Consider the following 144,179-nt stretch of genomic DNA (forward strand, 5'->3'; position numbering starts at 1 on the left):
AGGGCTGGATCTGCCAGTAAACTGCAGAAGAAGCGGGTAGGGGTGGAACTGCCAGTAAATACCACAGAAGAAATAATGCAGCAGGAAATGCTTCCTTGGATTATTTCCCTGTTAGATAATGTTTGATTTTTTCTATCTTTCATCTAATACTGTAGATCTGCTTGTTCTCTCACAAATGCAGTGTGGGCGTGCAGGGCGTGCATGCGTTGTGTGTCTGTCTGTCTCTCTTTCTGTGTGTGTGTGTGTCTGTCTGTCCCTCTTTCTGTGTGTGTCTGTCTGTCTCTCTTTCTCTCTCTCTGTGTGTGTATGTGTGTGTGTGTGTGTGTGTGTGTGTGTGTGTGTGTGTGTAAATCCCCAAACGTCCCCACAAGGATAGTAAAACAAAGAACATTCTCCCTCGTGGGGATATTTCCCATGTCCTTACGAGGACAAAGGCTATTTTAAGCTTAGGGGTCAGGTTTAGGGTTACAATTAGGGTAAGGGTTAGAATTAGAGTTAGGGGTTAGGTTTAGGGTAAGGGTAAGGGTTAGGCATTAGGGAAAATAGGATCTTGAATGGAAATCAATTTTAGGTCCCCACGAGGATAGAAAAACAAGTGTGTGTGTGTACACAGTAGCATGCCTTGATTAAAACCGGGTGAGATTAGCATGTGCGAAGCGTAAGCACGGTTTCACAATAATGCCGTTTGAATGTCAGAGGAGCAGTGCACTCGTGGCAATTACTATTGACATCTTGCTAATTGTAGCTGAATAATTAATATTTAGTGTTGTGGAGAGGAGGGGCCAGGAAAGGTGAGGTGGATACAGCAGCCCTGAACCCTGGTGCAATAGCAGTGACGCCAGTCGCTAATTGGAAATAGAATGATAATATTGTTTTATTGTATTATTTTACTGTTCCCCAACTCAGTTCAGGTCGTAGTTCATGGTTAAGGAGGCGAGACATTATCCATATTTAAATCAGGAGGCTGTTGCTGCTGCATACAGATGACCAACAAATACAGAATGTGTTCAAATTATTCAAATATTCCCATGCTCTTAAGTGCTCGTAAACAAATTCACCAGTCACAATGTACTAAATTCCTTAGATGGAAACAGTGTGTGTACAGTATGTTAGCACGGATGTAGATATAGTGACACATTTTTCTCCATAAATTATTTGTGAAGGACTTGTCTGCCCTCTGCAGGGTGAGAAGAGACACAGTCATCTCATTATAATAATAATAATAATATGCCATTTAGCAGACGCTTTTATCCAAAGCGACTTACAGTCATGCGTGCATACATTTTTGTGTATGGGTGGTCCCGGGGATCGAACCCACTACCTTGGCGTTACAAGCGCCGTGCTCTACCAGTTGAGCTACAGAGGACCACACATTCATCAAACTCCTATGATGATGGGACCACCAAACACCTCATTTTTACTACGTTATGAAATAGAAAACAATTTGTTACATTCTAATATCTAGATGTCATTGCATTGCAAGTTTAGCTACAAGTTTAATTACAAGCTGAAAAGGGATTTTCATCTTCATAACAGATTAGAGTGGCTTGTGAGAGGAGTGACTGGAAAAACACACATCACTCTTTAGGTCTAATTTCTCCTATCTACAAGCTAATTCACACAACTGCAAATAAGATGTAATGGAATTTCCAATTCGAACATGACACTGCCAATCATTCAGTCAAATGTGGTGGAGGGGATGCATCTGTCTAAAGACCATTAGATGAGAAGCATGTGATGATGCTATCTGTTCTGATGAACAATGACATCACCTGATTCAGCTGGGCTAATGACGCTCTATTCATTCGTGGTACTGCATTAACATGTCATTAAGAATGTTGAGCATCCATCATAGAAATGCTGATCTGTGAGAGAAATGATTGAGAGCGTATAGTAGTAGGATGGAGTTGTACTTCTTCACTGATCTAAGGTTACATTTCTACCCCCTATAGTTATGGTTAAGATTGGGGATGGCTAGCTGATCCTAAATCTGTGCATGAAGCCAAGGCAACATCTACCAACAGTTTTATGTGGTGGTCTGTAGGAGAAGTAGCAGTGTAGCAACGTTTTTTTCTATGATACAACATCGCCATCTAGTGAGTGATCAACTGAACTGTGCCGTGCTGTACCGTCTCAGTCAATCTGTCCTCAAATAAACAGATCATGTAGAGTAGACTACATTAAGACCAGGGACTGGTTAACAATTAGAGGTTATATTGTTCTTTACCTTGATGTATTCAGGTGGTTCCTTGATGTCCTCCTCTCATTCCCCTCCTGTACGGCCTCAGTTCTTCATGTAGAGCCAAGCAATACAGCTCTGCTCCCTCTCTCTCTCTGAAAGTCCTGTTGTGGGATTTGCATGTTTGCATAGTGTTAGACTTTACAGCACCGAGGACGAAAATATAGCCAAGAACAGTGGTGGGAAAAGTACCCAATTATCGTACTTGAGTAAAAGTAAAGAAACTGTACCTTAATAGAAAATGGCTCAAGTAAAAGTGAAAGTCACACAGTAAAATACTACTTGAGTAAAAGTCTAAAAGTATTTGGTTTTAAATATACTTAAGTATCAACGTAAATGTAATTGCTAAAATATACTTAAGTATCAAAATTAAAAGTAGAAATCATTTCACATTACTTATATTAAGCAAACCACACGGCACCATTTTCTTGTTTTTAAAGTTTACAGATAGCCAGGGGCACACTCCAACACTTAGAGATCATTTACAAACAAAGCATTTGTGTTTAGTGTCCGCCAGATCAGAGGCAGTAGGGATGACCAGGGATATTCTCTTGAGAAGTGTGTGAATTGGACCATTGTCATGTCCTGCTAAGCATTTGAAATGTAATGAGTAATTTTGGGTGACAGGGAAAATGTATGAAGTAAAAGTACATTATTGTCTTTAGGAACAAAGTGAAGTAAAAATAAAAGTAGTCAAAAATGTAAATAGTAAAGTAAAATACAGATACCCAAAGAAATCACTTAAGTAGTACTTTAAAGTATTTTTACACCACTGTCCAAGAACATAAATATTCAAATGAATATAAAAGTTGTAGACTCTCGGACATAATATAATTATTATTAAATCGAAATTGTACATCCTACTCATATGTTTAATAACCCTTTCAACCAGGTGTACTTAGAGTATATATTTTTAAGGCTGTACAACAGCTAAGTACCATGATTCAACATATACAGATATTGATGATGAATTGGTTTAGTGTGGCAGTGCTAGACTGGGACAAAAGCCCACACACACTGCAGCTCTGCATGATCAGGAGTGAAGCACACTGGCCTAGATAATTCAAACAAGCCTGGAGGTAGAAAGTCCTGCGGTTTAAGTTGGTTATTACTGCGTCTATGTGTTATTCCTGTCAGACCAGGGAAAAGTGTTTGGTAAGGCCTTGTTACGGCTGTGTTTGGTAACACTGTTGCTAGGGGAAATTGTTTGGTAAGGCCTTTTTACGGCTGTGTTTGGTAACACTGTTGCCAGGGGAAAATGTTTGAGGTGATGTGTTTATGGGGGTTCATTTTCTCAGCCTCAGCACTGGAGATGAATAAGAAATGGCCCTGGCTGGCAGGACCTCTGCACTACAGAATATATGAAAGACATTATTGCCCTTAAATTAATTGCACGCCTACATAACTTTTCGTTGACCTGCAGCTTTTGGCAGACGTCTGGAGACATTTGCATACAAAATGTATTTTGGCAGAAATGTGCTACCTGGATCAGCAGGTGATTAAAGCTTGATTGGGAATATACTGTATGGTTCTGATTGGAACAGCCGCTCAATCCGTTTGTTGCCTTCTATTATTTGAGTGCTGGCTGATTTAGTACCAGAACAAAAACCTGCAGGCCCATGACACCTCTCGGCCAATCAGATTGCATGACCGGAACTAACTGTTTTATAAGCTTTTTGGGTGAAACCTTTTTATATGAAAAGTACAGACCATTAAACAGTTGATTCACTATTAAAATATGTATTATTATCATAATGATACAATCTTAATTAATTAATTGGGTTATGTGCGTCACAGCACCAGGGTTTTGTAAGATATCTCCTACAATGAAAAGCTTGTGAAAAGTTAGGTGAGTACTGGTACAATGTGGCCAGTCTGTTTTATTTACTGGTCAATGGAGTCTGTAAAGTCCTTTTATTTGAAGCGCTAGATGAGGACTCTGACAGGGAATTCATGCATCATGTACTGGCCATTCATTGCCTTCGAGATGAACTAGAGATGAAGACAAACAGCCGTGAAACCCTGAATGTTTCATGACTTCTAAGGTTTCCTGCCCTCCTCTCCTCCTCTTATATGTCCTCTCTTCCTCCCTACTTCCCTATCCTCTCTCTCTTCTCTCAAACTATCCTCTCCCTTAGTGTTGTCAGGCTTCTCTAGCCTCCATCCAACCTTTCAAATCGTATTTTCCGTCTGTGCTCTAGGATCCTCTCATCTCCTCTAGGTATCCTCCCCTCCCCTCTCCTCTCCATCTGTATATCCATATCTATCCTCTCCTCTCATCTATTGCCACAGGCCCTCTTTAAATACCTAAAATATAAGGAGGGGGTTCTTATGTTTTTGAACAGGGCCCATGTTTTGAAAGCACCACCGAAGAGAACACCCAGTGAGATTTCTCAGGGCATAGATGTTTTTAGCTAAGGTGATGTGTGATATTGTTCATGGACATGAATAGCAAAATTAGATTAGGAGTTTAATCAGCCATGCAAATGTTTACACAATTAAATGCAAATCAGGCACACATTTGAGATGAAGGACATTGTCTGCCTAAAGTCACATTCTATTCAGCAAGTAGTATCCTTGGGGTAATTTGAATGTTCACTGGTATTGCTTAAATATTTTATATTGTCCGAAGATAGAACACGGGGTGCAAAACGTTGATTGCAGCATGTCTAAAAGTGATATGGCCTGCATTTGACCAGCACTGCAGGACAAGCCCTCTCTTACAATTGCCTCTGCTAACATTAGCCCTAACTATAGGCCTTCTCATGAGTCATTCCACATCCCTTTTGATTAGCTGAGATGATTTGGTCAACTGTGAAATGCATATCTAGAAAGAATTGATCCTTGATTGCGATTGGAAACCTTGAACACTCAACTTAATTTTCATCCAAAAATAAATGTACAAATACAAAATATACACTTATTGTTTTTTCCAGAGTTTTTTTTTTTGTAACAGCTTCGAGCCAAAGTATTTTTTACAATGCAAAACACCTCAGTGGGAATATGTGTTAAAACAGTACACAGTAAGTGCATCTTTTGTATTTATTAAATTATTTGGGGGTGATATGAAAGTAGAGGTTCTGAGGTTTCCAAAACCATATATATTAAGTGATCAGGGCCAGTCCTAGCCTTTTGGGGGCCCTAAGCAACATTTTATTGGAGGGGGCCCCCACCTCCAGGGCAAAACATTTTAGTGGCCCCCCTCTTGATGGTGGATACTTTTTTCCCCCTGCAATTCTACATATTTTGCCATGGGGCGTAGATTTTATTTTGCAGTTTTAAAGCAAGTTTGCTGCAATTCTACACATTTCACCATGGGACGGAAATAAGATTTTGCAATTGTATAACAGATTTCAGGCAATTCTACACATTTTGCCATGGGCGGAAATACTTTTTTTTGCAGTTTTAAAGCTAATTACCTGCAATTCTACACATTTTGTCATGACTTATGCCATGTTAATATGATATGAGTGACTAACGAAATCTATGTGGGCCCCCTGGAGGTCAGGGCCCCTGGGCAAGTGCTCTGCGTGCCCGGCCGGTAATTCGACCATGATTATGTTGACAAGTTTAGATAGTTGGCTAGACTAACTTACCAACCTACAAACAATTTACATAACATGTTTACATAACATAACAAGAGAAAAAGTAATGATGCACAACCTCATTTTCAAATAGCACATTGTGTATTCTAGTATTCTAACTCTCAACATTAAAGTTAAGACATTCAATTATAAAAACATTTGGGGTGGGGGGCCCCTTAGCGACCACGGGGCCCTAAGCGGTCGCTTATGTCGTATAGCGGCTAGCAGCTAGATAGAGGACTCAAAAGCCAGTTTTATCATGGGCAGCGCCATTGGGGACTTTCACCATTTTTAAGCAGTATTCTGGGTGGGACTTCCTATGGCTTAAGGAAGGCTCAAATAATTCCTTCCAGGTCATCAGGAGGGATCAGCCAATGAATTATGCTCGTGAGCAAACATTCAATAACTGCAGGTGGCATTAAATCGCCAACCTTGGCTTTATTCCTGTTCAAAAACACACTCCAGGTGGCAGTATATTTCCCACGGGGGGCCAGTATGAAAATGTATGCACTCACTAACTGTAAGTCGCTCTGGATGACTAAAATGTAAATGTAATGTATGCACCCTTTCAGTTAATTTACCAACTCATAGAAGTAGTAGAAGAAGAGATGGCCTCAATAGCGCTGCCTGTCCGGGGAAAGAGAGCGTGAACAGGACGGGACTAAAGTTGGGGAAAGCTGAGCTTTATGCAAATGCACAGCAATATCGCGGCGTGATTGACCAATCAAAGCTCACCATAGCTTCCAGATCCTACTGGATTGGCTGTTGATACCTAGCACGACGTGCCATGCTGTCGGCGTGCTAGCACCCACATGACGGGCGAAACTAGCGTGGCTAGGCGAGGTATCGCTGTATAGGGTTCTCCAGAGCTACCTTAACTACAGCAGAGCAACCATACAGACGTCATGAAGCCAGTCCGCTTACATATCAAGGTGCAGACACGAGCAATAAAATAAATAAATAAGGAGATTAATTATTGATTTCATATTTATTCAGTTAAAGGGAGAATATTATTTCTATTTTGTATTCAGCAATATACTGTGTTTGTTCAAGGGCAGACATGCCAAGTCTCTATCTGTGTCTTATTGTGGCCAAACCATTGAACAGCTGCCGATGACAGTGTGTAGGCCGATGTCAGAGAACTCAAAATACAAAGACAATATTTTCTACGTTTCTACTCTGACGTAGTCGTTCAATTGGTTTTGGCGCCAAACATTTGTTTGTTGCTCCGCTAGCTTAATTTCTCTTATCATGCATTTTGTTAATTTAAATGTTATCACCACATATTTTGGGGTAATGAGATCACGATTTTTATATTGAGAAGTGTTTAGAACTTAGGCCTACCTGCCTTCTTCGTAGCTGAAGTGGTGAAATTTGGGGAATTTCTTTCTGTCTTGTTTGTGGGTAGGTGAATCAAACAGAGCGGCGTTCAGAATTGTTCAGAAGCTCCAATTATCACGTGGTTTGTGTGATAATAGGCCTTGTTGCTAACCCTAGGGGAGAGTGTAATGTGTCGCAGGCAGGTGCACAGATAGGGCTCTATGCACATGCCCTTTTCCCTTCCAGTCTCCAAAGTGCCCTTTTAGGTGGCTTTTGGGTAGTGGTATAATTCCACCCCCCCCCCCCCCACACACACACACAACTATTATTGTTTTTATAAACATTTTGTCATTGTTGTTCGGAACCAACTACCCGCATAGCATCATCAAGTTCATCACTCCCACCCTTCTGTTGGTTCCACCTGTTGACCTGCCCTGTAGCCTACAGAGCTTGTGTGCGCCCAGTTGCGCCTTTTTCCAAGTCTGGAAAACATGCGACTGGTATCCAAACATGCATGGCTTGAGAGATGTGGTTACCGGTCGAGTGTGTGTAGCTAGCTAGCTACCTAGTTTAAATATCAACAATACTGCCACAGCAGCATAACATTTCATTAACACTTGACAACACTTGATTTAGCCTATACCATCATCAATGTTCGGTCTGGTTGGCTGATACGCAGCAGAGAGAGGCAAAAAGACAGAGAGGTAGGCCTAAATCACAATCAGTAAAATAAATGGCACTAGCTAACTAGCAGATTTACATCAATTATCATCATCAATGATCAGCTGATAGCCCACCCTCTTTTCCTTATGTCAATCATGTCTTTAGGAGGCACTCTTACTAGCTTGCTTACAATTTGTGATTATGAGTGAGTGTGTTGTTGCAGAAATAAATAGGCCTATGCAACAAACAAACAAAAAATATGTTATGAATTTCGAGATATGATTTATGAAAGTATTTCATTTTTATTTTGAGGACCTGCCCCCTGAAAGGTCTGCACAGCCCTGTACCCCTGTCACGCCCTGGCCTTGAGAGACCGGTTTTCTTTAGTTGGTTTGGTCAGGGTGTGTATTTCTATGTGTACATTCTATGTTTGTAGATCTATGTTGGCCGGGTGTGGTTCCCAATCAGAGGCAGCTGTCAATCGTTGTCTCTGATTGGGGATCATACTTAGGCAGCCATGTTGCCTACCTATGTTGTGGGATCTTGACTCTTGTTTGGCTTGTTTGTGTGTAGCCATTGTGAGCTTCACGTTACGTTGCTTTTGTTGTTTTGTCGTGTGTTAACTTAGTTAATAAACATGTATACGTTCTACGCTGCACCTTGGTCCAATCCTGTACTCAACAAACATGACAGAAGATCCCACCACCAACGGACCAAGCAGCGTGCCCAGGAGGAGCAAACTCCCTGGACACAGGTGGGGAAGATGTGGTCTTGGGAGGAGATATTTGCGGGTAAAGGACCCTGGGCGAAGGTAGAAGCCCAGGTAGGAGAGGATCAATGGCGACGCCAACGGTGCCGACGACGAATGAAGCCCGAGAGACAGCCCCAAGAAAATGTTGGGGGGGGGCACACAGGGTGGTTGGCTAAGCAGCCGGAGGCTCGGAGAGACCTGCAGATTAGCACTCTGAAAGAAGAGGCAACCACCTTACGGGGACTGCTCGCTAAGATTGAGCAGGAGAGCTCCCTTCAAGAGGAGGCGCTGCAGGAGGCCCTTAGGGAGAGGGAGTCAATGGTTGCACGGAGAGAGGAGCTGGCCAGGCAACAAGAGAAGCTGAGAGAGGAAATAACCCTCCAGCAGCAGAGAGCTTAGTCGTTAGAGCAGAGGTTAGCAGAGCCAGCTACCCGCACTCGCTGTAAGGAGCGTGTGTTCATTGTGGAACCAGGTTATGCGGAGTGTCGCCAGTGCGCCTTCGTCCTGTGCCAGCGTCCCGCACGTGCCGTGTGAAAGTGGGCATCCAGCCAGGACGGGTTGTGCCAGATTTACACTCCAGACTTCCAGTGCGCCTCCACGGTCCAGTACGGCCCGTACCTGCTCCCCGCACCAAACCAGTGGTGCGTGTATCCAGTCCGGTACAGCCCATACCTGCTCCCCACACCAAACCAGTGGTGCGTGTCGCCAGCCCGGTACGCCCCGTACCTGCTCTCCGCACCAAACCAGTGGTGCATGTATCCAGTCCGGTACGGCCTGTACCTGCTCTCCGCACCAAACCAGTGGTGCGTGTATCCAGTCCGGTACGGCCCGTACCTGCCCCTCGCACCAAACCAGTGGTGCGTGTCTCCAGTCCGGCACGCCCCGTACCTGCTCCCCGCACCAAATCAGTGGTGTGTGTCTCCTGTCCGGCATTGCCCGTGCCTGTTCCTCGCACCAAACCAGTGGTGTGTGTCTCCAGTCCGGCCCGTGCCTGTTCCTCGCACCAAACCAGTGGTGCGTGTCTCCAGTCCGGTATGGCCCGTGCCCGCTCCTCACACCAAACCAGTGGTGCGTGTCTCCAGTCCGGTGCGGCCCGTGCCTGCTCCTCGCACCAGACCAGTGGTGCGTGTCTCCAGTCCGGCGCGGCTCGTGCCTGTTCCTCGCACCAGACCAGTGGTGCGTGTCCCCAGCCCGGTATGGCTGGTGCCAGAGCAATCCACTCTAGCGGTGCCTAGTCCAGCTCCGGTCAGCTGCTCCACTCCAGTGCCAGAGCAGTCCGCTCCACCGGTGCCCAGTCCAGCTCCGGTCAGCTGCTCCACTCCAGTGCCAGAGCAGTCCGCACCACTGGTGCCTAGTCCAGCTCCGGTCAGCTGCTCCACTCCAGTGCCAGAGCAGTCCGCTCCACCGGTGTCCAGTCCAGCTCTGGTCAGCTGCTCCAGTTCAGAGCCAGAGCAGTCCGCTCCACCGGTGCCCAGTCCAGCTCTGGTCAGCTGCTCCAGTCCAGAGCCAGAGCAGTCCGCTCCACCGGGGTCCAGTTCAGCTCCGGTCAGCGGCTCCACTCCAGTGCCAGAGCAGTCCGCTCTACCGGTGCCTAGTCCAGTCCCGGTCGGCTGCTCCAGTCCAGAGCCAGAGTAGTCCGATCCACCGGGGTCCAGTTCAGCTCCGGTCGGCGGCTCCACTCCAGAACCAGACGTCAACCCATCTCCAGGGTCGGGGCCTCCCACACCAGGGTCCAGACAAGGCTTGGTGCATCGCGGGGGGATTGCCGGTCCAGGCCCAGACGTCAGCCCCTCTCCAGGGTCGGGGCCTCCCACACATTTCCTACCATACATCTATACACATTTCAAATAGACTCTGGAGTTCCTCTGAACGCCTTAGAACTGATGTAATATTTTTCTAATGGTCCATCCAGCTAGATGCTCTTGTGGTCTCTTTCTGTTCCTGCACATGATCCTCCCCTGGCTAAAGATCACAGCATCAGCTCCAGAGTGTGCAGTGCTGAGTGTGTTGTGCTCTGGGCTGTGATAAATATTGTATTTCTGCACCAAGGGGACCAAAGGGGTTGTATTTCTATGTTGCACAATAGGATCAATACATTAGCCATCTAACCATTATCAACTTTGAATAGAGACTCTCCACAAAGGCTGGGGTTTTTTTTGTCCAGGTGTTGGCTTCATCTGGGTCCATGAAACTGGATTTTAATTCCCAGATAATTGTTGAATAAAAGGTTGGATAAAAAGGTTTGAATATGGGACATTTAGAGAATCTAGATAATCAGATATATAAAGTTGTTAAAGCTGGCTAATCCATTGATGCTGCTTTGTGACACCCCCTATACTGTTCAGAGCCTGTGTGTACACAGCACACACCCCTGCACTCAATGAGGAAGTGGGCATTTCCTGGTAGTGTTTACATAACTCCAGCTAGATGTTGCCCTTAGGAACTGATGTAGTATCTAGTTCAGCTTACACTCTTTGAATCGTAACCTTTGAGGAAAGGGGAAAATACAAACACTGACCTAAGATCAGTGTTAGGGACTAGTTTATCCTATTGTGGTTACATGGTGTTGTAGGGCTCCTGTCATGACTCCAGCTAACCTGATCCTAAACACACAGAGCATATTTGGCAATGCTAACAAGAATGTGTGTGACCATCTAGGTTTGAAACCATGTTGTATATTTACCATATGACTGTGTTAGCATGCTAGCTAAAGTCTGGGCATTTGCTAATGCAAGTCTGCAGGTCTCAAACAAGGGTGATCACTATGCGAGCGTTGCTCACCCAATCCAGTTCATTTTGCCCTCCCAATGCATTGCTTTAGAGAACATGAGAACATGCCTACCCCAGACAATGGCAATGATGAATAAAAGTAATTCACTTTTTCCCCAGCAAAGGCTGCTCTAGAACGAACAGCCACTTGAGGAGCAAAATAAATCAAAGTTCTGGGAATCTCACAGAAGGCGATAAAGCCTGAAGTTGTGTATTACTTTTGTCTGATGCCTAATGGCTGTTTTTGACTGAATCCTTTGTGGGCCACCAGGAGAGAAATTGATAAGCTATGTGGAGCATGGGGCTGCTGTGAGGAGGAATGGCTGCTGTGATAGACTGGGATGGTTCCTCTTTCCTTGGTTAAGGATTCACAAACTGTTACTGTGTGACCGCACTCTGCCTGTTCCGTGATGCAGAGAGGAATATTCAGCTCTCTGGAAAACATTTGGTGTGGTGCATGTTCCATTTCTCACACAATTGATGATATCGACTCACCATCAGGATGTTGTTTAACCCCAATTCTGGAACACTGCTCATGGCAGCAATTTTTCATTTGTGCTCAAATTATTTTTCTCACTCTTTCTGTCTTTCTCCGTCTATTTCTTTCTATTTCACCCTAACTATCTGTCATTGTCTCTATTGCTTACTCTCTCTGTCTTTCTCTTCTCCTCACTATCTCTGTTGTTTCTCCTCCTCACTAACTCACACTCTTCCTCTCTCTCTAGAAGGCTTTATTTATTCATATGCAGTGCTCCCTGCTTCTCTCTCCTGGCTACCTGCCACATGATTATGGTTTAACCCTGTTTGAGCTGAAACACATTACCCCGTGTCAGGGCCGGCCCTAGCCATAAGAAACTGCTTAGGGCCCCGTGGCCGCTAGAGAGCCCCCGACCCCAAAAAAGTAATACTTTTTTAGGAACTCAGTCTGGGTCTCAACTTACTGTTGAGAATTAGATAGTAGAATACACAAGGTGCAATTTCAAAATGTGGTTGTGCATCAGCAGTTTTTCTCTTGTTATGTCAGTCACTGACAGTCACTCAATTATCCCTTGTCAGCTATTTTTGGGGGGATTGGTAAATTAGTCTACCCAGCTGTCTAAACCTGTAGTAATCATGGTCAAATTACCGCCCGGGCACACAGGGCACGTGCCCAGGGGCCCTTTTATCCAGGGGGCCCCCAATGATTTTGTTAGTCACTCTCACTCAGATATCATATTAACATGGCATAAGTCTTGGAAAAATCTTTAGAGTTGCATGAAATTAGCTTTAAAACTGCAATATCTTGTCTCTGCCCCATGGAAAAATGTGTAGAATTGCAGCAAACTTGCTTTTAACCCTTTCCACTTGTGGAAATTGGGCTATATGTATAGGGCTAAATGTAAATGTTTCTTAAAGAATAAATATGAAAAGCAAATGCATAAGCATGGTAGCAATTGAAAGGGAACCGTTTGGAGATGATGGGAATATTATTAGACCAAAGTTGAGGACACAACAGTTCACCTGACACAAGACCGAATCCCAACATTACACTGTTGATTACATTGTGCATTTTACATTTACTGTAAAAAAAATGTTTTGCCACATTTGTATGATAACGAAATCTGAAAATACTCTGGATACATTCAGTAACATGATAAGAATATTCTTGAAAAATGTGGCGTAGGTGCAACCTAAGACAAAAAGGTGACAAGGGTTTGAGTAAGAGGACACTGGTGTCTCCAAGTGGCCACACACATTTTTACATTTACATTTTAGTCATTTAGCAGACGCTCTTAACCAGAGCGACTTACAGGAGCAATTAGGGTTAAGTGCCTTGCTCAAGGGCACATTAACGTCATTTAGCAGACGCTCTTAGCCAGAGCGACTCACAAATTGGTGCGTTCACCCTATAGCCAGTGGGATAACCACTTTACAATTTGGGGGGGGGGGGGGGGGGGGTTAGAAGGAATACTTTATCCTATCCCAGGTATTCCTTAAAGAGGTGGGGTTTCAAATGTCTCCGGAAGGTGGTGAGTGACTCCGCTGTCCTGGCGTCGTGAGGGAGCTTGTTCCACCATTGGGGTGCCAGAGCAGCGAACAGTTTTGACTGGGCTGAGCGGGAGCTGTGCTTCCGCAGAGGAAGGGGAGCCAGCAGGCCAGAGGTGGATGAACGCAATGTCCTCGTTTGGGTGTAGGGACTGATCAGAGCCTGAAGGTACAGAGGTGCCGTTCCCCTCACTGCTCCATAGGCAAGCACCATGGTCTTGTAGCGGATGCGAGCTTCAACTGGAAGCCAGTGGAGTGTGCGGAGGAGGGGGGTGACGTGAGAGAACTTGGGAAGGTTGAACACCAGACGGGCTGCGGCATTCTGGATGAGTTGTAGGGGTTTAATGGCACAGGCAGGGAGCCCAGCCAACAGCGAGTTGCAGTAGTCCAGACGGGAGATGACAAGTGCCTGGACCAGGACCTGCGCCGCTTCCTGTGTAAGGCAGGGTCGCACTCTCCGAATGTTGTAGAGCATGAACCTGCAGGAGCGGGTCACCGCCTTGATGTTGGCGGAGAACGACAGGGTGTTGTCCAGGGTCACGCCTAGGCTCTTCGCACTCTGGGAGGAGGACACAGCGGAGTTGTCAACCGTGATGGCGAGATCATGGAACGGGCAGTCCTTCCCCGGGAGGAAGAGCAGCTCCGTCTTGCCAGGGTTCAGCTTGAGGTGGTGATCCGTCATCCATACTGATATGTCTGCCAGACATGCAGAGATGCGATTCGCCACCTGGTTATCAGAAGGGGGAAAGGAGAAGATTAGTTGTGTATCGTCAGCGTAGCAATGATAGGAGAGACCATGTGAGGATATGACAGAGCCAAGTGACTTGGTGTATAGGGAGAAAAGGAGAGGGCCCAGAACCGATCCCTGGGGGACACCAGTGGTGAGAGCACGTGGTGCGGAGACAGCTTCCCGCCACGCCACTTGGTAGGAGCGACCGGTCAGGTAGGACGCAATCCAGGAGTGAGCCGCGCCGGAGATGCCCATCTCGGAGAGGGTGGAGAGGAGGATCTGATGGTTCACAGTATCAAAGGCAGCAGACAGGTCTAGAAGGACAAGAGCAGAGGAGAGAGAGTTAGCTTTAGCAGTGCGGAGAGTCTCCGTGACACAGAGAAGAGCAGTCTCAGTTGAATGACCAGTCCTGAAACCTGATTGGTTTGGATCAAGAAGGTCATTCTGAGAGAGATAGCAAGAGAGTTGGCTAAAGACGGCACGCTCAATAGTTTTGGAAAGAAAAGAAAGAAGGGATACTGGTCTGTAGTTGTTGACATCAGTGGGGTCGAGTGTTGGTTTTTTGAGGAGGGGAGCAACTCTCGCTCTCTTGAAGACGGAAGGGACATGGCCAGCGGTCAAGGATGAGTTGATCAGCGAGGTGAGGTAGGGGAGAAGGTCACCGGAGATGGTCTGGAGAAGGGAGGAGGGGATGGGGTCAAGCGGGCAGGTTGTTGGGCGGCCTGTAGTCACAAGTCGCAGGATTTTATCTGGAGAGAGAGGGGAGAAAGAAGTCAAAGCATAGGGTAGGGCAGTGTGAGCAGGACCAGCAGTGTTATTAGACTTAACAAACGAGGATCGGATGTCGTCAACCTTCTTTTCAAAGTGGTTGACGAAGTCATCCACAGAGAGAGAGGAGGGGGGGGGGGGGGGGGGGGGAGGATTCAGGAGGGAGGAAAATGTGGCAAAGAGCTTCCTAGGGTTAGAGGCAGATGCTTGGAATTTAGAGTGGTAGAAGGTGGCCTTAGCAGCAGAAACAGATGAAGAAAATGTAGAGAGGAGGGAGTGAAAAGATGCCAGGTCGGTAGGGAGTTTAGTTTTCTTCCATTTCCTCTCCGCTGCCCGGAGCTCTGTTCTGTGAGCTCGCAGTGAGTCATCAAGCCACGGAGCTGGGGGGGAGGACCGAGCCGGCCGGGAGGATAGGGGACACAGAGAGTCAAAGGATGCAGAAAGGGAGGAGAGGAGGGTTGAGGAGGCAGAATCAGGAGATTGGAGGGAGAAGGATTGAGCAGAGGGAAGAGATGATAGGATGGAAGAGGAGAGAGTAGTGGGAGAGAGAGAGCGAAGGTTGCGGCGGCGCATTACCATCTGTGTAGGGGCAGAGTGAGTAGTGTGGGAGGAGAGCGAGAGAGAAAAGGAAACAAAGTAGTGGTCGGAGACTTGGAGGGGAGTTGCAGTGAGATTAGTAGAGGAGCAGCATCTAGTGAAGATGAGGTCAAGCGTATTGCCTGCCTTGTGAGTAGGGGGGGACGGTGAGAGGGTGAGGTCAAAAGAGGAGAGGAGTGGAAAGAAGGAGGCAGAGAGAAATGAGTCAAACGTGGACATAGGGAGGTTGAAATCCCCCAAAACTGTGAGGGGTGAGCCATCCTCAGGAAAGGAACTTATCAAGGCGTCAAGCTCGTTGATGAACTCTCCAAGGGAACCTGGAGGGCGATAGATGACAAGGATATTAAGCTTAAATGGGCTAGTGACTGTGACAGCATGGAATTCAAATGAGGAGATAGACAGATGGGTTAGGGGAAAAATTGAGAATGTCCACTTGGGAGAGATGAGGATTCCTGTACCACCACCCCTCTGACCAGATGCTCTCGGGGTATGCGAGAACACATGGTCAGACGAGGAGAGAGCAGTAGGAGTAGCCGTGTTTTCAGTGGTGATCCATGTTTCCGTCAGCGCCAGGAAGTCGAGGGACTGGAGGTTGGCATAGGCTGGGATGAAGTCAGCTTTGTTGGCAGCAGAACAGCAGTTCCAGAGGCTGCCTGCGACCTGGAACTCCAGGTGAGGGGTGCGAGCAGGGACCACCAGGTTGGAGAGGCAGCAGCCGCGCGGTGTTGTGCGTTGTATGTGTAGCCTGTGCAGAGAGGAGAGAACAGGGATAGGCAGAGGCATAGTTGACAGGCTGTAGCAAATGGCTACAAAAATGCAGAGGAGATCGGAATGAAATGAGCTAAGCACACCTCTCCAAAGTGTTGACAGTTCCTAAGTCATTTCAATGCACTTTTATGACTCAAAGAAGAGTCTTCAAGGTGGTTTTTTGAGCTCTCCTAGCTGTGCCATTGAGGAACTAGAGCAAGCACACTTGTAGTTATTTTGTTTGGAACACAGCCTTGCATCCCCGCCAACACACAATTTCTGTTGTTTACGCAATCCAAAAACAGTCCATCATAAATCATAATCTGGGTCAGGTGGGCATCAATTGAAAGCTTGTTCTATTGCCAACATGACTAGCTGAGTTATAAAATATGATCTTACAACGTTAGGCTTTCACAAGGCAATTTAGAGAAACAGATTGTAATTTTGGTGCACATAGAAAGGAGTTATGCGTGCTATGTTTGTCTATTTTCTTCACAATAGACAAACATAGGCTCATTCTGTTCAGAACAACCCAGGGTATGACGCTATGTCATCTTGTAACTGTACATCAAACATAGTAATTATAAATGTTGACACTGTATATGACATGAGTTTTATGATGACGAAATGTGAAGTGCACATTTGGCTTGCTTGTATGACAACAAAGCGGGATTTATTATAATCTTCAATGTCTCATGTTTCAAAATACATTGAGTCCTCTTAATATACAGCATTTCCCTCACTCAGACAACAGAACATTTGCAAAAGTAGCCCAATTACCGGGAAGGATGGGGGCAACTTCTTAACGCATGCTGTGCGCAAGTTCAGAACAGCTGTCAGTCAAAACCCATACAGCACTGTGAAGTACAGAGCCTGAGCTCTGACGTAGTATATAGCATGTTACTGTGCAGCCACTATGTTCCAATTTAGCCGCTTATCAGTGCCCAAATCTGCCATTTTCCACCTGTCTACGGATGTGAGTGTAAAGAGTTAAACTGCAACATTATCTCTACTTCCCATGGAAAAATGTGTAGAATTGCAGGAAAATAAATCTAAACCTTACATGTTTTCTCTCCGCAGCCCCCAAACAAAATGTTGCTTAGGACACCCAAAAGGCTAGGGCCAGCCCTGTCCCCTGCTTCAAAGCTGAGGTATCAGGGATGGAATGGTGCATACCCCCTGCTTCTCTACCTTGGTTGAAGAGCCTGGAGCAGAATGTAATAAAAGTAGAGTGGACAATCTCCCAGTTCGTGTGATTGTAGGTCAATGTTGGGATTCTGCCCAATCATTCTCTGGCCTATAGGGTTGATAGGATATCATACTTGATAGGATATCACACACACACAAACACACACACACAGACACACACACACACCATCCCAATAAGTCCTCCAAACCCTCTCAAGGGTTCTATGCAGTGCACCTTTCTCAAACACCTCAGCATGTGTGTCACAGGATAACAGGTGTGCCATCATAGAGTTGAGTCTCTCAGTGACTTCAGATTATTCTGAGATATTTATCATGTGCCATATGTTTACTGCTCTGGGCAAGTGTTATGCACACATCAGTTGTCTATGAAAGGCATCCACGATAGTGCTGATAAATGTGTTGCGTAGAGGTGACACTATCTTTCTGATGGAATGGAACAACAGTGGATTTAAGAAACTGCCTGACATTGTTGATAAAAGACACAAATCAAACAATTACCTGAGTGAAGTCTGTTGGGATGACAGATTGTTTGAGAAAGACAATCTCTTCCATATCACCAAATAATGAGTCATCACTCCCAACTGATACAAGGTCAAATATATCTGTGAGGACTCTGTGGCTCAAACACAAAATAATATTGGTTTATAATGGCTTCAAGGACTGTAAAAGACAGACTGAACTTTGATGTATAAACTACAGGGGGATTAAATGAGATAGATGTTTTAGCAGATGTTTTGATTGTATGAACAAAAAGGCAAAAAGCATAGTTCAAACCTAGCTCTGTCAAAGGAGTAAGCCACATAGGCACCCTGACTTTAAAGGCTTGATGGCAAAACATACAAGTACAGATTTTCTAGAATAGATGTAGTGTAAAATGGGGTTTTAAAATCTAAATAGACTATGGAAAATGACCATTGCTGGGGATTCACACTGGTTGTTTTTTCATTAGACAAACGCTGGTATGTATGACATTTAGAAATTAATCACAAACCGCACACACCCACTACTTTCCTGCTGAGTTTGTCTGAAAACATATAGAAGGTTGGACACAGAGGCTTAAATTCACCGCTGTACAATCAAAGTCATCATTGCAGTTATGTCCCTCCCTCTTTTTTCCTTTCGGTGACAAATGATTTGGGTGTAAGGTATGAGGTGAAAGTGCAAACAGAGAGCTGACATCATGTGTTCAAAAGGGCACACTTTCCGTTGTGCCTGATAATTGTGTTGTCATTCTAACAGTGAAGGGCATAAACCCTTTGTCATGGTCTGTAAATAGCCATGGCTAAACATGTGCGTTTGCCAAAGCAGCAGTAACATGTTACTTAAGGTCAAAAGGTACGATGGGTTATTATGCAGTCATAAGGCATTGTAGCACTTATCAGGAGCACTTATAAGTTATAACCCCATTATATCTTAGTAGTACTGTACATGATAGGCCTACAGCGGTTTTGTAGAAGGTAGATGTTTGTGTCCATCATACCAATAACATATAGTGGTTTCACAACTAGAAATACAGATAATTAAACTTTTACAGGGGTGTAATTTCTTATTATTCCCTCTCCCTCTCTCAGTTTTGGCCTTGCTTTAAAACCTGTCATATAACACTTTGCCTAGTCATGCCAAATAAAATGAAATGCAGAGCCGCTGGCAGCATATGATAGACTTGGTGTTGGTGTACCTCCGGCTAAACAGTCCAACCAGTTTGGTTTTCAGCAAATGGAAAAGGTAACTTATCCTCAGAGGGATCTCATACAGCAAACTGGAATCTATTTAGACTACACTTCCTCCTCTGTCATTTCCTCATTCCCTTAATGCTAGAGATGTCCTTAATTTTAAAGGAAAAACATGTCTGAGGTCAATGTTTTAACATGCCAGTAACATCCCTACAAATCATTCTCACACATTTTCAGCACTTGTTTCATACTCCAAGAGGGTTTGTTATACAGTTATAAATGGTGTCATCCTCTGACCACATTGAGGAAACTCCAGGGTCTATTTGGCCTGTCATTTAAAATAAATGTGGTCATAAAATGGCCACGGAAAACCCATGATTCAGAATGAGGCTGTATGAACTGCAGTAGGAGAGAGAGACGCAGACAGCGGACAGTAAATGGGGTCACAGGAAGAACCACAAGCCCTAATTTCCCATAAACCGTGCTGCTGTGCTGGCTTAGAGGCCATTGTTGCGGGTGGGGTTGAAGGGTATGGTTTGTGGTCAGCCACACACAGCCCTACTGGAACACAAATAACCCTATGGTCTGTCTCTGTGGAGAGAAACCAAGTATCTCTAAATATCTGGTGAGTAGGGGCTAAATGTGTGTTGAGCATTTAATAAGAGTTTAATATGAAACAAACCACAGCCAGTTAAATGGGTATCACAGGACACCAAGTTGTAAGGAGTACCTAAAGTGCTCTCGGATTATAATCAATATAGAGCAATAATATCAAAATGATCTATCTATTTCCCTCATACACTTTCCACTAAACTGTAAACTGTCAATAATTGCATTGTGGCTATTGCCCATTTATCAAGTCAAGGCTGAGCAACCCTGGATGTGGAAAGCAACAGGTTCTGCAGGATTCTGCTTTGAAATAAAAACAAACAAATGTGAGTCCACACTATGTCAGTATCGAAAAAGCAATAATAATCGTATTCTTAATTAAATTAATAACCAGTTGAGTTTAGGCACCAACTAAAACACGAAGGTATTCAGAGGAGCAGGCCTATTTTATTCAGCATATCATTTACACCTAATGAGTAAAGGTAACCCATTCAGTATTGGAAAAGTAGGCCTATCTCATTTAGGGTAAATAAATGTTAACAACTATGTTATTACATGGAGAACATTCATTACAGTGAGTGTCAGGGTCAACATGTCATTTTAACATGGCAGTAAAATGGAAGAGGACAATATGTCTACTATAATGAGCAATGACAGTTCTCTAATCAAATGTACTACTTCGCATTACTCACAATAACAAATGTGCTAGGTGAAATTGATTATAAAACCAATTAGATCTTCAAATGATCATGTCAATCCAACTGGACAGACAGGAAAGGAAAGCAAATTGGACTCATCATTTGGTGTCCCTCAACTGAAGACGTCTCTTCATCATCCATTTGGTTCATGGAGATTGGGCTACCTCTACAGCGCAGGGGACTGGAGCGCATTTCACACATGATTACGTTCATACGTTGACTAATTTCAGTCATCCACTCCGCACTGAATAAACAACACCGCCCCAATCTCCCCTTGGTTGTTTGTTTTAAGTGAAGAGCGATCCATCGCAGAGCGCCGGGCTCGATTGACACTGTCTGATGATCTGCTACTGCGGCTGGCTCAGAATAACAAGGCTGTTCGCTAATACCAGTCTATCGGCCAAAACACCGAGCGAATAGGATCCAAAAAAGCCAACAAGGCAAGCAAGAACGCCGCGCCGCCGAAGTCCGCACCGCAGGATGGCTTCCGGAGACCTTTACGAGGTACTGTGAAACCATGTCTAAGCGAAATACTCTGTAATATCGACGAATACTGGAATTAGGAAGTAAGGGGAGGTCCTCGTTTATAGAGAAAAAACGATGTCCTAAACCTTTTAACAGGCGAAACTAACCAACCCTCTCGAGAAGATGAGGCTCGTCTTTTTTTCAATGTGCCTCGGCGACTTTTGTATCGGGTGAATTGTATAGAGTTTTGAGTGTTCGAGTTCGCGATAAGATCATAAAATATAAACTCCATGTCGGTCGCGCGAGTTGAAAGTCATGATAAAGTGACAGGAGCACTAAACGGACACGGTGAATAGCTCCAGACGGGTGATGGTTAGGAAGGTGCGCATGCCAGAGGATAGACAATTTATGATTAGCCTAGCAAACATTTAGTGGAGGTGACAACAATGTAGTGGAGAAGCTTCGATGGAGTTATTGTGGTTTAACTAGATGATGAATTTGGCGTGCCAGAATGTGCTCCTCAACAATTCCGGGGCTCAAAGTTAGCTAAATGTTGGGTGATGGATGGATGGAATAGCCTAGAAGGTCTCGATGATTACGCGCACATCCCACTGGTCACAGACTTAAGTTCAACGTCTAGTTTTGATTTAGGCCTACATTTGGTTGAGTTTTCAACTAACGTGAATTCAACGTGAAATCAATGACATGGTGCCTTTTTTTGTTGGATTTAGGTTAAAAGTTGGGTGGGAAAAAAATGCCCTTATGTTGATGACTTTTTGCAAATCCAATCAGTTTTCCACGTTGATTCAACGTCATCACATTGATTTCTTTGGGGGGTTGAAATGATGTGGAAACAAAGTTGATTCAACCAGTTTTGATCCAATGGGATGGCATGACTTTTATGGTGATAGATTGGACTTATTGCTGCCAACAACTTGGTCAGTCTTCCATGCTAGTCTTGTGCTTATTGTGGGCCTATTGTTGACAATGTTGCTGACTCCAACTCTAATTTATTGGAGGAGTGATGTCATGCGATCATGTTTTAGTTTATTTTCACCGGTAGCCGATACCAGTTGCATTACAAGGTCATAAACTAGTCGGATTGCCTGATCATCACCAGATACAGTTGAAGTCAGAAGTTTACATACACTTAGGTTGGAGTCATTAACACTCGTTTTTCAACCACTCCACACATTTCTTGTTAACAAACTATAGTTTTGGCAAGTCGGTTAGGACATCTACTTTGTGCATGACACAAGTAATTTTTCCAACAATTGTTTACAGACAGATTATTTCACTTATAATTCACTGTATCACAATTCCAGTGGGTCAGAAGTACACTAAGTTGACTGTGCCTTTAAACAGCTTGGAAAATTCCAGAAAATGATGTCTTGGCTTTAGAAGCTTCTGATAGGCTAATTGACATAATTTGAGTCAATTGGAGGTGTACCTGTGGATGTATTTCAAGGCCTACCTTCAAACTCAGTGCCTCTTTGCTTGACATTATGGGAAAATCAAAATAAATCAACCAAGACCTCAGAAAATAAATTGTAGACCTCCACAAGTCTGGTTCATCCTTGGGAGCAATTTCCAAACGCCTGAAGGTACCACGTTCATCTGTACAAACAATAGTACGCAAGTATAAACACCATGGGACCACGCAGCCGTCATACCGCTCAGGAAGGAGACGCGTTCTGTCTCCTAGAGATGAACGTACTTTGGTGCGAAAAGTGCCAATCAATCCCAGAACAACAGCAAAGGACCTTGTGAAGATGCTGGAGGAAACAGGTACAAAAGTATCTATATCCACAGTAAAACAAGTCCTATATCGACATAACCTGAAAGGCCGCTCAACAAGAAAGAAGCCACTGCTCCAAAACCGCCATAAAAAAGCCAGACTACGGTTTGCAACTGCATATGGGGACAAAGATCGTACTTTTTGGAGAAAAGTCCTCTGGTCTGATGAAACAAAAATAGAACTGTTTGGCCATAATGACCATCATTATGTTTGGAGGAAAAAGGGGAACGCTTGCAAGCCGAAGAACACCATCCCAACCGTGAAGCACGGGGGTGGCAGCATCATGCTGTGGGGGTGCTTTGCTGCAGGAGGGACTGGTGCACTTCACAAAATAGATGGCATCATGAGGAAGGAAAATTATGTGGATATATTGAAGCAACATCTCAAGGAAGTTAAAGCTTGGTCGCAAATGGGTCTTCCAAATGGACAATGAACCCAAGCATACTTCCAACGTTGTGGCAAAATGGTTAAGGACAACAAAGTCAAGGTATTGGAGTGGCCATCACAAAGCCCTGACCTCAATCCTATAGAAAATTTGTCGGCAGAACTGAAAAAGCGTGTGCGAGCAAGGAGGCCTACAAACCTGACTCAGTTACACCAGCTCTGTCAGGAGGAATTGGCCAAAATTCACCCAATTTATTGTGGGAAGCTTGTGGAAGGCTACCCGAAACGTTTGACCCAAGTTAAACAATTTAAAGGCAATGCTACCAAATACTAATTGAATGTATGTAAACTTCTGACCCACTGGGAATGTGATGAAAGAAATAAAAGCTGAAATAAATAATTCTCTCTACTATTATTCTGAAATTTCACAACTTAAAATAAAGTGGTGATCCTAACTGACCTAAGACAGGGCATTTTTACTAGGATTAAATGTCACGAATTGTGAAAAACTGAGTTTAAATGTATTTGGCTAAGGTGTATGTAAACTTCCGACTTCAACTGTAGGTAAATAAGTTGCCTTGCACTTGACCTACTGTGTGGCATGTCACCATCAACTGTTGGCCAGGTTGACATCAGTGCTTGTTCTCAGCTGTGAGCTATTTCCTGTTGTTTGTTGTCATAACTAAAATGTGTGCTTTCCTCTGATTTATTGGCTAGGAATTCTCTGTTACATTGTTTCACTATTGCTTTGAGAAATGGTTGAGTCAATTTAAATGGCTTCTGAAATTATCACCATTTGACTGTTTTCCTTAGGCTGTAGAGATTGATTATAATTCTTATTCATTACATTTTAGGCATTTAGCAGATGCTCTTATCCAGAGCAACTTACAGTATTGAGTGCACACATTTTCGTACTTTTTCCATACTGGCCCCCTGTGGGAATCGAACCCACAACCCTGGCATTGCAACCCCCATGCTCTACCAACTGAGCTATTAGTAATAATGAGTAATTTTTTGTCATGAGTAATAACATTGTCATAAGGCCTACATTTCCTTTTTGCTGACATAGTTGGAAAATGTGCATGTCCACTTTCCACGAAATACTCCTCTTCAGGAGTTTGAATCTATATTCAACCATTTTAATCATTGCACAGTAAAAGGTTGACCTTTAAAAAAACGATTTAGTCATGAGAAATGCACTTAAATGATGGGAGGTCTGTTGCTCTATATACAGTGGGGGAAAAAAGTATTTAGTCAGCCACCAATTTTGCAAGTTCTCCCACTTAAAAAGACGAGAGAGGCCTGTAATTTTCATCATAGGTACACGTCAACTATGACAGACAAATTGAGAAAAAGAAATCCAGAAAATCACATTGTAGGATTTTTTATGAATTTATTTGCAAATTATGGTGGAAAATAAGTATTTGGTCACCTACAAACAAGCAAGATTTCTGGCTCTCACAGACCTGTAACTTCTTCTTTAAGAGGCTCCTCTGTCCTCCACTCGTTACCTGTATTAATGGCACCTGTTTGAACTTGTTATCAGTATAAAAGACACCTGTCCACAACCTCAAACAGTCACACTCCAAACTCCACTATGGCCAAGACCAAAGAGCTGTCAAAGGACACCAGAAACACAATTGTAGACCTGCACCAGCCTGGGAAGACTGAATCTGCAATAGGTAAGCAGCTTGGTTTGAAGAAATCAACTGTGGGAGCAATTATTAGGAAATGAAAGACATACAAGACCACTGATAATCTCCCTCGATCTGGGGCTCCACGCAAGATCTCACCCCGTGGGGTCAAAATGATCACAAGAACGGTGAGCAAAAATCCCAGAACCACACAGGGGGACCTAGTGAATGACCTGCAGAGAGCTGGGACCAAAGTAACAAAGCCTACCATCAGTAACACACTACACCGCCAGGGACTCAAATCCTGCAGTGCCAGACGTGTCCCCCTGCTTAAGCCAGTACATGTCCAGGCCCGTCTGAAGTTTGCTAGATTGCATTTGGATGATCCAGAAGAGGATTGGGAGAATGTCATATGGTCAGATGAAACCAAAATAGAACTTTTTGGTAAAAACTCCTCGTCGTGTTTGGAGGACAAAGAATGCTGAGTTGCATCCAAAGAACACCATACCTACTGTGAAGCATGGGGGTGGAAACATCATGCTTTGGGGCTGTTTTTCTGCAAAGGGACCAGGACGACTGATCCGTGTAAAGGAAAGAATGAATGGGGCCATGTATCGTGAGATTTTGAGTGAAAACCTCCTTCCATCAGCAAGGGCATTGAAGATGAAACGTGGCTGGGTCTTTCAGCATGACAATGATCCCAAACACACCGCCCGGGCAACAAAGGAGTGGCTTCGTAAGAAGCATTTCAAGGTCCTGGAGTGGCCTAGCCAGTCTCCAGATCTCAACCCCATAGAAAATCTTTGGAGGGAGTTGAAAGTCCGTGTTGCCCAGCGACAGCCCCAAAACATCACTGCTCTAGAGGAGATCTGCATGGAGGAATGGGCCAAAATACCAGCAACAGTGTGTGAAAACCTTGTGAAGACTTACAGAAAACGTTTGACCTGTGTCATTGCCAACAAAGGGTATATAACAAAGTATTGAGAAACTTTTGTTATTGACCAAATACTTATTTTCCCCTATAATTTGCAAATAAATTCATTAAAAATCCTACAATGTGATTTTCTGGAATTATTTTTCTCATTTTGTCTGTCATAGTTGACGTGTACCTATGATGAAAATTACAGGCCTCTCTCATCTTTTTAAGTGGGAGAACTTGCACAATTGGTGGCTGACTAAATACTTTTTTCCCCACTGTAACCTAACAAGCCCTGGTCACATTTCGTATGGCATATTAATTGGCTACAACGTAAATGTGCAATTTCTGACGGTCAAAACGATGACGATCACTTATTGAAATTGACAGCACAGGTTCCTTCTAGACGTGCCTTTTTTGCACATAGATCTGTGTATTCCAGTAAGCGAGGTGAGGTGAGCTGGTTAAACCTCATGGTAATAAAAGCATGAGAGGAAGACTTCACTATCAATAGTGTCCTTCTGTATGGCTCATGAATTTGATTCAGGAAATGTAGGTCTGTAAGTGTGTTACATATGAAGGTGTGTTAGGCTACCTAACAAACTATAGGCCTATGATACACTTAGTTTAGAATAACTAAGAAGCTATGATGTGCAGAAGAGGAATTTGAACTATAGTTTTTGTACTTTCCAATTAGGAACTGAAACATCTAGGCCTATACACCCAGTTAAATGCCATGCATGTTGAATCAAAATGGTGTGCATCGAATTTGAAACATTGAAGAGCTTAGAATTATTGATATTTCAAGATCATGTCTCAACTTAATTTCACAAAGATTTCAGAGGAATATCTTTGAAATATGATAGGCCTATGATTGTACAATTATGCTACTTTCTTATGCACCATCACTCAAACATTAATTTCTCTGCTTCTCTCTCTCTCTCTCTGCTTCTCTTTCTGCTTCTCTCTGATACACAGCACTTAATGGGCCGCCAAATACACTGAAGCTGTCTCAGAGACCGTATACTCACAATGTGTTCAAGCCCATTGCTTAATTTGAGATTTGGCTTCTTTCATGAATTCTGTGTTCACCACAAACAAACACAAATTTAATTTAGAAGGACTAAATTAACCCCTATGACACCTTTTCAATTGCAGTACTCGGCCCTGGCAGGCCTCAGTGTGTTCCTGCTATACCCAGGCTCTGGGTACTGTGAACTGGAGGCTCAGAGGCTTTTGGCAGCTCAGGATAGGCATCTCCACCTCCACTGATGCCCTGCCAGCTCATAGTCATGTATTGTGTGTTGTTGAACCCCTCTCCAACCCACTCCCCTTGTCTGTTTTACTAACCTGAGGAAGGAGAGTGTTTTCCCCCTCCTCTCTCTCTCTCTCTCTGAAGTCTGCTTTGATCTGGTTAGTGTGACCGCTGGGCAGTAAGCATCGTAATGGTCTCTTCATGACACCCCTGCTGCTCGCCCATCTTAGGTTGTTTAGTCATACTAATGTGCACAGCACCTCGGGAGGCAGGAGCATTCGTCACTGCTGGAGCTCAACAGCTCCACATCCACACCTAAAACCTTCAACATTAAATATTAGCCTGATAGCCTAGTTGGAATGCAAAGGGAATGGAAGAGGTGTGTGTGTGTGTGTGTTTCTTTTTGTTTCTCGTGTTTATGTCCACTTGTCTGCAAATGTACATGTAATCAGTGTTCTTGGCTTGTGGTTCCTATTGAATAGTTGGCCAACAGGCATACAGAAAGAATCAATTTGGAAGTAAGAACCCAGCAGGGTGACATGTCAGGTCCGGCCACTAACAATGGCCCTTAACGTCAGAGTGAGAAAGAGGATGTTACGGTCTCATTACACCAGCCCAACTGTGTGTGTGTGTGTGTGTCTGTGTGTCTGTGTGCATGCGTGTGTATGTGCATGCACACGTGTGTGTGTGTGTGCGCTACTGAGATTGAACGTCTGCCCCCTGCTGATTGTCCCCCTTGGGGGTGGTCATTGTCAGAAGGAGCAGACTGGCCAGGGCCACCATGGCGCTGTAAGAAGCAGCTGGCTTCAGGGAATGAGGTGAAGACTCTCCACAGCACATGTCTCTTTAATATCACTCCTCTCTCTGGTAATGAGCAAGCTGGGCACAGACCACCATTCAGGCTTAATATGATACACTGTGTACAGTGCATTCAGAAAGTATTCAGACCCCTTCACTTTTTCCACATATTGTTATGTTACAGCCTTATTTTAAAATGGATTAAATACAAAAAAATCCTCATCAATCTACACACAATTCCCCATAATGACAAAGCTTTTATTAGAACTTTTTGCTAATTTATTAAAAATAAAAAACAGAAATACCTTATTTACATAAGTATTCAGACCATTTGCTATGAGACTCGAAATTGAGCTCAGGTTCATCGTGTTTCCATTGATCATCCTTGAGATGTTTCTACAACTTGATTGGAGTCCACCTGTGGTAAATTCAATTGATTGGACATGATTTGGAAAGGTCCCACAGTTGACAGTGCATGTCAGAGCAAAAACCAAGCCATGAGGTCGAAGGAATTGTCCGTTGAGCTCCGAGACAGAATTGTGTCGAGGCACAGATCTGGGGAAGGGTACCAAAAAATTCTGCAGCATTGAAGGTCCCCAAGAACACAGTGGCCTCCTTCATTCTTAAATGGAAGAAGTTTGGAACCACCAAGACTCTTCCTAGAGCTGGCCGCCACTGAGCAATTGGAGGAGAAGGGCCTTGGTCAGGGACGTGACCAAGAACTCGATGGTCACTCTGACAGAGCTCCTCTGTGGAGATGGTAGAACCTTCCAGAAGGACAACCATCTCTGCAGCACTCCACCAATCAGGCCTTTATGGTAGAGTGGCCAGGCGGAAGCCACTCCTCAGTAAAAGACACATGACAGCCCACTTGGAATTTTCCAAAAGGCACCTAAAGGACTCTCAGACCATGAGAAACAAGATTCTCTGGTCTGATTAAACCAAGATTGAACTCTTTGGCCTGAATGCCAAGCATCACGTCTGGAAGAAACCAGGCACCGCTCATCACCTGGCCAATACCATCCCTACGGTAAAGCATGGTGGTGGCAGCATCATGCTGTGGGGATGTTTTTCAGCGGCAGGGACTGGGAGACTAGTCAGGATCGAGGGAAATATGCAAAGTACAGAGAGATCCTTGATGAAAACCTGCTCCAGAGCACTCAGGACCTCAGACTGTGGTGAAGGTTCACCTTCCAACAGGACAACGACCATAAGCACAGAGCCAAGATAATGCAGGAGTGGCTTCGGGACAAGTCTCTGAATGTCCTTGAGTGGCCCAGCCAGAGCCCGGACTTGAACCTGATCGAACATCTCTGGAGAGACCTGAAAATAGATGTGCAGAGTTTGAGAGGATCTGCAGAGAAGAATGAGAGAAACTCCCCAAATACAGGTGTGCCAAGCTTCTAGCGTTATACCCAAGAATCGATGCTGTAATCGCTGCCAAAGGTGCTTCAACAAAGTACTGAGTAAATGGTCTGAATACTTATGTAAATGTGATATTTCCATTCTTTTTATTTTTTTATAAATGTGCAAACATTTCTAAAAACCTGTTTTTGCTTTGTCATTATGGGGTATTGTGTGTAGATTGATGAGGGGAAAAAAAGAAACAATCATCAATTTTAGAATAAGGCTGCAACGTAACAAATTGTGGAAAAAGTGAAGGGGTCTGAATACTTTCTGAATGCACTGTAACTGTTATACACAGGCCAGCATAGTATCAATGTGGAGCGGCTCTGTATTTATGTCCCGGTAATGGGCAGGTAATGGGCAGATGGCCATTTGGGCTCAGTGTCCTACTATGTGTTAATGGACTTGCTGGGAGACAGACGGCCATTCCGGCTTGCTGTGTGTGTTACACAGATGTTAATGTCGTGTGGAGCTCTGTGCTGCTCGCGCTCTCCTGTGTAGGAGCAAATCACTACTTTGTTACTCATTTTTTTCTTTTAAACACTGGACATGCATTTCATTAAACTCTCCTGTGTACACACACAGGCACACACACACACCAACACACACACATGCTGCCCCTCCCACCTTCGATGCTAGGGCTAAATCAAGCTCCATTGAAGTCATGTGGGTGGGAGGATGTTTTCTAAAGGAAAGGAGAAAAGCATTTGAACTGGAGGCAGGCAGCTACATAGCTAGTGGGGAGGGTAAAGTATAGTAGCCAGACTGATGTCTGCATGCTCCTTAGTGTGGGAGTCTGCTTGTCTTCCCACAGCATGTCATCCGCAGCATTGTGTATGAGACCACTAAACACCAAGGAAATGCTGGGGCTAAATGTCAGGGCACTTCCATCTGATACAAGGTTAACTGCTGAAGAAAAACAACTATTGGCAAGATGCGAGGTTGTGTAATGAATGGAGGACTGGATCAAGAAATGGATTACAGTATAAACAGACTCTGTTCTCTATAAAACGCCAATACTCATTTTGTTTCTATCTTAAATGTTGTACTGTCAAAGAACAACATAGGTAATCAATTAAAGTTAGTAGCTGACAATCTATAGAGAACTGTATATTCATTTGCAATCTTAAGAGCCCGTCACAAATTATTGAAAGAGGACACCATAGATATCGAGTTATGTCTATTGACACACTTAAATTCTACAGTGTGTGGCTTCCTAAAGGAAGCAATGTGATAATAAAGATTGAATGAGTCTATTATTACTTTTCTGCAGCATGTAATGATGATTATTGGAATAAACCGTGAATGGCTACAGAGAACCTGAAGCGTCAAGGTCTGCAGCTAGTTTCTCCAGTGCCATTATCAACTGCCTCCATGAGAACAGCAGATCTAGGAGGAACTAGGAACTAGGGGGAAGGTCCCTCCTGAGATGATGTGCTGGAGGGCGTGAGAGCTGCTGCCAACCAATTAGGCTTGTTTCTTTTTGTTTGTCTCTGGGGGTGGACATGCAACCGGTAAACAGGAGAGCACCTGTACCATACGCACATATATACACACACACACATAAACATACTACGAAAACAGAATGTTATACAGAATGATATAGGCTACTGAAAGGGTCATAACTCATGATCCATAGAACATAACCTTTTATTATTCATATGGGTGTCTGTGTGTACAATGGAGAAAGCTCCCCCTTGACTCTTTGTAATGGCTCTGTCAAATGTCATGCTCAACCAGTGTGTGTGTGTGTGTGTGTGTGTGTGTGTGTGTGTGTGTGTGTGTGTGTGTGTGTGTGTGACCATGAATATCCACAGTCATGTTTAAGGGTTCTCCATGATAGCAGCCTACATGTCAGCCTATGGGTTCTTATCTCCTTCCCACAGTGCAGCGGGTCCTACTGTATCTCCCACCAGCAACACGTTACAAATGTACTTTTAGGAATCAACTCTCCCCAGAAGCCGAGAGACATACACTACATGACCAAAAGTATGTGGACACCTGCTTGTCGAATATCTCATTCCAAAATCATGGGCATTAAAATGGAGTTGGTCCCTCCTTTGCTGCTATAATACTCTCTAGTCTTCTGGGAAGGCTTTCCACTAGATGTTGGAACTTTGCTGCGAGGACTTCCATTCAGCCAGAAGAGCATTAGTGAGGTCGGGCACTGATGTTGGGCGATTAGGCCTGGCTCGCAGTCTGCGTTCCAATTCATCCCAAAGGTGTTCGATGGGGTTGAGGTCAGGGCTCTGTGCAGGCCAGTCAAGTTCTTCCACACCGATCTCGACAAACCATTTTTATATGGACCACGCTTTGTTTACGGGGGCATTGTCATGCTGAAACAAGAAAAGGCCTTCCCCGAACTGTTGCCACAAATTTGGAAGCACGGAATCGTCTAGAATGTCATTGTATGCTGTAGCATTAAGATTTCCCTTCACTGGAACTAAGGGGCCTAGCCCGAACCATGAAAAACAACCCCAGACCATTATTCCTCCTCCACCAAACTTTACAGTTGGCACTATGCATTGAGACAGGTAGTGTTTTCCTGGTATCGGCCAAACCCAGATTCGTCCGTCGGACTGCCAGATGGTGAAGCTGCCCCAGAGTCCAATGGTGGCTAGCTTTACACCACTCCAGCCAACGCTTGGCATTGCGCATGGTGATCATAGGCTTGTGTGCGGCTGCTCGGCCATGGAAACCCATTTCATGAAGCTCCCGATGAACAGCTCTTGTGCTGACGTTGGTTCCAGAGGCAGTTTGGAACTCGGTAGTGAGTGTTGCAACTGAGGACAGACGATTTTTGCGCGCTAAGCTCTTCAGCACTCGGCAGTCCCATTCTGTGAGCTTGTGTGGCCTACCACTTCACGGCTGAGCCGTTGTTGCTCTTAAACATTTCCACTTCACAATAACAGCACTTACAGTTGACAGGGGCAGCTCTAGCAGGGCAGAATTGTGACGAACTGACTTGTTGGAAAGTTGGCATCCTATGACGGTGCTACATTGAAAGTCACTGAGCTCTTCAGCAAGGCCATTTTTCTGCCAATGTTTGTCTATGGAGATTGCATGGCTGTGTGCTAGATTTTATACACCTGTCAGCAACGGGTGTGGCTGAAATAGCCGAATCCACTAATCTGAAGGGGTGTCCACATACATTTGTATGTATAGTGTAAGTAATTCATGAAGTTTGTATATACAGTGTGTCTTAATCTGTGCTAGAATAGTCTGAGATGTTAGGTTTTGCTCTATTTTTTAATTGAGATGGGATATGCTGCCCTGAAGTTCCCAGCTCTCTGGAGTTGGTACTATTGGCCGGCTTGAGTAGTGTTAATATAGAGTTTAGGAAGAAGAAGTGCTTTGTGCTTCTGTCTGTGGCTCCCGAGTGGCGCAACGGTCTAAGGCAATGCATCTCAGTGCTTGAGGCGTCACTACAGATCCCCTGGTTCGATTCCAGGCTGTATCACAACCGGCCGTGATTGGGAGTCCCATAGGGCGGTCCACAATTGGCCCAGCATCGTCTGGGTTTGGCCGGTGTAGGCCGTCATTGTAAATAAGAATTTGTTCTTAACTGACTTGACTAGTAAAATAAAAAATAACAATACTGTAAGTGTCTATAGGGCAAAACCAAATGATTTGGTCAGTTTTGAAACAGATTCTTCCCCCTCAGAGATCCTTCTGTTTAGTCAGGGAAGTATGTGTGTGTGTATACTATTCCACTGACATCTACTCTTTATCAGTACATTTGCGTTCCTGTGCCAGTCCTTCTGTGTTGGAGCCAGGATGGAATTGCTTCTATTGTCAGTTTTTCTGTTTATTTGTGTGCTGTTCTTGTTGAGTCTGTGCGTGTCAGTCTACACTTTAAGGTTTGTGATTTGTATTATTTGTGTATTCCAGATATAGCCGCTGAACATTTGAATGGTTCCTCATTGGTAATGGACTTGTTCAGTGCTGCCAAACATTGTCTCCATCATTACCAGCTCTCCTGAGTCTAATTATTGTACATTTGAGAATATGTCCAAAACACCCTGCCTGTCTGTTACACAATGGACAAACTAGACTGTAGTGTAGCCACTATAATCACCCATTTCATTTCATGTTTCTAAAACAATGAAATATCTTGAGTGAATGAGAAAGTGCCCATTGCTTTCAGACAGCAGTTTGGAGTCACGCTTCTCACTTGTTTATAGCCACAACATGGCTTTCACCTCTAAAAGTGATTATAAAATAGTTTGACAACCCTGTTTGTAAGCTTTCAAATGATATCAAACCCAACTGTTTATCTTTTCCAGTGATGAAAACATGGATGTCTCATGTTGGGCGGCAGGTAGCTTAGTGGTTAAGAGCGTTGTGCCAGTAACCGAAAGGTCTCTGGTTCTAATCCCCGAGCCGACTAGGTGAAAAATCTGTCGATGTGCCCTTGAGCAAGGCACTTAACCCTAATTGCTCCTGTAAGTCGCTCTGGATAAGAGCGTCTGCTAAATGACCTATTTATTTTTTTTATTAATTTTTTCATGGTAGGGTGGGTATGCAAAATGGGTCAACTCTGAGCACCTTTATCTCCTGAATGTTTTGGCAAGTCACTTTCTGACCACTTCTACCATGGGCAAACATTCATGGAAGGTTTCGTTCAGTCAGAAAGTGATTGAATTCATATATAACTACCCTTATGCCAAAAATGCTCAGTGTGTCAGCTCCACATTTTACATTATTGAAGTTAGATAACTTTGTTGAAATGTCCCACTCTGACTTGCTGATCAATCCTATATCATCATCCACAAAACAGATATCTGGTTCATCTGTAATGGTGTGATCACAGTGCTGCTTCCATCATTCCTCTCCTAGAGCCTATCTCCCATAACAGCTCTCTCTAACGCATGACGAGAGCTTGCCTATAAGCACAGCAATTCCAGAACAGATTCACTGATAGACTGGTTATGTTAACATTAAAGAGGAGAGATTCAAAGTGGAGCTCTATCCTGGTCACACTTTATTTTACATCCCTATTACACATGCTTACTAGAGAATGACATGGTAACAGGTGGTACCTTTTTGGCTCTGATTTGAAATCATTACAAATGGTATCATGTGCAAATGTTTTGAATGAATGGCGAAGGAACTGATTTATTAGGCAAGGATAATGTCATTGAATTGTGATCATGTCATTTGAAAATCTCTTTCTTGATTTTCTCCCTCTAGGTGGAGCGGATCATGGACAAGCGGCGCAACAAGAAGGGCAAGTGGGAGTACCTGATCCGGTGGAAGGGTTACGGCAGCAAGGAGGACACCTGGGAGCCTGAGCACCACCTGCTGCACTGTGAGGAGTTCATCGACAGCCTGCGTCTACACACCCAACACAAGCAACCCAAACCCCCCAAGCTGCCCCCTGGAGCGGCAGGGGGACCAGGGAGGCCGGGAGGGGCCCCAGGGGGGGTTGGACCACACCTCCTCACCGCCTGTCCTCCAGCCCCAGACACCCCGAGAGCACGAGCAGAGGCACGCAAGAAGAAAAGGACTAGTGGTAGTACAGGGGCCGGGGTTAATCCTGGGGCAGGAGTAAGGGTGGACATGGGTTTGGGGGTTGGCACTGGAGCTTCTCAGAAGCAGAAGAAGGTGAGTGGAGGAGGAGCTGGAGGAGGAGGGGGAGGGAAGCATGTCTCTCCACACAGGATGACCAAAGCTATGCCGTACAAGGCTCCTCCGGGGGGACTGCAGTTTGTGCCCCCAGTAAGGGGCCCTCATAACGGACTACAGAACGGAGAGGTGGACCCTGACCTGTACAGGGCAGCAGCCAGGACACACAGACTGCCCCAGGACACGGTAGAGATGGTGATGGGGGGCGTGGAGACCACCGGGACACCACTGGTCAATGAACTAGGTAAGTGATGCGCTCTGAATGGAATATATACCTTATTATAGATAGTAGGGCCATGAGTTTGTCCTGGCCAAGTGACCTGGCCAGAAAACATTCAGGGCCCTAGCTATTGATTGAATGAACATGTGCAGTGAACTATAGGATTTCTAGTAGGATTGATAGACAGAGGGAGAGATAGACGGAACATTTACATCACAGCTTGAGGTGATGCTGGTTTGTTCTGTCAGCTTGCTATCTTGCCAATATGCCAGCCAAAGCTAGCTTACATAATAGCCCAGTGGAAATGACATTGTTATATTGTTGTTGTCATTTTGGTTTTCACTCAATTCCGATTCAATGTAGTTTTGTTCTCTATTGAATTACAGTGATTCCAGTGGGATGGGAATATTCATTTGAAATGGAAACGCATTGTATCCTGGACAGTTAGCTACATGCCATGGTGGATTTGGTAAACCAGGTTGTATCTCTGCAGAGTACCAGATGTATAAGATGTAGATGAGACTGCCAGAGGATGCCTCTGTGACCTACAGTTGAATACATGCTCTGTGAGGTCCTTATGGCTCAGTATTGTACTACTGAGAGTGGTGATAAGGACAGTGAATTCCACTCCTGGGTCACAGTCCAAGACTAGCCTCATTGAGTTAATGATTATATTTATAAAGTCCTTTCCACCTCTGCCAGGGTCAAATCACAATGTGTGGGGGCTGTTTGTCATCACATTGATAGTTAGATTATTTTACAAATGTCTGGATAGACTGGATGTTTGTCAGTGGTAGTATTTTGCCCTCTTATTATGATTTTGTTTTAGTCCAACCTCATACCCAAGCAAATCAGTACCATGTGGCAAATTGAACAAATTACAGCATACTGATGATCTACTGAAGGCAGTTAATTGCCACATTACAACAGTGTGTTACACTATACAACTTGAAACACAGTACTATTGTACACCTCATATTTATGTTAGGTGTGAATCATGTTCAGTAATGCATTTTATTGTTACTGTTAGTTCTCTATTAGCACTCAGGATAAGCTGGAGCCCTAGGCCACGGGAGAGCTTTGAAGATGTTGAACAATGTTTGGTTATCTGACTAGAACAAGAGATGGGAAGTCACTGCATTTATTTGCGTCAAACTACGAAGACAAGCCAAAAGCAGGCATGCTTGTATTACACTTGCACAGTGATTTTCGCAGAGCACACATTTGTCTCAAACCCTTGTAAAAAGCATAACAAATCTGTGCGTTTCCACAGAAACCCTTTGTGTGTTTCCACAGACAATACGCTGTATGGCGTGACTCATTTTACACCTATTGTTTTCCTCTCCAGAGTCACTAGACCCCAGCTGAAAGACACAGCACTGGGCTCACAACTATCTACCTTTGCTTTGCAGCTGAAAGGCACAGCAATGGGCTCATAAATGTGACCCGTTCAGGAAGCTAGGCGTATGTCATACGTCACTACTTCACAGGAGAGGCATTTGAACGTAATCGTTTTATTTTGATCAAAATATGTGTTGGGGCAGAAATGCCTTCTGGAATATGTGAACTTTCATGTGTCTTAAATACAAATAAAATTGTTAAATTACGAGCCTAGTTGGTTTAGCCACGGAAAAAGACAGGAACCTTCCTGCTAGCCATGATTGGCTGAGATAATGGATGGGCTGGACATGCCAAGAGATGAGTTCGGATTGGTCTGCCATGTAGCATGTTTCTGTCAATAACATGAGCTAATCAGTAAGTGTAAATAATCCTTCCTACCGCAGATTTTTTGAAAGATAAAACATTAGCCACAGAGAACTGCAAAAGTGTTGCTACTGCTCTCAACAACTTTGCTGCCCTGAATTGAGCAGATCAGTGGGGAAAAGTTGTAATGGACTACTTTCTGCACACGGTCAGTGTGAACCGGAGTGACTTGACACAACACGGGCCAAACAAGTTGTACAAACAAAATGGTCAGCTAAAGGGGTTCCAGACTGCTATGAAGCATTCATCCATGTTTACGGGTAAGAGTTAGCTACATTTTCAGATATTATATGTTTCTAATTTTGTCAGAAAGTCATTTTCATTGCAAGTTAAAGCGTACTGTTAGCTAGCTAACGAACGTTAACTTGCTGGCTTGCTAGCTAATGTTGTGTGTATGATCTGTGTAGTAATATTATTTGTATCTCAGAAAGCATTTTGCATTGGTAGTTGTAGCATAATGTTAGCTAGCTAGCTAACATTGAACCTAGTTGGTTAGCTTTAGCTACCTGCAGATTCATACTACAGCATTTCATGCATGGTGGCTAGCTATGTCAATCAGTTTGTATTGCTAGTAGTATGGGTTGGGATTATGGTTCATTGTTTAGCTAGCTACCTACATGTCTAAACAAAAGACTCCATGTGGTAAGGTCCTCTGTAGCTCAATTGGTAGAGCATGGCGCTTGTAACGCCAGGGTAGTGGGTTCGATCCCCGGGACCACCCATACTTAAAAATGTATGCGCACATGACTGTAAGTCGCTTTGGATAAAAGCGTCTGCTAAATGGCATATTATTTATTATTATTATTACATGTCTAGACAATAGTGACCCATCCACTTAGCTAGATGTGGCTGGGGGGTGGTTATAGCATTTCTTTCACATGACCCATCAATTTAGACAAGTGTGTCTCGGAAGCATCATCTAATAATTCTAAAATATTTATACAACATTTTTATTTGGACATGTTCTATTTTTGATATTGCTACTATGCAATTATGCAAGTAACCATTTCACTGTACCGTTTACAGCTTTGTATCCTGTGCATGTGACAAATAAACTTTAATTTTGTTTGATATAGTGTGTGTTTACCAGAGACGGTAATGTGAACAACAACATGACCTGCACCAAAGTCAGATTAGGATATAGGCAAAGGACTAGATAGTGTATTGTTACCTGGAGTTTTTCCTTATTGTAGGCTACTACATTCACCATTTTTAATCTTGAAATCTTTGGTTGTTTACTACAATACCTTACTCACTCTGTTTAGCACATGGCCTCACATGTGAATACCTAAAGAGATGGGTGGGGCTAAGGCTTAAGAGGGTGTGAACGACGATGAATAGGTGTAGACAAAGAAGAGCTCTCCAGTAGGTGTACCAAAACATTCAAGGGCCATTTCCTCAAAAGTGGGTTTACAAGTTTATCAACTTTCAAAGCAGAATTACTTTCCCATTGTTCCTCAACTGCAGTGTATGATATACCATTCGGTAGCTCTGAATCACTACTTTTATCCAATGTAAAAAACACAATTTCAAATTTTGCAACATAAGAACGAATCGAGGTGGTCGGTCCCAAATTAGCTACAGTCCCTTTTGCTTTGCATTATCGTCTCTACCTCTGTCTATCATGAAAGCGGGACAGGGTTGAGGCTTTAATGTCGTCAATCTATTTAAATCCACTATACGGATCCATTAGTGTCACTTTGCCTTTATTAAAACATTTGCCTCAATATGGTCCCATCGCAATGAGTGTAATAGTTTATTGGTCGGGTGATAACATTGTGACCTATGATGTCTAATGTCACGAGATGACAGAGGAGAAATGTCTGTCACGCTTACAGCTGGCCTTGCATTATAACATCTGGCTGGGGTCTGGGGACTCTGAAAGGTCTACCCCTGAGGGATCAAACCAAGGTTTGAACACGGTTTACCAGCATTTACGCTCTAGCTCTTTTTCTCATGGTCAAATCAGATCATAGAATACTTGTGCTGATAAATTTGTTGTTATAAAATATATTTGTAGAAATAGAATAAATGATAATTGTAGTTGGTAATTTCTCAATGGGTCAAGTTATGTTTGCCTTGGTCAGTAGCTGAATGTTGGTCCCTGTTTGGTCCTCTGTGCTCAGTAGTGCTCAGCCGTGCTCAGTAGTTTTTTATTTTTTTATTTTTTTATTTTATTTCACCTTTATTGAACCAGGTAAACCAGTTGAGAACAAGTTCTCATTTACAACTGCGACCTGGCCAAGATAAAGCAAAGCAGTGCGATAAAAACAACAACAGAGAGTTACATATGGGGTAAAACAAAACAAAGTCAAAAATACAACAGAAATACATATAATATACAGTGTGTGCAAATTTAGCAAGTTATGGAGGTAAGGCAATAAAATAGGCTATAGTGCAAAATAATTACAATTAGTATTAACACTGGAATGATAGATGTGCAAGAGATGATGTGCAAGTAGAGATACTGGGGTACAAATGAGCAAAATAAATAACAATATAGGGATGAGGTAGTTGGGCGGGCTAATTTCAGATGGGCTGTGTACAGGTGCAGTGATCGGTAAGGTGCTCTGACAACTGATGCTTAAAGTTAGTGAGGGAGATAAGTGTCTCCAGCTTCAGAGATTTTTGCAATTTGTTCCAGTCATTGGCAGCAGAGAACTGGAAGGAATTGCGGCCAAAGGAGGTGTTGGCTTTGGGGATGACCAGTGAGATATACCCGCTGGAGCGCAGACTACGGGTGGGTGTTGCTATGGTGACCAATGAGCTAAGATAAGGCGGGGATTTGCCTAGCAGTGATTTATAGATGGCCTGGAGCCAGTGGGTTTGGCGACGAATATGTAGTGAGGACCAGCCAACAAGAGCGTACAGGTCACAGTGGTGGGTATTATATGGGGCTTTGGAGACAAAACGGATGGCACTGTGATAGACTACATCCAATTTGCTGAGTAGAGTGTTGGAGGCTATTTTGTAAATGACATCGCCGAAGTCAAGGATCGGTAGGATAGTCAGTTTTACGAGGGCATGTTTGGCAGCATGAGTGAAGGAGGCTTTGTTGCGAAATAGGAAACCGATTCTAGATTTAACTTTGGATTGGAGATTCTTAATGTGAGTCTGGAAGGAGAGTTTACAGTCTAACCAGACACCTAGATATTTGTAGTTGTCCACATACTCTAGGTCAGACCCGTCGAGAGTAGTGATTCTAGTCGGGTGGGCGGGTGCAAGCAGCGTTCGGTTGAAGAGCATGCATTTAGTTTTACTAGTGTTTAAGAGCAGTTGGAGGCTACTGAAGGAGTGTTGTATGGAATTGAAGCTCGTTTGGAGGTTTGTTAACACAGTGTCCAATGAAGGGCCAGATGTATACAAAATGGTGTCGTCTGCGTAGAGGTGGATCTGAGAGTCACCAGCAGCAAGAGCGACGTCATTGATATACACAGAGAAAAGAGTCGGCCCAAGAATTGAACCCTGTGGCACCCCCATAGAGACTGCCATAGGTCCAGACAACAGGCCCTCCGATTTGACACATTGAACTCTATCTGAGAAGTAGTTGGTGAACCAGGCGAGGCAGTCATTTGAGAAACCAAGGCTATTTAGTCTGCCAATAAGAATGCGGTGGTTGACAGAGTCGAAAGCCTTGGCCAGGTCAATGAAAACGGCTGCAAAGTACTGTCTATTATCGATCGCGGTTATAATATCGTTTAGGACCTTGAGCGTGGCTGAAGTGCACCCATGACCAGCTCGGAAACCGGATTGCATAGCGGAGAAGGTACGGTGGGATTCGAAATGGTCGGTGATCTGTTTGTTGACTTGGCTTTCAAAAACTTTTGAAAGGCAGGGCAGGATGGATATGGGTCTGTAACAGTTTGGATCTAGAGTGTCACCCCCTTTGAAGAGGGGGATGACCGCGGCAGCTTTCCAATCTCTGGGGATCTCAGACGTTACGAAAGGTTGAACAGGCTAGTAATAGGGGTTGCGACAATTTCGGCGGCTAGTTTTAGAAAGAAAGGGTCCAGATTGTCTAGCCCAGATGATTTGTAGGGGTCCAGATTTTGCAGCTCTTTTAGAACATCAGCTGTCTGGATTTGTGTGAAGGAGAAGCGGGGGGGGCATGGGCAAGTTGCAGCGGAGGGTGCAGAGCTGGTGGCCGGGGTAGTGGTAGCCAGGTGGAAAGCATGGCCAGCCGTAGCAAAATGCTTGTTGAAATTCTCGATTATTGTAGATTTATCGGTGGTGATAGTGTTTCCTAGCCTCAGTGCAGTGGGCAGCTGGGAGGAAGTGCTCTTATTTTCCATGGACTTTACAGTGTCCCAAAACTTTTTGGAGTTAGTGCTACAGGATGCAAATTTCTGTTTGAAAAAGTTAGCCTTTGCTTTCCTAACTGCTTGTGTATATTGGTTCCTAACTTCCCTGAAAAGTTGCATATCGCGGGGGCTATTTGATGCTAATGCAGTACGCCACAGGATGTTTTTGTGCTGGTCAAGGGCAGTCAAGTCTGAGGAGAACCAGGGGCTGTATCTGTTCATAGTTCTGTATTTTTTGAATGGGGCATGTCTATTTAAGATTGAGAGGAAATTACTTTTAAAGAACAACCAGGCATCCTCTACTGACGGAATGAGATCTATATCCATCCAGGATACCTGGGCCAGGTCAATTAGGAAGGCCTGCTCGCTGAAGTGTTTTTGGGAGCGTTTGACAGTGATGAGGGGTGGTCGTTTGACCGCGGACCCGTTACGGACGCAGGCAATAAGGCAGTGATCGCTGAGATCCTGGTTGAAGACAGCGGAGGTGTATTTAGAGGGTAAGTTAGTCAGGATGATATCTATGAGGGTACCCATGTTTACGGATTTAGGGTTGTACCTGGTAGGTTCGTTGATAATTTGTGTGAGATTGAGGGCATCTAGTTTAGATTGTAGGATGGCCGAGGTGTTAAGCATATCCCAATTTAGGTCACCAAGCAGTACGAACTCTGAGGATAGATGGGGGGCAATCAATTCACATATGGTGTCCAGGGCACAGCTGGGGGCTGAGGGGGGTCTGTAGCAAGCGGCAACAGTGAGAGATGTATTTCTGGAAAGGTGGATTTTTAGAAGTAGAAGCTCAAACTGTTTGGGCACAGACCTGGATAGTATGATGGAGCTCTGCAGGCTATCTCTACAGTAGATTGCAACTCCACCCCCTTTGGCAGTTCTATCTAGACGGAAAATGTTATAGTTGGGGATGGAGATTTCAGAATTTTTGGTGGCCTTCCTAAGCCAGGATTCAGACACTGCTAGAACATCAGGGTTGGCGGAGTGTGCTAACGCAGTGAATAACTCAAACTTAGGAAGGAGGCTTCTGATATTTATGTGCAGAAAACCAAGACTTTTACGGTTACAGAAGTCAACAAATGATAGCTCCTGGGGAGTAGGAGTGATACTGGGGGCTGCAGGGCCTGGGTTAGCCTCTACATCACCAGAGGAACAGAGGAGGACTAGAATAAGGATACGACTAAAGGCTTTAAGAACTGGTCTTCTAGAGCGTTGGGTACATAGAATAAAGGGGGCAGTTCTCCGGGCGTTGTAGAAAAGATTCAGGGCATTATGTACAGAAAAGGATATGGAAGGATATGAGTACAGTTCAGGTAACCCTAAGCGTTGGGTAACAATGAAAGAGATAGCGTCATTGGAGGCATCGATTGAGCCGGTCTCGGCGTGTATGGGGGGTGGAACAAAGGAACTATATGAGGCAGTTTGAGAGGGACTAGGGGTTCTACAGTGAAATTGTATAATAAGAACTAACCCAAACAGCAATAGGCAAGGCATAATTGACATGGGAGAGAGGCATAAAGCAGTCACAGGTGTTATTAGAGAGAGCTAAGACACAACTGGAAATAGCGATAACGTTTGGGCTAAGACTTAACAGAATAAACAGGACAGGGTACCGTGTAAAGGAACAGTCCAGCAGGCATCAGCTGTGCAGCTGAGTGATCATAAGGTCCAGTGAACAGCAATAAGTGAGTCCGAGAGCAGTTCAAATTGGTGCTTCAGCACAGCTAGCAGGGAGCACAGTTGTAGTTTGCGTGTGCTAGCGGGCCGGGGCTGGCAGATGGATCTTCGTGGTCGTCACAACGGGAAGCCTGTTGAAACCACATCAGACTATTTCGTCGGCAAACCAGTCGTGTTGGATCGGCGGGGGCTCAGTGGCAACACTAGGAGGTCCCGTCCGGTTGACAGAGCGGTAGATAGCCGGGAGATGGGCCTGAGGCTAGCTCAAGGCTAACTGGTGCTTGCTATAGGGCAATGGTAATCAGCCAACAACAGGTTGCAGCTAGCTAGCTGGTTGTGATGATCCGGCGCTAGGGTCCAGTGATTCCGGCAGAAAGTCCAATAAGCTCTGGGTCGATAGCACGCTGGGTCGATAGCACGCTGTGCAGACTGGCCGACGAATTGTCCAGGCTAGAGCTAGAGCTGGCTGGTGGATAGTGTAGGCCACGGACAGTGGTGAAAGACGCTAACGGTGACTAATAGCAGGTAGCCATTCAGATTGCGGCTACACTCGTTTCAGCTTACGGTTCTTGATGAAAGTTATAAAGAAATAATAGAATCCTTTCCACGTTGGGCGAGGCGGGTTGCAGGAAAGTATATTTAGTTAAAGAATGAAAGTAAAAATTGAGAAATATATACAAAATAGACAAAAAAAACAAGAAACGGGATATTTACACAGGACGATGTAATAAAAGCGACCGCACTGCTACGCCACCTACTGAGCCGTGCTCAGTAGTGCTCAGTAGCTGTTTTATGTTGTCCTGTAAACAAGATGAGTCGCCTTGTCTCTCTCTGAGGATCATGGTCTTGCATTTGAATGTTGTCACATCCATAGTTTACCCCAGACTGGGGCCTTGGTGTGAATCCATTCTCTCTGCTCATTTGCAGTCATGCCTCTTTCATTGTCTGAGAGACTAATAGAATCAAGATGGGGTTTGATTCAATAGTTATGATACGCTGACAGGAGCAGCATGCAAAATGAGGATGATGTTACCCGATGACAAAGAAAATTGATATAGCCTTCTCACTCTTTCAAGGGAGTATTTTAAGAAAGAGTCTGAATAGACAACTATTGACATGCAAACAGAGCAATATAGGTGACCATGTTTTTTTGGATATCAGTAATGCACATCCCAGCTCCACAGCAGTTGTTAAAATATTATTTGCATGTCTATTGTGTCACTAGCTGAGCTGGCACTTACAGTACTACTGTATGCACAAAAGCTGTCTCTGAATAAGTCTTCCAGTGAAGAGGCTCAAGTACACCCCTTGAGATGCACCATGTCGTTTTCCAGGAAAGTCTCTCTAAAGTAGGGTACACTGCTCTGACTCCTAATGGATCCTCAGCTCATCATTCACTCTGCTCATCATTCACTCAGCTCATCATTCACTCAGCTCATCATTCACTCAGCTCATCATTCACTCTGCTCCATATGTTCCAACAGGCTCCACACTCTCCAACGGTGAGATGAATCTGCACAGTTCTGTGAAGAGGAAGCTTGGAGAGGACAAAGGCTACGTGTTCGACAAGCGGCTGAGGTACAACGTGCGGCAGAACGAGTCCAACTGTCGATTCCGTGACATTGTTGTCAGGAAGGAGGAGGGTTTCACGCACGTACTGCTCTCCAGCCAGACATCTGACAACAACGCACTAACACCAGAGGTAGGGGATACGATACACAATCACTCATGAATGTACGCACACACAACAACAACAAACATAGGTAACAGCTTTGACACACAGAAATAGGACTCATAAGCTGTGCATTGCCTTTTTGAATAAGTCAGTACCTAGTGTTTTCTTCACATGTATGTACTGTTGGACAGGAGAGCTACATAATTTACAGTGGGGAAAAAAAGTATTTAGTCAGCCACCAATTGTGCAAGTTCTCCCACTTAAAAAGATCAGAGAGGCCTGTAATTTTCATCATAGGTACACATCAACTATGACAGACAAAATGAGGAAAAAAAATCCAGAAAATCACATTGTAGGATTTTTAATGAATTTATTTGCAAATTATGGTGGAAAATAAGTATTTGGTCAATAACAAAAGTTTCTCAATACTTTGTTATATACCCTTTGTTGGCAATGACACAGGTCAAACGTTTTCTGTAAGTCTTCACAAGGTTTTCACACACTGTTGCTGGTATTTTGGCCCATTCCTCCATGCAGATCTCCTCTAGAGCAGTGATGTTTTGGGGCTGTCACTGGGCAACATGGACTTTCAACTCCCTCCAAAGATTTTCTATGGGGTTGAGATCTGGAGACTGGCTAGGCCACTCCAGGACCTTGAAATGCTTCTTACGAAGCCACTCCTTCGTTGCCTGGGCGGTGTGTTAGGGATCATTGTCATGCTGAAAGACCCAGCCACGTTTCATCTTCAATGCCCTTGCTGATGGAAGAAGGTTTTCACTCAAAATCTCACGATACATGGCCCCATTCATTCTTTCCTTTGCACGGATCAGTCGTCCTGGTCCCTTTGCAGAAAAACAGCCCCAAAGCATGATGTTTCCACCCCCATGCTTCACAGTAGGTATGGTGTTCTTTGGATGCAACTCAGCATTCTTTGTCCTCCAAACACGACGAGTTGAGTTTTTACCAAAAAGTTATATTTTGGTTTCATCTGACCATATGACATTCTCCCAATCATCTTCTGGATCATCCAAATGCAATCTAGCAAACTTCAGACGGGCCTGGACATGTACTGGCTTAAGCAGGGGGACACGTCTGGCACTTTAGGATTTGAGTCCCTGGTGTTACTGATGGTAGGCTTTGTTACTTTGGTCCCAGCTCTCTGCAGGTCATTCACTAGGTCCCCCCGTGTGGTTCTGGGATTTTTGCTCACCGTTCTTGTGATCATTTTGACCCCACGGGGTGAGATCTTGCGTGGAGCCCCAGATCGAGGGAGATTATCAGTGGTCTTGTATGTCTTCCATTTCCTAATAATTGCTCCCACAGTTGATTTCTTCAAACCAAGCTGCTTACCTATTGCAGATTCAGTCTTCCCAGCCTGGTGCAGGTCTACAATTTTGTTTCTGGTGTCCTTTGACAGCTCTTTGGTCTTGGCCATAGTGGAGTTTGGAGTGTGACTGTTTGAGGTTGTGGACAGGTGTCTTTTATACTGATAACAAGTTCAAACAGGTGCCATTAATACAGGTAACGAGTGGAGGACAGAGGAGCCTCTTAAAGAAGAAGTTACAGGTCTGTGAGAGCCAGAAATCTTGCTTGTTTGTAGGTGACCAAATACTTATTTTCCACCATAGTTTGCAAATAAATTCATTAAAAATCCTACAATGTGATTTTCTGGATTTTTTTCTTCTCAATTTGTCTGTCATAGTTGACGTGTACCTATGATGAAAATTACAGGCCTCTCTCATCTTTTTAAGTGGGAGAACTTGCACAATTGGTGGCTGACTAAATACTTTTTTCCCCCACTGTATGTAAACCTAAAATGATAAACAGGAATAACGTTTACTCTCACGGGTGGTCAATAAGATATATCGGAAAGCCAAGCTCCTAATGAGCCACACCTCCTGAAAATAACCCCCCAAAAATCATGTTGTTTTTACGGTCATTTACTGGCAGCCAGTTACCTTTACCTGTAAAATAAGGTACAGTATGTTACCATAAATTCCAAATAATCTTTGGTTTAACAGTACATTACTGTACAGTAACTTACAGGTAACTGGCTGCCAGGTCAACCCAGCATGAAGTGGCAAACCATGACTATGGGACCTAGGCCTTCAGAGGGACCAACAATTGTCCAATATAGTTCAAACAGGTGCCATTAATACAGGTAATGAGTGGAGGACAGAGGAGCCTCTTAAAGAAGAAGTTACAGTTCTGTGAGAGCCAGAAATCTTGCTTGTTTGTAGGTGACCAAATACTAATTTTCCACCATAATTTGCAAATAAATTCATTAAAAATCCTACAATGTGATTTTCTGGAGAAAAAAAATCTCAATTTGTCTGTCATAGTTGACGTGTACCTATGATGAAAATTACAGGCCTCTCTCATCTTTTTAAGTGGGAGAACTTGCACAATTGGTGGCTGACTAAATACTTTTTTCCCCCACTGTATGTAAACCTAAAATGATAAACAGGAATAACGTTTACTCTCACGGGTGGTCAATAAGATATATCGGAAAGCCAAGCTCCTAATGAGCCACACCTCCTGAAAATAACCCCCCAAAAATCATGTTGTTTTTACGGTCATTTACTGGCAGCCAGTTACCTTTACCTGTAAAATAAGGTACAGTATGTTACCATAAATTCCAAATAATCTTTGGTTTAACAGTACATTACTGTACAGTAACTTACAGGTAACTGGCTGCCAGGTCAACCCAGCATGAAGTGGCAAACCATGACTATGGGACCTAGGCCTTCAGAGGGACCAACAATTGTCCAATATAGTTCAAACAGGTGCCATTAATACAGGTAATGAGTGGAGGACAGAGGAGCCTCTTAAAGAAGAAGTTACAGTTCTGTGAGAGCCAGAAATCTTGCTTGTTTGTAGGTGACCAAATACTAATTTTCCACCATAATTTGCAAATAAATTCATTAAAAATCCTACAATGTGATTTTCTGGAGAAAAAAAATCTCAATTTGTCTGTCATAGTTGACGTGTACCTATGATGTAAATTACAGGCCTCTCTCATCTTTTTAAGTGGGAGAACTTGCACAATTGGTGGCTGACTAAATACTTTTTTCCCCCACTCTATATGTCACTATGCATTGCCTCACATTTTAAATGAGTAACAATGTGACTCGACTGAATTATGGCCCATCACAGACTATTGTGTGATGTGATTTCTATGGATATCTCAATAGGAAGATTCGGACAGAAAAATTACAGCCTTTTATTGCCTTGACATAAAACTCAGCATAGAACCGTTTTTTCTATTTGTCTTACACACTGAGAATGGGTTTGGATTGTCATTGTGTAAAATATGACTATTGTCAAAGCATGCCTTTACAGTTGTTCTCAGCAGTACTTTCTTCACTTCAAACAACTGTACTGATTGATTCAAATGCCTATCCATTACATAGCGTTAGTGGCGGTGAAAAATTTTGAGAGAGTCGATACGGGAGAAAACCCACTGCCTCTCCAATGACTCTAGTACCCACTGCCCAGTTATCAGCGGGTCCTTAACTGATCATTACCATTGCTGAAAAGCTGGTATTAATTGGCCAGTTAGATCAAATCAAATCAAATGCTTTACAGTGAAATGCTTACTTACAAGCCCTTAACCAACAATGCAGTTTTAAGAAAATTTAAAAAGTGTTAAGTAAAAAATAGATAAGTAAAAAAATTAAAATAGCAAATAATTAAAGAGCAGCAGTAAAATAAAATAACAGTAGGGAGGTAATATACGGGGGTACCGGTACAGAGTCAATTTGCAGGGACACCGGTTAGTCGAGGTATTTAAGGTACAGTGGCTTGCGAAAGTATTCACCCCCCTTGGCATTTTTCCTATTTTGTTGCCTTACAACCTGGAATTAAAATGGATTTCTGGGGAGTTTGTATCATTTGATTTACACAACATGCCTACCACTTTTTGAAGATGCAAAATATTTTTTCTTGTGAAACAAACAAGAAATAAGACAAAAAAATAACTATTCACTCAGTCAATACTTTGTAGAGCCACCTTTTGCAGCAATTACAGCTGCAAGTCTCTTGGGGTATGTCTCTATAAGCTTGACACATCTAGCCACTGGGATTTTTGCCCATTCTTCAAGGCAAAACTGCTCCAGCTCCTTCAAGTTGGATGGGTTCCGCTGGTGTACAGCAATATTTAAGTCATAACACAGATTCTCAATTGGATTGAGGTCTGGGCTTTGACTAGGCCATTCCAAGACATTTAAATGTTTCCCCTTAAACCACTTGAGTGTTGCTTTAGCAGTATGGTTAGGGTAATTGTCCTGCTGGAAGGTGAACCTCCATCCCAGTCTCAAATCTCAGAAAGACTCAAGAATTTCCCTGTATTTAGCGCCATCCATCATTCCTTCCATTCTTACCTGTTTCCCAGTCCCTGCCGATGAAAAACATCCCCACAGCATGATGCTGCCCCCACCATGCTTCACTGTGGGGATGGTGTTCTTGGGGGGATGAGAGGTGTTGGGTATGCGCCAGACATTGTGTTTTCCTTGATGGCCAAAAAGCTAAATTTTTGTTTCATCTGACCAGAGTACCTTCTTCCATATGTTTGGGGAGTCTCCCACATGCCTTTTGGCGAACACCAAACATGTTTGCTTATTTTTTTCTTTAAGCAATGGCTTTTTTCTGGCCACTCTTCCGTGAAGCCCAGCTCTGTGGAGTGTACGGCTTAAAGTGGTCCTGTGGACAGATACTCAAATCTCCGCTGTGGAGCTTTGCAGCTCCTTCAGAGTTATCTTTGGTCTCTTTGTTGCCTCTGATTAATGACTTCCTTGCCTGGGCCGTGAGTTTTGGTGGGCAGCCCACTCTTGGCAGGTTTGTTGTGGTGCCATATTCTTTCCATTTTTTAATAATGGATTTAATGGTGCTCCGTGTGATGTTCAAAGTTTTGGATATTTTTTTACAACCCAACCCTGATCTGTACTTCTCCACAACTTTGTCCCTGACCTGTTTGGAGAGCTCCTTGGTCTTCATGGTGCCGCTTGCTTGGTGGTGCCCCTTGCTTAGTGGTGTTGCAGACTCTGGGGCCGTTCAGAACAGGTGTATATTTTCTGAGATCATGTGACAGATCATGTGACACTTAGATTGCACACAGGTGGACATTTTATTTAACTAATTATGTGACTTCTGAAGGTAATTGGTTGCACCAGATCTTATTTAGGGGTGGTTATCCTGGCACCAAACAGCCAGGTCTCTGACCTCCTCCCTATAGGCTGTCTCATTGTTGTCTGTGATCAGGCCTACCACTGTTGTGTCGTCGGCAAACGTAATGATGGTGTTGGAGTCGTACCTGGCCATGCAGTCATGGATGAACAGGGAGTACAGGAGGGAACTGAGCACGCACCCCTGAGGGTCCCCCGTGTTGAGGATCAGCGTGGCAGATATGTCGTTACCTACCCTTACCACCTGGGGGCGGCCCGTCAGGAAGTCCAGGATCCAGTTGCAGAGGGAGGTGTTTAGTCCCAGGATCCTTAGCTTAGTGATGAGCTTTGAGGGCACTATGGTGTTGAATGCTGAGCTGTAGTTAATGAATAGCATTCTCACATAGGTGTTCCTCTTGTCCAGGTGGGAAAGGGCAGTGTGGAGTGCAATAGAGATTGCATCATCTGTGGATCTGTTGGGGCGGTATGCAAATGTTGTGGGTCTAGTGTTTCTGGGATAATGGTGTTGATGTGAGTCATGACCAGCCTTTCAAAGCACTTCATGGCTACAGACGTGAGTGCTACGGGTCGGTAGTCATCTAGGCAGGTTATCTTAGTGTTCTTGGGCACAGGGAATATGGTGGTCTGCTAGAAACATGTTGGTATTACAGACTCAGTCAGGGACATGTGGAAAATGTCAGTGAAGACACTTGCCAGTTGGTCAGCGCGTGCTCGGAGTACACGTCCTGGTAATCCATCTGACCCTGCGGCCTTGTGAATGATGACCTGCTTAAAAGTCTTGCTCACATCGGCTACGGAGAGCGTGATCACAGTCATCCGGAACAGCTGATGCTCTCATGCATGCTTCAGTGTTGCTTGCCTCGAAGAGAGCATAGAAGTGATTTAGCTCGTCTGGTAGGCTTGTGTCACTGGGCAGCTTGCGGCTGTACTTCCCTTTGTAGTCTGTAGTAGTTTTCAAGCCCTGCCACATCCGACGAGCGTCGGCGCCGGTGTAGTACGATTAAATCTTAGTCCTGTATTGACTGCCTGTTTGATGGTTCGTCTGAGAGCATAGCGGGATTTCTTGTAAGCGTCCGGGTTAGAGTCCCACTCCTTGAAAGCGGCAGCTCTACCCTTTAGCTTAGTGCGGCTGTTGCCTGTAATCCATGGCTTCTGGTTGGGGTATGTACGTACGGTCACTGTGGGGGACGACGTCATCGATACACTTATTGATGAAGCCAGTGACTGATGTGGTGTACTCCTCACTGCTATCAGAAGAATCCCGGAACATATTCCAGTCTGTGCTAGCAAAACAGTCCTGTAGCTTAGCTTCTGCGTCATCTGACCACTTCCTTTTTAACCGAGTCACTGGTGCTTCTTGCTTTAGTTTTTGCTTATAAGCAGGTATCAGGAGGATAGAGTTATGGTCAGATTTGCCAAATAGAGGACGAGGGAGAGCTTTGTACGCGTCTCTGTGTGTGGAGTAAAGGTGGTCTAGAGTTTATTTTTCCTCTGGTTGCACATTTTAACATGCTGGAAGAAATTAGGTAGAACGGATTTAAGTTTCCTTTCATTAAAGTCCCCAGCCACTAGGAGCGCCGCCTCTGGATGAGAGTTTTCCTGTTTGCTTATGGCCTGATACAGCTCATTGAGTGCAATCTTGGTGCCAGCATCGGTTTGTGGTGGTAAATAGACAGTTACGAAAAATATAGATGAAAACTCTCTTGGTAAATAGTGTGGTCTACAGCTTATCATGAGATACTCTACCTCAGGCGAGCAAAACCTTGAGACTTCCTTAGTATTAGATTTACGCACCAGCTGTTGTTTACAAATATACACAGACCGCCACCCCATGTCTTACCGGAGTCAGCTCTAGTGATATGCAAGATTCCCTTGCACAAAATCCTTCTGCTTAAGTGTGCAATAAGGCTTACTCATCCACTCTCAAGTGCTGTATTTCCATACTGCTCTTCTGTGATATAATTCCATATATTTCCAGGCTGAGTGGTCCTCCTTTAGAAAATCTTCTCTTGGGAGATGTCTATCTGTCTATTTTTGTGTTTGACGGACAGCTGATTGCTAATTTCCCCAGGCATCAAGCTATTAATGGCAAGCAGTTGAATGCTGTCATGTATGAGTCTATGACACATCCCTGTGCGTCCCAGTAGGCCATGACATAATGATATGTTCGTATTGTATGATCTCGCCCTATGTGTCATACCATACAGAAGCCATCCTAAGGCCAGCAACTGATGACCTCAGCCTTGACGTCAATGTGTAATTTGTCCTGTATAGCATGTCCATATGGAAGACCAAAGCAAGACCTGATTGTGTGTCTCCCCCATAGGAGAAGGATAAAGAGGTTCCTTCTCTTATGTTTTCAAACAACAGGTCTCTATAGTGTCAGTCATTCACCAAACATCCACTGATCTGCGTTGAACATGAAAGGGGCGATGAAGCCGTTGATTTTCAATGGAGGGAAGCGAAGTGGGTGAGGGGACTCTTTATGCGATATTGCGGCGAGGATGACCAATCAGAGCTCACTACAGATTCCAGCCCCTACTGGATTGACTGTTGATACCTAGCACTATCTAGCATGCTTGCTAGCACCCACATGATTGCGACGCTAGCGTGGTTATCCAAATGATCACGGATAGTGGAAAACCCCTGTTACCTGGCATGCGTGTAGCGTGCATGTAGCGCAAACGATCTATCTGTCACAGTAAGCCGGTTAGCTGAGGGCTCAAATGGTTCTGTTACTCTGCCTCAGTCTAACAAGATACGTTCAGCTGAGGATAACTCTATCTTTCCCTCTCTCTTTCTCTCTCTCAGAAGAGAGGGATCTTCCTGAGCCGTTAACCAGTACTTTTACGGTTACCTCCCACGCTGAGGCAGGTTGACCATTTCGTTCCTTCGCTCCACTACTTAGCAACAGCGGTCTCACTCTTACCACCTCTCTTCTTCTCCATATTAATGTGCTCTCTCCCTCAATCACTCTCTTACCCTCTTTCCACGTTTGGACCTTTCTTTCCTTTTACCAAGCCTGTAGATGTCCATTACCCTGTATGTGGAAATGCATCTTTAACTGGCTCTGGAGTGGAAGTTTACATACACCTTAGCCAAATACATTTAAACTCAGTTTTTCACAATTCCTGACATTTAATCCTAGTAAAAATGCCCTGTCTTAGGTCAGTTAGGATCACCACTTTATTTTAAGAATGTGAAATGTCAGAATAATAGTAGAGAGAATGATTTATTTCAGCTTTTATTTCTTTCATCACATTCCCAGTGGGTCAGAAGTTTACATGCACTCAATTAGTATTTGGTAGCGTTTAAATAGTTTAACTTGGGTCAAACATTTCGGGTAGCCTTCCACAAGCTTCCCACAATAAGTTGGGTGAATTTAGGCCCATTCCTCCTGACTGAGCTGGTGTAACTGAGTCAGGTTTGTAGGCCTCCTTGCTCGCACACACTTTTTCAGTTCTGCCCACACTTTTTCTATAGGATTGAGGTCAGGGCTTTGTGATGGCCACTCCAATACCTTGACTTTGTTGTCCTTAAGCCATTTTGCCACAACTTTGGAAGTATGCTTGGGGTCATTGTCCATTTGGAAGACCCATTTGTGACCAAAATGTAACTTCCTGACTGATATCTTGAGATGTTGCTTCAATATATCCACATCATTTTCCTTCCTCATGATGCCATCTATTTTGTGAAGTGCACCAGTCCCTCCTGCAGCAAAGCACCCCCACAGCATGATGCTGCCACCCCCGTGCTTCACATTTGGGATAGTGTTCTTCGGCTTGCAAGCGTCCCTCTTTTTCCTCCAAACATAACGATGGTCATTATGGCCAAACAGTTCTAGTTTTGTTTCATCAGACCAGATGACACTTCTCCAAAAAGTACAATCTTTGTCCCCAAGTGCAGTTGCAAACCGTAGTGTGGCTTTATATTGGCGGTTTTGGAGCAGTGGTTTCTTACTTGCTGAGCGGCCTTTCAAGTTATGTCGATATAGGCCTCGTTTTATTGTGGATATAGATACTTTTGTACCTGTTTCCTCCAGCATCTTCACAAGGTCCTTTGCTGTTATTCTGGGATTGATTGGCACTTTTTGCACCAAAGTACGTTCATCTCTAGGAGACAGAACGAGTCTCCTTCCTGAGCGGTATGACGGCTGCGTGGTCCCATGGTGTTTATACTTGTGTACTATTGTTTGTACTGATGAACGTGGTACCTTCAGGCATTTGGAAATTGCTCCCAAGGATGAACCAGACTTGTGGAGGTCTACAATTTATTTTCTGAGATCTTGGCTGATTTCTTTTCATTTTCCCATGATGTCAAGCAAAGTGGCACTGATTTTGAAGGTAGGCCTTGAAATACATCCACAGGTACACCTCCAATTGACTCAAAAGATGTCAATTAGCCTATCAGAAGCTTCTAAAGCCATGACATCCTTTTCTGGAATTTTCCAATCTGTTTAAAGGCACAGTCAACTTAGTGTATATAAACTTCTGACCCACTGGAATTGTGATACAGTGAATTATATGTGAAAAATCTGTCTGTAAACAATTGTTGAAAAAATTACTTGTGTCATGCACAAAGTAGATGTCCTAACCGACTGCTCCTCCAGTTGTGCCAGATAAATTAGGGATCATTGGGGGTGAACACCTTCAGTCTGGGGAATCAGTCATGCTTTGTGTGTTTTTTTTCCGTAATATTATGTCTATCTCCGATAAGGTACCCAGGAAAGGGCAAAAAATAGCCCCTATTAATATATTTAGCCTTAGAAATAAGGTTTATGAAATCAATAACTTGCTAAAATTAGATAACATTCAAACAGTGCCTTCAGAAAGTATTCACACCCCTTGACCTGATTAAATTGAGATTTTTTGGTCACTGGCCTACACACAATACCCCATAATGTCAACGTGGAATTATGTTTTTTAAATGTATTTATAAGTCAATAAGTATTCATCTCCTTTGTTATGGCAATCCTAAATAAGTTCAGGAGTAAAAATGTGCTTAACAAGTCACATAATAAGTTGCCAGGACTCACTCTGTGTGCAATAATAGCGTTTAACATGATTTGTGAATGACTACCTCATCTCTGTACCCCACACATACAATTATCTCAGTCGAGCAGTGAATTTCAAACACAGATTCAACCACAAAAGACCAGGGAGGATTTCCAACGCCTCGCAAAGAATTGCACCTATTGGTAGCTGGGTAAAAAAACAAAAAAAAACATTGAATATCCCTTTCAGCATGGTGAAGTTATTAATTAGTATAGTGTATCAATACACCCAGCCACTACAAAGATACAGGCGTCCTTCCTAACTCAGTTGCCGGAGAGGAAGGAAACCGCTCAGGGATTACACCATGAGGCCAATGGTAACTTTAAAACAGTCTGAGTTTAATGGCTGTGATAGGAGAAAACTGAGGATGGATCAACAACATTGTAGTTACAATACTGAACTAAATGACAGAGTGAAAAGACATAAAGCCTGTACAGAATAAAAGTATTCCAAAACATGCATCCAGTTTGCAATAAGGCATTAACGTAAAACTGCAAAAAAAATTGTCAAAGAAATTAACTTTATGTCCTGAATACAAAGCATTATGTTTGGGGCAAATACAACGCAACACATTACTGAGTACGACTCTTCATATTTTCAAGCATGGTGGTGTCTGCATCATGTTATGGGTATGCTTGACATCGGCATGGACTACAGAGTTTTTTAGGATAAAAAGAAACGGAATAGTGCTAAACACAGGCAACATCCTAGAGGAAAACCTGGTTCAGTCTGCTTTCCAACAGACACTGGGAGATGAATTCACCTTTCAGCAGGACAAAAACCTAAAACACAAGGGCAAATATACAATCGAGTTGCATACCAAGATGACATGGAATGTTCCTGAGTGGCGTAGTTATAGTTTTTAATTATATCGGCTTGAAAGTCTATGGCAAGACTTGAAAATGTCTGTCTAGCAATGATCAACAACCAAGTTGACAGAGCTTGAGGAATTTAAAAAATAATAATGTGCGAATATTGTACAATCCAGATGTGCAAAGCTCTTAGAGATTCAGGGGTGTGAATACTTATGTAAATGAGATATTTATGTATTTCATTTTCAATAAATGTAATAACATTTCTAAAAACATGTTTTCACTTTGTCATTATGGGGTATTCTGTGTAGATGGGTGAGAAACAAAAATCTATTTAATCCATTTTTAATTCAGGCTGTAACATAAATTAATGTGGAATAAGTCCAGGGGTACAGTGGCTTGCGAAAGTATTCACCCTCCATGGCATTTTTCCTATTTTGTTGCCTTACAACCTGGAATTAAAATGGATTTTTTGGGGGGTGGTTGTATCATTTGATTTACACAACATGCCTACTACTTTGAAGATGCAAAATATTTTTTTTTGTGAAACAAACAAGAAATAAGACAAAAAAACAGAACTTGAGCATGCATAACTATTCACTCAGTCAATACTTTGTAGAGCCACCTTTTGCAGCAATTACAGCTGCAAGTCTCTTGGGGTATGTCTCTATAGGCTTGGCACATCTAGCCACTGGGATTTTTCTTCAAGGCAAAACTGCTCCAGCTCCTTCAAGTTGGATGGGTTCCGCTGGTGTACAGCAATTTTTAAGTCATAACACAGATTCTCAATTGGATTGAGGTCTGGGCTTTGACTAGGCCATTCGAAGACATTTAAATGTTTCCCCTTAAACCACTCGAGTGTTGCTTTAACAGTATGGTTAGGGTAATTGTCCTGCTGGAAGGTGAACCTCCGTCCCAGTCTCAAATCTCTGGAAGACTGAAACAGATTTCCCTCAAGAATTTCCCTGTATCTAGAGCCATCCATCATTCCTTCAATTCTGACCTGTTTCCCAGTCCCTGCCGATGAAAAACATCCCCACAGCATGATGCTGCCACCACCATCCTTCACTGTGGGGATGGTGTTCTTGGGGTGATGAGAGGTGTTGCATTTGCGCCAGACATAGCGTTTTCCTTGATGGCCAAAAAGCTCAATTCTCACCTTCTTCCATATGTTTGGGGAGTCTCCCACATGCCTTTTGGCTAACACCAAACATGTTTGCTTATTTTTTTCTTTAAGCAATGGCTTTTTTCTGGCCACTCTTCCATCAAGCCCAGCTCTGTGGAGTGTACGGCTTAAAGTGGTCCTATGGACAGATACTCCAATCTCCGCTGTGGAGCTTTGCAGCTCCTTCAGGGTTATCTTTGGTCTCTTTGTTGCCTCTCTGATTAATGCCCTCCGTGCCTGGGCCGTGAGTTATGGTGGACAGCCCTCTCTTGGCAGGTTTGTTGTGGTGCCATATTCTTTCCATTTTTTAATTATGGATTTAAATGGTGCTTCGTGGGATGTTCAAAGTTTCGGATATTCTTTTATAACCCAACCCTGATCTGTACTTCTCCAGGTCCCTGACCTGTTTGGAGAGCTCCTTGGTCTTCATGGTGCTGCTTGCTTGGTGGTGCCCCTTGCTTAGTGGTGTTGCAGACTCTGGGGCCTTTCAGAACATGTGAGGGGAAAAAAGTATTTGATCCCCTGCTGATTTTGTGCGTTTGCCCACTGACAAAGAAATGATCAGTCTATAATTTTAATGGTAGGTTTATTTGAACAGTGAGAGACAGAATAACAACAAAAAAATCCAGAAAAACACATGTCAAAAATGTTATAAATTGATTTGCATTTTAATGAGGGAAATAAGTATTTGACCCCCTCTCAATCAGAAAGATTTCTGGCTCCCAGGTGTCTTTTTATACAGGTAACGAGCTGAGATTAGGAGCACACTCTTAAAGGGAGTGCTCTAAATCTCAGCTTGTTACCTGTATAAAAGACACCTGTCCACAGAAGCAATTAATCAATCAGATTCCAAACTCTCCACCATGGCTAAGACCAAAGAGCTCTCCAAGGATGTCAGGGACAAGATTGTAGACCTACACAAGGCTGGAATGGGCTACAAGACCATCGCCAAGCAGCTTGGTGAGAAGGTGACAACAGTTGGTGCGATTATTCGCAAATGGAAGAAACACAAAATAACTGTCAATGTCCCTCGGCCTGGGGCTCCATGCAAGATCTCACCTCGTGGAGTTGCAATGATCATGAGAACGGTGAGGAATCAGCCCAGAACTACACGGGAGGATCTTGTCAATGATCTCAAGGCAGCTGGGACCATAGTCACCAAGAAAACAATTGGTAACACACTACGCCGTGAAGGACTGAAATCCTGCAGCGCCCGCAAGGTCCCCCTGCTCAAGAAAGCACATATACATGCCCGTCTGAAGTTTGCCAATGAACATCTGAATGATTCAGAGGAGAACTGGGTGAAAGTGTTGTGGTCAGATGGGACCAAAATGGAGCTCTTTGACGTCAACTCAACTCGCCGTGTTTGGAGGAGGAGGAATGCTGCCTATGACCCCAAGAACACCATCCCCGCCGTCAAACATGGAGGTGGAAACATTATGCTTTGGGGGTGTTTTTCTACTAAGGGGACAGGACAACTTCACTGCATCAAAGGGACGATGGACGGGGCCATGTACCGTCAAATCTTGGGTGAGAAACTCCTTCCCTCAGCCAGGGCATTGAAAATGGGTCGTGGATGGGTATTCCAGCATGACAATGACCCAAAACACACGGCCAAGGCAACAAAGGAGTGGCTCAAGAAGAAGTACATTAAGGTCCTGGAGTGGCCTAGCCAGTCTCCAGACCTTAATCCCATAGAAAATCTGTGGAGGGAGCTGAAGGTTCGAGTTGCCAAACGTCAGCCTCGAAACCTTAATGACTTGGAGAAGATCTGCAAAGAGGAGTGGGACAAAATCCCTCCTGAGATGTGTGCAAACCTGGTGGCCAACTACAAGAAACGTCTGACCTCTGTGATTGCCAACAAGGGTTTTGCCACTAAGTAATGTTTTGCAGAGGGGTCAAATACTTATTTCCCTCATTAAAATGCAAATCAATTTATAACATTTTTGACCTGCGTTTTTCTGAATTTTGTTGTTGTTATTCTGTCTCTCACTGTTCAAATAAACCTACCATTAAAATTATAGACTGATCATTTCTTTGTCAGTGGGCAAACGTACAAAATCAGCAGGGGATCAAATACTTTTTTCCCTCACTGTATATACTGAGATCATGTGACAGATCATGTGACACTTAGATTGCACACAGGTGGACTTTATTTAACTAATTATGTGACTTCTGAAGGTAATTGGTTGCACCAGATCTTATTTAGGGGCTTCATATGAAAGGGGGTGAATACATATGCACACACCACTTTTCCATTATATATATATATATTTTTTTTTAACAAGTTATATTTTAAATTTCACTTCACCAATTTGGACCATTTTGTGTATGTCCATTACATGAAATCCAAATAAAAATCAATTTAAATGACAGGTTATAATGCAACAAAATAGGAAAAGCGCCAAGGGGGATGAATACTTTTGCAAGGCACTGTATGAAAACTTCTGAAGGCATCTCTGAAACTCACTTAGATAATTCCTTTTAATGATACAGCAGTAGCAATACAGGGATCTTATGACCGAAAAGAGCTTCTGGATATCAGAACAGCAATTACTCACCTCTAACTGGACTAAGATTTTTTCTTTAACAAGTCGGCCGCGAAGGATTTACTCCAGATACCGGACCAGGCCCAAATCCCCGTCATTCGCATGAAGAAAATATGCTGATACAGGGGACGCAGGTCCGGGTGCCTTGTGAGAATTTGTTGGCGAGTGGGTACCCCGCCTCTAACATCCGTCCAAATTGGACAACGTTTAATCATTGGAGAATAAACTGTATAAACTCTGTTCAAGACTATCCTACCAACGGGACATTAAAAACTGTAATATCTTATGTTTCACCGAGTTGTGGCTGAACGACGACATGGATAATATACAGTTGGCTGGTTTTTCCATGCATCGGCAAGACAGAATAGCTGCCTCCGGTAAGACAAGGGGTGGCGGTCTATGTTTATTTGCCAATAACAACTGGTGCGCGAAATCAAATATTAAGGAAGTCTCAAGGTTTTGCTCGCCTGAGGTAGAGTATCTCATGATAAGCTGTAGACCACACTATTTACCAAGAGAGTTTTCATCTATATTATTCGTAGCTGTCTATTTACCACCACAAACCGATGCTGGCACTAAGAACGCACTCAACGAGCTGTATAAGGCCATAAGCAAACAGGAAAATGCTCATCTAGAGGCGGCGCTCCTAGTGGCCGGGGACTTTAATGAAGGGAAACTTAAATCCATTTCTACCAGCAGATTTTTAAAAAACTCTAGAAAACCTTTACTCCACACACAGAGAAGCGTACAAAGCTCTCTCTCGCCCTCCATTTGGCAAATCTGACCATAATTCTAATTCCTGCTTACAAGCAAAAACTAAAGCAGGAAGTACCAGTGACTCGCTCAATACGGAAGTGGTCAAATCAAATCAAATGTTATTTGTCACATACACGTGTTTAGCAGATGTTATTGTGGGTGTAGCGAAATGCTTGTGCTTCTAGCTCCGACAGTGCAGTAATATCTAACAAGTAATATCTAACAATTTCACAACATATACACAATACACACAAATCTAAGTAAGGAATGGAATTAAGAATATATACATATACACTACCGTTCAAAAGTTTGGGGTCACTTAGAAATGTCCTTGTTTTCCATGAAATTAGTTTGAATAGGAAATATAGCAAAATGAATAGGAAATGTAGTCATTGACAAGGTTAGAAATAATGATTTTTAATTGAAATAGTAATTGTGTCCTTCAAACTTTGCTTTCGTCAAAGAATCCTCCATGTGCAGCTATTACAGCCTTGTAGACCTTTGGCATTATAGTTGTCAATTTGTTGAGGTAGTCTGAAGAGATTTCACCCCATGCTTCCTGAAGCACCTCCCACAAGTTGGATTGGCTTGATGGGCACTTCTTACGAACCATACGGTCAAGCTGCTCCCACAACAGCTCAATAGGGTTGAGATCCAGTGACTGTGCTGGCCACTCTATAATAGACAGAATACCAGCTGACTGCTTCTTCCCTAAATAGTTATTGCATAGTTTGGAGCTGTGCTTTGGGTCATTGTCCTGTTGTAGGAGGAAATTGGCTCCAATCAAGCGCCGTCCACAGGGTATGGCATGGCGTTGCAAAATGGAGTGATAGCCTTCCTTCTTCAAGATCCCTTTTACCCTGTACAAATCTCCCACTTTACCACCACCAAAGCACCCCCAGACCATCACATTGCCTCCACCATGCTTGACAGATGGCATCAAGCACTCCACCACCAGCATCTTTTCAGTTGGTCTGTGTCTCACAAACAGGGACGGCCTGTTCAATAGGGCGATATGGGCGACGCACTGCCAAACGGGAAAAGGAAGGGATTTTTTTTCTAATCAATTATATCACGGCAACAGTAGTTATCAGTGTTGTAATCTATACGTCTGATCTGCCACAGTGCCACACTGCCACTAAATGTCGAATCAGGCTAAAGTCGTGCTTCAAATGGCTCCACCCCCTTTTGGGGCGATTTCAGTCAGATTGAAAATCACCCAGAACTTCTGTCATAGACTCCCATGTAAAATCTATTTTTTTCAAATTTCAGAGCCTTCAATACAATCTCAATGGGTGTCTGTGGGCTTGCACTTACGCGCTTTCATTTACATTTACATTTTAGTCATTTAGCAGACGCCCTTATCCAGAGCGACTTACAGTTAGTGAATATATATATTTTTTTTTTTTTATACTGGCCCCCCGTGGGAATCGAACCCACAACCCTGGCGTTGCAAACGCCATGCTCTATCAACTGAGCTACATCCCTGCCGGCCATTCCCTCCCCTACCCTGGACGACGCTGGGCCAATTGTGCGCCGCCCATGAGTCTCCCGGTCGCGGCCGGCTGCGACAGAGCCTGGATTCGAACCAGGATCTCTAGTGGCACAGTTAGCACTGCGAAGCAGTGCCTTAGACCACTGCGCCACTCAGGAGACACGTGAACGTAACTAAGAAAAGAGAGGGTAGCAGCGTCAATCAATTCACTACTCCTATCAACATGGCTAGGCTTCAGTGCAACTCGGTTGTGTCTTTGAAAGAATTTCCTTTTTGTCGGCGAACAAATGAAGATAAATTGGCAACGAAACAATTAGGACCTCCCAGACCAAATTTAATAATTCAACAGGTTTCTACTAAAGGGGGGAAGTCCTACACCCGAGGATTTTCCAAAAATTGGTATGAACGAAAAACCTGGCTAGCAAGCTGCGATGTAGCTAATGCAGTTTTCTGCTACCCCTGCTTACTCATTCACCCTGAAGGCGGCACGGCAGACAGCACCGCTTGGACAGCGACTGGTGTAACCGACATGCACCATCTTTCAGAAAAGATTAAGAAACATGAGCTGTCAAAGACCCACATGGATAGCTGTTTGAGAATTTCTGCTTTGGGGAGAGTGAATATTGCCACTCAACTGGATGAGGGATACAGGCTAGCTGTCCGCCGCCACAACGATGAGGTTAGCAAGAACCGCCATATCCTCAGCCGGCTAATCCAGTGTGTGAAGTTTTGCGGCGTGTTTGAGTTAGCTTTGCGAGGCAAAGATGAAACTGAGGGCTCCACCAACCCTGGTATTTTTCTTGGACTTGTCAACTTTGTGGCACAATTAGATGAGGTGTTTGATGACCATCTTAAAAATGCTAAAGTTTTCAAGGGCACATCAAAGACCATTCAAAACGAGCTACTGGAGTGTATGCTAGCGGTCACAAGGGAACATATTGTGGAGGAGGTGAAGTCTGCGAACTTCGTAGCTATCCAAGCTGACGAGACCACGGACATTTCTACACAGACACAGTTGGTGCTTGTGCTGAGGTACATAGATAGCAAGCACAAAGTGCAGGAGCGATTTTTTGAGTTCCTTCCCATCTCGGAATCAACCTCAGTCTCAATCGCCAGTGTACTTTTGGAGAGACTGAACGGTCTTTTTGCCGATGACGAGAAAGTCAAACTCATTGCGCAAGCTTACGATGGAGCCAGTGTGATGAGGGGAGAGAAGGCTGGTGTGCAGAAAAAGGTGCGTGAGCATTTCAAGAATGCCCATTACGTGCATTGCTATGCGCATCAGCTGAATTTGATCATGCAGCAAGCTACTTCTCGCATCAAAAAAGTGAACATTTTCTTTTCCGATCTGAGCGGGATTACAACTTTTTTTTCCCGGTCACCCAAACGCACCAGCATTCTTGACCAGACTGTTGCACGAAGACTGCCCAGACCTTCATCCACACGGTGGAACTTCAACAGCAGAGTCGTGAACACTGTCTACGAGAATCGAGACGACCTAATAGAATGTTTTGAAGCCATCCGGACGGGTTCATTGGGTTCATTTGACCAGGGCACAGTGAGAGAGGCATCTGGCTACGTGAGGATGCTGCATGATGAAGATTTTATTTTTTTCCTGCGGCTTTTTCACAAAATCATGCCCCACGTCGACATTCTGTACCAGAAGCTACAGAAGAAGGACATCGATGCTGTCTTTATCAAAAGTGCCCTCGACAGCTTCACAAGCAGTGTGCAGGCCATAAGGTAAGATTAAACAATATCATTCGATCTTTCTCAAAGCAGAGCTTTATTTGAAAATGTATGCATGAAAGGAGACTGCATTTGTGTTTGAAATTACATTATTCTCATTATATATGGCCAGTGGTGTAATCTATTTTATTTTATATACTATGTGTACTGTGCAGTGGTGCTCATAAGTGTATGAACACATTCTAAAGTTGACTAAAAAGAGGAATAAAAAAATAAAATAATAATCTTTTGGAAATTTATCTTAATGACTTAATTAAAAAAGTTGGAAAATCCAACCTTTATGGACACCAATTTTATTTTCTTTTTTATTCCTCTTTTTAGTCAACTTTAGCATGGGATCATAAGCTTATGAGCACCACTGTATACTGTGCTGAACATCCAGGCTATGTGAGACACAAAGGCTAACTTAAACACTAAAGACTTTATGCATCCCTGCCCATTTTAAGTGGAACTGAAGTATTTGTACTATACATCATGGATACATTGCATATACCTGTGCATCACATAGACAACAATACTGTACAAAGCCAACAAACACATTGGTCTGTTTGCCTTCAGGGACTCCTCTCAACAGCAGCTGCAAGAAGCAACAGGAGCCAAAAGACCCAGAACAGCTTTGAGAGAAGAGGAGAAGCAGAGGCTGTCTGAAGAGGTCTGCAACACCATCCTGGATCACATCAAAGAAAGGTTCTCTTTCTCTGGCCACCTTGTGAGTGCTACCTTACTGCAAGCAGACATGTTTGAAAGGTACTGCCATTCATTTCCTGATGAGGCTCTGAATGCCACTGTGAATGCATACCCCATGCTGAGCAAGGCAAAGCTCAAGACAGAACTATCTCTGATCTATGAGAATCCTGAATTCAAGGGAGGCTGTGGTGCACTGGCACTGTACCAGGTTCTCATGAGCTACAACCTCCAGGAGACGTTCTCTGAGACTGTGACTCTGTTGAACATCCTCATAACTACTCCCATGACAACAGCTGAAGCTGAGAGATGTTTCTCAACTTTGACACGAGTTAAGACATTCCTGCGAAATTCAATGGGCCAGGAACGTCTGAATGCACTGGCCATGCTTTCCATGGAGAGGGAACTAGTCCTCAGCATGCCTGATTTCAATGAGAAAGTAATTGAACGCTTTGCTGTATTGAAACAGAGAAGAGAACAGTTTCAGTACAAGTAATGTATCCTCTCTCTCTCTTTGTCCCTCCCTCCCTGTCTCTTTAACACACACACGCCCAAATCAGTTCACAGTTGATGTTGTTTAAAATAGTTATTTTTCATTTAAAAAAAAGTAAAACAAAAAAAAATATCTGTTCATGTTCATTATTACAAATCTATACAATTGGCCAGAATATGGTTGTTCATATTTACAAATCTATACAATTGGCCAGAATATGGTTGTTCATTTTTACAAAGCCATACAGATAGCTGTGTTTACCTTTTCTAGAAATTACTTTCAAATTCTGTTTTCAAGCAAAATGTCTATCACTGTTCATTTTCACAAATCTATACAAGAGGGCAGAATATGGAAGTCTATAAAAATGTCTTATTACCAATAACTTGCATCAATGTTTTCAGTAGCCTCTATCAAAAGCTCCTGCTTGCTTGTTGTGAATTATGCTCAGGTGCACATATTTCCAATTCAACCATGAGGCAAAAAATGTGGTAAAAGCTCTTGTTGATCCTGCAATCTGAACAAATACCAAGATGCTGTATTTTCAGCTGATATTTCATTTGTTTATGGAAATGCATATTGTTTATGCAGTGTTGAGGAATGTGAAAGAACACCCTTGATTATTTTTACTGTGATAACTTATTTTGATTTTGTAAGCCAACACTTTTGAGATCAGTCAATAAATGCTTCTGGTATTGACTTATATGCTGCCCCTGTCTTCATGTTGTTGCTGGACATATCTTTTAAAAAATGTGTGTAGGTCACCTAAATCATCAGAAAAATTGCCCCCCCTGAGAATTTTTTCAGGAGCCGCCACTGCTCACAAATGTTCTTCTTTGTGATCCGAACACCTCAAACTTCGATTCGTCTGTCCATAACACTTTTTTCCAATCTTCCTCTGTCCAGTGTCTGTGTTCTTTTGTCCATCTTAATCTTTTATTTTTATTGGCCAGTCTGAAATATGGCTTTTTCTTTGCAACTCTGCCTAGAAGGTCAGCATCCCGGAGTCGCCTCTTCACTGTTGACGTTGAGACTGGTGTTTTGCGGGTACTATTTAATGAAGCTGCCAGTTGAGGACCTGTGAGGCGTCTGTTTCTCAAACTAGACACTCTAATGTATTTGTCATCTTGCTCAGTTGTGCACTGGGGCCTCCCACTCCTCTTTCTATTCTGGTTAGAGCCGTTCTGCGCTGTTCTGTGAAGGGAGTAGTACACAGCGTTGTACGAGATCTTCAGTTTCTAGGCAATTTCTCGCATGGAATATCCTTCATTTCTCAGAACAAGAATAGACTGACGAGTTTCAGAAGAAAGTTATTTGTTTCTAGCCATTTTGAGCCTGTAATCAAACCCACAATTGCTGATGCTCCAGATACTCAAATAGTCTCAAGAAGGCCAGTTTTATTACTTCTTTAATCAGCACAACAGCTTTCAGCTGTGCTAACATAATTACAAAAGGGTTTTCTAATGATCAATTAGCCTTTTAAAATGATAAACTTGGATTAGCAAACACAATGTGCCATTGGAACACAGGACTGATGGTTGCTGAAAATGGGCCTCTGTACGCCTATGTAGATATTCCATAAAAAATCAGCCGTTTCCATCTACAATAGCCATTTACAACATTAACAATGTCTACACTGTATTTCTGATCAGTTTGATGTTATTTTAATGGACAAAAAATTGCTTTTCTTTCGAAAACAAGGACATTTCTAACTGACCCCAAACTTTTGAAAGGTAGTGTATGGGCGAGCAATGACAGAGCGGCATGGACTAAGATACAGTAGAATATTATAGAATACAGTATATACATATGAGATGAGTAATGCAAGATATGTAAACATTATTAAAATGACTACTGTTCCATTTCTTAAAGTGGCCAGTGATTTCAGTAGGCAGTAGCAGCCTCTAATGTGCTATTTAACAGTCTGATGGCCTTGAGATAGAAGCCGTTTTTCAGTCTCTCGGTCCCAGCTTTGATGCACCTGTACTGACCTCGCCTTCTGGATGATCCAGGCTCGTAGCCGGCCGCGACCGGGAGACCCATGGGGCGGCGCATAATTGGCCCTGCGTCGTCCAGGGTAGGGGAGGGAATGGCCGGCAGGGATGTAGCTCAGTTGGTAGAGCATGGCGTTTGCAACGCCAGGGTTGTGGGTTCAATTCCCACGGGGGGCCAGTATGAAAAATAAAATGTATGCACTCACTAACTGTAAGTCGCTCTGGATAAGAGCGTCTGCTAAATGACTAAAATGTAAATGTAAAATGAACAGGCAGTGGCTCGGGTGGTTGATGTCCTTGATGATCTTTTTGGGCTTCCTGTGACATTGGGTGCTGTAGATGTCCTGGAGGGCGGGTAGTTTGCCCCCGGTAATGCGTTGGGCAGACCGCACCACCCTCTGAAAAGCCCTGCGGTTGTGGGCGGTGCATTTGCCATACCAGGCAGTGATACAGTCCGACAGGATGCTCTCAATTGTGTATCTGTAAAAGTTTGTGAGGGTTTTAGTTGTCAAACCAAATTTCTTCAGCCTCCTGAGGTTGAAGAGGCTCTGTTGCGCCTTCTTCACCACACTGTCTGTGTGGGTGGACCATTTCAGTTTGTCAGTGATATGTAGCTACAGATACTAAGCTACAGGACTGTTTTCCTAGCACAGATTGGAATATGTTCTGGGAATCATCTGATGGCATTGAGGAGTATACCACATCAGTCACCGGCTTCATCATGCTGTGGGGATGTTTTTCAGTGGCAGGGACTGGGAGACTAGTCAGGATCGAGGGAAAGATGAACGGAGCAAAGTACAGAAAGATCCTTGATGAAAACCTCTAGAGCGCTCAGGACCTCAGACTGGGCCGAAGGTTCACCTTCCAACAGGACAACGACCCTAAGCACACAGCCAAGACAACACAGGAGTGGCTTCGGGACAAGTCTCTGAATGTCTCTGGCCTAGCAAGAGCCCGGACTTGAACCCGATCGACCATATCTGGAGAGACCTGAAAATAGCTGTGCAGCAACGCTCCCCATCCAACCTGACAGAGTTTGAGAGGATCTACAGAGAAGAATGGGAGAAACTCCCCAAATACAGGTGTGCCAAGCTTGTAGCGTCATACTCAAGAAGACTCGAGGCTGTAAAGGTGCTTCAACAATGTACTGAGTAAAGGGTCTGAATACTTATGTAAATCTTATATTTCCGTTTTGTAATTTTTTATAAATTAGCTAAAAATTCTAAAAACAAGTTTTTGCTTTGTCATTATGGGGTATTGCGTGTGTAAATTGATGAGGAGAAAAACAAAACAATTTAATCCATTTTAGAATAAGGCTGTAACGTAACAAAATATGGGAAAAGTCAAGGGGTCTGAATACTTACCAAATGCATTGTATGTATGATGATGAATCAACCCTATATGCGTCAGCAACCACAGCTAGTGAAATCACTGCAATTCTAAACAAAGAGTTGCAGTCCGCTTTAGAATGGGTGGCCAGTAAAAAACTATTCCTGAACATCTCTAAAACTAAGAGCATTGTATTTGGTACAAATCATTCCCTAAGATCTAGACCTCAGGTGAATTTGATACTGAATAATGTGGCTGGTGAGCAAGTTGAGGAGACTAAATTACTTGGTTTTACCTTGGATTGTAAAATGTAATTGTCAAAACATTTTTGATTCAATGGTTGTAAAGATGGGGAAAGGTCTGTCCGTGATAAAGAGATGCTCTGCATTTTTTGACACCACACTCCACAATGCTAGTCCTGCAGGCTCTAGTTTTATCGTATCTTCATTATTGCCCAGTCATATGGATAGGTGCTGCAAAGAATGACCTAGAAAAACTGCAGCTGCCCAGAACAGAGCGGCACGTCTTGTTCTTCACTGTAATCAGAGGACTAATATCAATAATATGCATGCCACTCTCTCTTGGCTAAAAGTAGAGGAGAGACTGACTGCATCACTTCTTCTTTTTATAAGAAACACTGTGTTTAAAAATTCAAAATAGTTTGCATAGTCAACCTACACACTGCTCTGACACACACACTTACCCCACCAGACATGCCACCAGGGGTCATTTCACAGTCCCCAAATCCAGAACAAATTCAAGAAAACATACAGTATTATATAGAGCCATGATTGCATGGAACTCCCTTCCATCTCAGATTGCTCAAGTGAACAGCAAACCTGGTTTTAAAAAACTGATAAAGAAACACTTCACGGCACAATGCCTCTCCCATGTTTGACCTAGATATTTTGTGTGTATATACTGATATGTAGGCTATGTGTGATGTTTTGAATGTATGTAGTTGGACTGTTCTTGTCTATTAATGTTCAGTATTATGTCATGTTTTATGTGGACCCCAGGAAGAGTAGCTGCTGCTTTCGCAACAGCTAATGGGGATCCTAATAAAATACCAAAGAAGTAGTTAGCCTTATGAAGAGTTGAGGTTGGGCTGAAAGGGAGTTGTCACAAACAGAAATCATAAAAAAGACTGCTTCATTAGATGTCAAAGGGGTTTCCTTTGTAGCAGCTATAGTGAGTTTCCCTTTCTAGTATTATTTCTTTCAGAATTCCCTCAGAGGGATATAGGATTTAAGTTGTACTAGCAGGAGTGATACCTGCCTTTAGCGTGCTAATGCTGTTTCCCCTGGTGGATAGCTCTCTGTGGAGAGATGCTTAGCTCGCTGACCTCAATCCACACACGCTGCATGGAGCGGAAAGACACACGGCCCAGAGGCCAAGCCTAGAGCAGCACACACACAGCGCGTGTGGTGCCAACACACAGGCACACTGTGCACACACGGACGCACACAGACACACACACGCTGACACATGAACACAAGCACAGTACGAACACACATGCACACAGCGCACACACGGATGTGTATACATGCACACACTCACACACGCAAAGCGTGCACAAGCACACGCTGACAAATGAACACATGTATTTTGGGTTTTACAATCTATATGCATGGCTCACCTTTACACTATTCATTCTACACTATACACACACACAGTCTGCTTTTGGCTGTCTGTCCCTGATGTGGTGTAGTTTTCATTCTCAGGGAGCTGACACATAATATGGTTCCAGTCCAGTTTGTTGTGGATGCCCCCCGCTGCTTCCCACAAATGGCTCCCAGGCAGGGCCTGTGTACAGGGCTGGCTTCTGAATGACACTGTTTGGCTGCAGTGTCTTCACCACCACTACATATTGCTTGCCATGCCAGCCCCACCCCCTTCCAGTTGTGTCAGTATCACTCTCCTGCCCTGTCTATCTTTCCTCAGGTTTAATTGAGCACCGGCACACACACAGGAGCAGGCACGCACACACAAACACACACACCACATCCAGCTGATGTTCAGGAGGGATTATGCAGTGTGTAGGAGATGTTGAATTGAGTTGACTGGGAGACCTGGGTCAGGGGGTAATCAGTAGGCCCGGACGATACCAGCGGATTTAACTTCTTTATGAAAACAGGCCTGATATTGGAACCAAACATTATTATGTTGTCATCCAGAGTCACATTTATTTTCCAAACTATAGCACATCATATTTTATATACAGCAGGTTTTTAAAATACCAAACACTTCGGTCTGCTTCGTGTTTAAATTTTTGCCATGGAAATAAATATTGAGATACTGTTATCGTCCCGGCCCTAGTAATCAGATTACATGGGTTAGGGTTAGGGTCAGTGAGTGGGGTGATGGAGGGGTTATGGAGGCTCCAGACGACCTCTGGGTTCAGGGAACAATGGTCTCACCCAGTGGGGGTTCCACATAAATACAGCATAGACCAAGAGTAAAATAAACACAATACAGAATGACTGATTGACTGCTGCTCTATGACATCAATACATGCATGATATGAATGCACCAATTTTTTATGTCGCTCTGGATAAGAGCGTCTGCTAAATGATGTAAATGTAAATATAGAGGAGGTTAAATTGCTGCTGCTATGTCAAGTTAGGATTCTGCCTTCTCTGTCATTAAGGGGAAGATTTATGCTGGAATCTAGAGCCATGTGCACTGGTTTGATGGCTCGGTCTCTAGACTCAGTTTCATTGGACAGGTGTGAAGAACTACACTGAACAAAAATAAATGCAACATGTAAAGTGTTGGTCCCATGTTTCATGAGCTGAAATAAAATATCCCTGAAATGTTAGTGAGCATTTCTCCTTTGCCAAGATAATCCATCCACCTGACAGGTGTTACATATCAAGAAGCTGATTAAACAGAATAATCATTACATAGGTGCACCTTGTTCTGGGGATAATAAAAGGCCACCAAAGCTGTTGTGCAGTTTTGTCACACAACACAGTGCCACAGATGTCAAGTTGAGGCAGTGTGCAATTGGCATGCTGACTGCAGGAATGTCCACCAAAGCTGTTGCCAGAAAATTGAATGTTCCTTTATCTACCATAAGCCACCTCCAACGTCATTTTAGAGAAACCGGCCTCACAACTTCAGACCACGGCGACTTGTGGGCGAGCGGTTTGCTGATTTCAACGTTGTGAACAGAGTGTCCCATGGTGGCGGTGGGGTTATGGTATGGGCAGGCATAAGCTACGGACAACAAACATCATTGCATTTTATCCCGATAGCGTGATGAGATCCTGAGGCACGTTGTCGTGCCATTCATCCACCACCATCACCTCATGTTTCAGCATGATAATGCATGGCCCCATGTCGCAAGGATCTGTACACAATTCCTGGAAGCTGTAAATGTCCCAGTTCTTCCATGGCCTGCATACTCAACAGACATGTCACCCATTGAGCATGTTTGGGATGCTCTGGATTGACGTGTACGACAGCATGTTCCAGTTCCCGCCAATATCCAGCAACATCGCACAGCCCACACAGAGGAGTGGGGCAACTTTCCACAGCAAATGGTGGTCATACCAGATATTGACTGGTTTTCTGATCAACGCCCCTACTTTTTTTTTTTAAGGTGTCTTTGACCAACGGATGCATATCTGTATTCTCAGTCATGTAAAATCCATAGATTAGGGCCTAATGAATTGATTTCAATTGACTGATTTCCTTATATGAAATGTAACTCAGTAAAATCGTTGAAATAGTTGCATGTTGCGTTTTATATTTTTGTTCAGTATATATTGATCTGATTGCTCAGTTAGATATAACCTGTCTTACCTGTCTCTAGCTATAGATAAAGAAGGTATCCTACAGCTACACTCTTATCTTGTCTGTAGATCATTGGGGTGATGTACAGCAGGGCTATGATCTGGTAGTTCAATCTTCTCTCTCCCTCTCCCTCCCCACCCTACCTCCTCTCACTCTCTCTCCCTCCCTCTCCCTCTCCACCCTACCTCCTCTCACTCTCTCTCCTCCCTCTCTTTCTCCACCCTACCTCCTCTCACTCTCTCTCCTCCCTCTCTCTCTCTGTGTAGATAATGAAGGAGGTGTGTCGGGCTCTGGGCAACGCAGCAGCTGATGACAGTAAGCTGTTGCTGCTCAGTGCTGTGGGGAGTGTCTTCTGCAGTGGCCTGGACCCATCCTACCTGATAGGACGCCTCTCCACAGACCGCAGGAAAGAGAGCAGCCGCATTGCTGACGCTGTACGGTAAGAGAGGAACAAAGGCTATAGACACAAACACAGAAACAACACATGATTGCCATTATACAACGGGTGGGTCTAATCCTGAATGCTGATTGGTTAAAACCGCATTCCAGCCGGTGTCTATTCCACAAGTTGCCACCAGCTAAATAAATGAAGTTAAAATGCCTATTTACACTGTTCCACCTGACTGCGCAATCCACTGTCTCATCAACCTAGTCAGGCACTTTATAAACTTGATCTCCACTATAAAAAGCATCTAGACATTATCTCACATTTCTTTTAGACTAACATTTAGTTTTCAACAGCGGAGATTTGTATAAACCTTGCTGTCTGTCTCCGACATTTGCAACATTGTTTCAATATTCAAATTCGATCTCCTGCTGTCCCATAGTATTGAACTTGTCGGGACGAGACAGACAGGCAGGCAGCGTTTCTCAGCCAGTCGAAATCATGAATCAACTGGCATCATTTTTATGGATATATACGAAAAAAGGTCCACTGAAAAAAGGTCAAATGAAACGCAGCTAATTTGCAGTCTTTCCAGCTTCAGTTTGAAGTGATTGTGTTAGCTGTGTTGTTGGCTAGCTCCTCTGTCTGAACAACAGTGTGCTGTCGAGTGAGCACATTCTCTATGCCAGGCGAAATCGTTCCTCATTAGCTCATTGTTATGAATGTATCCAAATAAATGTCACAAGAAAACAGCTTAAACAAATGCAAATGCAGCTACTTTGCTGTTATTCTGGCGGAACCTTTTGACGTGACTGTAAATTAGCCGTAGTTGGCTAGCTAGCAAGCAAGGGATAAGAACGTTGCCAGCCAGTATGGCATTGGAACGTTTACAATGAACGACTGGGTCGCGTCCAGAGATACAGAACAAAAAGAACGAACGACTGGGTCGCGTCTATATCTTGTGGAAGGATGAAATAGTAAGAATAAATTATATGTCAATCATTATTTGAATATGTTGGTAACCCGTTGTATAAAAGTGATAATGCCCTCGAAGCCGGTGTTTGTTGGATATATTGGCACGGTTTGTCTGCCCTCAACGAATATATCCAAAAAACACTGGCTTCTCGTCATTATCACTTAATTATCCACCTAAACAAGGCTACAGCAGGAACAGGGAACACGGCACACATACACACACACGCTTACCTAGATATCTCTTACCATTAGAATGCATTGACCAAGATACATTATCTTAGCGCACTGGAAGATAATTTTGCTTATTTTAACGGGAAAAAAAGGCTTGATACAAGTGGGGTAAGATAAATGATCTTATTTCAAGATATTTGATCTTAATAAGACATCTTACCAAGATAAATTATCTTAGTGCACTGGCAGATCATTTTGCTTACTTTAAACTGCTTGCCCTGATTCGCCTAAAGCAGAATAAGCTCAAAGACACACTCATATTATACTGTATAGTTTATACTCACTGTTTTGTGTCTCCTCTCCCAGGGACTTTGTGCTTGCGTTTATCCACTTTAAGAAGCCCATCGTGGTGGCCATCAACGGGCCTGCCCTGGGCCTGGGGGCCTCTATCCTGCCCCTATGTGACGTGGTGTGGGCCAGCGAGCGGGCCTGGTTCCAAACGCCCTGTGCCGCTCTCCGCCTCACCCCCTCCGGCTGCTCCTCCTACACCTTCCCCCAGATCCTTGGAGTGGCTCTGGTGAGTCTGGTTGCCTGGTCCCCTGTGCAGGTTTTTTTTCCCAGCTCTGCAGTAAAACACGATTCGATGTTTTACATTTACATTACCTTGTTGTACATAAAACAATTGATTCCTCCCTGTCTCCGCCTCTCACCCTGACAGACCAATGAGATGCTGTTCTGCGGGAGGAAGCTTACGGCACAGGAAGCCTGCAGCCGGGGCCTGGTGTCACAGGTCTTCTGGCCAACCACGTTCAACCAGGAAGTGATGCTGCGCGTAAAGGAGATGGCCACCTGCAGTGCTATGGTAGGCTTTTCTGACATAGAGATAGTCATGTAGAGCTGGCATTCTATATCCCAAGCCTTGCGCTAGGAACTTGCCTGGAGCATTGGTCTGTAAATTGAATAAAACTCTTAGATAATATTATCTAACCACAAACAGAAACCACATAAGTGAAAAGTGCAATATACAGTGGGGAGAAAAAGTATTTGATACACTGCTGATTTTGCAGGTTTTCCTACTTACAAAGCATGTAGAGGTCTGTAATTTTTATCATAGGTACACTTCAACTGTGAGAGACGGAATCTAAAACAAAAATCCAGAAAATCACATTGTATGATTTTAAAGTAATTAATTTGCATTTTATTGCATGACATAAGTATTTGATACATCAGAAAAGCAGAACTTAATATTTGGTACAGAAACCTTTGTTTGCAATTAAAGAGATCATACGTTTCCTGTAGGTCTTGACCAGGTTTGCACACACTGCAGCAGGGATTTTGGCCCACTCCTCCATACAGACCTTCTCCAGATCCTTCAGGTTTCGGGGCTGTCGCTGGGCAATACGGACTTTCAGCTCCCTCCAAAGATTTTCTATTGGGTTCAGGTCTGGAGACTGGCTAGGCCACTCCAGGACCTTGAGATGCTTCTTACGGAGGCACTCCTTAGTTGCCTTGGCTGTGTGTTTCAGGTTGTTGTCATGCTGGAAGACCCAGCCACGACCCATCTTCAATGCTCTTACTGAGGGAAGGAGGTTGTTGGCCAAGATCTCGCGATACATGGCCCCATCCATCTTCCCCTCAATACGGTGCAGTTGTCCTGTCCCCTTTACAGAAAAGCATCCCCAAAGAATGATGTTTCCACCTCCATGCTTCACGGTTGGGATGGTGTTCTTGGGGTTGTACTCATCCTTCTTCTTCCTCCAAACACGGCGAGTGGAGTTTAGACCAAAAAGCTCTATTTTTGTCTCATCAGACCACATGACCTTCTCCCATTCCTCCTCTGGATCATCCAGATGGTCATTGGCAAACTTCAGACGGGCCTGGACATGCGCTGGCTTGAGCAGGGGGACCTTGCGTGCGCTGCAGGATTTTAATCCATGACGGCGTAGTGTGTTACTAGTGGTTTTCTTTGAGACTGTGGTCCCAGCTCTCTTCAGGTCATTGACCAGGTCCTGCCGTGTAGTTCTGGGCTGATCCCTCACCTTCCTCATGATCATTGATGCCCCACGAGGTGAGATCTTGCATGGAGCCCCAGAACGAGGGTGATTGACCGTCATCTTGAACTTCTTCCATTTTCTAATAATTGCGCCAACAGTTGTTGCCTTCTCACCAAGCTGCTTGCCTATTGTCCTGTAGCCCATCCCAGCCTTGTGCAGGTCTACAATTTTATCCCTGATGTCCTTACACAGCTCTCTGGTCTTGGCCATTGTGGAGAGGTTGGAGTCTGTTTGATTGAGTGTGTGGACAGGTGTCTTTTATACAGGTAACGAGTTCAAACAGGTGCAGTTAATACAGGTAATGAGTGGAGAACAGGAGGGCTTCTTAAAGAAAAACTAACAGGTCTGTGAGAGCCGGAATTCTTACTGGTTGGTAGGTGATCAAATACTTATGTCATGCAAGAAAATGCAAATTAATTACTTAAAAATCATACAATGTGATTTTCTGGATTTTTGTTTTAGATTCCGCCTCTCACGGTTGAAGTGTACCTATGATAAAAAATGATAGACCTCTACATGCTTTGTAAGTAGGAAAACCTGCAAAATTGGCAGTGTAACAAATACTTGTTCTCCCCACTGTATATACACAGTGCTATGAAAAAGTATTTGCCACCTTTCTAATTTTCTCTACTTTTGCATATTTGTGGTACTGAATGTTATCAGATCTTCAACCAAAACCTAATATTAGATAAAGGGAACATAAGTGAACAAATAACACAACAATTAAATGTTTATTTCATTTATTTCATGAACAAAGTTATGCAACACTCAATTCCCCTGTGTGAAAAAGTAATTGCCCCCTTAACTAATTGCCCCCCATAACTGATTGTGCCACCTTTAGCTGCAATGACTCCAACCAAATGCTTCCTGTAGTTGTTGATCAGTCTCTCACGTCGCTGTGGAGGAATTTTGGCCCACTCTTCCATGCAGAACTGCTTTAACTCAGTGACGTGTGGGTTTTCAAGCATGAACTGCTCATTTCAAGTCCTGCCACAACATCTCAATTGGGATTAGGTCTGGACATTGACTAGGCCATTCCAAAACTTCCAATTTGTTGCTTTTTAGCAATTTTCATGTAGACTTGATTGTGTGTTTTGGATGATATACTTTTTCATAGCACTGTATATATATGTATGTGCATGGGTTCTGTAACTAATACAGTACAATGCTGCCAGATCAAGGGTGTGAAAATGAAGGGCCTCGATCTATGAAGCAGGCCACCTCTTACTCTCTGTTTGTCCCTGTGTGTGGAAGGTTCTGGAAGAGTCTAAATGCCTGGTGCGGAGCATCTTGAAGTCGGTCCTGGAGGAGGTGAACGAGAAAGAGTGTCAGATGCTCAAACAGCTGTGGTGCTCCACCAAGGGACTGGATGCGCTCTTCAGCTACCTGCAGAACAAGGTGTATGATAACTGACCTCTGACCTGTGACCTCTCACTTCCACGCACCTGCAGAACTGGGCCACGAGATCTGGTCTTCAGTTACCTACTGAGCAACATCCCTGAAGATATAGGGCTTTGGTCTTCAGTTACCAACAGTCTTCTTTAACAACCAGCAGAGCGCAGTTTGCCAGTCTCCGAGGCCTTAGCTCCGCTCGTCAACATCTGGGCCTGCAGAGCACCATCATCAATGGGTTTTTTACTTTGGTCATCCCTCAACTTCCCTGCCTGTAAGAGGGGATCCACAAGGCCTACTGTTTTCTCTCCTGTGGGTCAAGCATCACCTTCTGGAGAGGATTGATGTGTAGGATTCATTCTGCATTCATATTGGCTGGCTGGGAGTCTAGTCAACCCCTTCCTGAGGAAGCATTGACCTGGAACAGGAAGCCATGACACTGAACAAGGCTCTTCAGGAAATGGAGGCACAGCGCCAGAATGTTGTGTGAGTGCTGGAGGCAAAAGAGCTCATCTGATGGCTAATGTCATTGTTCAATTATTTATTTGAAAATGTATTTAGATTTTATCCTAAATGCAAAAAAAAGATACCAAGTGTATATATTTTCCATTAGTCTGCTGTTTTTTTTTGTATCTTGCTCTAGTCTTTCTGTTTTGAGGTGGTGGGTCCACCTGGGCTCTGAGGTGTAGTGAAAATCAAAGCTATGCTTGAGATCAGAGTAGAACACAGATTTTCTCACCTTACATTCCATCCTCTCGTTATGGACAGAGTTGGACAGTGCAGTAACCCTGGCCAAAGATCCATTGAATTAGGTGTGGTGTAACTGGAGTGCCACTGGGGAAGAGTTAGAGGTAATGCCCAATGATACACACCCATAAGTGGGAAGTCACTGTGAATGGGCAGTGTTGACAGTGAACTCTTTCTGGATTTATAAAGACCGTTTTGTGATGCTCTCTTGGAAGTGTTTATTCAATTGCTTGTATTTGGTTTGTCAGTAAGGGTGTGTTTGACCTCTGATTGATTGTGGATGTGTAGAAGGGCCCTCTTTGACCACGACCAGCACTCTCATAGAGAACCAGAGCTGTCTGATTGCATCTTTTCATTTGAATGTGGACACTGTTGATAGATCAACAGGAGACCTCTCCCTGGCAAATGAGAGAGAGAGAGAGAGAGAGAGAGAGAGAGAGAGAGCATCATAATCATATCAGCAGCAACATGTGCACCGTCATCATTATCATCAAGGTACATATATGACATGTATTACAGTGCAAAGGTGTATCGGGGGTGGTTCGCTGAACTACTCTTCTGTGTTGACTAACCTTGCCTGAGACCTGAAGACTTATTTTGGCTCCCAGAGCTAATGCCCTGCCTTTAGCTCAGTGGGCTACTGCAGTATTGAATCGTGAAGACGACCAGGGTTTGTATCCATTGATTATAAAGGCATGTATATTACATTGTAAAGAGTGTGGTTATGATATTTGGACAGATAATTATTTTGATATTACCTTGCAATCGGTTATTAGTGAGACATTGTGTATTTTTGTAAAGCACAGAAAGATTATGTTTTGTCCCAAAGTAATCACTGCACTTTTTGTCTGTTGGCTGTCTGTGTTGTGAAGATGCAGTAGTAGTGCAGCTGAAGCAGATAATACCTGCATGTGATGATGGCTTCAGGAAATGGGAAATATATATCTACATATATTGTATGTATGGATATCTATTTTTGGTTTACCCAATAATGAAATGTAGTTTTGTGGAAATTGTTTTGTATAATTCAGGAAATTGTCAATTTTTTGCAGTCGTACACATATATGAACCATGTAGCTGGTATATTGTGTAACTAACTATATGTAACTATATGCATGTACAATATTGTAGATACATGTCTTGCCTGTCAAAATACTTTACATTTCAGGGTATGTTTTGTGTTGCCATAGTAAGCAATGTTAGAAATCTTGCACAATTATTATTTGTATTTATTTAAAGTTAGTGCTCAAGTTCCCCTTCGGGCTGCAGTGGCATAATATTTCCCTTTCCCCAGAGGCACCTCTTTCCCTCTTATCTTCTGTTCCAGATTTTCTCAGTAAATGGCTTTTTTCCCTAGATCTGCCCTGTGTGATAATAGTGACACAACAAACACACACAAAAATGGTTACATGTAGCATAATTATTTTTAAAGGCTGTTGATAACCACTTTATGCAAAACTTTGAAACATTTAAAGTAATATTGCTATTAACAGCTCTGACAAATCAAAGCTCTATCAATTTCTAATCAACCATTCCCGATTATATTTGAGTAACAATTTACCTGAATTTCCCTAATTGATTTGTTTGTGTGTTGATCAGTGTATTGTTAAAGTATAGTGTAAGATAAAATGTATATTAATATATTCAAGATTTGAGTTTTGCCTGTACATCTCCCCAACCTGGTCTCAGAGCATTTCGTATAATTCTTTATGTAAATGTATACACTTCATTTAGTATGATATGTTACTTTCGTATGGTATGTATTCATTTGTGGATGTCCATCACCCATTTCGTATGATATGTTACGGAATTGCTCAACTTAATATATGTTATGAATTCTAGCTAGCTGGCTAACATTAGCCTGGGTTAGTATTAGGGGTTAAGGTAAGGGTTGAGTGTAGGAGTTATTTTAAAGGGTTAAGGCCAGGGTTAGGATTAGGGGAAGGCTTAGCTAAAAGGGTTAGGGGAAGGGTTAGCTAACATGCTAAGTAGAGCAAAGTAGCTCAAAAGTAGTAATTAGATGAAAGGTTGCTAATTAGCTAAAATGCTAAACTTTACCTTGATGAGATTCAAACTCGCAACCTTGGGGTTGCTAGACATTCGCATTATACACCAACCCATCCACCCCGACCAACCACCCTACTTTCATTTTTGCCTTAAGTAACCATCTGTCTTATCTAACCATACCAAACGTAACATATCATTCTAATTTGTACCTTGGTTTACATTTACTATGTTACGTATAGTCTGAGACCAGGCTGCTCTCCCAGGACCCAAATACAGTAATAATATAATATAATATGCCATTTAGCAGACACTTTTATCCAAAGCGATTTACAGTCATGCGTGCATACATTTTTTGTGTGTATGGGTGGTCCCGGGGATCGAACCCACTACCTTGGCGTTATAAGCGCCGTGCTCTACCAGCTGAGCTACAGAGGACCACAACATTGTGTTTGAATTATGCATTTAAACATTTGAAGTAAAACATTTATATTTATAATTAATTTGTGGAGGACTTACCCTTGAATATTATGTGTTTAGGTTTGGTTTGTAAACTCCTATCATCTCCATATTATGTTTCGATGCATCTTCCAAGCATTTACAAACCTATAGCATGTTGAGTTTCTACTCCTTTCTCTAGTCTAAAATCACACCTCGGGGTGCCTTAGAAGTTGTATATTTTGTCTGTAGGATGCTGTATCCATACGTTGTGAGAGTTTGGAGGTCGAGCTGCTTTGAATAAACTATGACATTAATTTAAACATGGTGTTTTTGTTGTGTATTTAAAAACAGTTTTGTCATCATGTCCTACTTACTTGCTTTTTGTTTGCTGAATTTGTATAGTATCAATGTCCTTGTTTGGATAAAAGCACACATAATTTGGCTCAGATAAATATATTGTAGGCAAAACTAAAAGAGCATCCATCTGTCCTTAGACTCCTCTCCATTGAAACACACCACATAAAATAAACATGAATGGGTTACTCCTCTATGGCACTCTCACGTATAACCCTCTTCAGCATTTTTTTCAGTCACTCTGCTTTCCAGAAATGACTGGGGGCCTAATGCTAAACCGCTGTGAGTCATCCAGACAGGAAGAGCAGGGGTGGATGTTTGCTCTGAATGAAATATTACAATGTTCCACACAATTACCTAGTGGCATTCATTCAACATTTAGGCAATACCAACCATGGCTTTGTCTCTGTAGCATTTAATTATGCATAATTAAGATCTAATGATCAATTAACATTTACAAAGTGCATGGTATTCCTAGTGCTAACTGCTGTATAGATGGTCATTGTAGTATGTTTCTCTGGAAGATCCACTGAGCTTATGGATGTCCAGATGCTTCCCCTCTGTGTTCGGACACACACACACACACACTGGGTGGGAGCCAGACTGTTCGTTTGACTGAAGTGCCAGACCAATAACAATCGACCACAGCAGAGAATAGCCCTCAGGTGAGTCAAAACGGCCTGCTTTGAAAAGGCCTTATTTACTGTGATAACACATGCAGTAGATTGTTCAGGCTGAATGGAAGCTGGATATGAACAACCCTCTTAAGCGTCCGTTGAGGACTTGGGTGAATAAGACTGTGAGTATGACACTGATACATTTGTAAATGAATGAAATGTCCTGTGAGCTTGGAGCTTTCACCTATAAGTAAAGCATCTGTTGACTACCCATATGAAAATAACATCAAGGCAATTCTGTGTTTTGGTACACTTTATTCAATAGGAATACAGTGTTCATTCTACATTGTCATCCCCCAGACAGAAACGCAGACAATTTAAAACAATTATTTTGTTAACCACTTTCAATATGCAATCAACCATGATTGCATGGGGATGGGGTAGCAGTCCTCGAAACAGACCCCCCATATGAGCTCTGAACACTGAGTAGCGAAATGATCACAGGACCCTTTCTCTCTCCATCATCCACCACTGTCTATGACAATCCACCCCACCCAACACTATTCAACACACATACTGAAACTGACATTATGAGAGATCTCTTGTGGCCAGATGTCCAGGCAGTAAGGTAGGCTTCCATTGGTAGGCCCCCGTAAGTCCCCAGTCATCCAATACCCAGTCCCTGTGCCCCTTCCTGGAGCATTGGCTCAGCCAGTTCTGCAACTCAGAAGTCCTCCTTAGGGCCGTCTTTCAGCCTCTGTCTCATCTCTTTAGCATGCTGTTTGCTTGTCTCCCTCTTTGCAATTCGCTGTTGATCAGAAAGAGAAACACACACACATTGTCGAAAATACCAAAGTGCTCCCATCAATGAAATATGACAATAGTAGTCATCTGGTGAGGCATCCCTTTTGAATTAAAACCAAATTGCTGGTAGTCCTCACCTCGTCCTTCAAACAAGCCCTCATGGCACGGTCCATATCATTGCAATGGCCAAAGAACTTCTTGACATTGTGCTGAGGATGAGACATTAATGTTTTTGACAGATAAGAGTGTAGCTATACTTGACTGCTCCTACACATTAGTTCAGAACAGCTACAGTGTAGAGCAATACAGTAGATCTTTCAGATGGAGGTCTATGTGAGACATGTTCTTAGACGCAGTTGAGAAATTCCACCTCAAAAAGCACAAGAAAGAGGATTGACACCCACCATCTCAGATTGTTCTGAAGTCGTTTCTGTAGTTAGAAACAGGTTAGATTAGCACTCCTGAAACATGACTTTGTTGAAATATAATTTGATCTCTGAGAAATTAAGCTAATTGATTCCACCCTAATTGGCCATTTTAATTTATAGGATTAATATATTCTTCAGTAAATGTATACTGAACAAAAATATACACGCAACATGTAAAGTGTTGGTCCCATGTTTCATGAGGTGAAATAAAAGATCACAGAAATGTGTTTTGCTCCTTTGCCAAGATAATCCATCCACCTGACAGGTGTGGCATTTCAAGAAGCTGATTAAACGGCATGATCATTACACAGGTGCACCTTGTGCTGGGGACAATAAAAGGCCACTCTAAAATGTGCAGTTTTGTCACACAACACAATGCCATAGATGTCAAGTTTTGAGGGTGTGTGCAATTGGCATGCTGAGTGCAGGAATGTCCACCAAAGCTGTTGCCAGAGAATTTAATGTTCATTTCTCTACCATAAGCCGCTTCCAATGTCGTTTTAGAGAATTTGGCAGTACTTCCAACCAGCCTCACAACCGCAGACCACGTGTAACCATGCCAGCCCAGGACCTCCACATCCGGCTTCTTGACCTGCGGCATCGTCTGAGACCAGCCACCCGGACAGCTGATGAAACGGATAAGTATTTCTGTCTGTAATAAAGCCCTTTTGTGGTGAAAAACTCATTCTGATTGGCTGGTCCTGGCTCCCCAGTGGGAGGGCCTATGCCCTCCCAGGCCCACCCATGGCTGTGCCCCTGCCCATTCATGTGAAATCCATAGATTAGGGCCTAATGAATTTATTTCAATTGAATGATTTCCTTATAAATTATGAACTGTAACTCAGTAAAATCAATGAAATTGTTGCATGTTGTGTTTATATTTTTGTTCAGTATAGTACCTAACATCCGATTTGGACCATAACTCTTCCTAGCAATGAGTAAGACATGAGAAATCCAATACCATTATCAAAAGACACCCACGGACCCCCCACGTCAATTCCACCCCAACAACCAGTATACAGTATCAGTTCTCTATGTCTGACAAGTAGTATGGAGCTGATGCTTGGAGTATTGCTTCTTCAACCTTTGTAATGTATTCCCTGTAATGTTTTTTTTTTCCTCATTCAGAGAAATTAGCCATTGAAGTCGCTTGCATTATTTAACATAAATTAGTGTGAAAATACCAGCTTTTGCCCACTAGATGCCGCTGTTCCTGCTACTGTCACCACACCCTTTTATCCATTTTGCTGGTCTCATGTGTTTATTAAATCGATCACAACATGTTCTTTGCAACTTTGGGTAGAAAACCAATATATTTTGCTCATGTTGAAAATAAATTGTATGGTCATCCTCACAATTCAAGCCAGTCCTCCATGAAAGCAATTCCGTTTGTCCTTCTCTTAGGCTTAATTTGTGTCCAGGAAACGGCCCCTCTGTGTGTGATTTATTCCCTTCAAAAAAGGTCTGGGTTAGTTAGACCATTCCTGGAGAACAAGCAAACCATTAGGCTACAGCAGATCTAATTGTTTAAATGTTATGGTCTCATGGTCTTCAATGGTAAAAGTCCCAAACACACACTGTATAGTGGTTTACCCAAACACATTTTACATTTACATTACATTTTAGTCATTTAGCAGACGCTCTTATCCAGAGCGACTTACAGTTAGTGCATACATTATTTTCTTATTTTTCATACTGGCCACCCGTGGGAATCGAACCCACAACCTTGGCGTTGCAAACGCCATGCTCTACCAACTGAGCTACATCCCTCCCTCCCCTACCATGAGCAAAAGCTATTGGTTTTCAACCCTAAATTCTAAAGAAAATGTTGTGATCCATTTAAAGGTCCAATGCAGCTGTTTTTATATCAATATCAAATAATTTCTGGGTACCAATTAAGTACCTTACTGTGGTTGTTTTCCATTCAAATGGTCAAAATGAAACAAAAATAGCTTCTTAGCAAAGAGCACTTTCTCAAGCCAGAATTTAGCTAGGATTGTCTGGGAGTGGTCTGAGTGGGGAGGGGAAAACTAGCTGTTATTGGCAGAGAGGTTTGGAACTCTTTCTTAAAACTCCATCCCACCAAAACAAGCTGAAATATCAGGCGGTCTTTTCAAACAGCTCTTACACTAAAAGGGCATTATCATTTGTTTCACAATTTCACAGTATTATTCCAACCTCAGTGTGGAAATATATATAAAACACAGGAAAATCACATCTTTGACTGCACTGGGCCTTTGATTAGAACCACAAGAGACCAGCAAAAACGGATAAAAGGGTGTGGTGGCAGTAGCAGGAACAGCGGCATCTAGTGGGCAAAACCTGGTACTTTGACACGAATTTATGCTAAATAATGCAAGCGACTTCAATGGATAACTTCTCTAAACGGGGAAAAACTATCACCAAATTCACAGGGAATACAATACAAAGGGTGAAGTAGCAATACTCCAAGCCACAGCTCCATACTACTTGTGAGACACAGAAATCTGATAGTGTATACTGGTTGTTGGGGTGGGGTTGGCCTGGGGTGTGGTGGGTCCGTGGGTGGCTTTTGACCACTTTCTTGGATTCCTTATGCCTTAAGCAATGGTAGGAGAAGTTTGATCCAAATTGGATGTTGGGTACTATATTTGTTGAATATTATGTGAATCCTATAAATTAAAAGGGCCTATTTAGGAGCAATCAATTAGCTTAATTTCTCAGAGATCAAATTAAATTTCAACAAAATAATGTTTCAGGAATGCTAATCGTATCTGATTCTAACTACAGAAGCAATTTCAGAACTATCTGAGACGGTGGGTGTCATGGCTTGCTGAAATGACATGGAATGACCCAGTCTATGGTTCTCAGGTAAGTATACAATATCTTACCTCCATGTGGCACTGCTTCAGCAGGTTTATCAGTATGTTGCACTCGTCCGTGTGCAGGTGAGGCGACAGATCAGGGTGCATTCTGAGTTAGGGCTTACCACTCAAACAATACTGGAAAGACAAACAAACAATACAAACCATGTTTGTGACTACAATGTATGCTTAAAATTACTATTTGGGTTTCTGTAATGAGTGTCTACTCTAAGGATACTCCATCCACCCAGTCCCTCTCCATCCTGCAAACTCATGTTGATGATCCGTTTTCTGTTTACACTTACCTGTAATGAGAGAGAAGACAGGTGTAAAACACAGGTGGGCAGTTTAAAACTAATACAAGCCCAGGTAAAGACATGGATAGTATTGCCTGTGTGGGTGTATGAAGGACAGACAGAGTACCAGGCACAATGAGGAGTGGCTATTGTCATAAGAGCCCATCCTTTCATCCAGATGAATCTCAAATCTGTGATTGCCAAAATGTATGCACTCACTAACTGTAAGTCGCTCTGGATAAGAGCGTCTGCTAAAATGACAAAAAATAAAATGGTATTTCAGCCTCTACTTTAACAAATAGGCTAGTAGTTGGCAGCGTTGTTGTTAACAGTCATAAAGTTGTGGTTGTTTAGAGATGGACTTTGTTACATATTCGGTTGAAATAGACTAAAATGTGTTTGCGGCAAAGGGGCCAAGGAAACAAAAATGGTTAAATTGAATGATACTAGCTAGTTAGATACAGACTGTTCTAGCTACAGTACAACTCACACACTGGTAGCTAGTACAGTAGCTACCAAAATAGACTGGAATTACCTTAAAAGCTGTGAATAGAATAAGGTAGCTAGTTGAATAAAGATATTACCAGTTCAGTTGGGATATCATTAGGATATCAATCTTCCAGGAGTAGAATATCTCGTTGATAGCAAGTTGACCAAATGTAGCTAGCTGCCAATGGCTAGCGAGATATACCACTTAAGGGCAAATGTAACGTTATTTCAACACCTTGTTTAACTCCTATTACTGCCAGGTTACTGTCGATGTATTTACATCTAGCTAGCTACAGTACAAATCTTTGAAAATGTGTTTAACATTTCAGACATAGCATTCAATTGTAAACCTAGTTATTTATTGATAAAGGGAGGACATTCTGATAGCACGCTAGCTAGCTACACTTATCTCACCCTATCGTAACAGCAAAGACAGTACACTCTGTGGGAAATGATAACCTGATTGACATTACAGCAGCAAATCAACACTTGCTCCCGTTGGATGGTGGTCCAATCACATTAATTGTTGATTACATGTGGGCGGGTACTCCCTCAACGTGCACACAGCAAATAAATCCAGTCATTGCACAACTGGAACATAAAACACATTTTATTTACATATCTCAACGTATGCATCATAGCTACATCATTATATGTAATTAATCCTAAACACTGTGCATCTATGCCGCTCCAGCAGACGGCGCCATCGCATCGGGCAGTGGAAAGACAATACATTTACAAAATCCCAGATCTTAGTTTCTATTTATTTTGTTTTGAACGTTTTTGATTTAATTTAGGCCGATCTTAAACCCCATTTAATAACCTCTAAACATCTCTAAAGCATGTGAATATATGGAAAACGTTATTTTAAGAGGAAATGACGAAACAGGAAGTCTGACACACTAAATGATTCCGATAGGTTGACTCTTGTTCGGCGGTTTTTTTGGATTTGTGTGTCTGTTGTTAGCTTGCTAATGCGTTTTAAGAGTTGTATTTGTTAAAGCATATATTTTAAGCATGGATGACTCTACAAAGCGTATATTACAACGTCTAATACGACGAATCCCTTCTCAAATGCTCCAGACAATGCTTAGCAAGTGGGCTCATCTATCAAGGGAGGACCTGCATTCGCTGGACTTCACACAACCAAAATGGGTGTTGACGGAACATCTACTGGCTCTCTGTGAGGTAGATGTAGGTACTTAACTATTTAGTTATCTATCTAACTAGCTTTCTAATGATGTGATGTTCTCTTTAGCTAACTTGTTAGCAGTAGTGGAAAAAGTACCCTATTGTCATACTTGAGTAAAAGTAAAGATACCTTAATAGAAAATGACTCAAATAAAAGTGAAAGTCATCCAGTAAAATACTACTTGAAAAGTAAAAGTCTAAAAGTATTTGGTTTTAAATATACTTAAGTATCAAAAATAAATGTAATTGCTAAAATATACTTAAGTATCAAAAGTAAATATACATAATTTCAAATTCCTTATATTAAGCAAACCAGACGGCACCATTTTCTTGTTTTTGTTATTTATGGATAGCCAGGGGATACTCCAACACTCAGACATCATTTACAAAGGAAGCACTTGTGTTTAGTGAGTCCGTCAGATCAGAGGCAGTAGAGATGACAGGGAGGTTCTCTTGATAAGTGCGTGAATTAGACCATCTTCCTGTCCTGCTAAGCATTCAAAATGTAACTAGTACTTTTGGGTGTCAGCGAAAATGTATGGAGTAAAAAGTACATTATTTTCTTTAGGAATGTAGTGAAGGAAATGTAAAAGTTGTCAAAAATATAAATAGTAAAGTACAGATACCCCAAAAACGACTTAAGTAGTACTTTAAAGTATTTCTACTTAAGTACTTTACACCACTGCTTGTTAGTTTAATCTAACTCTCCTTAACAGTTCATCGTGTGCTAAGTTTAATCATGCCTATCATATTGGGAAATTTTTTGTTGTTATACAATCAACCTTTCTGATACATTCTACTTTTATGTTTCCCAGGAGAAGGGCTTGACAGTGAAACACATCACAGAACTTGAAATGATCTGTAAGTGTTATCTGACAGCGTGAATTAACTAATTTACCCCTCAGTAGCTAATGGTCTACTTAGTTGTCAGTAATAGATAATACATTTCACCAATGCTTTCCAGATATCATTGAGAATCCGAACCAGGGAATGTGGCATGGCTTCCAGCTCCTTGATGCAGAGGGTAAATGAAAGTCTCTAATACCTTGCTGTACATTTAGTATCTGGTGCTTTTACTGACACTCACAAAGTTGCCATTTAAAAATGTACCCTAATCAATATTAGAGTTCCAAGGTATTAGAGGTAGCCTAATCAGCACTACTGTTCATTTCATTATATTTTTCTTCACAGAGGATGCACCATCCATTGAGCTGACACAGTTCAAAGAACAATTCAAGGCCAACCTCACAGAGCTCATCAGCCATGTATGTATGTTTTCCAGTTTTTATATGCTTGGTAGAAAAGACAGAAAACTAACTAACATTCCTTAAAATGGACATTGGCTTGTAATGTCCCTCAATTGCTGTGCTTGCGTGTGCCATCTCTTAGTCAATGCCTGTATTTGTCTTTCCTTCAAAGGTGTCTATTAAAATAAAGAAACACACAGATGAGGCCATATGGATACGTATTGCCTGGGGGGACAACTTCACAAAGCCTAACCACCTTAAACCCACATACGTTGTCCACCATCTTCAGACCCCTTATGTCTTTGTGACCGGCTTAACTTCGAAGCATAAGCCTCTTTTAAACCAGGCAAGGATGCTTTCTGAATTGCCCCCGAGGGGATTCATAACGTCATATTGCAATGCTTTGAAATCTGTTTCTATGGTCTGTATCGCCTGTTTAACAGACTGAGTTCTGTCCTACAGGCCTTGGTTCTGGCCACCAGATATGGCTCTATAAAGGATGCTCAACTCAGTGGACGGAACCTCACCGCCATCAGAGATCTACTGATGAGGCAGTACCAACAGGTAGGCCTTGGCGCTGTGAAGGGACACGGGCCATATAAAAGCCTTTATCATGACCATCCCACTGCTTACTGCTAACAAGGAAAGCCTATAGAACTAACTAACGAGATTCTGTGTTCTGCACCTCTTCCTTCATTCGTAGGTGTTCCCCACCAAACATCCAAAACCTCTCCAGGAAAAGAATCCTGTCCCTAGAAGTATGTTTTGTTGTCTGCTTATAAAATACAATTGTAATGTATACATGAACATAATCATGGTGACAACCACAACTAATTAGATATCAATAGAATATTGACTTAGTTTATGTTTCACTGACATTCTATTTTCTCATATTAGACCCCAATATAGAGAAAGAACAGGCTGAGAATACAGAGAACCGACTTCAGATGGCCTGTGAGGCCTTCGGCGATGGGACACTGCCTCAACTGCAAAAAGCTGTCTACAAGGTGCAAGAAGTTGAACTATGGTTGTTTACGAAAAGCTTTCTTCTCATGTGCCTGCTGTGCTGTGCGTGACAATGTATTCTGCTCTCTTAGCTGGAGACCAAGTTCCGAGATAACTCTAACAAGATGTTGACAGGCAGAGAAGAGCCCTTCAGAGGAGTGGTGGAGTTTGCCAGCACCAACCTCCTAGAGTCACTCAGGCACTGTGTGTCCTCAGGTACAGTATCTATATGTCTGGGGCTGGGCTTTGTTTAATATCCCCTTTCATCTCTGTCAATATGGAAGAGCCACATCTTCTAGTTAGAGCTGCAGAAACACCAAATGATGAACAATAGCTCTCTCTCTCTGCAGTCTGTTCCATACCCTCAGGTTGAGAAGTCAAGTCTTCCAGGTGAATGCTCAGCATTAGAATGTTTTATTTGATGTGGTTTTATAATAATAATAATAATATGCCATTTAGCAGACACTTTTATCCAAAGCGACTTACAGTCATGTGCGCATACATGTTTACGTATGGGTGGTCCCGGGGATCGAACCCACAACCCTGGCGTTACAAGCACCATGCTCTACCAATTGAGCTACAGAGGACCACAAAGCCAGTTTTAGTTAGTTAACTGCTCATATGTAGCTCCACTTCTTTATTCAATTATGTCCATGGCCACAAGGGGGCAGAGGAACCATGACATACTTTCACTGTGTCCATCTCATTCTCCAGACAGATGTGCTGAGTTGTTTGATGCTTTTCATCCAAAGACTATTTGATTCGGAGGGTCTGCTATTAAGTGAGTGGATTCGATTAGACTGAACCGGGGTGAACTAGGCTATGGCCAGTCACATGACCGGCTAAAACCGGTGAGGGCGGAACACCCTGCTCAAATCAAATCAAATTTTATTTGCCACATGCACCGAATACAACAGGTGCAGATATTACAGTGAAATGCTTACTTACAGCCCTTAACCAACAGTGCATTTATTTTTTATAAAAAAGTAGAATAAAACAACAAAAAAGTGTTGAGAAAACATAGATCACATAGTCATCCGGAACAGCTGGTGCTCTCATGTATGCTTCAGTGTTGCTTGCCTCGAAGCGAGCATAGAAGTGGTTTAGCTCGTCTGGAAGTCTTGTGTCACTGGGCAGCTCGCGGCTGTGCTTCCCTTTGTAGTCTGTAATAGTTTAATAATCGAACAGTAATATGTGCAACCTGGTCAAATTGTCAACATGGCAGCATGATGGATCATTCAGACATTTTCAAACTAGCGTTCTTTGCAAAGGTAGATAGTGATTTATGTGTTTTTATCAATAGCAAACACTTTTGCATGTGAACATGAAATCCTAACTCATTACTCCACGTGTTACATCACTTTTGTTTCATGCAGGGAACCCGGCTCATGCTGCCCAGTTAAAAAAAATGAATGCAATCACTTTTAACCCTGTGCAAACTCAGCCTACCCCGTGAACAGGGCTGGCAAAAACGAATCCCCTCAGTAATTGCTTGTGCTTGTGTTTGACAGGTATGGCGTCAACCCCAGTCACCCCTCTTCTCTCATCCATCACACAGAAAGGGAGAAACAATTTTTTTATCACAGACAAAGGAGTTTAAATCAAGTTCAACTCTAAGTAGTGTATATTTGTATTGAATGTGTTAACATTGTATGTGGTTTAACATAATTTTTTTAGAACACCTTGTTTACCCCATGCACTCTGTTTCAGATTAAATAAATTGACAGATGTAATCTGTTTTATTTTGTTTTATTTAATGTAATTTGTTTCACTTATTTTGTATGAACAAAAAAACATTTTCTGCAATTATGTTGATGAATTTAGAGTGCAGTTCTGCATTTCGCAGTTTCAAACTCAATTCTTCCCCCATAAGAATAATCGTTATTGTTTCTCAATTCATATACTACAATCTGTACTCTAATAAATGTTATTGGATTAATTTACTTTGTGTTACTTGAGTAGTGTACAGCAAAGGGTCATGGGTGGCTTGTTTACATTTTTGCACATGTAATGTATCATAGAAGTAGCTACAATATTGCCACTTGCCACCCCTCTGATGTTGCCAGGACGCTTGTGTGGGAGTGGCTGTCTGTTGCTACGAAAGGTCTCCAGGAAGTCGACGCGTCGGAAGTGGACGCGTCCTTGTATTTTCCGGACCATTTTTCCTGGCTTGTTTGCAGCAGCGTTTCTGCTGCTTGAGGAGCGTTTGGATTGGTAACTTGTCAACAGAAACATGGCTGCCTCTGCGTCGGGGAAAGCAAACCGAAACGATAACGCTTCCATGGGCAGTCAAAAATGCATCGAAGAGCACCCCGCACAGACGCGGGAGATTATCAAACCGTCTATCATGGAGCTCACCAAAGAAGTGCGGACCAATATCCTCTGCACCGTGGAAGGATGTGGCAAGATTCTACCGAACACGCCAGCCCTGAACATGCATCTGGTGAAGTCCCACAGAGTAAAGGTAGCTAGCTTGTTAGCCTCTTTGCAAGCTAACCTAAGGGGCTACTGATGTATTTCAATACGTAGTCTTTCTATTTTTCAATTCATGATACTAGGATCGCTAACTAGTTGCGCTAGCTATTTAGCGGCATGCTTATTGGAAAAACGACAAGTCATCGTGCACTGTTTGAGGCCAGTACATTGAAGTTGTCTACCTATAACTATATTGCGGATAACGTTACTTTGTAACTATTGTGTTACAATGCTTTAAGCAATGTTTCAATCATCCTAGGCTAGGATCATAGCTGTATGAGACTGATTATCCTGGCTGTTAAATTAACTAGCTTTCTTGTACTGCCTTTACATGTCTGACATACAAATATATTCTCTGTTCAAACCCACACGGTTAGATGTGCACAATAATACGATTATTGTGGATAGTCAGATTAATATAATAGTTCGTTTAAAACGTTTACATGCTTTGTAAGAACAACGTCGATTTCACTAATAATCCTGTTTACATGGACATCTGAAATTACTGTACCCCCGCACATTGACTCGGTACCGGTACAACCTGTATGTCTCATTATTGTTATTTTATTGTAACTTTTATTTTTTTAACTTTCGTTTATTTAGTAAATATTTTCTTAACTCTATTTCCTTAACTGCATTGTTGGTTAAGGGCTTGTAAGTAAGCATTTCACGGTAAAGTGTACATCTGTTGTATTAGGTGCATGTGACAAATAACATTATTTGATTTTGATGGGACTTTTGATAAATGCAGAAAATCGACAATCAAAATAAATGTTTACCACATTGACCATGTTATTTTAACGAATACTATTTGATTCTGAGTTAGGACATATAACGTTTGTATGTGAAAAGATGCATACTTTAAGATCTTCCTAACTCGCTTCACCAACGCATGAGGTAGGTTTGCGCTAGGGGTGCTGGCACATGCGCAGATCAAATACACCGCTGGAACGCGGATTAAACCGTTTTCATGCCTTAATTCGAAGATTGCTTAGAAAACCAGGTGTTTTAATCAGCGTATGTTTACTTCGATTAAGACCTTACGCCGATTAAGATAAACAGAGTAAGGTGTTTACATGATTAATGACTTACTCGGCCTTCTGCCATAATCAGTTTAATATCGAATTATTTGTGTGCATGTAAACATACTTGTCTCCATGCCCGCATAGCCTAATTTTGTGTCGTATTATTGACAGAAGTGTCTGGAAATTCGAGCAATTAAAATAACTTTTAGTGAATTAATGTTTAAATGGCTGAAGAAGATGGCCTAAGCCTAGATGTGCAATGAAATCAGTCTCATCATACAACTAACCGCTAATGTCACACTGTCTTTAGCCTAAATATGAATATTGACTATAGTAAGGGAAAGTCTTGTAGACAAAGGTCCTCCTCTTGAACAGAAATGTATGCAATGTCCTCGCCAAGTCTTGCTGCCCCCGTGGGAGTCCTAGTGATTCCAGTTTCCTCCAAATGAATGCTGTTCTCTGCTGGGATCTAGCTGTCTTTTGTCTTGCTACAGACTGAGCTCTTTGTAAGAAAAGAAAAGGTGAATGTTTGAATTTGAATTAGGTCTGAAAAGCACTTCATGCTCCTCATTTCCCCACATAAGTACTAACTGTTCTCAATACTGAACCAATTCAAATGGGCCTAATGCAGGAGAATGAGAGATGGAGGAGAAAATGCATGGTGCAGCAGTTCATGAAGGAAACACAATGTCAATCTGAACAAAATGGTGTGGAGTGAGCATAGTCTTAGATGTCCATGACTGTGTGGAAGGACTGACAGTAGAGGTAACGCTACCCTTGCTTTCGAGAACCCAAGGCATTAACAAGGCATTCTGCCTTATCACCAAGGTTCTCAGCTATAAGCACCGCTTACCGGTGGGACCATGTGACTACAATCCCGACGCTCTGTTTTAACGTTTAGAAACGTCAATAATCATCACTTGTTTTCAAAACATATGGAACTTATCTTTCATATGAATGAGAAATAATCTTTCAATAAAATACATTTACTATAGCAGGTTTGCACAGATCCATACGTCTGTGTGCCTCCAGTGACGAACTACACTTCCTCTACACTTCCTCCCCAGTTACGCTTACACACAGGTGTTCGAGCACGCTAGATAGCTAGTTAGCACAGGTGGTCGTCTGTCTTCCGTAAACAGGCACTGTAACATGGAGATATGGCCGCGTGGGAACACTAACCATTTAAAGGTGTGTAGTAATTTAACCGTTTTTGTTTTTTGAAAATGATTTCTCACTGATATGAAAGATATGTTACTTATGTTTCCAAAACCGTATCCGAAGCGATGCGTGTTAACATTCAGAATGAGTGTCTGGGCTCTTAACAAAACTCCCCCGGCCAGAAGATACCTTCATAAATAGACACTAAATGTAGTTATGGGCTGACACTACCCTACCGGAGTCATCAGGGCAGGAAAGCACAGGCTGCTTTCTGTCCCTCCGCTGTTACTCACACACTGGTCAGGCATGTTCTTTTTTATTCCTCAACGCAGAAAGAGATATGATTTGGGTTATAACACTGTTGTCGCTGGACACTCACTGTGCCTTAGCTCTGCTGAACTGCCATATCACATTTGCTGGCCAACTGCTGTAACACAACAATCAATTTAATTTCACACACTTCTGAACATTACAACGCACGCTCAAATATTAGCCTATGCACTGTACTAGGCAGGCTGTAGTGTAGACTAGTCACACTTCCTGTGTAATGGCTGTGTGGAGGGTGTTAGTGAGTCACTCAACATGTTAAACTCGCAAGTTAAATACTTTTGATGACCTGACTCCTTGATGTAGCACACTGACATATTTTCAGTTTGCATTTCCTAGCTGCGGTGCTGCCCAGCAGACCCTACCCAAGCTGTCTTGTAGCAGACAGAAACAAAGCTATCTCTGCCTGCCTGTATCACCGTCTGTCAATGCACTGTGCCTGGTCTGTCTGCAGGGAAGGGACATAATAGTGTCATGGAGAGCAGCTCAGGGACTGTGCTCTGGCATAGAACAGACACAGTCTGAATGCTGCTGCAAGACGCCAGTTAGTCCATCTGCTGCTGCAAGACGCCTATGCAGAACTGTATGCCTCTGACATCGCCTGTACAATAGTATAAGAAACTGTGTCTATGTTCACTGTGAAGACAGATCATTTTAGCACTATGCAGGATGTTTATGTATATTAGCCTAACTTACATCAAAATGTCTCTTTTTATAAGTACTGTACCAATGACACCGTAGATGTAGCCTGCTAGGTGACCTTGGGCAGGGAAATACTGCAATGCTAATAATGATGGTTAGAAATACACAGGGGTCGATGCTGAGGTCTATCGGTGGCCTGTGAGGCCTACCAAGCTCTATGTCAGTGCTGTACTCTTACATAAGCATCATGCTGTTGTTCATTGAATTAATGCAATGTGCTGCTGACAGCTGATTCGGCACGGCTATCTGGAGACTGCCAGGAGTGTGGAGTGACGAAGCACACACTGTGGAAAGCACAAGCTCAATGTGCTGTTAAGCTAATTACTTTAATCTGAACCTCTTTAAAGTCATATACACTACCAATCAAAAGTTTGGACACACCTACTCATTCAAGGGTTTTTCTTTATTTTTAAAATTTTTTACATTGTAGAATAATAGTGAAGACATCAAAACTATGAAATAACACATGGAATCATGTAGTAACCAAAAAAGTGTTAAACAAATCAAAATAGAGTTCAAGTCACAGACACATCTCAACATCAACTGTTCAGAAGGGACTGTGTGAATCAGGCCTTCATGGTCGAATTGCTGCAAAGAAACCACTACTAAAGGACACTAATAAGAGACCTGCTTGGGCCAAGAAACACGAACAATGGACGTTAGACCGGTGGAAATGTGTCCTTTGGTCTTGAGTCCAAATTGGTGATTTTTGGTTCCAACCGCTGTGTCTTTGTGAGACGTGGTGTGGTTGAACGGATGATCACTGCATGTATAGTTCCCACTGTAAAGCGTGGAGGTGTTATGGTGTGGGGGTGCTTTGCTGGTGACACTGTATGTGATTTATTTAGAATTCAAGGCACACTTAACCACCATGGCTACCACAGAATGATTCCGTATGTGTTATTTCATAGTTTTGATGTCTTCACTATTATTCTACAATGTAGAAAATAGTAAAAATAAAGAAAAACCCTTGAATGAGTAGGTGTGTCCAAACTTTTGACTGATACTGTAGATGTGGACCTACCATCTGGAACACCTTTGTCTGTGTATTTGCCATTCGCATGTTTTTCTACAAAGGATAATTGGCGTGTCCATCCGCTGGAAGTTTTCATTGTAATGGTACTCTGAGAGAGAGAGAGAGCCTAGGCTAAAATCATCACTAACTAAAGTATAACTAATGCCTAGCCTTTAGCTCTCAACGGTCTTGAGTTGTGCTGATGGCCTACCTTCCTACATGTGGTTGGTTAGCCTACATTATATTTTAGTGCTGATAGATTACACTAAATCCTAAGCCTATAGTATCACAATCTAATCATGCATCCTCTCTCTCCATAGGACGGTCTTGTCAACCCCACCATCAGGAAGGACATGAAGGGCTCCCAGAAGCTGCTCTACTGTTGTCCCATAGAGGGCTGTCCACGAGGCCCCAACAGACCCTTCTCTCAGTTCTCCCTGGTTAAACAGGTACCACATCACTACAGTCAGTTTAAGATCTGTATAATGCCAGAGAGAGCCTGACTGAAACCACCTGAGTCAGACTCATGAGGATTGTCTAATGAATTGAAAGACTGAGTCAGACATTTCCTCCTGGGTTTTCCTGCTTTGGAGCTCCCCTGAGATCCTGATGGTGGATGGGAATTGTAAATGATTGGAAAGTGTGTCTTATAATTATATCTCAATAGAGAGGCTTTTGAAGTGTAACTAGGAAATTGGAATAAGGGAATTGTACATTCCTTTACAGCTTTCTTCCAGTTCATGTAACGAGTAACTTCCTCTCATAGCCCTATGCATATTCTGTTCTTTCCAGCACTTTATGAAGATGCATGCAGAGAAGAAGCACAGGTGTTCCAAGTGCAACAACGGCTACAGCACAGAGTGGGACCTGAGGCGCCACATAGAGGACTGTGGGAGGACCTACCGCTGCACATGTGGCTGCCCTTACGCCAGCAGAGCGGCGCTACTGTCACATATCTACAGGACCGGCCACGAGGTCCCTACAGAACACAGGTATACACTCAGTGTACGAAACATAAGGAACACGTGCTCTTTCCATGACATAGACTGAGCAGGTGAATCCAAGTGAAAGCTATGATCCCTTATTGATGTCACCTGTTAAATCCACTTCAATCAGTGTAGATGAAGGGGAGGAGACAGGTTAAAGAAGGATTTGTAAGCCTTGAGACAGTTGAGACATGGATTGTGTATGTGTGCCATTCAGAGGGTGATGGGCAACACAAAATATTTAAGTGCTTTTGAACGGGGTATGGTGGTAGGTGCCAGACACACTGGTTTGTGTCAAGAACTGCAACGTTGCTGGGTTTTTCATGCTCAACAGTTTCCCATGTGTATCAAGAATGGTCCACTACCCAAAGGACATCCAGCCAACTTGACACAACTGTGCGAAGCATTGGAATCAACATGGGCCAACATCCCTGTGGAATGCTTTTGACACCTTGCCCCGACGAATTGAGGCTGTGCAACTCAATATTGGGAAGGTGTTCTAGACACTGAAACAGAGGATTTTTACAAGCCAGATGGACAGATTGAGACATGCATTGTGCAAGGAGCCAACGTTCACTTGGTAGGCTATCCTTCCTCCTTGCATATTGCAGTCACTTCCATGTGGTGTCAATGAACCGTCAGTGGGTGCTCCTAAAAGCAATAGTTTCTATTAGGTAAGTCTCACATTTGGGTGGACATGCTGGTGGAGGGGATTTAAAGATATTGTGGACACATGGTGGCAGAGGGGCTCAAAGTCTTCAAGTGTCATGCAGTTTATCCAGTCAACCATCATGTAATTATTCAATAACGGATCATGTTGGGACTAACACCTGCATGCACAACGTGGCTTGAGAACAGACCTTGAATATGAAAACACAACGATTAAGTGAGAATGCTGGCACTGCACTTTGCTTTTATTAGTATTTGTCAAAGCTTTATAACTACCTACTGCTGTTTGGTCTGCTTGACATATTCTCTCCTCTGCCCTGTGTTTGCAGGTATCCACCAGTGAAAAAGCGGAAGATGGAGAGACAGATAAGTGGAGCAGAAAAAGTCAAGCCCAGTGAATTAATGTGTCAGATCATAAAAACTGACAGAGAACTTTCAGAGGGCTCCCTCCCTTCAGACAGGGTCTGCCACAACAACCCCCCAAAACACCTCCAGAAACTCCTCCTACCCAAGCCCAAAGTGGCACTGGTGAATTTCCCTGTGATGCAGCTGGCCCATCTCCCCGTCCTCCTCCCCTCCACAGAGAGCGGGGTTCTGAGGTCTGTGGTGCTGGCCGTGGACAGCCAGGGCTCCTTCAGCACCCTCCACTTCATGCCCCAGTCCATGGTGCCCCACCTGGACCCTAAGACCCTGGGCTTCAGGGGCAGCATGCCTGCCTCCCGCTCCAGTCTGGGGCCTGTCAGCATGGGGGTGCAGGTGAGTCTGGAGTCAGTGGGCTCTGGCAATGACCCAGGAGGAGTCAGGGGGAGACGTACCTCCACCAACATCCAGACAGACATCTCATACTTGTCCAGGATGCCTTTGGGGGACGGGGTGGGGATGGAGGTGTGCCCCATTGGTGAGTCATCGGTCTCATCGTGTTCTCAGACAGATATTAGTGTGAGTGCTCAGGTCCTGCTGCCGGTCAGTGTAGAGACCCAGACATTTCCCTCTAAGGCCAAAGCCACCACCACCATCGGGGCGCAGACCGACACCCATACCCACACCCTCAGCCAGCTGTCCTGCCCCTATTCCTCCCCATCCCAGTCCCCCTACATCACCAAGCAGACCCAGACCAGCCTCCCCCTGGCTGGGTCAGAAGAGAGGGCTCAGATGGACCAGGCCATCATGTGCTCAGACCTCTTCGACAGCTACTCCCTCAGCGTCTCCACACAGACGGCACTGACAGACGGACACTTCAGAACCCACGGTGTAGACGACCCCCTCTCCGGCGCCAGTAATGGTCTCTATGACGACGACAAGTCAGCAGGAGGCATGTGTTTTGGCATGCAGACAGACGATCTCCAGTCGGGCAGCATGGCGGACAACCAAACCCAGACCACCTTGGCTCTGTTCAATGACCTGGAGAACATCTTGTCGGGTCACTCTCTGTCTGGTCACCAGACGCAGACGGATTCTTCAACAGGCTGTGGATCAGGTCTGGGCTCTGTTCAGGAACAGCACACGGGCATCGACTTTGACATTGAGGAATTCCTGAACGCGGCCCACATCCAGACTCAGACGGAGGAGAGCGGGCTGGGGGCCGACACACCCCTGGAGGTCCTGGACATCCAGACCCAGACAGACTTCCTCCTTCTGGAGGGCCTGGGAAACAGTGAGGGGCCGGGCCGGAGCCAGGCCAGCGACCTGGAACTGGAGATGTTTGACACCCAGACCCAGACAGACCTCAACTTCCTGCTGAAAGCCGGAGGCCACATGCCCCTGGGCAACATTCTGCGCCAGTCCAGCTTCTCCATGAGCACAGAGTCCTCTGACACTGAGACACAGACCGACCTCCGCCAACCGCTGACACCAAACTCCAACATCCTTCCCTCTGTCTCCCAGGGCGATCAGGCCAGGCTCTTGAGCAGCACAGAGACTCAGACGGTGACCGACGCATCTTCTGAGGGCCTCGGAAACCTCTTCCTGACCAGCAACGAGACCCAGACAGTCATGGATGACTTCCTGTCAGCTGACATGGCTTGGAACATGGAGTCCCACTTCAGCTCGGTGGAGACGCAGACGTGTGAGGAGCTATTTGCTCTCTTTCAGCACTCCGAGAAGGCCAACAGCTGAATACTCCCCCACCACCTTCTCAGCCCACACAATGGGTTTCTGGTTTCCATCCAGGAGGGCCTGTCCTGGGCTCATCATCCTCTACAGTCTATGTCCCTCTGCTAATGGAGGTTTAGGTGTAGAAGTGAGCCGCCTTAGAAGTCTTACAACATTCTACGGGGCATGTCTAGGATAGCATGTCCAGACATCTCCCCCCTGCTAGTTCAAAAGCACTTTATTATCAGTTCATGGATATGATTTCCCATCCTTGTTTACATGTTTATTTGCACATGTCTTACTACTTAAATATATATTTGGTCTGAAAAGCCAATTTAGTCCGTTTACAACGTTTTAAAAGTTTGAGCACTAATGTTTGCTGTAAGAGAGTATGTAATGCCTGTTGAGCCTTTCCTTAATCATATTGCTATTGAATGGCTTCCGGCAGATTTGATGTGGCATAAACGTACTAGTGAAATTCTAAGTTAGTTGCCGCACTCCCATTGTTGACATGTGATTGTGAAGTGCAGTCTTGTAGAATTGCCCTATTGTTAAAGGGCCTCCCACCTATAAGCTGGGTCACCGCGTTAGCGGACTAGCCTGTCATTGTCTTTGACTTATTCATTAGCTGGCTGTAAGTGTATAGCAGCACAGTGTGCTGAAGTGATACAACACTGTAGAGAAACACTATGAGGATCTAGCTACTCTCTAGTCACTGTGATTACATTGTGGTTGTGTATGTCCACCACCGCCATATACAGTGCCTTCAAAAAGTATTCACACCCCTTGACTTTTTGCACATTTTGTTGTTACAAAGTGGGATTCAATTTGATTTAATTATCATTTTTGTTGTCAGCGATCTACAAAAAATACTCTGTCAAAGTGGAACAAAAAAAATTGTATTCATGGAAAATATAACAAATATATCTTCATTAAATAAGTGTTCAACCCCTTGAGTCAATACATGTTAGAATCACCTTCGATTACAACTGTGAGTCTTTCTGGATTGTGCAACATTTGTCCATTATTCTTTTCAGAATTCTTCAAGCTCTGTCAAATTGGTTGTTGATCATTGCTAGACAACCTTTTTCAGGTCTTTCCATAGATTTTCAAGTAGATTTAAGTCAAAACTGTAACTAGTCCATGCAGGAACATTCACTGTCTTCTTGGTAAGCAACTCCAGTGTAGATTTGGCCTTGTGCTTTAGGTTATTGTCCTGCTGACAGGTGAATTCATCTCCCAGTGTCTGGTGGAAAGCAGACTGAACCAGGTTTTCCTCTAGGATTATGGCTGTGCTTAGCTCCATTCCGTTTCTTTTTTTATTCTGAAAAACTCCCCAGTCCTTAATGATTACAAGCATACCCATAACATGATGCAGCCACCACTATGCTTGAATGTTTTGGAATATTTTTATTCTGTTCAGGCTTCCTCCTTTTCACTCTGTCAATTAGGTTAATATTGTGGAGTAACTACAATGTTGTTGATCCATCCTCAGTTTTCTCCTATCACAGCCATTAAACTCTAACTGTTTTAAAGTCACCATTGGCCTCATGGTGAAATACCTGTGCGGTTAGGAAGGACGCCTGTATCTTTGGAGTGACTGGGTGTATTGATACACCATCCAAAGTGTAATTAACTTCACCATGCTCAAAGAGAGATTCAATATCTGCTTTTTTTTTTTTTTTACCCATCTACCAATAGGTGCACTTTTTTGCGAGGCATTGGAAAACCTCCCTGGTCTTTGTGGTTGAATCTGTGTTTGAAATTCACTGCTCAACTGAGGGACCTTACAGATAATTTTGTGTGTGGGGGTACAGAGAATGATGTAAATGTAGTCATAAAAAAAAAAAAATCATGTTAAACACTATTGCACACAGAGTGAGTCCATGCAACTTATTATTTGACTTGTTAAGCACATTTTTACTCCTGAACTTATTTAGGCTTGCCATAACAAAGGCGTTGAATACTTACTGACTTAAAACATTTCAGCTTTTCATTTTATATGAATTTGTAAAAATGTCCTAAAACATCATTCTACTTTGACATTATGGGGTATTGTGTATAGACCAGTGACAAACAAAATTGAATCAATTTAAAATTCAGGTTGTAACATAACATTTGTTTGGGGAAAAGGGCAATGGGTGTGAATACTTTCTGAAGGCACTGTATAACAACCCCACTAAACGTTAGGGAACATTAACTGACGAAATATTACAATTTCTATCAAACTTTTCTTGAACTATCTACTCTAAAGCCTACTGTATTGGTCATAGCTAGCTTTTGGTATCATTACAATATTTTACCTCATTTGCACATGCACCCCATTCAGATTTCAAGAAACAGGCATTTGTTGTGACATTTTCACGGAATGTGAACTTTACAAGAGCTCTCCAAGTTGTGAGTATTTCCCCATGTTCGATTTTGTTACGTTGGTGCCTTAAAGTATTTTTCATTATGTATTTTTTTGTTTTCATTGGGCAGTGATGCACTAAGCAGCTTTAAGAGGTAGGAAGAAGTTCAGGATCAAAATGTATTTAACATTTAAATTATATTTATTTGTGGAGGGTGTATTGGAAGAATACTTCAAATACTTGAGTATCTTTAATTTGCATGTTGAGTACATTTTCTGTACCACTACTTTCAAAAACATTTGGTTGCATGATGTTAGAATGCCTTCTATGAGTTGTATTTGGAAAAAGCTGTTTTGTGTTACGCATCTAGGTTCTAAGAATGCTATGCAGTATTTTGTCCAAGGCAGCATTCGCCCTACTGTGGTACACTATCAATATGTATAGAATTGTACCCAGAAACTGCAGATTGTAGCCTACATGACACTGTGCCCATACTACACAACATGGCTTAGTTTTTGCACCTTAAAGTAATCGAAACAGGACCGTTTCATTCCAGTTTATAACAGACTTTCATACTCGACCACTACATTTCATAACAATGTATTGTACTGTACTATGCTGTACTGAATACACTACTATTTAATTTATCGTTCTTGAACTTGATTATAATAGCGCTGAGGGAAAAACTGCCTTGCTTAAAAAACTACATGGCAGGGTTGGAGTCAATTCCATTTTAATTCTAGGCAATTGAGAAAGTAAACCAAATTACAATTACAATCTTTCCTCATTGAAGATAATTGGAATTTCAGTGTACTTCCTGAATTGAAATGGAATTGACCCCAACCCATGGTACATGGGGGTGTCAACTTCAGCGCTTCGGTTTTTCTCAGTAGGGAGTGCATGCAGTCTTTGGTGCCAAGATAATCGATTTCAGTTGCATTTCTGTTTGTAGCCTTATCTGTTGTATTTCAGTTGCCTGAATGTATAGAGGGTTGATGAAGGTTGCCTCTCGCTGTTTGTTTTGTTGTTGATGATATGCAGCAGACGCTCATAATAAACTCTTCAAAAAGGGTTGAGGTAGTAGCTGGTTGTTTGTACTAGCTTAGTCTTAGTTCACTTCAAATCAAAGGACAGGAATGCAGTGCTGTATAAAGCCAAGTCAAATATTTTATTAATGATTAAAGCACAGGCTACTTTTGACTTACAACACCATCCTCTACATTGCACACTCAACGTGCAATTTTTTTGGTAAACGTCAGTCAGTTTTCACCTGGGTTGTATGGCAGTACAAGTTAGTTTACTATGTACGTGTATTATGCTCAGTCCGTTTGAATACAATATTGTAATTTGGACTATGATACTAATTCCTCCCCCAACACACCTATGCTGTCACAGACCCTCAGAATCACAGTGTGGGTCACATCTAGCATGTAATTCAATAGGCTACCAATGACATCTTCGCATGGGTTGGTACACTACAATCACTGACTGCTCATTCCATTAGAGTGCAATAGCACTAGCATGCTTTGGCAATGGCTCAGAGCATGTTTTGTCATACTGAGGAGCACCGAGGGGTTGTGACAAGAATAATGTCTGCAGTGTAACATTCAGGAATCCAAGAAACCGACCTAGAGCTCAGCATTGTAGAGGAGGAGCACAATTGCTGGGAAACTAAAAGCTCAAGCGTGAGCACCACAATAAAAGCACATGCAAAATGTAGAACTAAACGCTGCCATCACGCATACATATTCATTCATAGTCCCCTGTAGCTCAGTTGGTAGAGCATGGCGCTTGCAACGCCAGGGTTGTGGGTTCGTTTCCCATGGGGGGCCAGTATGAAAATGTATGCACTCACTAACTGTAAGTCGCTCTGGATAAGAGCGTCTGCTAAATGACAAAAAATGTCAAATGTAAATTCATCACTCCATTTAAAATTATTAACTTCATATGTCCAGGTGCGTGGAGTGTTTGTAATTAAGGCATGCTCATGTAACAGTTTAATGGATTTCACTCTGAATAATCAGTGGTAAGAAATTAGCATAACATGTCTGCACAATGTATTCTAGTAATCTGGACTACTTTGCATTGCTGATGTTAGATTGCATATTATCACAGTGATGATGGACCAAATCCTACCTTTTGATACGCATGTAACACATGAATAAACTGGTTATACAATGAGACTGAGTTGGTATAGCCTATAAATCACATAGAACTAACAGCAATCTGTAAACTCATATGTCAATTCCATGTAGTGTAAAACAACCAAGTTGAATTCATCACAGCTTTTTTTAATACAGTCATCGGTGTCATGTAAAAGATATGAAGATATCTCACAGAAAGCTTCCTTTTAATCACAAACCCACAAAGACTGAGCATTTGGGATGGGAAAGAGTATGGAGTGCAAAGTAACAGTCTCTGTTCAGAGTAGTCTCTGTGCAGAGGCTGGGATGGGCACCCTGGTTCCAAACAGAATGGGCAGCTGGGGCTCTGCCCGTTTCAGGCTCTTGGTCTTCCGTCCAAAGTAGAGTCTATGAGCACTGCTGGTCCGGGGATCCTGTCTGAGGTGTCTGCCCAGGGGGTAGGTGGCGCGGGCTAGAGGCTCTGCCAGTGTGCTGAGGGGCATGTCACATCTCTTGGGGACGGGGATGCTGAAAGCAGACAACAGGTGGTGGCTCTGCTTAGACGGCCAGTACTTAGAGGTGAGGGATCCCTGGTAGGTGTCCTTGGGCAGCCTGTCTTTGTCTGGGACAGCGTCTGCTGCTCTCGTTTCCTCTACTCTCTCCACACTTCCGCTCTCCCCGGCAGGTGTGACACCATCTGACCCAGCCTCTGCCGTCACCCCGTCTGAGGCGCTGCGTCCCGGGCCGGCCTCCCCCCTCCGGAGCTGGCTGGTGACCCTAGGGTGTCCGGGCTGGGAGGCCTTCACGGGCGGTAGGACGGCAAAGCTGTTGATGATCAGCGTCATGGGACACTCTGAAGCTGAGTGGTGGTGGCCCTGGGAGGGGGCCGATCCCAGCAGTGAGTCACTGATCTCACACACCTCAGCCTTGTCCTCCACCATCTTGTCTCGGAGTGTCAGTTGCTGTGTGGCTTTCTGAAGGTCCCTGAAGGACTCTGGTGGGGACTCCTCTGAAGAGACGCTAGAGGTATGACTGTAGGGTCTGTTCAGGAAGTCTCCCAGGGTTGTGGGGGGGGGTTTCTCCCATTGGTCCAGGGAGGAATCACAGAAGGACTCAGGGGAGTGGGTTAAGCTGGACTCTGAGTAAGGGGGGTCCGAGAGCTTCACGAGGTCCACACACAGGTGGCGGTGGTGGTCTGTGTCTCCAGACTTGACCCTCTTTCCTCTCCTCTGGGTCTGAACCAGGCAGCCAAGTGGAGTAGTTCTGCCCCAGCCCTGGATCTGTCTCAACAACAAACACAACAGCATTAAGGGAAACGTAATTATATTTTAATCAGTGTATCGCAATTTAGAGAAAATTAGGTTTCACCTTTTAAGATGATTTCTGAGATTAAATGTAGTTATAAACAGTGAATAAACATACTGACACTGTTTCACTTTTTCTTAACTCACATGAAATGGAAGTGTGTATCTGGTGCCTATGCAATAACTTGACACTGGCTGAATATCACTCACAATCTAGCCAAAAATAAAACCGCAGTGTATTACTCACAGCTTCCTCCCATCCGGAGAGACAGAGAAACTCAAATGGCTCCTGCTCTTTGGATGAGGTATCCTCGCTGATATCCAAAAGGGCATCGACATGGCCTCTGTTGGGTAGTTGGCAGCTCTGGTCCCATCCTGTGTACTCGACTGCCACACTTCTGTCTTCAGCCACTTCTACAGGCGCCTGGTCCCATTCCTTGAATATGTCCATTCTAAGACGAGCCTTTCAGGGTGAAATCTGTTGAGAGTGAAAAAAGCATCTCTAATTAGACACTCATTATTACTGTCCATTTTTAGGCTCGCTGATAAGAGAGGAGATGCATGTACACAAACAGCAAGCAAGCTATACGTCATTGTAAGCATTGTAAAACTATTTGTAAGATATCTGAAGACCTGTAACCTTTAACGTTAACTTTATGACATGTTAACTCAGTTTACAAACCCTGTCCATAAAATTTATTATTGAACATTTTAGCTAGCTAGCAAGAGAACCTCGCATTTCTGCCTAGCTAGCTACTAACGGTAATGTTAGGTAAACTAGCAACGTAAGTAGGAAGCTTGTTCTAACGTTAGCTGAAGCCAGAAGCAAGGCTGTAAAAGAGACAACTTACCATTAAAGGGGGTCGAGTTCGACATTGGCTCCTTGATGTTTTTACATTCAACTTAATAGGCAGTAACATAGAATAGTCATCAAATATTTATTACAGTTTTGCAGCTCACAGGAGACGACCCCAAACAAAGTCAAAGATGTGCTAGGCACACGAAGTGTTTGGAGTGGAGATAGAACGCCGTTGCCATGACAACTCCGCTACAATAGGGCGCCCATAAGTGACGTATGGAAAAAAGAGGGAAAATGGGAGGGGGACTTGAGAAAGCAAGTTGCAGTTGATGTAACAATTTCTACACCTGGATTTGTTGCTTGTTACAATTCGTGATTTGCATCATGGTGTCCACTATGTTGCTGACTATTTCATTCAATAGCTATAATTAGGACTAACCCTATAATTTCTGTAATCTATAGTAATATATCCTATACAATATGATTTAAAATAGCCCAGAATAACATTATTATAATATGAATAGTATAACATAAGGCTATAAAATAGTTGGCAGGGGCACATATGAATTTGATCAGTACTTGACTTGGACTGAAATAGGTTCCAGTACTCATTTTGGGATATAGGATTTGATACCAGCAACCCTCCTTTTGCCAGCTCACTTCGCACCAGATTTTTTTGCCAGGTCAGACCTGGGATTCGAACTCCCCCTCAACTCTCCGATTGCGGGCACTCCTCTCTAACCACTAGGCTACCTGGCGCCCCTCATGGACAGAGCTATAGATTAAACGACTGACCATCCATGATATCAATGTTATAGTTTTAACCATGTTTTGAGGCTATACAGTGTTTGTTTACATTTGCATTGTTTACAAACATTGGAGTAAACCAACCTTATATTTTGGGTTCTGATCGGGTACGACAGTTGAACTAAGCTCATGAGGCATTTATAAGTTATATTCTTCAAGAATCAATTGGTATATATTATTAATTAAGTCCCAAAATGTATATAACAACTTAAAGATTATAGCTTTAAAAAACAGCTGATTTAATAGGTTACTCTTGATATCTATTTTAGAAGAAATGTTTATGACAGTTATCTGCTTATTGCTTCTAAAAGAGGAAGCTGTGCGTTTTTTGCTCATGGTTGAAATGAGATTGCCACATCGCTCCGGCCAAACGACACGCCCACTAACGTTTCTTCTCCATGAAGCAATCCATACAGCAGCGGAATAAAATTCAGGATGAGTCGTTAGGCAAGAAATGAGACGTGCTATTCGGCACGTTGTGGTCCAGCCAGGGACAAACCTTATGACTATAATTTCATGCCTCTCACTGGGTCCACCTAGCTCTGTGCAGTTTTATGTGCACTGTAATCTCAGCCCTTGACTGGGGCATGCTGCTGGAAATGTGCACAGTGATAAGGGAATCCCATATTTCATATTATTTAATAATGAACGAATTTGTATGCCTGTGAATGAAATATAAAGTGACGTTAGGGAGGCATGTTTGGTATTTGTTGTTCTAGCTGCACTTGCAGCAGCTTGGCTTATTGGTTCAGAAATGCGCAGTGTCACAGTCTGACGTGGTACCACGGCGTTTATCCGTGTGTTTTTCTCTTACACCTAACGGCGTGTTCCTTTTTCCGTGCCTCTGATCACGACGACTTCGACTGAAGACCAGCGACTCTCCCGCTTTATGGAAACCGAGGCTGTGCGTTCTGTCGTGGTCATGCTGCCTCCCAAGAACTGCCTCCCGAGGAACTACAGCTGCATAGCTGGATTGTTCGGGAGCTTGGCAGCAGACCCGAGACTAGAAGACGTGGAGGGGATGGAGCTGAACGGAACATGCGAGCCCATCGAGATGCACCATGTGGTGGATGAGAGACCAAGAGGCCGGGAATCCTTCCTCAAACCCCCGCAGAGTCCGAACCTGCGCCGGAGGTGCACGTCTCTGCCGACCCCCATAGAGAGAGCGAAACTTGAGATCTCCCGCAGCCGGAGTCCCTGCAGCCAGAAAAAGGTCCGTTTCGCCGACTCTCTGGGTCTGGAGCTCACCTCTGTGAAGCACTTCAATGACACAGACATGCCCAATGTGCCGGAGCGCATAATGGCCACATTCGACAGGGGTCCCCTCCATCTGAATCCCTTTGATAAGTTCCCCAGGGCACCTACCACCCAGTCAATTTTTATGGAGATGCAATTCAAGAACCCCGGGACCCTACCAGGCTTTACTGAGAAAGTGAAAGAAGTTAAAGTGTTGTTGGAGTGTGCTGAAGCCGACGAGTTCAGTCTGTCTGGCGTCGTGCGGGTTTTGAACATGGCTTTCGAGAAAAGTGTCTATTTGAGGTTCTCAATCAACAACTGGATAACCTTCATGGACAGTCTGGCATCATATATCCCAGAATCAAGCGACGGCGTGACAGACAAATTCTCCTTTAAGATAATCACCCCAACGACATTTCTGGAGAGTGGAGGCACATTGCAGTTTGCAATTAGATACTGCGTTGGTGGAGATGAGTATTGGGACAATAATAACGGGGTCAACTACAAAGTGCGACGCCACAGGTTTAAGATTTCCCCACCCCGTGAGTGGGAGGATGGCTGGATTCACTTCATCTAACCTGCATGCGCCCTTTGGCGTTCTCACCAGCGCACTGTGTGTGTAAAGCGCGCAATCTCTCAACGGGCACCGCTTTACCATAATGAAGAATAGCCCTAGCCTAGGCTATAGCCTCTACACATTGTGTTAATGATCCAACTGCCGTGTCCAGCTGTACACTCAGTCATTCTTGACATTGTTTGGGATATGTTTTTTTTTTCTTCACCACTGTCACATTGCTTTTGTTTCATGTCATTATGTTTGACAGATTTGACAGGATTGAGAAAGACAAGCCCTTTATTAGGAGGTGAATCTGCTATATGATCATTTGCCTTGGTGTGGGGGCTTTGTACAGTCCTGTGCCCTTTGGTGGGGCACGACCATACCCTTATGTAATGCAGGGACACGTGCCATTGAAAACGTGCCAGGAATATAACCCGTTTAAGCATCACTGTCCCTCACTAAAACACAGCGATGCTCGACTATTTTATTTAACATCTTGTGCGATGTCTTAACTGTCAACGAATGCTTTTAAGACACTGGGGGAAATGGTTATGAAAAATACAAAGACAGCCCATCTTCTCTTTGTTAATTTCAGATAGCAAGGGACTGTGCTCACGTGTATCCCGCCTGTGCACCTATCATACCGGCTTTCAGTCCAATTCTCTCTCATCTGAAAACTCCACCGGATGGGACAGCTCAGAGGCTCAGTAACACCAATATTCGCGCAGGATAAACAAAGGAAATATCAAATTGCCATTTGTTTGACCAATTCCTAATCTTTTCATCTTCTTGGATATGCCTTATAATAACCCTTAGAAGTAACGGGGACCGCTGCTGTGCTTTTATCCTGATCAATATTGGGTGTATTCAGTTTTATAGCTATTACAACACGAATATTTCAATGTTGGGGAAATAATTAATACTCTCTATAGCAATGCTCAACGAGATGATGTTTGACAAAGGAAATCATCCCACGAGCCTTGTTCGCTGGTTATAAATGCATCAGAAAACGATTTTCCAGAAGAGGCAAACCAATAGCAGTAGAGTAGACTGTGGAGCCATACAGTCTAGCAGTAGGCTAGTAGGATGATCTGATATGACCCCCAAACATATAACATAATAATATGTGGATCTTTACCACTCTCAAATGCCAAATAATGCATATACTATATGCATTATGTTAAACACGCGGGCAAAGAAAAACTATTATACAGAAAAACTATTATACAGAAAAACTATTATACAGAATATTTTGTACAGGATCTTATGATAGATTTTTCTCTGCAGTGCATTCTGCATGTGTCTAATTGATTTCCAGCACCACTAATCACAGATCTGCCTAAACTTAATGGCATGACAGTTGATATTTTACAGCATTCCTGTTGTGACACTCTTGATCTCAACCAGTCCCAATAATTCACCAGGTGTCTTGTTGTAAACAATAGTTGAGGATAGCTCCAGTCCTAAGGTCCACTGCAGAGTCAGTCACCCTGCCTCATCTACCTTCTTCAAGTTGAGCTATAATGACAAAATCCACACGGATATCACTCCATTTTATAACTGTTATTACACAATGACAACTTACAGAGACAGATACTGCTGGACTTTTGTTTATGTTCCTTGTTGGACTTGAAATGCAACGGTTGCTGTTGAAAATTATATATTTACCTCAGATCGTTTCTAGAGTGCGGACCTGACGATCTTCCAAAAAATCCAGGTTTTTCTCCTTTTATTCAGGTTGAACAAAACAAAACATTATTTTTTTATGAAATACACTAGAACCAAAATAGTCAAACTCATGGCATTTTTAAAACACATCCAGTCCAGTAAAACAGTAGTGTTTCATTGTCAGTATTTTGTAAATAACTTCCACTGTGCAGTGTTGTCTTTTGAGGTAGTACTATTACACTGGTGATCTAAACTGCTTTTACTGATTTCAAAGCTGCAATGTTAGACTTGGCTGATGATATAGAAAAGAACAGTGTTTGTTTGGTAGGACTACATATTGTACAGTTGATACTATAGCACTGGTGCTTCATGCTGAACTCGTTTGTTGGCACATTGGCATCACAAACAGTGCCTTTGGAAAGTATTCAGACCACTTTACTTTTTCCACATTTTGTTACGTTACAGCCTTAATCTAAAATGGATTAAATAAAAACATTTCCTCAGCAATCTACACACAATACCTCATAATGACAAAGTGAAAACAGGTTTTTCGAAACATATAGACATTTATTAAAACAAAAAACAGAAGTACCTTATTACATAAGTATTCAGACCCTTTGCTATGAGACTCGAAATTGAGCTCAGGTGCATCCTGTTTCCATTGATCATCCTTGATTGGAGTCCACCTGTGGTAAATTCAATTGATTGGACATGATTTGGAAAGGCACACACCAGTCTATATAAGGTTCCACAGTTGACAGTGCATGTCAGAGCAAAAACCAAGCTATGAGGTCGAAGGAATTGTCCGTAGAGATCTGAGACAGGATTGTGTCGGGGCACAGATCTGGGGAAGGGTACCAAAACATTTTTGCAGCTTTGAAGGTCCCCAAGAACACAGTGGCCTCCATCATTCTAAATGGATGAAGTTTGGAACCACCAAGACTCTTCCTAGAGCTCGCCTTACGGCCAAACTGAGCAATCGGTGGAGAAGGGCCTTGGTCAGGGAGGTGACCAAGAACCCGATGGTCACTCTGACAGAGCTCTAGAGTTCCTCTGTGGAGATGGGAGACCCTTCCAGAAGGACAACCATCTCTGCAGCACTCCACCAATCAGGCCTTTATGGTAGAGTTGCCAGACTGAAGCCACTCCTCAGTAAAAGGCACATGACAGGCCGCTTGGAGTTTGCCAAAAGTCACCTAAAGACTCTCAGACGATGAGAAACACGATTCTCTGGTCTGATGAAACCAAGATTAAACTCTTTGGCATGAATGCCAAGCGTCACGTCTAGAGGAAACCTAGCACCATCCCTACGGTGAAGCATGGTGGTGGCAGCATCATGCTGTGGTGATGTTTTTCAGCGGCAGGGACAGGGAGACTAGTCAGCAACGCTCCCCATCCAACCTGACAGAGCTTGAGAGGATCTGCAGAGAAGAATGGGAGAAACTCCCAAATACAGGTGTGCCAACCTTGTAGCGTCATACCCAAGAAGACTCGAGGCTGTAATCGCTGCCAAAGGTGCTTCAACAAAGTACTGAGTAAAGGGTCTGAATAATTATATAAATGTGATATTTCTGTTTAATTAATTTTTGTTATTAGCAAACATTTATAAAAACCTGTTTTTGCTTTTACATTATGGGGTATTGTGTGTAGATTGATGAGGGAAAAAAACTATTTAATCGATTTTAGAATAAGGCTGTAACCTAACAAAATGTGGAAAAAGTCAAGGGGTCTGAATACTTTCCGAAGGCACTGTAATGCACATGTGTCAAACTCATTCCACTGAGGGCCGAGTGTCGGCTGGTTTTTCGATCCTCCCTTGTACTTGATTGATGAATTAAGGTCACTAATTAGTAAGGAACTCCTCTCACCTGGTTGTCTAGGTCTTAATTGAAAGGAATAAACTAAAACCTGCAGACACTCAGCCCTCAGTGGAATGAGTTTAACACCTCTGACATGAGCTGAGGGAGCTCATTATGGATGGATGGCAAACTAAACTTAGGTTATGGAAATCAACAGCCCACATTACACAAACTGTTTGTCTACAGGTGTACTGGATGTACAGCATGTTTAAATTCAAGTTTGAATTTATTTGTGTTGTTATAATTTGTGGGCGTTTTCTATAACATGAATGCTTGGAATGTATCAATATTTTGTTTTGTTGAGGAAGCCTCTGAGAGGTCATCAACTTGGAGATGTATCTGTTTAGAAAATGGAATGCATCTCTGAGAATAACATGTAGTTATATAATATAGTTAGTTACTGTTGACTGACTATAATGTCAACATGGTTCAGTAAGAAAAGCCTGTGTTTACATGATCCAGGACCTGGAGGGAGCTTGGCCAGACTATTCAACCCTCGAGATTGAAAATGGAAAAAAGACTACTCATGTGACCACTGAGCATGTCCAAATGACTCAAACAATTTAGCAGAGTTGTTTGGCTTATCATAGCTGTTTGGTTTCCAGAGTCCAGTGGTTGGCTCTTTCTAATATCTAAATCTGTAGAACCTGGTTGGACCAAAATAACCTCACTTATGGTCTCATGTCCACCATGACATTAACCGACCTCTAGGGCTGCACAATATGGGCAAAACATCTAAAAGCGATTTTTTAAAACCAAATATGGCTATTGCGATTTGACGTGCAATAAAGATCAAACTATTTGGGTGAACTGTTGGAATCAAATAAATAGATGTAATTATATTAAGAAGCAAAGTGGAAAGCAGCATCGTTCTTGTTTGGAACAATTTGTTGACTGCATTGAACTAACGGAACAACATGCAAATCTATAGTCAACAAACAGCGAGGGGGAGGAACTGCGCTGCTTGAGTGACAGGGGGCGAGGCTTAGTGTGTGTGTGGGAAGCAGCCGCAAGAGGAGAAAGAAACGGAGAAAGCTATAAAACCTCAAGTTACTCACAGCTGAGATGCGTTTCAAAATATTGCATGTGATATGGATCTCTTGCGATATGGATATTGCACATGTCAATATATGATTTTGATGTGAATTCGATTAATTGTGCAGCCCACTCTTGAGTTGAGACATGACCATTGGTTGACAGCTGGTTGGCCTCACTGTGTTCAAAAGCATGCTAGTCTGTGCAGTCAGTGAGTTCCACACATGGCAGCTGTATCTCCACATAGACTACTGTGGTTAACAAGATGTCACGCCTTGTCAGAGATTGTTTTATGTTTCCTAGGTCAGTGATTAAATGTAATGGTTATGTTTCAACATGTAGCTTTTGCTTATGATTTCTATTAGTTGTAAATATTCTCTCAATAAGTGTACATGCAGTAAAGTATGATTTCAATCATGAATTGTTTCCATCATTACATTTCACTTTGTGAATATGCCATGGAGGTTAGGGTGTAATGTTTTATAGGGGAAGGATGAAGGGCTTCCAGAAACAGACAGTATAGTGTTTGTCAACACAATGTAACCACATTTTATGAACACTCAATAATGTTTATTTGTTTTTATGTGTTGCATATTGAATGTCTTTCTGCTACCAAATTATGTAGTGTAATAGCATTTCAAAAACAGGATTGCAAGCAGTGGATGGATATGAGGTGTAGGCCTAAAGTTTATTTTGTGTATTATTATTTATTTAAAATTGTCAAAACTACAAAGTAACTCCAAGTAAACATTTAAAATAGCAATCAAATCTAAAAACGGTGTAAACATTATGTAAACATTATCACTGGCGTACCACACCCCCCCGCAGGCCCCGGGGGTCACTTTGTAGTAAAACATTTTTGGGGGGAGGTTGGGGGCCCCCTGGAGGTTGCAACCCCCCACCCCCCCACCCCCCCCTCCACAGATAGCATATGAACACATCATAAAAATAGAATTTCAGGAAATTTGCTTTAAAACTGCGGTACGCAACTGAACCTTATGGCAAAATGTGGGCGGGGTCTCAGAAATGATAGGGTTATTGTATAAGGTGTAACTTAAGATGGTTCCATTGCCTTATGTTTAGAGTTCATACTGAAATGAACACATAAGAGGTCTAAGCTGTGAAGGGATGTTATGGTAGGTTGATCAACATGTGCTAATAGGTCGAGCAGTCAAAGCATACTGGACAGTATGTACTGGGGCTAAGCTCAGGGGATCTTTAGGCTAAAGAGTTGCATGCATGCCACTATAGACGACATGCACTTTGGAGTATCTGAAACGTCTGAAAGGAGTGACTAATGATTGTAATATTGAGCTACTCAAAGTGCATAGCGCACTTTGAGTAGGAAAGTAGGAAAGCTAGGAAAAGAGGCATGGTTTGGTTTGGTATGCCTCTCCCGACTTGACACGTATTCCTGTGAATTGCTACTAACCAATATGTTCTCCATCCCCAGTCATGTGTTTGATACACAGCTTTCTCTCTCACTGTGAAATGTTATACATCTGAAATAGTTTCAATCAAGTTCACTTTACTCACACGCTACCGGTCAAAAGTTTTAGAACACCTACTCATTCAAGGGTTTTTCTTTATTTTTACTATTTTCTACATTGTAGAATAATAGTGAAGACATCAAAACTATGAAATAACACATATGGAATCATGCAGTAACCCAAAAAAGTGTTATACAAATCAAAATGTATTTTATATTTGAGATTCTTCAAATAGCTACCCTTTGCCTTGATGTTTGCTTTGCACACTCTTGGCATTCTCTCAACCAGCTTTACCTGGAATGCTTTTCCAACGGTCTTTCCCACATATGCTGAGTACTTGTTGGCTGCTTTTCCTTCACTCTGCGGTCCGACTCATCCCAAACCTTCTGAATTTGGTTGAGGTCGGGGGATTGTGGAGGCCAGGTCATCTGATGCAGCACTCCATCACCCAGCCTAGAGGTGTGTTGGGTCATTGTCCTGTTGAAAAACAAATGATAGTCCCACTAAGCCCAAACCAGATGCTTGTGTTTCTTGGCCCAAGCAAGTCTCTTCTTATTATTGGTGTCCTTTAGTAGTGGTTTCTTTGCAGCAATTCGACCATGAAGGCCTGATTCACGTAGTCTCCTCTGAACAGTTGATGTTGAGATGTGTCTGTTACTTGAACTCTGTGAAGCATTTATTTGGGCTGCAATTTCTGAGTCTGGTAACTCTAATAAACTTATCCTCTGCAGCAGAGGTAACTCTGTGTCTTCCATTCCTGTGGCGGTCCTCATGAGAGCCAGTTTCATCATAGCGCTTCATGGTTTTTGCGACTGCACTTAATAAACTTTCAAAGTTCTTGAAATGTTCCGTATTTTCTGACCTTCATGTCTTAAAGTAATGATGGACTGTCATTTCTCTTTGCTTATTTGAGCTGTTTTTGCCATAATATAGACTTGGTCTTTTACCAAATAGGGCTATCTTCTGTATCCCCCCCCCCCACACACACACACACACCTTGTCACAACACAACTGATTGGCTCAAACGCAGTAAGAAGGAAATAAATTCCACAAATTAACTTTTAACAAGGCACACCTGTTAATTGAAATGCATTCCAGTTCACTACCTCATGAAGCTGGTTGAGAGAATGCCAAGAATGTGCAACGCTGTCATCAAGGCAAAGGGTGGCTATTTGAAGAATCTCAAATATAAAATACATTTTGATTTGTATAACACTTTTTTGGGTTACTACATGATTCCATGTGTGTTATTTCATAGTTTTGATGTCGTCACTATTATTCTACAATGTAGAAAATAGTAAAAAATAAAGAAAAACCCTTGAATGAGTAGGTGTTCTAAAACTTTTGACCGGTAGTGTATGTGGAGTGGAGGAAGTGAATTTCCCTTGGTTTGACCTATAAGATTATCAATCTTCTTCTTTTGAACCTATGCAAACCTTAGTACTGCAGTCCATCATCTGTCTGTGTTGATGTGTCTTGGTGTCTGACGTATTGTTTGGAGCTAATGTTTAACACTGTATTTTGGCTGTTTGCATGCACAGCTGAAGTACCCTATTCTTTTTAAGGTGAGATTGTAATGTAGCCTATATTTTATTAAAACAACGGCAATAAAGGCCTTTGTGATGGGAAATTAAAACGTGTTGTAGTTTTTTAAATTTCCTTTGTCACACTACAGTCAGCAGCATGGAATAATAACCTTTACCTTAACCTTTCATTACAATAGCTTTATTAACTCAACTAGAATCAATGTCACAGCATCTTCTGAGATGACACAGGTTTAATACAAAGCTCTACAGATTAATTTCCCTGCAGGGTGTGATTTTGATTGTATTATGAGAGACCTCATTTTCTCCTCTGAATGCTCCACTGCTGTCTGTCTGCTCTGAGATGACTGGCTCATTTATCAGACGACCGTCTAATCCACACAGGGCTCTAGTTCTGTAGGTCATCAAATGTATTGCTGCGCTGCGGTGGTCAGCCACCCAGCCCCTCACCGCAGTCATGACGAGACACGTGTCCTTGAATTGATCAGCTTTGTCGGCACGCCCCTCAGTGTTCTCGGTTGGAGTGGGGTTGCATGGGTGGTTTTGGGGGGCATGAGGACAGGCTGAGGGATCTCTTGTGATCAGGAGGGTTGGCTTCAGTCACAATTTTGTCTCTGACATGTAGGCTATATAACAGAGAACAGGTACTCTTGGTGTCCTTGACTTTTCCCATTCTGATGGATGGGCATATTCTTATAATGTCATCATGGTATAGGGTATCTATTTTATATGCAAGGGCACACAGAGTGTCAGTTACAGCCATATGATTTACCATGACATTTCATTAGCTAGTCATTGATATATTCAATAGATTGCATTTAGCGCTCCATTGACTAGTTTCCTCTTCTCAAAAGATTGATTGCTCTGATGCACACCTCTATAGGACGGAATCTTAATAGTAAAAGACTCTATAGGACGGAATCGTAATAGTGAACGACTCTATAGGACTGAATCTCAATAGTGAAAGACTTTATAGGCTAAGTCCAATCTTTACTGTAGTTAATACAGTAGTAATTATGCTATAAAATAAGGCACCATATCCATCCTTGATTCCCTTGACTCTGACCCAGTTAGATATGAATGAGGACATATTGAGCTGAGGCCTGAGCCCCTGTCATTTTTGCTAATCACAAACCAATGATGAGGGCAGAGGGAGGATGAGAGAGAAGGGAGGGAGAAGGGTGGTAGAAGGGGTTTACCCTGAGGAAACAGTCAAGCTGTTTTGCTTCTCGCCAGACGACAACTCTACCTGTGTGTGTGTGTGTGTGTGTGTGTGTGTGTGTGTGTGTGTGTGTTTGTGTGTGTGTGTGTGTGTGTGTGTGTGTGTGTGCAAGCGTGCAGTTGCCTCTCAGTTGCCTCTTGGCTAAATATAAAGTGGCAGTTAGAAAAGCTCAGTTCTGATTCTAGATGACATCTAAGAGTCTGTGTGGAATGGGTGGCGAGGTTGTTTTGGATACATAGTCCCTTTTTGAAATAGTTTCTGGGTATAAAAACACAACACAATTAGTTTAATTTGTCACAGGTAACCTCTAGCTCACCCCTTTGAGTTGATGTGATTAAACTAAGGTTAGACCGTTGTTTTATGGCAATCGTTTCACCAAGCCAAACAGTCATCACTAGTGAATATGAGTGATAATGTTATTATACTCCAATCTAGCCTGCTGTGACTCAGTGTGTATCAGTAGCCAGAGAACCAGACAAACAGAGCAGCCAAACAATTGGGGCTACATTAACAACCTTGATTAAAGCGACAGAGGATGGTAGCGGACTACTGTATATTGCCACTTCTATTTGCCACATCTTTAATCTGAATCTGGAGAGTGTTTTTCCACAGACCTGGAGGGAAACAAAAGTCATTTTGCTACCCAAAAATGGTAAACCTCCCTTTGCTGGTTCTAACAGCCGACCAATCAGCTTGCTGCCAGTATTTTTTTATTTTTTATTTTTTAGGGGGAAGATCAGCTTTAATGTTGCAGATAGATTTCCATCAATGTAATTGTCTGCATCACTTCCAATCCCCCATATGTTTTTTTCTCTCTCATACATATATATATATATATATATATATATATATATATATATATATATATATATATATACATAGTGGGGAGAACAAGTATTTGATACACTGCCGATTTTGCAGGTTTTCCTACTTACAAAGCATGTAGAGGTCTGTAATTTTTATCGTAGGTACACTTCAACTGTGAGAGACGGAATCTAAAACAAAAATCCAGAAAATCACATTGTATGATTTTTAAGTAATTAATTTGCATTTTATTGCATGACATAAGTATTTGATCACCTACCAACCAGTAAGAATTCCGGCTCTCACAGACCTGTTAGTTTTTCTTTAAGAAGCCCTCCTGTTCTCCACTCATTACCTGTATTAACTGCACCTGTTTGAACTCGTTACCTGTATAAAAGACACCTGTCCACACACTCAATCAAACAGACTCCAACCTCTCCACAATGGCCAAGACCAGAGAGCTGTGTAAGGACATCAGGGATAAAATTGTAGACCTGCACAAGGCTGGGATGGGCTAAAGGACAATAGGCAAGCAGCTTGGTGAGAAGGCAACAACTGTTGGCGCAATTATTAGAAAATGGAAGAAGTTTAAGATGACGGTCAACCACCATCGGTCTGGGGCTCCATGCAAGATCTCACCTCGTGGGGCATCAATGATCATGAGGAAGATGAGGGATCAGCCCAGAACTACACGGCAGGACCTGGTCAATGACCTGAAGAGAGCTGGGACCACAGTCTCAAAGGAAACCATTAGTAACACACTACGCCGTCATGGATTAAAATCATGCAGTGCATGCAAGGTCCCCCTGCTCAAGCCAACGCATGTCCAGGCCCGTCTGAAGTTTGCCAATGACCATCTGGATGATCCAGAGGAGGAATGGGAGAAGGTCATGTGGTCTGATGAGACAGAAATAGAGCTTTTTGGTCTAAACTCCACTCGCCGTGTTTGGAGGAAGAAGAAGGATGAGTACAACCCCAAGAACACCATCCCAACCGTGTAGCATGGAGGTGGAAACATCATTCTTTGGGGATGCTTTTCTGCAAAGGGGACAGGACGACTGCACCGTATTGAGGGAAGGATGGATGGGGCCATGTATCGCGAGATCTTGGCCAACAACCTCCTTCCCTCAGTAAGAGCATTGAAGATGGGTCGTGGCTGGGTCTTCCAGCATGACAACGACCCGAAACACACAGCCAGGGCAACTAAGGAGTGGCTCCGTAAGAAGCATCTCAAGGTCCTGGAGTGGCCTAGCCAGTCTCCAGACCTGAACCCAATAGAAAATCTTTGGAGGGAGCTGAAAGTCCGTATTGCCCAGCGACAGCCCCGAAACCTGAAGGATCTGGAGAAGGTCTGTATGGAGGAGTGGGCCAAAATCCCTGCTCAGTGTGTGCAAACCTGGTCAAGACCTACAGGAAACGTATGATCTCTGTAATTGCAAACAAATGTTTCTGCACCAAATATTAAGTTCTGCTTTTCTGATGTATCAAATATTTATGTCATGCAATAAAATGCAAATTAATTACTTAAAAATCATACAATGTGATTTTCTGGATTTTTGTTTTAGATTCCGTCTCTCACAGTTGAAGTGTACCTATGATAAAAATTACAGACCTCTACATGCTTTGTAAGTAGGAAAACCTGCAAAATCGGCAGTGTATCAAATACTTGTTCTCCCCACTGTACGTACACATACATATACACATACATGCATATATATACACATACGTCACATACAGTGGGGAAAAAAAGTATTTAGTCAGCCACCAATTGTGCAAGTTCTCCCACTTAAAAAGATGAGAGAGGCCTGTAATTTTCATCATAGGTACACGTCAACTATGACAGACAAAATTAGATTTTTTTTCTCCAGAGAATCACATTGTAGGATTTTTAATGAATTTATTTGCAAATTATGGTGGAAAATAAGTATTTGGTCAATAACAAAAGTTTCTCAATACTTTGTTATATACCCTTTGTTGGCAATGACACATGTCAAATGTTTTCTGTAAGTCTTCACAAGGTTTTCACACACTGTTGCTGGTATTTTGGCCCATTCCTCCATGCAGATCTCCTCTAGATCAGTGATGTTTTGGGGCTGTCGCTGGGCAACACGGACTTTCAACTCCCTCCAAAGATTTTCTATGGGGTTGAGATCTGGAGACTGGCTAGGCCACTCCAGGACCTTGAAATGCTTCTTACGAAGCCACTCCTTCGTGTGTTTGGGATCATTGTCATGCTGAAAGACCCAGCCACGTTTCATCTTCAATGCCCTTGCTGATGGAAGAAGGTTTTCACTCAAAATCTCACGATACATGGCCCCATTCATTCTTTCCTTTACACGGATCAGTCGTCCTGGTCCCTTTGCAGAAAAACAGCCCCAAAGCATGATGTTTCCACCCCCATGCTTCACAGTAGGTATGGTGTTCTTTGGATGCAACTCAGCATTCTTTGTCCTCCAAACGCGACGAGTTGAGTTTTTACCAAAAAGTTATATTTTGGTTTCATCTGACCATATGACATTCTCCCAATCCTCTTCTGGATCATCCAAATGCAATCTAGCAAACTTCAGATGGGCCTGGACATGTACTGGCTTAAGCAGGGGGAAACGTCTGGCACTGCAGGATTTGAGTCCTTGGCGGCGTAGTGTGTTACTGATGGTAGGCTTTGTTACTTTGGTCCCAGCTCTCTGCAGGTCATTCACTAGGTCCCCCCATGTGGTTCTGGGATTTTTGCTCACCGTTCTTGTGATCATTTTGACCCCACAGGGTGAGATCTTGCGTGGAGCCCCAGATCGAGGGAGATTATCAGTGGTCTTGTATGTCTTCCATTTCCTAATAATTGCTCCCACAGTTGATTTCTTCAAACCAAGCTGCTTACCTATTGCAGATTCAGTCTTCCCAGCCTGGTGCAGGTCTACAATTTTGTTTTTGGTGTCCTTTGACAGCTCTTTGGTCTTGGCCATAGTGGAGTTTGGAGTGTGACTGTTTGAGGTTGTGGACAGGTGTCTTTTATACTGATAACAAGTTCAAACAGGTGCCATTAATACAGGTAACGAGTGGAGGACAGAGGAGCCTCTTAAAGAAGAAGTTACAGGTCTGTGAGAGCCAGAAATCTTGCTTGTTTGTAGGTGACCAAATACTTATTTTCCACCATAATTTGCAAATAAATTCATTAAAAATCCTACAATGTGATTTTCTGATTTTCTTTTTCTAAATTTGTCTGTCATAGTTGACGTGTACCTATGATGAAAATTACAGGCCTCTCTCATCTTTTTAAGTGGGAGAACTTGCACAATTGGTGGCTGACTAAATACTTTTTTCCCCCACTGTATATATACATATCCTTTAAAAATATATATTTCCCTTTATTACTTTCCAACCCCACCACCCCTTCCCTAATTGGAATAAACTAGTGAACAACAATGCATAGGCCTCTACTTCCAGCTTATAAATACTATGTACACTCTATGGACACAGTCAATTTTACAATAATTATATTTTGTTTGTTTTTACTCCTGAACTTCCTCTACCCTCAACCTCTCCGATCATTTTCATGATGTCCATCCGGTTTGCCATATCTTTCTAACTGTACTCTTTCACAAAAGCTCTCAACTTATAACCTATATACTTATTATGGACACAGTATGCTTTACATTATTATCTTGTTGTTATTAGTTGTTGTTAGTTGTTATTAGTCCCATCCTTCAACTCCATTCAACACCTCCCATCTATCTCTTAACACCATCCATATTGGATTTCTATTTGCCATATATTTTAAACTGTACTGTGATGGTTTACAAAAGTTCTGAACCTTTCTATTCTCATTGTTTCTATAGATTGTAAATTGAAAATAATTGTTTTTGCTAAAAGTATTATTATATTATTGATTGATTGACTATGACTTTTCAGATCACCCAGTAGTGCTATCTGCAGGGTTAGTTCCAGGTAAATATTGTAATCCTTTAGCCATTCCTGGACCTGTGTCCAAAAACAAGCTACAAATGGACAGTACCAAAACAAATGATCTAATGATTCTGTCTCTTCACAGCAAAATAACATTATATTGGTAGCAAGAATTTTGTATAATCATTTAAATTGAAAAATTCTAAGTTTTGAATCCGGCGTCGTTTTGCGTATCAGTTCATAAACACTATGCCATGGAATCGGTACATCAAAAATCTCTTCCCAACTATTTTGCAATCTATATGGGACGACTGTCAATCCTTTGGTCCTTAAATGAAACTGGTATACTTTTTTATTTATCACAATTTTCTTTAACCAATTATGTTCTTTAATGCAGGGCCGACAGACAAGTTCCTTACTTTTTCCCCCTTCCACTTTCCTCTTCGATTTTTGCGGTAATGCTGCAATTATTTGGTTGTAATTTTGGGTAGAGCAGACATTTCCATATGTTTTTGTTAGCTGCATAACTCCAGCAGTCCTACCTATGATATCATTTATGAAGATTATACCTTTTATAAACATAAAAAATATATATATGTTTTTTATCAATTAGTTTAACCACAATATTTGTTGCATTATTTGTTCTGTCGTTTCTGGAGGATTAAATCTTTCTATGGCTTGTTTTAGAAATAGTGATATTTGGGAGATGATTTCCTTTTCAATCTATAAAAAAAATCTTTAAAAAAATACTATAAAACAACACCTCAAGGAACAACGAGGACTGTGAAGAGACACACACACACACACATTATTCTTTGGTTGTATTCTTTAGCTACAACAGCTTAAAAGTGTCTACATGGCAAAGCACTAGATGGTTTAAGATTAGTATTATTAATTTATTTATTTGTATTTATTTTATCCTTCTTTAAAAAAATTGTTGCATTCTTTACTCGTAGTGTTCTTAGTTTAAATATGTGTTGCTGCTCTTGTCCATTAGTGTTCTGTATTTTGTCATGGTCTATGTTTTGTGTGGACCCCAGGAAGAATAGCTGCTACTTCTTCAACATCTAATGGGGATCCGAATAGAAATCACGAAAAATCACATTGAGTCAGCAGCAGGGATATCAACAGAGAGTCTGCCATCCAAAATCACCGATTCACTTTATGGGCACTATATCATTACAGATTCAACTTCTTCTTTCTAACATCTTGGCAACAAGGTTTTTAGAGAGCTGATATAGAACCAGAGCATGAAGTATAGTAAGGTCTTTCCACTATATGGATATCAGAAAATGAGTTGATCCTAACCCTACCTCTAACCCTGGCAGTGTTGCAGTCATAGTTCTGTGGTTAATCACATCAGGGGTCTCAGAAGGAGATGGGATCAATAAAAGGATTTCATTAAAACAATTGAACCATTAATTGACAATATTGGTTCAACCCAATACCTCAATATGTCAACATCTATCATTCTTAATTAAACATACCTAATTGAATTTGTGAATGTGCACTATTGGATTAGAATGTGTTGGTATATACTGTATAGTGACTGTTGTTATTGTACCTTCAGGGTGTCAGATGAACAAGATAATCCTGTGTAATCCTACAGTATGACACATTATCTAGGCCTAGTCTGTAACGTTACTGTATGTTAGTGTATCATGTATGTGTCACGTTCGTGTCACGTTCCACTGTGCTTCCCCCCATGCTTGGTTAGGCTGTGCTTCTCCCCAGAGTGGCGAGTGACCTGTGCTGGCTCACAGTTAGATGGGAAGGGGAGTGTGGAGTGGAGTGGTGCTTAGGCATGTTCATGTTGATGGGATTCTTATAGTTTATAGCTGTACAAAAGGCCCAACAGGTCACTATGTATACCTTATTCCAGGGCTTTTCAATCCTGGTTCTGGTGTGTGACATGAATTAATGTTACATTTATTTTTCATACATTTTAAAAGGCTCTGGAAATTATATAGCTTCATTTATAAAACATTGCACATCGGGGGGGACGGTATATGGGTGTGTGACGCATATGTGTGTGTGTGGTTGTGTGACGCATGTGTGTGTGCTTGTGTGTGTACGTTCATGCTTGCATGCGTGTGCACTCATTTATCAGTCTCTCATCATGGGGTGGTAATCAAACGTACAGTAATGTGTTGTGTGACAATGGCCTCTTACATAACCACTGTGTTAATGTGATGATGCCCATCTGATGATTGTGCCTCCCTGCGCTGTGACGTTATCACACCATCACAGCCTCAGTGCTATATTTAGATGCTAGACAGTTGAATAGACAGATATGTTAAAAGATATGATCATCAAACTCATACACATTTTACTTGCAGGCCTTTACTGCTAAAACATGAATATAACACATATGCATATACAGTGGGGTCCGAAATGATTGACACACTTGATAAAGATGAGAAAAAAAGACTGAGCTACTGTATATTGTATGCACATTTTTTAAAATTAATTTATACTAATACTAATTAACCATTTCTTTGTGGATTTTGATGTGTGCTTTGGGTTATTGTCTTGCTGGAGGATCCACTAGTGGCCAAGTTTCAGCCTTCTGGCAGAGGCAACCAGGTTTTTGGCTAAAAGGTCCTGGTACTGCATAAAGTTCATGATGCCGTTGACCTTAACAAGGGCCCCAGGACCAGTGGAAGCAAAATAGCCCCATAACATCAAAGATCCACCACCATATTTTACAGTAGATATGGGGTTCTTTTCTGCTCATGCATTCTCATTTCGATGCCAAACCCACCACTGGTGTGCATGGCCAAAGAGCTCTATTTTCATGTCATCCAACAAATGCAAATGCCTGGTTTGCTAAACGGCATTGGCACTTGGATTGGATGCGATGCTTTGGTCATGTCACGTCTCCTCCCGTTGCTCCCCTCCGACGCTCTGATTCGCCGATCTACTGAGCCACCGGTCTGAGCGCACCACCTCGGCAACCTCGGAATGGAAACCCAACGCACCCTAATCACCTCTAGCGCACCTGCACCTCATCATCTCATCACTACCCCTATTTAGCCCTGGACTGTTCTGTAGGATGTTGTGTGTGATTGTTTTTGCTTCGTGTCATGTACTCTATCTTTGTTAATTCTCTTTGTCATTGTTTGAGTAAACCTTGACCTTGTTAATTCCTGCCTCTTCGTATCCTCAGTACTCGTCACAGGTCAGATGACTTGAAAATAGAGCTCTTTGGCCACACACACACCAGTGGTGGGTTTGGCATCAATTGATTAAAAAATATTACTTGTTAAAAAATATATTCCTCTGAGGAATTGTATTAGTATAAAATAATATAGTTTCCCTTTTTTTTGTTGCATACAATATAGCTCAGTATTTGAATGATGTATTTTACACTGTAGTTTATCCTCATCTTTAACAACGGTGTCAATACATTGTAATATGCATAGATCCCCCCAGCCACCTGAATAGGAGCGATTTTCTGCAGAAAGAGGTGTTTTTTATCCGTGTGAATGTTTAATGATCCTGCCAAGCCAGGCCCATGGCAACACACATCTATTGGTCTCATGACGCCTGGTTGAATTATTCATACTTAGCATGTATTGGGGTCCCATGTTATTATGGCTGACTCAGCACTAGCATCAGTACCACTGCTGCCTACAGCAGACTCATCCCCATGCACACTGGACCAACCCACTACAGCTAGATCAAGAGTGTACCACTATCGCTAATGCAGTCCTGGTCCTGGGGACCCAAATGGGTGCACATTATAGTTTTTTCCCTAGCACTACACGCCTGATTCAAATAATCAACTCATCATCAAGCCTTAGGGACTGCATCACAAGATACATTTACTACCCAGTGTCACGATCGTCTGAAGAAGCGGACCAATACGCAGCGCGTGGAGTGAACATGATGACTTTATTAAATAAAGCAACCACGAAAAACAACAAATGACGAAAGTGAAGTCCTCTGTAACACTGACAGAAACATGGAACAAAAACCCACAAACCAAGGAGAAACCACACAGTTTAAATATGGCTCCCAATCAGAGATAACGAGCCGACAGCTGACACTCGTTACCTCCGATTGGGAGTCATATGACTAATCAAGAACAATCACCCAACATAGAAATGAACAACTAGAATCCCCAACATAGAAATACACCCAAACAATGAAAATGAACAACCCTGGCTCAATAATCAAAGTCCATGGAGCCAGAGTGTCACAGTACCCCCCCCTAAAGGTGCGCACTCCGGGCGCACCAGCATACAGTCTAGGGGAGGGTCTGGGTGGGCGTCTGTCCATGGTGGCGGCTCTGGCCCAGGTCGTGGTCCCCACCCCACCTTAGTCACTATCCGCTTCCATAGCCCCCTCCACCTGACCACCCCCCAATTAAACCCCACTGGATTAAGGGGCGGCACCGGACTAAGGGGCAGCACCGGACTAAGGGGCAGCACCGGACTAAGGGGCAGCACCGGACTAAGGGACAGTACCTGACTAAGGGACAGTACCTGACTAAGGGGCAGCACCGGACTGAATGGCGGATCCTGGCTGGCTGGCTCTGGCGGATCCTGGCTGGACGGCTCTGGCGGATCCTGGCTGGACGGCTCTGGCGGATCCTGGCTGGCGGAAGGCTCTGGCTGATCCTGTCTGGCGGAAGGCTCTGGCTGATCCTGTCTGGCGGAAGGCTCTGGCTGATCCTGTCTGGCGGAAGGCTCTGGCTGATCCTGTCTGGCGGAAGGCTCTGGCTGATCCTGTCTGGCGGAAGGCTCTGGCTGCTCCTGTCTGGCGGAAGGCTCTGGCTGCTCCTGTCTGGCGGAAGGCTCTGGCTGATCCTGTCTGGCGGAAGGCTCTGGCTGCTCCTGTCTGGCGGAGAGCTCTAGCGGCTCCGGTCTGGCGGACGGCTCTGAAGGCTCATGGCAGACGGGCGGCTTTGCAGGCTCAGTACAGACGGGCAGTTCCTGCGGCGCTTGGCAGACGGACAGTTCAGACGGCGTTGGGCAGACGGGCAGTTCAGACGGCGTTGGGCAGACGGACAGTTCAGGCCCCGTTGGGCAGACGGCAGACTCTGGCCGTCTGAGGCGCATCGTAGGCCTGGTGCGTGGTGCCGGAACAGGAGGTACCGGGCTGAGGACACGCATCTCAGGGCTAGTGCGGGGAGAAGCAACAGGGCATGCTGGACCCTGGGGACGCACCGTAGGCCTGATGCGTGGTGCCGGAACTGGAGGTACCGGGCTGAGGACACGCAGCTCAGGGCTAGTGCGGGAAGCAGCAACAGGGCATGCTTGGCCCTGGGGACGCACCGTAGGCCTGATGCGTGGTGCCGGAACTGGAGGTACCGGGCTGAGGACACGCATCTCAGGGCTAGTGCGGGGAGAAGCAACAGGGCATGCTGGACCCTGGGAACGCACATAAGGGCTAGTGCGGAGAGCCGGAACAGGGCATGCTGGACCCTGGGGACTCACATTAAGCCTAGTGCGGAGAGCAGCAACAGGACGCACAGGACTCGGGAGACACACAGGAGGCTTGGGGCGTGGTGTAGGCACTGGTGGGAAAGGGCTGGCGACGCGCACCGTATCCCTGGTGCGAGTGGCCGGAACAGGCCGGGCTGGGCTGGCGAAGCGCACCGTATCCCTGGTGCGAGTGGCCGGAACAGGCCGGGCTGGGCTGGCGAAGCGCACCGTATCCCTGGTGCGAGTGGCCGGAACAGGCCGGGCTGGGCTGGCGAAGCGCACCGTATCCCTGGTGCGAGTGGCCGGAACAGGCCGGGCCGGGCTGGCGAAGCGCACCGTATCCTTGGTGCGAGGGGTCGTAACAGGCCGGACCGTACTGGAGGCACACACCACTGGCTCTACCCCGGGAACTGGAACGGGCCGGACCGGACTGGATACACACCTCAGTCTCTCACGCCGTGCCTCTACATCTCCTTTCCCTACTTTGGCCAGTGACCCCCGTAACCTGGTTGCCTCTTGAATTCGCCCCTTCTCTGCCTCCGTTAGCCCCGTCGTCCAAGCCATGTGCCCCCCCCAAAAAACTTTTTGGGGTTGCCTCTCGTCCTTCCAACGATGATGGCCCTGCTGACGCCGTTGCTCCTCTCGCCGTCGCCTCTCCACCGTTTCGCTCCATGGACGGCGATCCATCCCATCCAGGATCTCCTCCCAAGTCCAGGACCCCTTTCCGTCCAAAATCTCCTCCCATGTCCAGGAAGCCTTTGGAGCTGGGTCCTGTTGCCGCTTGACACGCTGCTTGGTCCTTTGATGGTGGGTTTTTCTGTCACGATCGTCTGAAGAAGCGGACCAATACGCAGCGCGTGGAGTGAACATGATGACTTTATTAAATAAAGCAACCACGAAAAACAACAAATGACGAAAGTGAAGTCCTCTGTAACACTGACAGAAACATGGAACAAAAACCCACAAACCAAGGAGAAACCACACAGTTTAAATATGGCTCCCAATCAGAGATAACGAGCCGACAGCTGACACTCGTTACCTCCGATTGGGAGTCATATGACTAATCAAGAACAATCACCCAACATAGAAATGAACAACTAGAATCCCCAACATAGAAATACACCCAAACAATGAAAATGAACAACCCTGGCTCAATAATCAAAGTCCATGGAGCCAGAGTGTCACACCCAGTCAAGATTCACTACCGAGTCAAGATTCACTCCACGTCAAGATTCACTACCAAGTCAAGATTCCCTACCAAGTCAAGATTCCTCCCATGCTCCAGAAGTTAGGTGGTCTTAGTACTCTACATGACCAAAAGTTGGACTTGGTCCCCCCTTTGCTGCTATAACAGCCTCCACTCTTCTGGGAAGCCTTTCCACTAGATGTTGGAACATTGCTGCGGGCACTTGCTTCCATTCAGCCACAAGAGTATTAGTGAGGTCGGCCACTGATGTTGTGTGGTTAGGCCTGACTCGCAGTCGGCGTTCCAATTCATCCAAAAGGTGTTCGATGCGGTTGAGGTCAGGGCTCTGTGCAGGCCAGTCAAGTTCTTCCACACTGATCTCGACAAACAATTTCTGTATGGACCTCTGTATGGACCCTAGACTATTATTCCTCCTCCACCAAACATTACAGTTGGCACTATGAATTCGGGCAGGTAGCGTTGTCCTGGCATCTGTCAAACCCAGTTTAATCTGTCAGACTGCCAGATGGTGAAGCGTGATTCATCACTCCAGAGAACGCGTTTCCATTGCTCCAGAGTCCAATGGTGGCGAGCTTTACACCACTCCAGCCGACGCTTGGCATTGTGCATGGTGATCTTAGGCTTGTGTGCGGCTGCTCGGCCATGGAAACCCATTTCATGAAGCTCCCGACGAACAGTTATTGTGCTGACGTTGCTTCCAGAGGCAGTTTGGTACTCGATAGTGAGTGTTGCAACCGAGGACAGAAGATTTTTAGCACTCACCGGTTCCGTTCTGTGAGCTTGTGTGGCCTACCACTTGGTGGCTGAGCCGTTATTGCTCCTAGACATTTCCACTTCACAATAATAGCACTTACAGTTGACCGGGGCAGCTCTAGCAGGGCAGAAACTTGTTGGAAAGGTGGCGTCCTATGACAGTGCCACGTTGAGCTCTTCAGTAAGGCCATTCTACAGCCAATGTTTGTCTATGGAGATTGCATGGCTGTGTGCTCGATTTTATACACCTGTCAGCAACGGGTGTGGCTGAAATAGCCGGATCCACTCATTTGAAGGGGTGTCCACATACCTTTGTATGTATAGTGTATGTTGGCAGTCTGCTGTTCAAGACATGATTTGGACACACAGTATTGTCTAGATAATCTAGTGTAGTGTGTATCATTTTGGTTATGTATGTGTCATGCAAGCTTGTCAGGCACAGTGAATGGTGCATATGGTGGCTACTCTAGCAGATGTTCATTCATGTGTTAGTTGGTCCGTAGAGGACCTTGGTAGCACATGTTGATTTACAGAGTGCTTGTTGAGCTAGCTGACCATCTTTAAATAGACTGAAATGTATGTTCTGTATGTCTCATTCAACCACTTCTTGCTCAGTATCTCTCAATATCTTTGCATGTCTGTCTCCTGATTCAGATGGGTTGGGTTAAATGTGGAAGACACATTTCAGTTGAATGCATTCAGTTGTACAACTGACTAGGTATTCCCCTTTCCCTTTCCTTTCCTTACCTCTCTTTCCATCCCTCTCTCTCTCCCTCTCTCTCTCTCCCTCTCTCTCCATCCCTCTCTCTCTCCCTCTCTCTCCATCCCTCTCTCTCTCCCTCTCTCTCCATCCCTCTCTCCCTCTGCTTTAGACCTCAGCTGTTCTCTTACCATTCTTAATGATGCCCCCTCTCTGTCTCGCCATCTCGCCACACACAGACACACACACACACACACACACACAGACACAGACACACAGACACACAGACACAGACACATACACACACACACACACACACACACACACACACACACACACACTGATGGGTATAAGGAGTGACGGCAGTCAAACTGAATCATTCTCACACCCTCTCTCCGACTGGTCTCGTCATCCCTCCTCTGCATCGCTCCCCTCTCTCTTGGTAATTGTGATCGGTTGTGCTATTGCTCAGCCTCTGACATCTCATTTAATTATTCTCCTTCATTGGTAAATGTATATGTTTTTTGAATACCCCAAAGTGTTCACAGTAAACCTCTGCCTACAGCAGTTTACCACAGTTATTCAAAGTGCAAGAGGTGACTCACTCTCTTTAGTTTCATAGCTACCGAATGTGAAAAAGTAAACTCTTTATTTATGAATGTCAGATAAGCAATATGTAGAATGGTGCTGAAAGTAATTGTGTATTCATATAATTCTACTGTAAAGGCAAGTGTATCACGAGGAGTGAGTCAGAGTGTTCATTTGGGGGAGTGGGAGTGTCTGCCTGCCTTCTGTGTGGAGCTCCATTATTGACCCAAACACTTCCACTCACACACACACACAGGTAACTCCCTCGGCTGCAGCACAGGCTCTGTTACATAACATGGCACTCAGACATAATGCTTGCGCACACACACACACTTATTCAGTGAGGAGGGGAGCCCACGTGCCTCCTGTTCCCATGATACTCTAAGCCTTTAGTGATTCCAGCCATGCTCCCCTAAACAGGATTCAACTCCAGTACTCTATTTATGGAAAGGCCCAGTTCTGAAGCCAGTGGAAACTCCCCTGTAATGAGAACAACAAGACATGAGGAAGCAGGCTTGTCATTGCAATCATCAATGGTTTCTCATCTTGGGGTCATTTAGATGTTTTTAATCTGAAGTAACAGTGGCCCATGTGGGAATCAAAATATATATATATTGTAAAGTGGTTGTCCCACTGGCTATCATAAGGTGAATGCACCAATTTGTAAGTCGCTCTGGATAAGAGCGTCTGCTAAATGACGAAAATGTAAATGTAAAAATGTGTTGTCAACACCACATTCAGAGGTCAAAAGGACAGGATGTCCGTTAGTATGAAATTCAGGGTCAGCATTGTGAGATAGAAAGAAAATGGTTTCATACCAGAGGAAATGCCTTCAATAACTGTCCTTGTGTGTATTTGTGTGTTTCAGTAATACTCTCTCATTCAAGCAATAACAACGAGACACAATTCTACTAATATAATGAAAGCACTTGCAAAGTCAGGACACGTAACAGGTCCAATCATATTAGGTCTGTAGTGTGGCTATGAATCCTCTGTCTTCTGCTGGGGACCAAGTTCGCTTGGTACTGTGTGTAGACAGTTAACTATGTAGACTGTTGTCGTGGACAACTGGATTAGGGCAGTAGGCAATGTGGTACCCTAGCTTTACCACTACTTGGTATTCCTCCTGTCTCGACCAACACGCACACACGTATGGACGCACGTACACACACACACACACACAGCTCACTGCGACAGTCTGGGACCTGTTTAGCCTCCAGAAATAAACAGTATTATGCTGACTTCACCTCTCACCCCAGCAGCCTGGCTGTAAATATTGCACCAGGATATATTGCACTGACTATCTCCCCCTCCCTCTCCCTCTCACTCGTCAGTAAATAATGGCACAAGTCATGTTTATCTCTATCCCGCTTTCTTTTTAATCGGCCGCGTGTTGTTTTTATCTCTCTATTTCTCTATTTGTGACTCCCACCCTCTCCCCCCCCCCCTCTCTCTCTCTCTCTCTCTCTCTCTCTCTCTCTCTCTCTCTCTCTCTCTCTCTCTCTCTCTCTCTCTCTCAATTCAATTCAATTCAATTCAATTCAATTTAATTCAATTCAAGGGGCTTTATTGGCATGGGAAACATATGTTTACATTGCCAAAGCAAGTGAAATGGATAAACAAAAGTGAAATAAACAATAAAAAGTGTTGTCACACAAGTTCCAAAAGAATAAAGAAATTTCAAATGTCATATTATGTCTACATACAGTGTTGTAATGATGTGCAAATAGTTAAAGTACGAAAGGGAAAATAAATAAACATAAATATGGGTTGTATTTACAGTGGTGTTTGTTCTTCACTGGTTGCCCATTTCTTGTGGCAACAGGTCACAAATCTTGCTGCTGTGATGGCCCACTGTGGTATTTCACCCAATAGATATGGGAGTATCAAAATTCGATTTGTTTTCGAATTCTTTGTTGGTCTGTGTAATCTGAGGGAAATATGTGTCTCTAATATGGTCATACATTTGGCAGGAGGTTAGGAAGTGCAGCTCAGTTTCCACCTCATTTTGTAGGCAGTGTGCAAATGCTATGCTCACTGAGTCTGTACATGGTCAAAGCTTTCCTTAATTTTGGCTCAGTCACAGTGGTCAGGTATTCTACTACTGCGTACTCTCTGTTTAGTGCCAAATAGCATTCTAGTTTGCTCAGTTTTTTTCTTAATTCTTTCCAATGTGTCAAGTAATTATCTTTTTGATTTCTCATTATTTGGTTGGGTCTAATTGTGTTGCTGTCCTGGGGCTCTGTTGGGTCTGTTTGTGTTCGTGAACAGAGCCCCAGGACCAGCTTGCTTAGGGGACTCTTCTCCAGGTTCATCTCTCTGTAGGTGATGGCTTTGTTGTGGAAGGTTTGGGAATTACTTCCTTTTAGGTGGTTGTAGAATTTAACGGCTCTTTTCTGGATTTTGATAATTTGCGCGTATCGGCCTAATTTTGCTCTGCATGCATTATTTGGTGTTTTACGTTGTACACTGAGGATATTTTTGCATAATTCTGCACGCAGAATCTCAATTTGTCCCATTTTGTAAATTCTTGGTTGGTGAGCGGACCCCAGACCTCACAACCATAAAGGGCAATGGTTTCTATAACTGAATCAAGTATTTTTAGCCAGATCCTAATTTGTATGTCAAATTTTATGTTCTTTTTGATGGCATAGAAGGCCCTTCTTGCCTTGTCTCTAAGATCGTTCACAGCTTTGTGGAAGTTACCTGTGGCGCTGATGTTTAGGCAGAGGGATGTATCGTTTTTTGTGTGCTCTAGGGCAACGGTGTCTAGATGGAATTTGTATTTGTGGTCCTGGCAACTGGACCTGTTTTGGAACACCATTATTTTTGTCTTACTGAGATATACTGTTAGGGCCCAGATCTGACATAATCTGTGCAGAAGATCTAGGTGCTGCTGTAGGCCATCCTTGATTGGGGACAGAAGCACCAGATCATCAGCAAACAGTAAACATTTCACTTCATATTCTAGTAGGGTGAGGCCGGGTGCTGCAGACTGTTCTAGTGCCCTCAACAATTCATTGAAATATAAGTTGAAGAGGGTGGGGCTTAAACTCATCCCTGTCTCACCCCATGGCCCTGTGGAAAGAAATGTGTGTGTCTTTTGCCAATTTTAACCGCACACTTGTTGTTTGTGTACATGGATTTTGTAATGTCGTATTTATTTCCCCCAACACCACTTCCATCAATTTGTATAGCAGACCCTCATGCCAAATTGAGTCAAAATATTTTTTGAAGTCAACAAAGCATGAGAAGACTTTGCCTTTGTTTGGTTTTGTTTGTTTGTCAATTAGGGTGTGCAGTGTGAATACGTGGTCTGTCGTACCATAATTTGGTAAAAAGCCAATTTGGCATTTGCTCAGTACATTGTTTCCACTGAGGAAATGTACAAGTCTGCTGATAATGATAATGCAGAGGATTTTCTCAAGGTTGCTGTTGACGCATATCCCAAGGTAGTTATTGGTGTCAGATTTGTCTCCACTTATATGGATTGGGGTTATCAGTCCTTGGTTTCAAATATTGGGGAAGCTGCCAGAGCTGAGGATGATGTTAAAGAGTTTAAGTATAGCCAATTGGAATTTGTGGTCTGTATATTTTATAATTTAATGTAGGATACCATCAACAACACAGGCCTTTTTGGGTTAGAGGGTGTGTATTTTGTCCTGTAGTTCATTCAATGTAATTGGAGAATCCAGTGGGTTCTGGTGTCTTTAGTAGCTCATTCTAAGATTTGTAATTTTTGCTCTCTTTCACTCTCTCTCTCTCTCTCTCTCTCTCTCTCTCTCTCTCTCTCTCTCTCTCTCTCTCTCTCTCTCTCTCTCTCTCTCTCTCTCCCTCTCTCTCTCTCTCTCTCTCTCCTCTCTCTCTCTCTCTCTCTCTCTCGCTCTCTCTTTCTCTCTCTGTCCCTCAGTGTTGGTAGAACTCTCCAGTGCGGCTGTGTATCCAGACATCAGCAGACGTTGTAAATAACTGGTCGTGGCACACTGCACTGGAGGAACAGTGCTGGAGCCACACTCATAAATATTTAACTGATCCAGACCATTCTCACATCCTCCTGGTCCTTCCAGACACATGTACGCCTGCACATAGGTATGTAGTTGAGTGCACGTATACATGAGTGCATGATGCATGCACGTACATGCACTTATGACTGTACACACACACAAACACACACTCCTATCCAGAGCGAGGCCATGAGGAGTTCAGAGGATAAGTTAATCAGAGGAGAGATCAGTGACGTCATCATCCCTCACCCAGGCTGGCAAAGGTTCTCTCTATACTTAGAATCACCTTCATCCACAGACACCCCAATGGAATACCCCAAGGAGAATACATTACTCATTAAGATAGAATGTGAAGACCAGCACTTTCTTAGACTGCCAAAAGGCTGACATAATGGCGCCGGAGGGGATGGCTGCTGTTTTACAGGCTCCTAACCAACTGTGCTATTTTGTAAGTTTGTAACTTATTTTGTATATAATGTTGCTGCTACCGTCTCTTATGACTGAAAAGAGCTTCTGGATATCAGAATAGCGATTACTCACCTCGAACTGGACGAAGATTTTTTATTTAATGAGTCCGATGCGAAGGATATACTACTTCTCCGAGACTAGGCCCAAATCCCTGTCATTCGCGTGAAGAAAAGACGGAAATACAGGGGGCGGAGATCGGGGTGCCTTGTTAGAATTGGTCGGCGAGTGGGTAACCCGCCTCTGCCATCCGTTCTATTGGCCAACGTGCAATCACTGGAGAATAAACTGGATGATCTCCGTTCGAGACTATCCTACCAACGGGACATTAAAAACCGTAATATCTTATGTTTCACCGAGTTGTGGCTGAACAACGACACGGATAATATACATTTGGCTGGGTTTTCCGTGCATCGGCAGGACAGAACAGCTACGTCTGGTAAGACAGGGGTGGGTGTGTGTGTCTATTTGTCAATAACAGCTGGTATGCGATGTCTAATATTAAGGAAGTCTCGAGTTATTGCTCGCCTGAGGTAGAGTACCTCATGATAAGCTGTAGACCACACTATCTACCAAGAGAGTTTTCATCTATATTTTTTGTAGCCGTCTATTTACCACCACAAACCGATGCTGGCACTAAGACCGCACTCAACGAGCTGTATAAGGCCACAAGCAAACAATAAAATGCTCATCCAGAAGCAGTGCTCCTAGTGGCCGGGGACTTTAATGCAGGCAAACTGAAATCCTCATTTCTACCAGCATGTCACATGTGCAACTAGAGGAAAACAAATCTAGACCACCTTTACTCCACACACAGAGACACATACAAAGCTCTCCATCGCCCTCCATTTGGCAAATCTGACCATAATTCTATCCTCCTGATTCCTGTTTACGAGCAAAAACTAGGAAGCACCAGTGACTCGCTCAATACAGAAGTGGTCAGATGACGCGGATGCTACGCTACAGGACTGTTTTGCTAGCACAGATTGGAATGTGTTCCGGGATTCATCCAATGGCATTGAGGAGTATACAACCTCAGTCACCGGCTTCATCAATAAGTGCATCGACGACGTCATCCCCACAGTGATCGTACAAACATATCCCAACCAGAAGCCATGGATTACAAGCAACATCCGCACCGAGCTAAAGGCCAGAGCTGCCGCTTTCAAGGAGCAGGACACTAATCCGGACTCTTATAACAAATCCCGCTATGCCCTCAGACGAACCATCAAACAGACAAAGCGTCAATACAGGACTAAGATTGAATCCAACTACACCGGCTCTGATGCTCGTCGGATGTTGCAGGGCTTGCAAACTATTACAGACTACAAAGGGAAAACCAGCTGCGAGCTGCCCAGTGACGCAAGCCTACCAGACGATCTAAATGCCTTTTATGCTCGCTTCGAGGCAAGCAACACTGAAGCACGCATGAGAGCACCAGCTGTTCTGGACGACTCTGTGGTCACGCTCTCCATAGCCGATGTGAGCAAGACCTTTAAACAGGTCAACATTCACAAGGCCACGGGTCCAGACGGATTACCAGGACGTGTACTCAGAGCATGCGTGGACCAACTGGCAAGTGTCTTCACTGACATTTTTAACCTCTCCCTGACCGAGTCTGTAATACCTACATGTTTCAAGCAGACCACCATAGTCCCTGTGCCCAAGAAAGTGAAAGTAACCTTCCTAAATGACTACCGCCCCGTAGCACTCACATTGGTAGCCATGAAGTGCTTTGAAAGACTGGTCATGGCTCACATCAACACCAAAATCCAGGAAATTCTAGACTCACTCCAAATCGCATACCGCCCCAACAGATTCACAGATGACGCAATCTCCATCGCACTCCACACTGACCTTTCCCACCTGGACAAAAGGAACACCTATGTGAGAATGCTGTTCATTGACTACAGCTCAGCGTTCAACACCATAGTGCCCTCAAAGCTCATCACTAAGCTAAGGACCCTAGGACTAAACATCTCCCTCTGCAACTGGATCCTGGACTTCCTGACGGGCCGCCCAACACATCTGCCACGCTGATCCTCAACACGGGGGCCCCTCAGGGGTGCAAGCTTAGTCCCGTCCTGTACTCCCTGTTCATCCACGACTGCATGGCCAAGCAAGACTTCAACACCATCATTAAGTTTGCTGATGACACAACAGTGGTAGGCCTGATCAACGACAAAGATGAGACAGTCTATAGAGAGGAGATCAGAGACCTGGCAGTGTGGTGACAGGACAACAACCTCTCCCTCAACGTGAGCAAGACAAAGGAGCTGATCGTGGACTACAGGAAAAGGAGGGCCGAACATGCCCCCATTCACATCGACGGGGCTGTAGTGGAGCGGGTCGAGAGTTTCAGGTAGCTTAGTGGTTAAGAGCGTTGTGCCAGTAACCGAAAGGTCGCTGGTTCTAATCCCCGAGCCGACTAGGTGAAAAATATGTTGATGTGCCCTTAAGCAAGGCACTTAACCCTAATTGCTCCTGTAAGTCGCTCTGGATAAGAGCGTCTGCTAAATGACAAAAAAATAAAAAAATTGTTCACATCACCAACAAACTATCATGGTCCAAACACAGCAAGATAGTCATGAAGAGGGCACGACAACACATTTTCCCGCTCAGGAGACTGAAAACATTTGGCATGGGTCCCCAGATCCTCAAAAAGTTCTACAGCTGCTCCATTGAGAGCATCCTGACCGGTTGCATCACCACTGGTATGGCAACTGCTCGGCACCCGACCGTAAGGCGCTACAGAGGGTAGTGCGTATGGCCCAGTACATCACTGGGGCCAAGCTTCCTGCCATCCAGGACCTATATACTAGGCGGTGTCAGAGGAAGGCCCAGAAAATTGTCAAAGACTCCATTCACCCAAGTCATAGACTGTTCTCTCTGGTACCGCACAGCAAGCGGTACCGGAGCGCCAAGTCAAGGTTCAAAAGGCTCCTTAACAGCTTCTAAACCCAAGCCATAAGACTGCTGAACAATTAATCAAATGGCCACCCGGACTATTTATATTGACCCCCCCCCCCCTTTGTTTTTACACTACTGCTACTCACTGTTTATTATCTAAGCATAATCACTTTACCCCTACCTACATGTACAAAAAATTACCTTGACTAACCTGTACCCCCGCACATTGACTCGGTACCGGTACCCCATGTATGTAGCCTCGTTATTGTTATTTTATTATGTTTTTTTTGTGTGTTTTTTAAACTTTAGTTTATTTACTAAATATTTTCTTCACTCTATTTCTTGAACTGAATTGTTGGTTAAGGGCTTGTAAGTAAGCATTTCACAGTAAGATTTACACCTGTTGTATTCGGCGCATTTGACAAAAACAATTTGATTTGATTGATTTGATTTGAAAGTGTACTACAACAACGGTTCATCATCGTGTATGTTTCTCTGACTCCTCAGTTGCTGTGCTCTGATGAAATGTCACATAGGTGTGTGTTGGTGTGAAGGTGAGACAGTGTGACCATGTTTGTCTGAGTGTGTGAGTATTATGGATCACACACATAACCTTGCTCTCCCTCTCTGTGCTGATGTTGCAGACTAGGCATTGGGCTCTGGTGTGCTCCAGTTCTCTGTAGTTCTCTGCTTGCTGTGTTGGCGTTGCCTGCTGTATTCTGCATACTGTAACAGAGCACACCATCTGGCCTGACGCTATATGTCCCCTGTGGTGTTTGTGTGTTTGTGCGCCGTGCTCGTGGGCGTGTGCGCGCATGCTTGTGTGTGTGTGCGAGTCTAAGACGTCTGCTTTAGTCTAGATCTTGTTGATGACATAATCTCCAGTGCACTTTCGCTCCCCCCCCCCCCCCCATCTGCTGTCTGGGGCATGCGGCGTGAGTGACTCAGCAAAACGTGACTGCTGTCACCACGAATACTCATATCTTCATTCCCTCCTCCATCTTGACGCTCATGAAATTATTCATCATGCACTGATCACCAACAGTGCGTAAAGAACATGACTTAGCGTGTGAGAATGTTTGACGTTGCGTGTGTGAGTGTGCTTGTGTATGCATGCATTTCATTGTGTGTGTGTGTGTGTGTGTGTGTGTGTGTGTGTGTGTGTGTTTGTGTGTTTGCATGTGTTATTAGTATCACTCCTATGCTGGAAGGCAGTGCTCTGTGAGACCCATGTTGCCTTGAGGTCCAGAGCACTCAGAACAGTTCTCATTAAATAGTAATGAAACAGCTACCAGCTTTCACAGTCTCACGTCAGAGTGAGACGTTCATCCTTGTTTCACAAATGTAACATTTTGAAGTTATTCCAAACGTCAACTTTCTATCGCTGCATTCAAACTTGCAACCTTTGGAATCAGAGGCAGATGCTAACTCCCATCCACCATCCCCGTCCACAATGCCCTACCAAACCCGAATCCTACTTGAAGGTAACAGCGCTCACTGTTGCCCCTAGTGGCCGGTTTCCACATAATCTCCCGACGTCCTCAGAAATGGATGGACGTCGAATACTGACTTGTATCACGGTTGACCTGGCTGCAGATATACAGTGCACCACTCCATCTCTTCTCTCGATACCCCCCGTCCTCTCTCCCCTGTTCTGTCTCCCTCACTCCCCCTCCCCCATGTTTGTCACTCTCTCATTCTCTCTCTCTCCCTCTCTATCTCTCCCTCCCTCTCTATTGCACCCTCTCTCCCCTCTCCCATCACACAGATTGGGTCACGTGCAGTGTGTGTGTGACCAGTGGTGCTATGGCCTGTGGCCCACACATAGCTCTGCTGCACATATCACAGCCAGTCTGCATGATTCATTCATAAGCCTTAAAAGGAGGGGATCTTAACACACACCTCACAACTGGCACACACTCTCCTGTGTGTGTGTGTGTGTGTGTGTGTGTGTGTGTGTGTGTGTGTGTGTGTGTGTGTGTGTGTGTGTGTGTGAGCGTGAGTGAGTGAGTGAGTGAGTGAGTGTGAGAGAGTGAGCGAGAGAGAGAGTGTGCACACGTGCGTGTGTCCATTAGCTCTGATGTGACGGAGGGCACTGCTGCCTATTCAGATGGTTAACCTGATACCATCTGTTCAGGTAAAGGACGTGATCTATTAAAATGGACAGAGCGACTCATTGGTCTGAGACTCTCTGTTGCTTTAGGTGTGTGTGTGAGTGAGTGCAGGTCTGCGTGAGTATGAGAGGTATGTCTATGTTAGTGTGTGTTCCTGCATGTGTCTGTCACAGTATTCTCGAGGGTGAGCATGCTGATGTTGACTCTCTGCTGCCATCTTCTGGTAAAATCTGTTTATTCACAATCCATTCCGTTCACTAGGGTTCAATGTGAATGGCAAGTAGATGTTGTTTACCTGATTCAAAGACAAACCAAAGATGCAGTATAAGAGTGGCAAACAACTTCAACTTCTTTCTTTTAATGTGTCAAATGTAATTTGGATGTAGACCCTGTCCTTCTAAGGTTCCTGTGATGACTCCAGTGGAGGCTGCTGAAGGGAGGACGGCTCATAATAATGGCTGGAACGGAGCAAATGGAATGGCATTAAACATAGAAAAAACATGTGTTTGATGTATTTGATACCATTTAACTTATTCCGCTACAGCCATTACCGAGCCCGTCCTCCCCAATTAAGGTGCCACCAAACTCATGTGGATGACTCTTGAAGAATGTTAGCCTGAGAATGCTAGCATATTTCACCCTTGTCCATACAGTGCCTTCAGAAAGTATTCATACCCCTTGACTTATTCCACATTTTGTTGTGTTAAAGCCTGAATTCAAAATGGATTAAATCGTTTTTCTCACCCATCTACAGCCCATAATGACCAAGTGAAAACATGTTTTTAGACATGTTTGCACATTTATTTAAAAATGAAATACATAAATATCTCATTTACATAAGTATTCACACCCCTGAGTCAATACATGTTAGAATCACCTTTAGCAGCGATTACAGCTGTGAGTATTTCTGGGAATGTCTCTAGGAGCTTTGCACACTTGGTTTGTACAACATTTGCACATTATTATTTTCAAAATTCTTCAAGCTCTGTCAACTTGGTTGTCAATCATTGCTAGACAACCATTTTCAAGTCTTGCCATAGATTTTCAAGTAGATTTAAGTCAAACTTGGAACTCGGACACACAGGAACACTCACTATCTTCATTGTAAGCAACTCCAGTGTAGATTTGACCTTGTGTTTTAGATTATTGTCCTGCTGAAAGGTGAATTAATCTCTTAGTGCTTAACAATTTCAAGCATACCCATAACGTGATGCAGCCACCACTATGCTTGAAAATATGGAGAGTGGTCCTCAGTAATGTGTTGTATTGGATTTGCCCCAAACATAACACTTTGTATTCAGGACAAATAGCTTTGCCACATTTTTTGCAGTATTACTTTAGTGCCTTGTTGCAAACTGGATGCATGTTTTGGAATATTTTTTATTCTGCACAGGCTCTTTTCACTCTGTCAATTAGGTTAGTATTGTGGAGTAACTGCAATGTTGTTGATCCATCCTCAGTTTTCTCATATCGCAGCCATTAAACTCTGTAACTGTTTCATGGTGAAATCCCTCAGCAGTTCAAATCAAATCAAATCATTGGTCACATACACATATTTAGCAGATGTTATTGCAGGTGTAGCGGGTGTAGTTCCAACAGTGCAGTAGTATCTAACAATTCACAACAATACACACAAATCTAAAAGTAAAGGAATGTAATTAAGAAATATATCAATATTAGGATTGAGCAATGTCGGAGTGGCATTGACTAAAATAAAGTAGAATAGAATACAGTATATACATATGAGATGAGTAAAGCAGTATGTAAACATTATTAAAGTGACTAGTGTTCCATTATTAAAGCGACCAGTGATTCCATGTCTATGCATATAGGGCAGCAGCTTCTAGGGTGCAGGGTTGAGTAACCGGGTGGTAGCCGGCTAGTGATGGCTATTTAACAGTCTGATGGCCTTGAGATGGAAGCTGTTTTTCAGTCTCTCGGTCCCAGCTTTGATGCACCTGTACTGACCTCGCCTTCTGGATGATAGCAGGGTGAACAGGCCGTGGCTCGGGTGGTTGATGTCCTTGATGATCTTTTTGGCCATCCTGTGACATCGGGTGCTATAGGTGTCCTGGAGGGCAGGCAGTGTGCCCCCGGTGATGCATTGGGCAGACTGCACCACCCTCTGGAGAGCCCTGCGGTTGTGGATGTTGCAGTTGCCGTACCAGGCGGTGATACAGCCCGACAGGATGCTCTCAATTGTGCATCTGTAAAAGTTTCTGAGGGTCTTAGGGGCCAAGCCAAATTTCTTCAGCCTCCTGAGGTTGAAGAGGCGCTGTTGCACAACCTCCTGAGGTTGAAGAGGCGCTGTTGCGCCTTCTTCACCACACAGTCTATGTGGGTGGACCATTTCAGATTGTCAGTGATGTGTACAACAAGGAACTTAAAGCTTTCCACCTTCTCCACTGCGGTCCCGTCAATGTGGATAAGGGCGTGCTCTCTGCTGTTCCTGAAGTCCACGATCAGCTCCTTCGTTTTGTTGACATTGAGGTTATTTACCTGGCACCACTCTGCCAGGGCCCTCACCTCCTCCCTGTAGGCTGTCTCGTCATTATTGGTAATCAGGCCTACTACTGTTGTGTCGTCTGCAAACTTGATGATTGAGTTGGAGGCGTGCGTGGCCACGCAGTCATGGGTGAACAGGGAGTACAGGAGGGGGCTGAGCACGCACCCTTGTGTGGCCCCTCTGTTGAGGATTAGGGAAGTGGAGGTGTTGTTTCCCAGTTGCACAGGGCGGGGTTCAGACCCCCAAGCTTAATGATGAGCTTGGAGGGTACTATGGTGTTGAAGGCTGAGCTATAGTCAATGAACAGCATTCTGACGTAGGTATTTCTCTTGTCCAGATGGGATAGGGCAGTGTGCAGTGTGATGGCGATTGCATCATCTGTGGATCTATTGGGGCAGTAAGCAAATTGAAGTGGGTCTAGGGTGTCAGGTATGGTAGAGGTGATATGATCCTTAACTAGCCTCTCAACTAGCCTCTCAAAGCACTTCATGATGACAGAAGTGAGTGCTACAGGGCGATAGTCATTTAGTTCTGTTCCCTTCCTCTCCGGCAACTTTAGGAAGGACGCCTGTGTCTTTGTAGTGACTGGGTGTATTGATACACCATCCAAAGTGTAATTAATAGCTTCAACATGCTCAGAGGGATATTCAATGTAAAAACATTGTTTTTTTTTTTCTTCTTTGAGGTTGGATGGATAACCTCCCTGGTCTTTGCGGTTGAATCTGTGTTTGAAATTCACTGCTCGACTGAGGGACCTTACAGATATGTGTGGGTAGTCATTTAAAAATCATGTTAAATACTAATATTGCACACAGAGTCTATGCAACTTATTATGTGACTTGTTAAGCACATTTTTACTCCTGAACTTATTTAGGCTTGCCATATTAAAGGGGTTGAATACTTATTAACTCAAGACATTTCAGCTTTACATTTTTTATTAATTTTAAACATTGCGCAAAACATAATTCCACTTAGAGATTATGAGGTAGTGTGTAGGCCAGTGACCCAAAAAATCTCAATTTAACCCATTTTAAATTCAGAATGTAACACAACAAAATGTGGAAAAAGTCAAGGGGTGTGAATACTTTCTGAAGGCACTGTATGTCACACCAGTGTGGCAATGTATGTTGGGTCTCAGATGCTTCAGCGGTCAGTAGATTGGAGAACATGATAGCCAGGAATGTGTGCCTGAGGGCGGGAGAGAGGAGCAGGCGAATGCCCTGGTCTCTTGGGCTTAGTCATCAGACACTGCATCACTGCCTCCAAATATCTTCACTGAACCTCTCTTTTTTCCCCACCCCTCTCTCCCTCCCTCCCTCCCTCCCTCCCTCCCTCCCTCCCTCTCCCTCTCTCTCTCTCTCTCTCTCCCTTCCCCCCCTTCTCTCTCTCTCTCTCCCTTCCCCCCCTTCTCTCTCTCCTCTCCATCCCTCTCCCCCTCCCCTCCCCCGTCTCTCTCTCTCTCCTCTCCATCCCTCTCCCCCTCCCCTCCCCCGTCTCTCTCTCTCTCCTCTCCATCCCTCTCCCCCTCCCCTCC

General features: G+C 43.4%; 5 protein-coding genes across 6 annotated transcripts; 4 read left to right on the forward strand and 1 right to left on the reverse strand.

Moving 5' to 3' along the window:
• Positions 1-20,649: 20,649 nt before the first annotated feature.
• LOC311128354 (chromodomain Y-like protein 2) lies at positions 20,650-79,854 on the forward strand. Its single transcript, XM_084160466.1, has 7 exons — positions 20,650-20,886; positions 34,233-34,911; positions 44,120-44,337; positions 71,638-71,810; positions 73,269-73,479; positions 73,621-73,764; positions 76,211-79,854. Exons 1-7 carry the CDS (start codon positions 20,863-20,865, stop codon positions 76,367-76,369), a joined length of 1,608 nt encoding a protein of 535 aa, XP_084016592.1. The 5' UTR covers positions 20,650-20,862; the 3' UTR covers positions 76,370-79,854.
• Positions 79,855-80,806: 952 nt separating this feature from the next.
• LOC311128335 (COX assembly mitochondrial protein 2 homolog) lies at positions 80,807-85,812 on the reverse strand. The gene is made up of 4 exons (XM_084160444.1): positions 85,467-85,812; positions 84,614-84,724; positions 81,453-81,524; positions 80,807-81,319 (listed from the first exon to the last, which is right to left on the reverse strand). The coding sequence occupies exons 2-4, from the start codon at positions 84,692-84,694 to the stop codon at positions 81,236-81,238; spliced, it is 237 nt and encodes a 78-aa protein (XP_084016570.1). The 5' UTR covers positions 84,695-84,724; positions 85,467-85,812; the 3' UTR covers positions 80,807-81,235.
• A 458-nt stretch (positions 85,813-86,270) lies between these two features.
• LOC311127760 (centromere protein N-like) lies at positions 86,271-90,756 on the forward strand. Of its 2 annotated transcripts, none has more exons than XM_084159634.1 (10): positions 86,271-86,559; positions 87,378-87,423; positions 87,527-87,586; positions 87,754-87,827; positions 87,982-88,155; positions 88,272-88,373; positions 88,513-88,567; positions 88,707-88,816; positions 88,907-89,030; positions 90,326-90,755. In XM_084159634.1, exons 1-10 carry the CDS (start codon positions 86,389-86,391, stop codon positions 90,412-90,414), a joined length of 1,005 nt encoding a protein of 334 aa, XP_084015760.1. In that variant the 5' UTR covers positions 86,271-86,388; the 3' UTR covers positions 90,415-90,755. The 2 variants fall into 2 exon arrangements, with proteins under 2 accessions (XP_084015760.1, XP_084015759.1); XM_084159633.1 differs by having other exon boundaries at positions 86,298-86,565; positions 90,326-90,756.
• Positions 90,757-91,008: 252 nt separating this feature from the next.
• Positions 91,009-99,336, forward strand: atmin (ATM interactor). The gene is made up of 4 exons (XM_084160538.1): positions 91,009-91,278; positions 95,840-95,968; positions 96,312-96,511; positions 97,504-99,336. Exons 1-4 carry the CDS (start codon positions 91,048-91,050, stop codon positions 99,287-99,289), a joined length of 2,346 nt encoding a protein of 781 aa, XP_084016664.1. The 5' UTR covers positions 91,009-91,047; the 3' UTR covers positions 99,290-99,336.
• Positions 99,337-107,464: 8,128 nt separating this feature from the next.
• Positions 107,465-111,807, forward strand: LOC311128057 (protein phosphatase 1 regulatory subunit 3E-like). The gene has a single exon (XM_084160008.1). The coding sequence runs from the start codon at positions 107,539-107,541 to the stop codon at positions 108,460-108,462; it is 924 nt and encodes a 307-aa protein (XP_084016134.1). The 5' UTR covers positions 107,465-107,538; the 3' UTR covers positions 108,463-111,807.
• Positions 111,808-144,179: the final 32,372 nt, after the last annotated feature.

This window comes from Coregonus lavaretus (assembly GCF_964263955.1).
Source record: "Coregonus lavaretus genome assembly, chromosome: 4".
Taxonomy (NCBI): domain Eukaryota; kingdom Metazoa; phylum Chordata; class Actinopteri; order Salmoniformes; family Salmonidae; genus Coregonus; species Coregonus lavaretus.

Bases quoted from the DNA above. Each gene is read 5' to 3' on its own strand.
- LOC311128354 (XM_084160466.1), top strand. From the start codon at position 20,863: ATGGCTTCCGGAGACCTTTACGAG. The intron at 20,887-34,232 runs GTACTGTGAAAC...TTCTCCCTCTAG, and splicing joins CTTCCGGAGACCTTTACGAG to GTGGAGCGGATCATGGACAA. The intron at 44,338-71,637 runs GTAGGGGATACG...CTCTCTGTGTAG, and splicing joins ACAACGCACTAACACCAGAG to ATAATGAAGGAGGTGTGTCG.
- LOC311128335 (XM_084160444.1), bottom strand. From the start codon at position 84,694: ATGCACCCTGATCTGTCGCCTCACCTGCACACGGACGAGTGCAACATA. The intron at 81,525-84,613 runs GTAAGATATTGT...TCTCATCCTCAG, and splicing joins TGAAGCAGTGCCACATGGAG to CACAATGTCAAGAAGTTCTT. The intron at 81,320-81,452 runs GTGAGGACTACC...TCTGATCAACAG, and splicing joins GGGCTTGTTTGAAGGACGAG to CGAATTGCAAAGAGGGAGAC.
- LOC311127760 (XM_084159633.1), top strand. From the start codon at position 86,389: ATGGATGACTCTACAAAGCGTATATTACAACGTCTAATACGACGAATC. The intron at 87,424-87,526 runs GTAAGTGTTATC...AATGCTTTCCAG, and splicing joins CACAGAACTTGAAATGATCT to ATATCATTGAGAATCCGAAC. The intron at 87,828-87,981 runs GTATGTATGTTT...TTTCCTTCAAAG, and splicing joins TCACAGAGCTCATCAGCCAT to GTGTCTATTAAAATAAAGAA.
- atmin (XM_084160538.1), top strand. From the start codon at position 91,048: ATGGCTGCCTCTGCGTCGGGGAAAGCAAACCGAAACGATAACGCTTCC. The intron at 91,279-95,839 runs GTAGCTAGCTTG...CTCTCTCCATAG, and splicing joins TGAAGTCCCACAGAGTAAAG to GACGGTCTTGTCAACCCCAC. The intron at 95,969-96,311 runs GTACCACATCAC...TGTTCTTTCCAG, and splicing joins AGTTCTCCCTGGTTAAACAG to CACTTTATGAAGATGCATGC.
- LOC311128057 (XM_084160008.1), top strand. From the start codon at position 107,539: ATGGAAACCGAGGCTGTGCGTTCTGTCGTGGTCATGCTGCCTCCCAAG.